The 123308-nt window shown below is 34.9% G+C and overlaps 7 protein-coding genes and 3 long non-coding RNA genes across 11 annotated transcripts; 8 read left to right on the plus strand and 2 right to left on the minus strand.

Annotated features, from left to right (window-relative positions):
- The first annotated feature begins 53 nt into the window (after window positions 1-53).
- On the plus strand, window positions 54-6667 carry LOC112007221 (sister chromatid cohesion protein SCC4). Its single transcript, XM_065762626.1, has 10 exons — window positions 54-170; window positions 340-841; window positions 1224-1262; window positions 1358-1479; window positions 3075-3221; window positions 3379-3468; window positions 3555-3679; window positions 4364-4569; window positions 5884-6008; window positions 6137-6667. The coding sequence occupies exons 1-10, from the start codon at window positions 54-56 to the stop codon at window positions 6323-6325; spliced, it is 1662 nt and encodes a 553-aa protein (XP_065618698.1). The 3' UTR covers window positions 6326-6667.
- Window positions 6668-7203: 536 nt separating this feature from the next.
- LOC112007223 (NAD(P)H-quinone oxidoreductase subunit N, chloroplastic) lies at window positions 7204-8422 on the minus strand. The gene is made up of 4 exons (XM_024039544.2): window positions 7897-8422; window positions 7695-7811; window positions 7494-7579; window positions 7204-7312 (listed from the first exon to the last, which is right to left on the minus strand). Exons 1-4 carry the CDS (start codon window positions 8320-8322, stop codon window positions 7249-7251), a joined length of 693 nt encoding a protein of 230 aa, XP_023895312.1. The 5' UTR covers window positions 8323-8422; the 3' UTR covers window positions 7204-7248.
- An 8297-nt stretch (window positions 8423-16719) lies between these two features.
- On the plus strand, window positions 16720-23763 carry LOC112007265 (serine/threonine-protein phosphatase 7 long form homolog). The gene is made up of 6 exons (XM_024039596.2): window positions 16720-17030; window positions 19511-19622; window positions 19749-20512; window positions 20651-20741; window positions 20857-21249; window positions 22883-23763. Exons 2-6 carry the CDS (start codon window positions 19512-19514, stop codon window positions 23594-23596), a joined length of 2073 nt encoding a protein of 690 aa, XP_023895364.2. The 5' UTR covers window positions 16720-17030; window position 19511; the 3' UTR covers window positions 23597-23763.
- Window positions 23764-29915: 6152 nt separating this feature from the next.
- On the plus strand, window positions 29916-32575 carry LOC136062920 (uncharacterized). The gene is made up of 2 exons (XR_010624650.1): window positions 29916-30246; window positions 32016-32575. It is a non-coding gene; the product is annotated as an uncharacterized LOC136062920 (long non-coding RNA).
- Window positions 32576-32723: 148 nt separating this feature from the next.
- LOC136062922 (uncharacterized) lies at window positions 32724-34577 on the plus strand. Its single transcript, XR_010624655.1, has 2 exons — window positions 32724-33300; window positions 33554-34577. It is a non-coding gene; the product is annotated as an uncharacterized LOC136062922 (long non-coding RNA).
- An 8763-nt stretch (window positions 34578-43340) lies between these two features.
- LOC112007246 (ABC transporter B family member 25, mitochondrial) lies at window positions 43341-65891 on the plus strand. 2 transcript variants are annotated; one of them, XM_024039567.2, is made up of 20 exons: window positions 43348-43810; window positions 43902-44135; window positions 44220-44406; window positions 44600-44661; window positions 44846-44889; window positions 45333-45435; window positions 45651-45758; window positions 45986-46069; window positions 46190-46250; window positions 46927-47072; window positions 47168-47284; window positions 48023-48108; window positions 52324-52412; window positions 61229-61284; window positions 61969-62049; window positions 62182-62247; window positions 62369-62461; window positions 63413-63477; window positions 64936-65071; window positions 65392-65891. In XM_024039567.2, exons 1-20 carry the CDS (start codon window positions 43553-43555, stop codon window positions 65533-65535), a joined length of 2220 nt encoding a protein of 739 aa, XP_023895335.2. In that variant the 5' UTR covers window positions 43348-43552; the 3' UTR covers window positions 65536-65891. The 2 variants fall into 2 exon arrangements, with proteins under 2 accessions (XP_065618727.1, XP_023895335.2); XM_065762655.1 differs by lacking the exons at window positions 64936-65071; window positions 65392-65891 and adding an exon at window positions 62712-62769 and having other exon boundaries at window positions 43341-43810.
- Window positions 65892-69152: 3261 nt separating this feature from the next.
- On the plus strand, window positions 69153-69604 carry LOC136063209 (uncharacterized). Its single transcript, XR_010624920.1, has 3 exons — window positions 69153-69231; window positions 69366-69411; window positions 69512-69604. It is a non-coding gene; the product is annotated as an uncharacterized LOC136063209 (long non-coding RNA).
- Window positions 69605-70409: 805 nt separating this feature from the next.
- On the plus strand, window positions 70410-74449 carry LOC112007239 (uncharacterized). The gene is made up of 2 exons (XM_024039558.2): window positions 70410-70700; window positions 72992-74449. Exon 2 carries the CDS (start codon window positions 73028-73030, stop codon window positions 74246-74248), a length of 1221 nt encoding a protein of 406 aa, XP_023895326.2. The 5' UTR covers window positions 70410-70700; window positions 72992-73027; the 3' UTR covers window positions 74249-74449.
- Window positions 74450-98887: 24438 nt separating this feature from the next.
- Window positions 98888-99328, plus strand: LOC136063087 (uncharacterized mitochondrial protein AtMg00810-like). The gene has a single exon (XM_065762985.1). It carries the CDS (start codon window positions 98888-98890, stop codon window positions 99326-99328), a length of 441 nt encoding a protein of 146 aa, XP_065619057.1.
- Window positions 99329-110001: 10673 nt separating this feature from the next.
- On the minus strand, window positions 110002-115895 carry LOC111996568 (uncharacterized). Its single transcript, XM_024028553.2, has 2 exons — window positions 115766-115895; window positions 110002-110399 (listed from the first exon to the last, which is right to left on the minus strand). Exons 1-2 carry the CDS (start codon window positions 115893-115895, stop codon window positions 110002-110004), a joined length of 528 nt encoding a protein of 175 aa, XP_023884321.2.
- Window positions 115896-123308: the final 7413 nt, after the last annotated feature.

Here is a 123308-nt window from a genome sequence, read left to right on the forward strand (position 1 = left end):
CATGATGTGTGATTTTACAATCTGTTGTTGTTTGTTCTATTGCGTGTGTATAGATGTTCTTTGCAACTTCCATACTGCACGTGCACCTCATGCAATGGGATGATGAGAATTTGGTTGAGCAAGCTGTTAATAGATGCGATCAGGTCTGGGATTCGATTGAGCGGAATAAAGTAAGTGTTGTCTTCTTTATTGTTGTATGCTACTTTTTCTAACTTTAAATATGCGGTAATATGATTGAGAATGATTTGGAGAAAGAAAATTTTGGAAACATTTACTTTATTGTTGTAATGCTAATTCTTGTTTGTATGACTACACTCTTGCCTCCTTGCACCTATAAAGAGAGAACAATGCCTTGGTTTACTCTTCTACAATGAGCTGTTGCATGTATTCTACCGATTTCGTGTCTGTGACTACAAGAATGTTGCACAACATGTAGACAAACTGGACGCTGCTGTGAAGGCTGATATGCAGCAAACACGGGAGATACAGGATCTGACAAATGAAATAAACACCTTAAATCAAAGTCTCTCCCGTTCTGACCTTCATTACAGGGATAGGTCAGCATTGGCTGAAAAACAAGCTCAGCTTCAAGAGCGGCTTAAAAGTAAGACTAGATTGAGTTCAAGTGGCCAGCATTATCTGGAGCCAGCATATTTTGGAAATGTGAAACGGACATTGGAAGATAAGCTTGAGCTGGCACCATCTCCTATAGATGGAGAGTGGCTACCAAAAAGTGCTGTCTATGCACTAGTTGATCTTATGGTGGTCATTTTCGGACGTCCAAAGGGTCATTCTAAGGAGTGTGCAAAGAGGATACAATCTGGAATGCATATCATCCAAGGTTGGTTTCTTGGACTAAGATGCAGTTCATTGTTCTTCCCTTTGGTCTTAGTTAGTTTATTATAATTTATGAATGCTCTGCATCTCTTTCTTGTTAGAAATTGATTCTCCATTCGTATATGGCCCTTCAGTTCAGATCAGGCTCTTATAATAACATGATTTCATTATTACCAAAATGAAAAACGTCACATCAGGGTTCGCTTAACTAGCATTCAGTCAATCATTGTAAAACAAGTTCCTAGGCTTTTACCTCTTTGAAAAATTATTTCTTATACACCCAGTTGATCGGTTGAAATGGTCTTTGTTGCTAGTCAGTTGGGATTTACGAATTTCATATTAGTTGCAACAATGCTTAGAAATCTGAATAGTTATCTTTCTTGCAGAGGAGCTGGTGAAGCTTGGAATAACTGATGGTGTGAAAGGTGAGCTTTAGCTTTTGATGATGCCTACAACAAAATGGTTTCAGTTCCTCTATGAACCTAAGGTTATGCAAGCTTTGTGAATCTTTTTTGTGCAGAGGTGGATTTGCAGCACTCTGCCATTTGGATGGCTGGTGTGTATTTAATGCTACTAATGCAGTTCTTTGAAAATAAAGTGGCTGTAGAGCTCACACGGTCTGAATTTGTTGAAGCACAAGAGGTAGGTATTATGCCTTCCTTATTGCCATGTTTAATTAGTCTCCTTTTCTTCTTTGAAAATTTTGCTTTTTTGGGGAAATGATGGGGTGTTGGAGGGGAATGGCTTGCCAACTTTTATCTATATCTCTGTCAATTTTTGGGCTTTCTGTTCAGATGCAAATATACCGTCCGGTATTCATGCTTGAGTTTAATATTAAAATTCTTTATAGCAATATATGAAATGGTATAATTGAATCATTAGGTTAAACCGCATTAATGTGTTCACAAAGTTTCTGTCCTAGTTTTTAATTTTATCTTCATTAAGCCTAGTTATTGATTGTATAGTGTTTGACATGGTTTATTCCATACGCTATGTGGATGGTATTAGGGTTCTCTGCATTTGTTTTTGGAATGGAGAGGGACTGCTTCATGATGAAGATTTAGTTTTTCAACTAAAGGTGTAAATAGTGCCATATGATTTAAAATCAGTTATCATTTCTTACTTAACAGAATTAGATTTCAAAAATCTACATTGTTTATTCCGTACGCTTGAGTGTGCCTCACGCTTTAAGCAACACTGGTCTTTGGTTGGTCACTGGATTGGGATTGTGGAGAAAAAAAACTGAAACCTTCCCTCACAGTGGCAAGGCCTCACCTACCAAGAAGATAGTGAACTCTGACACCACCTCAATACTAGGCCGAGAGAGTGAGCAAAAACAAATCCTTATGTTAATTTACCCAAATCGATATATGAAAAACAACATTACAATTGCAACAACAAAATGCAAGAAGCAAGACAAAAAACTGCAGGTGGGTGTATAAATCCGAAGAGGGAATGGCAATTGCATCAAGAATGGGGATGGCCCATTGAACCCACTGTCTTTAGGTGAGAGACTCTCCCCAACCAAAAATGAAATTAATAATAAAAAAATATTAATTTATTCCTAGATTTTAGAATAACTTAACATAAAATAAATATAATTTCAGTGAGAATGCATCTGATGCGTGGACAACAATTTAAAAAAAAAAAAAAACAAAACAAAAAACTATTGTATGAACAGATTTATGGGTGTAGTCTCTAGAGAGGTATTAGAACAGGTTGGGAAAAACTCTCTGCCTTTCTTTCTATGTAGTAGGGGATGGTTGGAGAATCTGATTTAAGCATGATGTGTGATGTGGAGATCAATTTGTATTCTGATTCCTGATTTGTTTATTTTATTTCTAAGAGGAAAGATGCTTGCGGTCTCCTCACTTCAAACGCCCAATCACCCCAAGCTTCCCCACATTTTATACCAATAACAAGTATCCAAAGACAATCACCCTCCTCTTGAAAACTCCATAACCACTTACCCATCAAAGCTTAGTTAAAGGTGGGCAACTTCCTCACACAAAATCCCACCATTCGTGAGTAGTGCATGATAGGGAATCTCCAAACACTTCATAAATCTATAGTTGCGTGCAGGCAATTGTTTGGATTGGAAACTTATAGTTTAACTAAACCTGTATGATCTGTTATACTAATAAATTTAGAACTTTGACTTGCTACCAATTTTTATAATGTGCGCTATGCACTTTCAGTTCCAAAACAAACCAGTGTAATTTGTTCTCTGTTTGCAGGCTTTGGTGCAGATGAAAAATTGGTATATGCGCTTTCCAACAATTTTACAAGCTTGTGAAAGTATTATCCAGATGCTTAGGGGGCAATATGCCCATTACGTAGGCTGTTATAGTGAAGCAGCCTTTCATTATCTTGAAGGAGCAAAGGTAAACTCTTGAATGTGCAAGTTCGATGCCTTCAATAAAGCTTAAGGCATGACTGTGTGTGTGGATGTTTATCTTGTTTAGCAAGTGCTTGAAAGCGCAGGTGAATCTAATTTAATGAGAAATCCAAATTAAATGTTCACGTGTGTTGTTTGTTCAGCTCACAGAGAGCAAAGCAATGCAAGCTATGTGCCAAATATATGCAGCTGTGTCTTACATTTGCATTGGTGATGCTGAATCATCTTCACAGGTGAAATATTTCTTGTAAAGTTTTGCATTTTCACAGTAAAATTTTTTGGCAGTGAATTATATTTTGACACAATATTTTATGAGCAGGCTCTTGATTTGATAGGACCTGTTTATAGAATGATGGAGTCTTTTGTTGGAGTCAGAGAGAAAACGGGTGTTCTTTTTGCCTACGGCCTTTTATTGATGAAACAGCATGATCTACAGGAAGCACGGTAGATGTTTCTACCATTAATTAACCTCTGTCCCATTATAGTTTATCATTTTGCCTTATATTCAAAATAGTTTTCCTTTGATATTGAGGTAAGTCAATTTATTGTGTTTTCCATGGGATTTGAAATGAGCCCAATTCATTTCCTTAAGCAGTTATAATGAGCTTATAGCATAATATCAACGGAACCTTTTATACATAAACTTGAGATGGTCCCTATATTTTAATCCAAAAAAAAAGGTCTTTCTTAGTCTGTATTTCTGCCACTCTCATACTATCATTGTCCTGACAATCAACTTATGCCTTCAAATGCCATGGAGGACCAAATGGAACAGTCTTCCCCAGAATGAGTCCTTCAATACCCTTGCTGACTATCTTATGACTGTCAGTTTGAACTTGTGGGTAAAAACACAAGCTTCTGGATAAAGAAAGGGTACAGAAAATGAAAACATTAAAAAAGGAACAACTGCAGTTCCTTTGCATGTTGACCACAATTTCTATGCCAAATCCTGGCATCCTCCTTTTTCCTTTTGTTTTCCATAAATATATTTTCAGTCTTCTTGGATCCCTGGAGATAAGCTAAACGCAAATCTATAAAATAAATCTCACTGTTATAGTTCTTTACGTCAACCAACACAGTAATCTACTCTACCTCTCTCTCTGAAATAAGATGACCACTGTAATGCAGAAATCGACTGGCCAAAGGACTGCAGTTGACACACAATCATTTGGGGAATCTTCAACTTGTTTCTCAGTATTTGACCATCCTTGGGAGTTTGGCGCTTGCCCTGCATGACACTGTACAGTCTAGAGAGATCTTGAGATCATCCCTAACATTGGCAAAGAAGCTTTATGATATCCCAACTCAGATTTGGGTGCTTTCCGTTTTGACAGGTATATCTCATTAGCTATAATCTCTCACATTGTTTATGACCACTAACCTTTCACATTGCAACAAGGATTTTCCCATCATGTAGCATGCACAGGTTAGGACTGATCATTTCTTGGTTTATGGCTGGTATCACTCTTATATGATGTTATTCTATTAGGTATGAAATGAACTACCTGATAGGATCATGACAAATCCACATGCTTGTGCATCTTTTTAAAATGGCAACCCTGATGTTGAGTTTCAGAATGGTGAGTATGGTGTTAATGTGAGGTAGGATCTTTAGGAATTCATAACTAAATTTAGGGTTCTTGATGTGATCTTGAAGGTTTCTTGAATAGGGTTTGATGTTTGAGGGTTTAGGTTGGTTAAGAAATAAAAAATTGGAACTTGAATGAGTTCGATGGTTTTTTGGTGTTAAAACAGTGTATAGAATGAGAAACAAAGAAAAGATAGGTCCTGAGCAATTACTTCTAGGAAAGAGAAGGCAGAAAGAGGAGGCAATCACACCCTCACGACTTAAAATAATCTGCTGAAATTTTATTATATTTGATCTCTCTATAAAATTTATTGCCTACAGTAAAGCCTTTATATAATCTATTATTAATAATATTCTTACATTACTTATCAAAAAAAAAATATATAGGTTATTGCTAAACCTTTTTTTTAGAAAGATTATGTCTCTTAAATAACTTATTCCTAGAGAGATTAGGGCTACTAATGACAAAAGAAAAGTACTTAAGAACTTCTAAACCTAATGGAAAAGGTACTCAAAACATAAATAATTCTCATGAGCCTCTAGTATAGCCCATATTCCAGAAATATAGAAACTACTGAAGTACCCTATTTTAGTATAACTTTAGTAAAATTGAGCCAGCAACTTTCTAACCTAAAAGAAACTTAATACTTCATAAAAGAAAAGTAGCATGGGAAAAGTGCCAAGAAGGACCCTTCATCAAAACTATACCACAATTCTTGAATCTTTTTTGGTAATTAATCTTGGTTTTTTTGTTGAATCTTTACTGTTTGCATCATATTAGACCAAAGAATTAGAATTCTGTTCAGTGTTCTAAGGGAAGGTTAGTGTACTTTTTCCTGTAGTATATTGTTTGTTTTGATTGGCATGGTACAGAATTTATAATTTTGCAGGTTAAATATCCGAGAATTATATTCAGTGTTCTAACTCATCACTCTGCATCTGAAAGTATTTTGCATATCATTAGTACCTGACGCAATTGAGTTGAACTGGAATCTTTGGTTTTGCAAATTTATTTCATTTGACTATCCATTTCTCTTGCTACTATATAATGTTCTTGCAGCCTTGTATCAAGAGTTGGGTGAGAGGGGAAATGAAATGGAAAATGTTGAATATCAAAGAAAAAAGGAAGATGAGATGCAAAGGAGACTTGCTGATGCACATTCATCCATTCATCACATTGAACTAGTAAGGGCAATCATCTTACTTTCATGCTTTTAGTATTCTTTAAGTTTAGCTGACATACATACCAATGTATCAGATGATTCAGATCGGCAGGCATTTAATGCTTATTTTTCTAATGTAAATACGAGCAGATTGACAAAGTAAAACTTGAAGTTCAGCAATTTCATGAGATTGACATCAAGCGTGCAACCGCAGGCCCCTCCATGGGGGTCAATCTTGACATCCCTGAGTCCATTGGTCTGTCTACTCCGTTACCTGCTCCATCATCATCAAAGCTTGTGGATTTAGACTCTAGAAGGCGTGGGAAGAGGAAAATTTAGATACATGACATCCCCCCACCCCTCTCTCCCACTTTTTTTCAAATAGAAGTTCTAATTTTGATTTGTATATGTATTTTTCAAGGGGAAAAGAACAACTAGTAGATTAAATTAAAGGAGATTGATACTAGTTCTTCTACCTATCTACCTATAGATTGTATAGTAGATGGATCCAGCACAAGATAACATACTACATTAATAGGAGGGATGATGTACAGTTATTGGTTAGAATGAAGTTCTCGAATTTTATGCTCTCTCAATCTTTTCCCATGGAATAAATGGTAATGTAATTAGTTATTTGTGTACGCAAATAATCAATCCTGCAATGATTTTAGATGAGTTTTACTCTGCTATTGCTACCATGTAGACTAACAGGGTTGATGATTGATTATTCAAGAAATGTAGATATATATTTTCTCTGCAACATAGCTTGTAATTTAAATTGGTGCTTTTGTGGTAACAACCCATATATTCTTTTTCATGATTTGGATATGTATCGTTTATTGTGCAATGGAGGTTGTCTACATGGTCAAAATGTCTCACAAAAGTTAAATTTATTATCTTTTAATCTTATGATTAGATTTTCATATAACCTTTCAATATATGTGTTATAACTTTTTGCTATGTAAGCAATATTACAAACCCCACAGCCACTTGCGTGTGGCTTATTACTTGCACAATATCCTTGTTAAAGGAAACAAGAATAACTAGTTGTGTTTGTGTGCAATTTGTATTTCTGACAACATTAGTTCAACAAGAATTTAGTACTTGGTAAATAATTTGTGAGGACTCCAGCTTATTTCCTGTAATCAGTTAATATTTTTCTGACTTTGTTTCACCCCTGCAGTACAGCTTTTGAGGCCTTCAGCAGACTAAAGCTTGGCATAGGATAAAGGTGTTGACTTCCATTTGGTTGACTTGTGCTATCATGCTTCCTCATTTGCTGTTAGTCCTGCAATTTCTTTGAGTGGCTTCCACACAACCTTTCTCCTGCGCAAAGATTAGGAAGTTAACATAATATTCTCTGGTTAAGTGGTAGGAAGAATGTAGCAAATACTGTTGCAGAAAGTCAAGAACATATGTGTTGTTGAGGATAGGCTTTGGTTTAATTTGGCCAAAACACCACCTTTGTACATGCAAAACAAACGACTTATAGGTATGGGTATCCTACCAGTTTCCGCACTCGGCAATAACCCTGACTTTAGGCCTTAGGGTGGGAAGCAAAGCGAGAAACTGCAATTCTGACTTCGACAGAACCTGTGAGCAAAGGTATGCAATGCGGGAAACTATAAGATTTGATTGCATTCTTTGTTGAGCTTCTTGTTAATCATGTTAGTGGTAAGGGAAGACGTATACTTTCACATATGTTTACCTTGGCTTCAATTATCCAGACCACAAGTCCTTTCGCATCAGGAGGCAGTGCAGCTAGCCTATAATCAACCTCTGGTGGGAAATACCATCTTGCAATTGGCTGCTTCCCTACATGGGCCTACAACTTAACAAAGCAAATGTAAAGCCGGTATGTCTTAAAGAACAGAACTGACATTGAGTTTTTGGGCACAAAATTTACTCACAGGACAAACAGGATGAACCTTGGTGAGGGTGGTCTCAGGATCTCCAAGGCCTCGAGCAGTGAGGTCGAGAAAATAGTAGCCCTGGTATCTGAGTCGGTTAAGGTAACGTCCCTCATAGCCTCCCTCATGTGGGGTGTAGATTGCAAGGGCTTTGTGCTCTTCCACGTCTGATAGCCATCGGCCTAGATCAGGTTTCACCAAATCCCCTCCTATGAAGTCCCCTATTCCTATACCACTACATCTCACCATTCCAGCCCTTTTGTTTGCTTTATTATATCTCCCTCTCAACCCCATCATCATCATGTTTCTCTTTCCCATAATTGTTGCATCTATCAAGCAGTTGTTTCTTGCGCTTGGTGATTGCTGTTTCTGCTGTGGATTGAGTGAGGCAGGTGCTCCATAATTCAAGCATGCTGTGGCTGCCATTGTCTTGGTTTTGTGTTCTAGTTTCTAACTAGAGACTAATTCTAATAGTGGGGCAGAAAGCTAGCCATAACATGAAAATGACAATGGGAATTAGATAAAGGTTATTGCATGTCGTATTAGTTCTGAATTGTATGGTTGAGAAAAAGATAAGAAACAGCACTTCATGTATTTTGTGACGTTCAACTTGTGTCTAGGAACAAGTGGATCCTTGTAGCTGTAGGGCCAACAAAGCTCAATTTTCACCGAGAGTTATTGTCACAGCTCAAGGCTCAAGCCAAAGCAAACCGAATTGCCGAAGGATTTTTAGAGGGGAGGGAAACAGGTGGCTGTTCAAATTATTGCTTGAATTAATAAATTGGTAGACAAATTAATTTTTATTAGGGTATTGATCCGAGAACTTTTGTAGCTTTGGATGCACATTTAGAAAGGGTCTACACAATACATGACTTAATAATATATATATATATATATTAAAGAAAATCTATAAGCAATACAATACAATTAAATAAAAAATAAATAAACAAAAATTACATAAAATTATGTACATTAAGTAAGAATAGTGTTTTTATCAAAACCAGAAGTATATTAGATTCTTTAAACAATTTAAAAGAAAAATTTTAAAGGATGGGCAACATTAAGGATCTCGAGAACAGTAAACCGGTGGTTCGTGCATGATTTGGCAGAGTATCTTGAAGCAAATAATATCTTCAATATTGTAGCACCATTTGAATTTAATCATTATTAACTAAGAAGTGTTTTCGTATGGTTGGTTTAAGAAAGGGGCATAGCAATGGATCCCCTTGTCTAATTCTATTTTTTAGTTTTGTTATGGACACAACAAAAATTCACATTAACTAATATATAAGGATGTCCCTCAAAAAAACTAACATTTAAGGAGAAAAAAAAATGCTAGAATTAATGAGGTAATAAAGTGGAAAGTATTAACATTTAATGATGTTTTTTCAACCGTTAGATTTTTTAGAAATCTATAGTTTAAAAATGATGTAACTCTTATGGATGCTACTAACCCCACAGCTCAAACCCTTTCCCCTTTAGACCCTCAAGCACTTAGTGCATGGGAGGTGCCAATTCAACTACAATACTTTTGACATATATACCATGAGCACGAATGTGATAATGATCCTCCATGGGATCCTTATGATGGTTATCCATCTGATACCCCTTCCACTGATTAATGAGTAGCTTTCTTAGGTTATCGTTACTACTATAGCACTACTATTTTGAGATTCTCGTCAGCCTGATGGTTCTTACTGATAAAGTTATTTTCCCATGTTACTCCTACAGTCAGAAACTATTTGGTCAAAATACTCTTGATCTAGCAGTTGACTGATGATTAATTCTCCTATTTGTCTAACTTGCACAATAGCAAAAAAATGCTACAATATTCAAAAAATGCTACGATGATTAACCATGCTCTACTGTAAAGTCCTATGCTTTTTTGACAAGTCCTTTGGAATATAGAGATTCCTTAGGCTCATAATTATGTTCTTGGAAAAAAGAAAAAAGAGTTTACTCTGAGACTTTTGGTCTTCTCAAACTCTCTCTTGGCAAAGACTTAGCACTTTAGATTGAAGAAAATAACAAGAATTTGCTGCTGATTTTTGGAGTCAAAAAGTGAAAAAACACTGTTTACTTTTACTGTTCACGAATTATTGTTTATGACACTGTTCACTCTTTACTATTCATGATACTGTTCACTCCAAATTTTTGCCTATTTAAGGGGGGTTGTCCCTTAAGTTTAGGACATAATTCTCTTCTGAAAAAACCTTTTTTCTTTTAGAAGCCTTCCTTTGAGTGAGAGAGTTCCCTACTATCACTATTTCCCTATAATCCTTATAACTAGAAGTAAGGAAAAATATATATAATAAATTTTGAAGTTAAATTTTTCAAAAGTCACTCCTAATTTTCTTTCGGGTGAGGCTTAGGTCTAGTGCACGCGTTAAGATGGTGACATGTATTCAAGAGTGACGCGTGTTATAATCTCAATGGGTTTAGTGCAACTGGACACTAGACCCAAATCTCACCCTTTTCTTTCAACAATTATGTTGACTTAAAAATATCCTAAAAATAGAAGAGTAATGTTAGAGACACAACAAAATGTCACAATATTTCACAACATTCCTAAATTAACATGCCAATTCACATATGGACCTACCACAATTTCCAATTAAATTTTTTTAAATAACAAAAATTCACAATAATTTCACATCAACAAAGTAGCATATTAAAAAAATTTAATTGCATTACCGTGAACCAGAACCAGCCACCAATCCGGTCATCCAAGCATTAGCAGAAAATTTCATATCAAAGAAAGCATAGGACGATCATCAAGTACACAAGCTGTAACTTGCTTGTATAATTCTTGAAACAATTTGTTACTTCAATGAAATCATTGAAAGAACTTATGGAATAGCTAAATAACTCAAGTATCATGGCTGTACAGAATAGAACATGAAAAGAATTTTCGTGTAAAAGCTCGAAACAGAAATTAGAAATTAGTTGTAATTCGTGTTCATTGTTTTGAAGCATATGCCAATCAAAATTCACTTAAGGGCTCTAGCAATTGAAGTTGCAGCCATTTAATTCATTGAAATAATAGAAAGTATACTTATTCATAGAATAAATCTTCATCACAAAACAAAGAACACACAAAGCCAGGGAATAATCAAATCATGGAACTGTCACTTGCTCAATTTCAACTCAAGATCGATTGGTAGGAAATAGGTGCTGCCTAGTACAATACTTGCCTCTTTTCTTTTCTATTCAATTCATGTTTTAACTATCAAAAATGTTGGCTGCTATAGTGTAAGATTCTGGGCGAATTGGGCAGCAATAGATTGCAAAATTAGATGGTTGCATGGGCAAGTAGGAGGTGGCAGCAATTGAGTTAGGTGTCATATGGTTGGAGCCTTCAAGCATGGGGAAGTAGGAGGTGGTGTGAGGGAAGGCTGATGGTGTCATGATGGGAAGCAAGAGATGTCATGGCAGGACACTTCAAATTTTATTTGGAAAGTAGTCCTTAATTTATCTGCCTAATTGTACCAAGTCCCAACTCATTAAAATTTTCTGCAATGGCACCCTTATTTCATGGGCGGTGTTACATTAAGGCCAGGGGGTTCAAATGAACCCCCTGACCTGGCCCAATCAAAAATTTTATATATAAAATTTTTTTATTTTTTTATTTTGCCCCTTAAAATAAAAATTTGAACACCCTAATCCTAAATTTTCTTTGAAACCCATTGAAATAAGCTTGAAACTTGAATATGATCATCTTAATTTTAATTTCACAACAATTTTACAATAATATGAGACAAGTTGTAACTGCTTTTTATTTGGACCCACAACTAATAATATTTTTTTATTTACGTTTAACAATTGGTCACTTAGATTTTGTTGTAGAATTTTTTTGAAAGTATTGTGTCAGTTCTAAAAATTTTGCTCATTCATTAAAAAAAAATATGAATATTCTTTCCAGGATTCTGGCTTACTTTGCAGTTGACAACGAAATGAAATTGTTTTTCCTTGCACTTTTCTTCCTCATTAACAAAAAAATTACATCATTGTTACAACCAACAAATCTGCACAAATTTGTATCTATATTTGTAATTTTCCTAGTTCTCTCTATCTCGCTTTCTCGCTTTTATTTTTTTCTTAGTTTTTCTTTCTATCTCCAATTATCTCAAATTCCAAAAGAGTGACTATATCTATGTGTACGGTTAAGAAGTCATCCATCTCAAAAGAAAAAACTTATATCAGTCACTATTTTTTTTCTTAGTTTCACATTTACTCCTATTCCTACTCTTAAGTGTGTTACTAGTCTTCTTCTTCTTTATCATATATTTTTATATAATTGATATTACATATAAATATAATAATTAATTATTAATTTGACAAAAATGTGTGATTAGTAATTTAATTATATTAGTTTGTGCATCCAATAGTTGTTGTCTTACCTATTTTATAACGGTTTTAGGCTATTGTATAATATAGTTGTATTGTATACTAAATTGTATCTAGAATATTATTTTAGATTATTGTATATAATATGGAAGCTGTATCTATAGATAAAAAAAAAATTAATCATTTAATTTTTTACTCACCCCTCATGGCAAATGACAAGTTCCTAGTTCTGCCATTGCTGACCCTCCTAGAAAAAAATTATGGACCTGCCACTACCTTATTTGCCTTCCACATAATTTAAGTGTCCTGTTTTATTTCTAAATTCCATTTACTTTAAAAAAAAAAAAAAAAAACTTGATTATCATTAATGAAATGATATAGACATACTTAATCATTAGGGTTAGAGGTGCGGGATATCACAAAACGCATATGGCCAAACTTATTTAGTTTTGTAGCACTTTTTTGTGAATTTGAGTTTTACTCAAGTTTGACAAACTTGAGTTCCAAAAAAGTGCTACATAACCAAATAGGTTTGAACGGATGCATTTCTCTTAAATTTTTCCTAAAATTATGCTATTTGGCAAAAAAATGATTGTGGAATAGGAGATTTGAATCTTGGATATTATGAAAATGTCGGTGTCACTAATTGAGTTATTAAGGGTCCGTTTGGGAATACCTTATTTAGCTGAAACTGAAAACTTTTTGCTAAAAATATTATAAATAAAGGTAAAAACTAGCTGAAATAGTATAGTGAGACCCATAAATAATACCAAATATACAGTAAAACCCATGAATAGTAATAAAAATAAGTTGAATAGTAAAATAAGCTGACTTTAAACTCTAATTCCAAACGCAACCTAAGGCTCTTGATATGGTGAATTAGGTGTCATATGGTGGGAGCCTTCAAGCATGGGGAAGTATGAGGTGGTGTTAGGGAAGGCTGATGATGTCATGATGGGAAGCAAGAGGTTTCATGGCTGGACACTTCAAATTTTATTTGCAAAGTGGTCCTTAATTTTTCTACCTAATTGTATCAAGTCCTAACTCATTAAAATTTTCTACAATGGCACCCTTATTTGCCTTCCACGTAATTTAAGTGTCCTCTTTTATTTCTAAACTTCCATTTACTTAAGAAAAATACTTGATTATCATTAATGAAATGATATAGACATACTTAATCATTAGGGTTAGAGGTGTGGGATATATCAAAACACATGTGACCAAACTTACTTAATCATGTAGCACTTTTTTGGGAACTTGAGTTTAACTCGAGTTTGACAAACTGGAGTTCCAAAAAAGTACTACATAACCAAATAAGATTGACCGGATGTGTTTCTCTTAAATTTTTCCTAAAATTATGCTATGTGGCAAAACAATGATATTAATTAGCTAAGGAACAATTGAGTTGGATTTTTAGTTTTGATAATTAGATAGTTATAATGTGGAAGAGGAGTTTTGAATCTTGGATGTTATGAAAATGCTGGTGTCACTAATTGAGCTAAGGCTCTTGATATTGAGTTTTATTTTTTAATTAAGGTGACAAGCTCTTATTAGACTAGATGGATCACATTATACAAACTAGTTTGTAACCCCATGCATATACATAAATACACTTAAAGATATACAATACGATGCAAAATATAATTCCTATATATATATATATATAATTTAAATACTATTGATAGTCATTTTTATATTTTATTAACTCTTTAAAAAAATTTATAAGGATATTATTAGGTATAAAATATAAATTGTCCATTTTTAAAAAAAATTATTGCGAAGCACTTTTTTTTTTTTACGATTCATTTATTCTAGACTGTTTGGTTTTTATACTTAATAACTCACTTTGATGAATATTTATGATGTTGTCTTACATTTGATTCTAAAATTAAGAAAGAAAACTCTTTAAGAATAAATAATTTAGGACACATGGCGCAAAATTAGAACTCTAATTTAAAATTTTAATTTGAGTTTCTCTCAGGTTCACCTATTATTATATGTATATATATATATATATATATTGTATCTTAGTACATTGCAATATGATACTTGCCAAATTTTAATTTGAGTTTCTCTCAGGTTCACCTATTATTATATGTATATATATATATATATATATTGTATCTTAGTACATTGCAATATGATACTTGCCAAATTACTTATTTAAATATATATATATATATATTATGATTCTTTCCAAATTTCATATGATATGCTCCCAATTGTTAAGTGTAAACCTCACACTGTTTATTTAAGAATTGAGATGTCTTGAACCCAAGTTGAAAATTTATTGTTGGGTGTTTATGGAATTTCCAGTTTACAAGTCGAACCCTACAGCCAAGCAAGAATAAAACCAACTCCAGAATTAAGTCACAGCTAAAACCAAACATCCCGTCACAATCCCAAATTCTAGTGTTTTCCACTTCACTTCAACTACTAGGCTAAAATTGGCAATTAATTCTAATTGCCAAACTATATAGTTAGTTGGCAATTAATCAAAACTATATTATTACTTAGCATCTCGAGTTTAAAAGTCTTGATTTACCTCTTAAAACTTGAGCCTCAAAGGCTCGGTTTCTATATTTTGATTTGGTTTTTTTCCACGTGGCATCCACCTGGAACTCGAGTCTTAGAGACTTGAGTTCTATCTCCACCCTTTAAGTCTCGATTTTCATGTTTTGAGAATTACGTGGTTTAGGAGTTGTCTGGTACATGTGTTTAAACACATGTTTTCAGTTTTTAAACAATATTACACGTATTTTCACACATTTTTTCACCTATATGTATTTCCAAAAAATACAAACAACGTTACTAGAACAACATTACCAAATGGGCTCTTATCCACGTGGAATCCACCTACATATCGAGTCTTAGAGACTCAATTTCATAAGAGCATTCCCATCAAGTATGTCAAATGCCAAATATTTGGCATTTGACATACCCAACTCTAAAAAACCACATTTATCAATTGTTTTAAATGCTATAATATTTGGCATTGATGAACAGTGCAATCTTAAATTTGAGACTGCACTGTTCACCAATTGCAAAACTTTTTTTTTTTTTAAATTCAGGTGGGGCCCACTTTCTTTTCTTTTTATTATTTTTGTCCTTCTCTTTCCTATCACTTCTCTCTTCCCTCTTCTCTCTTCTCTGTCCCGTGGTTCGGCGTGGTCTGATGGTCAGGGTTGTGGTTTGATGGGTTTGGGTCCGATTGGATGGTTTAATGGTCGTGGGTGGTGGCGGTGATGATTCATGGTCGGCGATTATGGTCTGATGGGCATAGGTTGTGGGTCTGACGATCCAATGGTCATGGTGGAGGTTTGGCGGGGGTTGTGGGTCACCAATCTATTGGGTTTGCTTGTGTGTGATGGGTTTTGGTTTACTGATCTGGTTTTGCTTCCTGTGGGTTTTGTTTCACCGATTTGCTGGTGGCGGCGATGGAGGTTTTTTTTTTTTTTTTTTTTTTTGGTTTGTGGTCGTGGTTTTGGTTCGGCATGGGTCGTGGGTCATTGATCTTGGGTTTTTGTGTCTGTGATGGGTTTTGGTTCATTGATCTGGTTTTGGTTCCTGTGGGTTTTGGTTAGACGTGATGGGTCTGCTAGTGGGTTTACTAGTTGTTTTTGTGGTGGTTGGTTGTGATTTTGATGGATGGTTGTGGTTATACTTTGTTTTTTTTTTTTCTTTTTATGTTCTTCCTATAGAGGGTTGTGGTTGCCACAGTGGTGCTGTGACTTGTGGTGGTGGTGGCTATGGTGGGTTGTGGTTTCTACAATGGTGGTTGCTACAATGCAATGGTGGAGAAGGTGGTTAGCTAGTTGCTATAGTTTTTTGTGTAGTTGTTTTATTATTATTTTAATGAGTAGTTTATATTATTTAAATGAAATGGTAAAAAATATAGAAGTTTTGATGTTTGATATATATTAGGGTATGTTTGGTTGAGATGAAAACAGGGAGGATGGAAAATAGGGAAAGGAAAATATGATGGAAAATGACATTTTCCACTGTTTGGTTGAGTAAAGAAAACAAGAAAGGCAAAAAATAGGGGTAAAATTTTCCCTCCAGGTCCACCTTTTTTTATCCTCTCAATTTTGGAGGAAAAGGAGGAGGGAAAAATGTTGAAAGATGTGCTTTATACAAATACCCTTAATTTAAGTTGCATTTTTTTTTCTTTCTTCTCTCTTCCGTGGGCATCAACGTTGCACATTGCCTCTTTTTTTCTTTTCTTTTTTCTTTTGATTTTTTAGGGCTTGGGCGTGATAGTTTATTTTTATTTTTACTGGATGTGATTTTTTTTAAACATGTTTTTTATTTTTATAAAAAAATTATAGATGATTGCTATTTTTTGTGTGATTATTTGTTACTTTTTTTTTTTTAATTTGACATAATTCTTTAACAAGGTACAAGAGTAAATTTATTCATATTTATTTTTTTCATCCTCCCCTTAAGGGTATACAGTAATAAATAATGTAGGTATTTAAAATGTTAAATGCCAAAATATTTTGAACTCTCGATGGAAATGCTCTCAGGGAAAATTCTAAGTCTGTCATGCAGTCACAGTCACCCTCTTTCACTCTCACTCACCGTCTCCACGCTCACTCAGTCCACTGTGAGACACTCTCATTCTTCCAGGAACTGTCAATTCCTCGTCCACAGACTCATCCTCAGTTCTTCCCCCTAAATCAAACCCTAAATCCACACACTCACCCAAACACTCCGGCCACTCTGCCTCACTGAATCCCGCTACCCATACTGAAACCCACAATCTTTAGAAGCTCGTAAAACACCAGGTAATCCATTTTGTTAAATGCTCTTTTTGTTCTGTGGGTTTTATTTTTTGTTTTTTTTCGCTTTTTTTTTTTTTTTTTTTGTGTTGGTGGGTTGAACTGTTGATATATGGTTAAATCATTGAATCATGTATATCAGGCAAATCAAATTTCTATCTTGTATTTTTTCAAAAAAAGGGAACGCATTGTCTGTTTCTATGCATTGTTCTGTTATATGCAATGTGAGTTGGATGGATCTTCTATCAAATTTCTATGCATTGTTCTGTGATATGCATTTCATTTCAGTAATAGCTTGTAAGAGTTAAATTTGATTTGGCATATAATGAGATCAATGTTATAGCAGTGGGTTCGGTTGTAATGGTAGTAAGAACCACACAACTAGGCAGATTCATTAGCTTATTAAATATTATGATGTTCAAGAATATGAGGGGAATTTTTTGGATTCAATGTTACAGATTCGTTAGCTTATTTGTTACTTTAAGATTGATGAACTTTAGTTTGGATATTGTTGACACTTTCACTTCACTGCCTAAGGCAGAAATTTATCATCATAAGGTATTAGGTAGAGCTAAGAAGCACTGACATGTTCTATACATGAGAGTCGTGTAATATTCACACAATGTGAAAGAGAAGTGATATATCCAAACAATCTTTGGATATATCATCTGCATTTATGTTTGTTGATGGCCTACATCAAGCAATGTGAACGGGTATGGTATATCAGATGAATGGTTTCTTGCGCAGTTTGATTAGTATGATCTTTCCTGGATTTCAGTAGGGTCAAGTTAGATTTAGTAAGTAATTGGTGAGCATCAAATTTTGGACCAGGTCAGTCAGACCATTAGATGCCCGATGTTTTGGTGCCTGTCTTTTTATAAATGCATCTCTTTTCCGGGTTCATATAATTTGGCTTAGTAGTTGGTTTGCCCTCAAACTTTGGACTAGATTTGGCCCCACTGTTGGGTGATCTCTATTTCATTTTCCTCCATTGGGTGTCTTGAAAGTCTCATATATTTTTATGAAACTTAATGGTCCCTGTCTTGGATATAAAATTGGATTTTCTGTTGATACCAACAACTACCCTTTATAATCAATATGCTCCCATTTTAAATATATTTCCCATCTTTTGAGCCAACAACATGACTCAGGGTCAAATTTTCAATTGTGGTCGGTCCTTGGACCACTTTAAAGAGTCATTGATTATTATTCTTACCCTGTACTGGTGAGTTGTACTCCTGCTTACAGAATAGAGCCACAAATGTCATGATTCCTGGAAATAGTGAACCAAAGTCTTACATTAATTGTGGATTTCAAGTAAATTCAACTTATCATGATCCCAACTAATACATGTAGGTAATGTAGAATTTTTTGTCCAACTAATTGTGGAATTCAAGTGACAGATGGTCCCTCATGGAATGAGACTGCATTCCCAACTCAAAAACTGGTCTTTGCTTAGGAAAGAGAGATACCAAAGTGTCCCTTGAAAAATGAAATAACATTGCGAAATTCAAACATTAATCTGGTGAAATTCTTACAGAATTTCAACTATATTTTTGGGTAGTTTCAAAATCAAATATGGGTTAATTCTAAAATAATTAGCCTCTGAGCTAAAAATCATTGAATAGCTCTGTGTCTCTAGTTTGTAATGCATAAAAAACTAGCAATTTGGACTTTGTTACAAATAGTTATGGTAATTTTACGGCAAACTTCCTAGACCGGCAAAAAGCATTTAAAAAATTAACAGATTATGAATTCTCTTATTCTAATTATGCTTACTTGATTTTTAAAGTCTCTTTCCCAGTTCCTAAGTCTTGCTCATGGGTCTTGGTCATTGTGTTTTAAATATTTGGTCAAGTATTTGATTTTTATAAATATTTTTTTTCCTTGAGAAAGTAAGTTATTATTACTTGGAGGGTTGTTTCAAATTGATCCTATTGAAGTCCTAGGTTATGTATGAATTTTTATTTTGAATTTGAATCAGCCTTTGGTCTATTAAAAGGAGACCTTTACATATTTACTGTTTAAATTTTATCCTTCGAAGAAATTTCATGGTGGTAAGCCTCTTGTTTTTGCATCTTTTTGATAGTTTACTAGGAGTGGTGAGCAGTTCTACCATTTTGTCTATATAAAGTGGAAATATAACCCAAGTTTTGTATGAATTGATAGTATATTTTAAATTTAAATTAGCATTTGGCTTTAAAAATGAGGCATGTGTTGTTTAACTCCTATATTTAAATGGATTAGGATAGATGATGAGGGTTTTTTTTTTTTTTTTTTTTTTTTTTTTTTTTTTTTTTTAAATTCTGTATTCCTTTGGTGGGTTCCTTAAAGTGGGGAGTTCTACTATTTGCTTTGTATGTCTTAGGTGAATTGTTTCAAATTGTGAATTTATATACTAGTGAGTGTTGCTCTAACTCATACCTAATTCCATAAGCATATTGTGTGTTCATTTCTCAAACTAACTTCTTATCATTCTTGTGCAGTATGGCTGCTGCAAATGCTGGACAGATTGAGGTTACGCACCCTGGACCCATTGATGATTCGGTGTTGACTCTGCAACCCGAACATCGGTCAGAAGCTATTTGGAATGGGCAGGTAAAACACAACACTAAAACCATTTGTTATGTTCTGAACTGTATCCTTCTTATGGTACCCCATTTAATTCATAGAATGTACAAACACATTATGTCATATATTAATCCATGGTTTTGTTCTGTGCAGGATCCGGGGTCCCTTACCTGCCGCAGTCGTAGTGAAGAGTTCACCAATCTAGAGCCAATGGTGGATGACCGAGTCATTGATATAATTAAGGGACTTGGTTTGGAGGGACTCTTCAAGACCCCAGGTAGAGAGATTGACCATGGGCTGATAACGGCCTTAGTGGAGCGATGGCGGCCCGAGACTCACACCTTCCACATGCCACATGGTGAGGTCACCATTACATTGCAGGATGTGGAGGTTCTTCTCGGACTTCCTGTTGATGGCGAGGCAATAACAGGGAGCACGCAGAAAGAATGGCCGATTGTGTGTCGGGACTTCCTTGGCTTTTCTGTTCAAAATGATAATACAAAGGTGCTGCTAGGCCAGAGGATTGTCATCAAACGGCTTTTGGAGCAAGTTGCCGGTCCATTGCCGCCTAATGTTGAAGAGGATCAGCTGCATAAGTACGCACGATGCTACATCCTAGCGCTACTGGGGGACACAATCTTCATGGACAAATCCGGCGATAGGGTGCATCTAATGTGGGTGCAACAGTTGGAAGACCTTCGCAACCCACGAAAGTACAGTTGGGGAAGTGCTTGCCTTGCATGGTTGTATAGAGAGTTATGCAGGGCAAGTGATAAGACAGCCAGTCAAATTGGTGGGTGCTTGTTGTTGGTCCAGTATTGGGCATGGGCCAGGTTTCCATTTTTGTGTGCGAGAGTTGAGTGTGGCCCACCAGTCGGTGCTTATGGTCCTCCAGTGCGTGGTCCACTATCCTTGAAGTAAGTCTCTACCTCATACACGTCATATACATTATGTGATCATTACCTAACCATGTAACTTGATTACATTATAGTTTCAATCATAAGATTATCTTTGTAGGAAAGTTGTAGATATTGATCTCTTGTTCTTGATTGTAGGTGGTTGTGGGTCCCAAACAAGAAAGATAGGCCCGCCCACATCTTCAGGGACAGGTATCGCGAGCAAATAGCTTCAATGTTGCCGGGCCAAGTATGAAAATGCCTTTTTTTTTAACATGTTTAGGAACAAGATATAGGTTTGGCGAACTGTGAAATGTACACATTGTTGCCTAATGTGTTGCCTACTTGTTTTTTGGCTGTTATAGGTGGTGTGGCAGCCGTATGAAGCTGAATTATGCGACCTTCCGAAGTACTGTGTTGCAGGGAGGGCAGTGTGGATGGCAACGGTGCCGCTTGTATGTTTCCACCTAGTGGAGAAACATACACCGGATCGTGTCGTTCGTCAATTTGGGATGATCCAAGAAATTCCCCAACCTGTTGATACTGATACAGTGCTTCATAAGATTGATTTGAGGGGGAAGGTTGGTGTCGATTGGACGCGGAGACATGCTGGGCATATCATCGAGTGGGGTAATCGCTTTGAACGGCGGTGTGAAGCAGTGCTTGGTGATATGCCTCCACACCATGCGTACTTCGACTGGTTCCATAGGGTAACTCGGAGGTTCATCGATCACAGGGGCGCTAAATTGATTCTAATGGTAACTTCTCCATGTCTTATTGGCTCTTGGTTTAAAGTCTCAATCTTTTAAAACTCTTGCAGATTAATTTAACATGATCTATTAACACTAATTATTAGTTCTGGTGAATCTAAAGTGGAAATTTTAGTTGATGCTTGTAACATGGAAAATTTTTATCTATGCACATTACTGTTTGTTGTTCTCTTGTACAAACTGATTTTTATCTGTAAAATGAATACTCTCTGGGCAGAATTTCTTCCCATAGGTAAACGATAGTGTATTGAATGAAACTTCTACCTAAGTGCAATGTTAAAGAAGATACACATGTCAAAATCACTTAGAAACATTCAGTTCTGCAGATGAGTTGTATCAGTTGACAATAGGGGTCATTTGAATCAAGTAGGAGTAAGGCTTGTTGCTCTTAACCTCACTCCCTCTTTCATTTGACACCCTTGTACTTTTACATGTTGTGCCTTTTCTTTTTGGATAATTCGATGGCTGGGGGAAAGGGATTTGAACCTAAACGTATACGTTGAGACATCTTTCTTTAGAAAAGAGGAGTAATGTTTATTAGGCATTTCAAACCCATAGGACTTATTGGTCATGAATGATGATTGCTAAATTTTTGTTGCTAATTTCTTAAGGAGGAAGCCGAGAACAATTTAACTGAAGGAGGATGAATCTATGATGCATTTAGATTTTGTATATCTTTAGATTCAAGCCTACATATTAAAAAAAATTCTTTGGAGTTTGGATTCAAGCTTTGAACTTAAAAGCTTCTTCTATGTGTTTTTCCATTCAGCTGGATATTTTGATGGTTTATTGGCATGTGAGATGTGTTTGGATTCAAGCCTTGAAGAATGAATTCTGGAATTAATAGAGGAAATGCATTTGCACTTGCACCTAAACTATTTATTTCTCTGCATAATTAGTTGTTATCTTCCAATTTCTTAGGAAGCTTTAGTCAACTCAATCAAGCAGCTTAGCAGCATCTCAATGGAAGTGTATGTTACATTGGATTTCGTTACTAGTTTTTCCTTCTCCTGTAAAATGGAATAACCAGGCAAGGTTGTCAGAACATGTGATAACAGGAATTGTTGCTTATTAAAAGGATAAGAATATATTGTCTAGCATCCAATAAACTGGCAATAAACCAAGCTCCAACAGTAAACAAGCTCATGGGGCCATTATCCCACTATTATGTGAAATCCTGGCAGTGCTTGATAGGTGGTGAATGTATATGAATTGCAGCAAAGGCCATTCTCTGCACAATCACAAAAAGCATCTCACTCTGTATTTTTTTTTTCATTCTACATTGTTCTGTAGGCAATATTTGCATGTCTGCACAAATCTTCATTAAAATTGTTTGGGTATTGAAACCCACCCTCCCCCTTCCCCTTCTCTAGAAAACTATTATATTGAACAAGCAGAGTTTGAAGCACTAGCTTTTGTTTCCATTTATTTCTTTAGCGGGTAATATTTTAAGATATAGTTATTGTAAAAGATTGGCACTTTTAGAAAGGGGGCACTGACTTCTTTTATGCTTCTACAGTTTTATATTATTTGATGAATTGATCAAGCAGCCAACGTTTATTTTACTGATTGGCATTGTTGATTTGTATTGCATTACTAATAGTCGTTTTTCCATGTGCAGATTGAAGGATACCTTCGTTTGTTGAGGCGTCACCCAGTGGGCACTCCAGACTACAAGGACATTACTGATGTGCTGAAGGCCGTGAATGAGATTGGCCGTGTACAACCTCATATCTGTGAGTCCTTGAATGAGGAGGCAGCTACTCCTGAGGCAGCAGCTACTGAGAGGCCAAGCACGAGCACAGCTCTTGCCGGACTTGGATCTCATCTGCCTGTTGCTACCCCTCAGGTTGTCCCTACCCTTGATCCCTCTCCATCCATCCCACATCCATCTCCTAGCCCCAACATCCCTTCACCCACCCCACATCCATCTCCTACTCCCAACATCCCTCCACCCACTCCACATCCATGTCTCGGGTCTGACATCCCTCCACCCACCCCACGGTCAGTTACTGAGCTTACACCCATTCCATCATTTGACCTGAGTATTGATCCAACCCCTCCTGACATGCACACGGAGCCACCCTCCCACAGTATGTCTACTGGCCCTTCTTTGGGCATGGACCCACCCCATGTTCAGGCTAAGCAAGCTGTTAGGTTACCTGCAGAGCTAGAAGGTCAGCTGAAACACATATCAAAGGCACCTCCTTGTGGGACAAGGGGTCATAGACATGGACACAAAGCTAGGCACGAGGCATCTGACCAAGGACATGCAAGACCTCCTCCTCCGCACAGTAAACATTATATGAGACAGCATAAGGTTCAGAAAAGGTAGCTGATAAAGAATTTGTGAACAAGCATTTTGATGTGAAGAAAGGATAGGCTAGTCTAGTATTTTGTTGTGAACAAGTGTACAAAGTAAGGCATGTATATTTTGTGATGTATTCTCCATTATGTGAACAAGCTGAAATGATATATAGAAAATGCCTTTTTGGAAATGAATATGTACAGCTTAATTATAAAACTTTCATATACAAGGAAATGCCTTATAATCTGTTTGATTGTGGATATCAGGGGGCTATGCTCTTGATATTAGTCCTTCTTGGTGTTGCAGTCTGTACTGTTACAGATGTGAGTGTCAATACAAAGGGTTTAATAGCTGCTTTAGTGGCAGTTTGGAGCACGGTGCTGCAGCAGTATGTAAGTAATTCTTTGTTGAACCCTTGATCTCATATAGATATATCATCAGCTTTGAATGGATTAGGGGGTAAAAGTCAGTTCTGGGACTAGGCTGGTGGAGTTTTAGGTTCATTGTGTTCTTATTCTTTTTTAAATCCTTCATATTTGTGCACAGGCAGACATTCACCATATAAACATCGTCATATGCATGTGTAGCTCATATGATATACTATTTGATAATTGCATTAGCCAAAATAACTTTTTATCTTGTCTCTTTATGTGGGTAGGGTTTGCACATTAATTTGGAATGATGTGTATTCAATAATGTAGATTTCAAATTTAATACTAGATTGATTTATGTCAGTTCATGCCAAAGTACAGGTTTCTAATCTTACATATAATCTACAATATATGACGTTGTTTTGATTATTATTATTGCAGTATGTACACTATCTTCAGCGGAATTATTCTCTTGGATCTTTCAACTTATTGGGGCATACTGCTCCAGCACAGGCAGTATCCCTTCTTTTAGTTGGGCCCTTTCTGGATTGTTGGTTGACTGGTAAAAGAGTTTATGCATATGATATACTCTCACATCTGTGGCAAGTTTCTTTTCTTTTCTTTATTATTATTTTATAATTATATCTCAGTTGGTATGATGAGGTATACTTCTCTGATATAAAAACATGTATTCACATACAAGATACTTACCAGCAACACTCATATCATGCTGTCAGTTCATGCTCCTGTCTATGCCTTTGCATGCATGTGAACATCACTATGTTATTGTGCTTAGTTGCTTGTGCTTGTACAATTGCACCATATTTTTGCTTATAAATGTAAACATGCCTAGTCTGTCCATCATTTAAGTATCATGGTTGGCAGTTTAGCAGTTCGCCAGCTGCAATTGCTTTAATAGGGAAATTGAATGAACAGAATAATTTATTAGATCCTTGGTCAAAGGTGGCCAATGCCTCACCAAGTGAGAGAGCAATCAAGGAGCATAATAAGACTGCTTAATTGCCTTTAACATGTATCTAAAGTGTCCCATGTCTGTCTTCAGTGTGTGTAATTCACTTCAATGCCAAGGTCATATAGTTGTTTTAGTTAAGATCCAAGATTCAGACAAAATTTCTTTAACCCCAATGCCTTTCTAGGCTGTAAATTTATTTAATACCAAAGAAGTGGTGATCTCTCCGTAGCCATTGACAGTGCCCCAGTGAATATTTCCAAATACCTACATCTTTTACTTGTAGAGCCAACTAGTGAAGTGACATGGCCAATTGCTGTTCATTGATCCTTGAGAAAAGAATAAACGTTACTGTTGCCTGCCTGTCTGTGCCCAAGGATTGAATGTTTGTGAGGTGCGTGCACACACATGTGCACCTAGCAAGTATCTATGTCCACTCTTGTCTGTGGGTTGTGCTTATACGAATGTTCTGTGTATCATGGGATGGTCAGAGCTAAGCATGCATAATTGCACATGAATATCCTTTTTAGCATGCATGCCACAGATATTCCGGGACATCAGAACTTTTACTTAGAAAGATCGACAAGAATTAAGTTTGATTTTCTATCACTTGCTGTTTGTCAAATGGACTGGTGGTGGAATGGTTCTTCTTGGTAGAATGGACTATATGCCTGATATGCCTGTGTACAGATAAATTTTTGCATGCAGCTAGTTGTGACTACTGAAATGATTTGGGTCACTTTTTTCTGCAGTCATTCATAGTTCTGTCCTGTACCATTGCGGTAGGGACCAATCTCAGTCAATTCATCTGCATAGGCAGATTTACGCCTGTGTCATTCCAAGTGCTTGGTCATCTTTGTTTTTTCTCTTCCTGGAATTATCTCATTGTTAACACTTTCGATGTGTTTTATTCTTTTGTTTGTTATGTGCTTGAATATACATGTATTTCAAATTCATCGAAAGCCCATGGGGCTAAATTGTTTTGTTGGAAGTATATATTTTCTATACAAGGCAATTCTGCTTTAACGAACGATAAGCATATGCATTAAAACCAAATTCAGAACTTGAAAGGCTATACAAAATATTTATTCTATGTAAAAGGATGGGCTTTAGCTTAGTGGAGTCCTGAATAACTGAGCTCTTCAGTCTACAGGGTCTTCTTATAGTTGCACTTATTTTGGTCCAAAGTCCTATAACACAATCTATGCTTATTTAACACGACTTCAACCACTGGGATCTTCTTTTCTCTCTTCTGGTCCCAAAGAGAAATCTGCTAATAAAACCACTGGAAGAATCAGAGCTGTAAATCTCATTTTGAGAAGTGTGGAACCATGCATTCAAGCAAACAGTAGTTATTTGGTACTCGTAGACATTTATGGTGTTTGATACATGCATCACCTGGAGCTGATTGGCTTTTTGTATTTTGACATTGATTTTTTTTTTCTTCTTCCTTGTCTTTTTCCATTATTTTTATTCAAGAAGATTCAAACATGTTTTCTCAAGAACCTTATGAAATAAAGCACTGGGGAAAGTCCTTCACCTAATAATTACCCCATTAATAATCATTTGATTAAAAAGGGGCAACACCAAGATACTACTTTGCTTGATTTGCCAAACCTCCATATGTGTTAGCCCTTAGGCCTTTGGCATTGTGTAAAGCTTTGTGTTACATACCGTAACCGTATAAAGTGGTGTGCTCTCTAGTTGCTAAACCAGAATCACTGTTGTTCAAGTTCTGGGCCTAGTTTACAACCTGCCATAACAGACCAGGTTTACATTCCTATCCTAAACAATCCACTAAACCACTTCTCCTATATACAGTCTCCCAAAATATTGCGACAAGCTTAAGCCTGTAGACTTTAATCTTTTTCTTACATAGAGAAGCAAAGATAGCTGACAATAAATTTGATAAATAATATACACTACTCCCTTCTTTCCAAATTGTTGTTCAACCATCCAACAATGTTAGTTAAATAATCTAGAATGAAGAATTTACTACAGCATAAAGTTATGAGACTTAAATTACTCTTCAAGGCTCAAGGGCCAGAACATAAAAGACAAAAGGATCCAAATTGTAAGGCATAACCTTTTTCAAACTCTGAAATGGTGGCAATCAAGGGCGTAGCCAGGAATTTTTATATGGGGGGCTCAATTCGAACTATGAAGGTTGAAATCGATGACGATGAGTATCATCGTTGTATGGATAGTCTATATTTTTAGGTTGATATGAACCTTTTTTGAGATAAGCTCGTTGGATTTCATCTTATTTGTTGATAGAGAATTCACATATTTGTTTACGTGATCCTGGATCACGATCTATCTCTTCATATTGAATTCTTGAACATTTGGAGGGGTCAGAGTGTTCATCAGACATTGAAGTATCAACATTTGTTTTTACAGCCACAGGTGCCCTAATTTCTGAATTGCTAACATCTTTTTTCTTAAAGAATGCATCAATTGTTCTTGGTTTGCTCATAATTCTTTTAGCTTTAAGAATATGACTCAAAAATTAACCTGAAAAGAAGTTTAAAAAATAAAATTTTAATTAGAAAATTTTACTTAGTTATATGGATGTTATTCATACTCAAGAAAAAACAAAATTTTCACTATAATATAAACATACAACCCATTTTTAATACGACTTTAATTAATAATAACCCCTCAAACAAAAACAAAAATTAAACATACAAGTATTGGTACACAACATAAACCAAACAATTTAACAATACCCACAGTCACATCCACATCCACATGATATCTAACTAATCAAAAATATGTAATAAATCAAAATAATTTTACCTTAGAAACTTTGTCTTCACAAAGTGCAAAGATGGGCCACCCGTGTGGCAATGGCTACTGCCTCTGCCTGACTACCTCCAACTTTAGATCTTTCCTTCAAGATTCATCACAAATAATCTCCCCATGCCTTCAATCATGTATTTCTGTAAAAATCTATGAAAATATAAAGAGCATGTGAATATTTAAGTGTAGATAGTTGAGAAAATCAAAAAAAGACACTAAAAAGAGATGAATGTCTAATGCTTAAGAAAGAGAAGAAAACTCACCAGTCAGCAAATAGTTACTAAGTTCCAAAACTAAAGCTGATGAAGAAAGAAAAATTTGGTCAGGATTTTTTTTTCCCCCTTTTCGGATTGTGAGTACAAAGGACTGGAGTTTTGGAGGTTGGTAGGTAGGCAACGGTACCAGTGCAAATGAACGTGTATCAAAGAAGACAAATCAAAAGAATAAAAAGTAAAGAAAGGGATTCCGTGGGTTAGTGGGTGGATTTTTTGAGATGAAGAGAAAGTGAAGTTTTGTTTTTAGTATTTAGACTTAAGCGGGCCATCTTGTTTTATTTGGAGTACATAAGGAGATAAGGCCTAAAACTAAAATTGGGTTTGGGAGAATAGTTGAGAATTGGGCATGGGGGGTTGACTGTCCAATATTGGGGGAGCCCAATTTTTTTTCCTACCTACTCTAATGGAATTTTTTTTTCAGGGGTTGGGCCCCCCCCTAGCCACTACGTGGCTCCGCCCCTAAACTGGCAATGAAAATACAAATTCTTCTTGCCATATATTCTCAATCCTCGTTTATCAACCACAATTAACACAATATGTACATCAACTACACATTTAATTAACAGAAATCTTAAAAATAAAAATAAAAATCAATCAAATATACCACCTAAACTTATTAACAAATAAAATTTTCTAAAACAAAACAATTTTTTAAAAAAAAAATCAAGAATAGAATAGAGTACTTACAACAAATTCAAATGGAAAGTTCCAATGTCAAGATCACAGATAGGGATTCTCATAGACAAGTACGATGAGAGAAGTTTAGCATTACAACCTACAAACCAAATAAGAGAGAGAACAAGTTTTTCAGCAATATAAAGGGATGGAAACTATCCGAAGATAAAATAAATTCTTTACTAAAACTTCTCTATTCCCATTCTTTGAAGTTTGAACTTTGATGCCAAAGGAAAAACTAATATTTGTTTAATGTATTTGTTTCAAACACCTTTAGATAACTTTTAAAATCCATATTCAAATTCCATCAATATATGCTATATTTGTTTTAAAAAAAAAGGTAGTGCAAAGCTGCACCAACTAATGCTTAATAAATAAATAAAAACCTAGTGGAGTTCATCATCTCTCTATTAATTACAAAGATAATTGATACTAGCCCAAAATCTTTATGATACTAGCCCATGAGTCAATAAATTTTTTATTTTATTTTTTATAATACAAGAATTTTATTCAAAATAAAATAGATATACAACAGGAGCCCCAAAGACTCCGCACTACATATCACAATCATAGCGCAAACACACCAGCTAGAGTAGGCAAACTCAACCCTCCTATGCATAATTATCACCCTAGGGGAAAAATGACATTACAAAATGATTAATCATGCATGAAAAAAAAGTTTCAAATGGTCAATATTTCTGTATGCCTAGCATAATTTCAGTCCTTGGACTTTTGTCCCCAAATCATCACAGGAAATTAGCAAAACATATAACCCAAAATACCCAAACCAAATTAAGCTGAAATACCCACACAAATTAACCCAAAATAGGAAAAATAAAATAAAATAAAAAAACCCAACTCTTACACAAGACCTAGCTTCTCATTTCTAAAATACCCATATCAGATCTAACCTTAAAAAAGAATTAAAAAATTAACAAAATTTTTTTTTATCCCTAAATTATTGAAAAAAAAATTCTTTTTTCATCTCTATTTTTATCTCTAAACTATTAAAAAACATTCTTTACAAAGTTTATAGATGAAAAAAAAAATAAAAAAACTTCTTAATTTTTTTTTTTAGAATCCACTTGATAAAATTTAAAAACAAAAAATAAACTTTTATTAAAATTTAGGAACCAAAATAATATTTTATCCTACCATTTTACTTATTAAAAATAAACGTTCAGGATTGAAACAATAAAATATACGGCTAAGATTTAATTAAACCCTAATGCAATGTTCTCTCAATTATTTTACTCAGTATTAAAACGATCATTCTGAAAGGCAGAACTCTCTCTCCGCTTCTTCTCGACAGACCGAAGCGCGCTCGCTCTCTCTCTCTACCCATTTTCTCAAAGAAGGCTCCATTGCTCTACCGAAGCTCTATTGTCATTGTTCTTCTTCAAGCTCTATTGCTTCGTTTTTCTATTTTCTCCTTTCTCTCTTCTCTGTTCTCATCTGAGAACCGAAGCTTTTTGCGGGTTTCTTGCTTCGGGTTAGGGTTTCGCTGATTCAACCTTTAAGGGCCATCTCTGCTTCCATCGATTTGCTAGTTGCTACAGATTCGAAGGTTTCTAGCCTATTCCGGTAAGTTATCTATGTCCTTTTTCGTTTCAGTTGAACATTGTGAAGAATAACTAACATCCCCAATTTATATTCTTTTCTCTTTTCTTTTTCTTTTTTTTAAGATTTTCTTGTTTAAAGAAAGATTAAAAAAAAAAAAAAAAAGCAGCTGCTGATTTTTTTTTTTGATTGATACTGTTATGTGTATATGGTTGCTTGCTGGGTTTTTTTTTAATGTATATTTTTAGATTCAGCAAAAAAAAAAAAGAAAAAAAAAAAAAAAAAGAGAAGAGATTATATTTTTATAGATATTTTCCAGATTATAGCGCAATTATTTGGTGTATCTCATCATGTCTGTCCAAGATTCTCCATCTGAAGCTGAAATTGTCACTCCTAAGACAACAAAATGGGTCGGGGGTGGCAACTTTAGTGTAGAGGAAGATAAGCTACTTGTATCAGCGTGGCTTAATATTAGCGTGGATTTCGAGCATGGTAATGAGCAAACAAAGGAACATTTTATACAAAATAGCGAAATACTTCCGCGACCCAAGACTGATTCTACGCGTAGTGTTGTCTCCCTAAAAAGCCGATGGGGAGTGATTAATAGGGAGACATATAAATTTTGTGAGGTCTTTGCTAAAGTTGAAGCAAAGAATCAAAGTGGTACGAGTAGATTGAGCAAATGAAGGTATAAATTATATTGCAATGGTGTCAAAATATCCATTTGCTAATATTTTGAAATACTAATTATGTTCTGTTTCTTTAATTTGTTTAGATTGACGCAAAGAACTTGTTTAAAGAAACATACAAGTACAATTTTCAATTCGAACATTGTTGGCTCCTGTTGAAGAATTTACCAAAGTGGGCACTTAATAAGCCTAAGGAAAATTCGAGAAAAGAATTACCTCAGCTTCAGATTCAATAGATCAAGCCAAGGAGAAGGATGTCTTGCTTGATGACACTATGGATTTTGAGAGACCAATAGTTAGGAAATATGAAAAGGCCAATCGAAAGAGAAAAGGTAGTGAGAAAGTTGTTGCAGAATATTTTGAAAGAAAATGAAATTTCTTGAAGAATCATGCGCACAAGAAAAAGAGGTTCTTCGTATCAAAGCGGAAAATGTTCGCTTGGAAGAGTTGAGGGAGAATGAAAGAATTAATATTGAAAAGGAAAGGCTTCGTATTGAAAAAATTAAAGAGGATGAAAGAATTATGATGATGGATACAAGTGGCATGTCGGAACCACAAAAACTTTTTTATCATGAACTCCAAAAGGAAATCCTTGCAAGCGAACTTTGAGTAAATAGTTGGGTTGAGATGATGTCTTGTTCCAACCAAGCTTATTTTAGGCATTGATTTGTATTTTGTGACCTTATTTTAGCATTGATTTGTATTTTGTGATTTTAGTAAAAGGTCTTGACTGTTATGTGATTCCTTTGTATTTTCTGTCATGCTATTTATGTAATCATAACATCTTAGCTGAATAAAATGTTATGTATTTTTTATATTTGATATCATATTACTATAGATCTGTGTTTGCTTATGTCTTCCACATAAGGAACATTTCATTTGCTGTAAGAAACATATTTGCTTTTGAGTTTGTGTCTTCCTAAGAATACATACCTTTTCGTCTTCCTATTTTATAAGACTTGTAGAAACATTAGCATATAGATTATATTATATTTCATACGCTAACTAGTTTCTTTACCCGCTTGACAAAAACTGTAGAATCTGTGTTGCTTATGTTTATTGCATTTATAATGACAATTGCTTTCTAATGTTGTCTTCTTGAAGGTTGTCTCCATGGGTCGCTCTCTTTTTCGCAAATTACTTCTTGATGACTCAGACGAGGATGAAATAATTAAACGAGTTTTTATGGGTTCAACATCACAACGTAAGCGTCGTCGGTTTATTAGACGTAATCATTTGGCAGGTAATGAAAGGCTTTATCTCGACTACTTTGCCGAATCACCATTATATCCTCCCAATTTATTTCGAAGGAGATTCCGAATGAGTTGTTCTCTTTTTCTCTATATTCTATCTAAGGTAGAAGCTCATGAACCTTACTTTATCCAAAAAAGAGATAATGCCAAAAGGCTTGGTTTATCTTCTCTTCAAAAGATGACTGCTGCACTTAGGATGCTTGTTTATGGAGTAACGACTGATTTTATGGATGAATATGTCAGGATTGGAGAAAGCACTGCAATACAATGTTTGAAAAAGTTTGTTGCAGCAATACTTGATATCTTCTCGGAAGAATACTTGAGGTCGCCAAACAACAAAGATATTGCTAGATTGTTAGCCTATGGCCAAAGTGTGGATTTCCAGGGATGTTGGGAAGTATTGATTGCATGCATTGGAAATGGAAAATTGTCCGGTTGCATGGAAAAGTATGTATTGTGATCATGTTCGTGAGCCAACTATTATTTTGGAAGCAGTGGCATCATATGATCTTTGGAAATGGCATGCATTTTTTGGATTACCTAGNGATGATGCATTGATTTGTATTTTGTGACCTTATTTTAGCATTGATTTGTATTTTGTGATTTTAGTAAAAGGTCTTGACTGTTATGTGATTCCTTTGTATTTTCTGTCATGCTATTTATGTAATCATAACATCTTAGCTGAATAAAATGTTATGTATTTTTTATATTTGATATCATATTACTATAGAATCTGTGTTTGCTTATGTCTTCCACATAAGGAACATTTCATTTGCTGTAAGAAACATATTTGCTTTTGAGTTTGTGTCTTCCTAAGAATACATACCTTTTCGTCTTCCTATTTTATAAGACTTGTAGAAACATTAGCATATAGATTATATTATATTTCATACGCTAACTAGTTTCTTTACCCGCTTGACAAAAACTGTAGAATCTGTGTTGCTTATGTTTATTGCATTTATAATGACAATTGCTTTCTAATGTTGTCTTCTTGAAGGTTGTCTCCATGGGTCGCTCTCTTTTTCGCAAATTACTTCTTGATGACTCAGACGAGGATGAAATAATTAAACGAGTTTTTATGGGTTCAACATCACAACGTAAGCGTCGTCGGTTTATTAGACGTAATCATTTGGCAGGTAATGAAAGGCTTTATCTCGACTACTTTGCCGAATCACCATTATATCCTCCCAATTTATTTCGAAGGAGATTCCGAATGAGTTGTTCTCTTTTTCTCTATATTCTATCTAAGGTAGAAGCTCATGAACCTTACTTTATCCAAAAAAGAGATAATGCCAAAAGGCTTGGTTTATCTTCTCTTCAAAAGATGACTGCTGCACTTAGGATGCTTGTTTATGGAGTAACGACTGATTTTATGGATGAATATGTCAGGATTGGAGAAAGCACTGCAATACAATGTTTGAAAAAGTTTGTTGCAGCAATACTTGATATCTTCTCGGAAGAATACTTGAGGTCGCCAAACAACAAAGATATTGCTAGATTGTTAGCCTATGGCCAAAGTGTGGATTTCCAGGGATGTTGGGAAGTATTGATTGCATGCATTGGAAATGGAAAAATTGTCCGGTTGCATGGAAAAGTATGTATTGTGATCATGTTCGTGAGCCAACTATTATTTTGGAAGCAGTGGCATCATATGATCTTTGGATATGGCATGCATTTTTTGGATTACCTAGTTCAAATAATGACATTAACAGGATAGAGCGGTCTCGTATCTTTTCCAAGCTCGCAGAAGGACATGCTCCTGCAGTTAATTACTCAATCAACGGTAATGACTACACAATGGGATACTACCTTGTTAATGATATATATCCAAAGTGGTCTACATTTGTGAAAACAATTCCAGCTCCATTAGGACAAAAGGAAAATTATTTGTAGAAGCTCAGGAGACACATAGAAAGGATGTAGAACGTGCATTTGAAGTGCTTCAAACACGATTCGCAATTGTACGTGGACCTACACGTTTTTTCATCTTGAAATGCTCCAAGACATTATGAAAGCATGCATAATTCTGCATAACATGATTATTGAGGATGAGCGAGATGAAAATGAAATGGTAGATTTCGATTATGAACAAATTGATGAAAATTGTCATACACAAGTGTCACGTGAGCAAACAAACGAATTTATGGAGTTCATTCAAGTGCATCAATGCATTGGAGACCAAGAAGTTCATTCTCAACTCCAATTAGACCTCGTCGAACATTTATGGCAATTGCAAGACGAGTTATAGGACCTTGAGCATGAATTTTGTATGTGAATTTTTTTTTTTTTGGGGGTTAATTTGATGAGTAATGAATGAGTTTTTATGGACTACATTGGTAATTTAAGTAAACTGAAAGAACTTAAATTTGTCAGGTTGATATTTATTTGCATCTATAATTATATTTTACAGTTTTGATATGAGTTTTGACAGCTTTGAAAAATGCTCAACAGGTTTCATCACGTTGATTAATGGGATATTCCCATATTGGTCGTTGCAATCCAGGATTATATTCTAAGCTGTACCAATTTGTTTAGATTAACATTTTTGAAATTTTCTAGAAGGTTTAGAATTAAAAGTTTTACTGTTTTAGTATTAGGGACAGAAGATTAGGCAAGAACTTTCAAATAATTAACATTTTTTCTCATAAAATATGTATTAATTGAATATTGTAATCATCATAAAGTATTCATATTTTGAAACTTGAATGTTAGATTTTAAAATCTCATTATATTGTTAATAAAATAAAAATTTTCTGTAATTCAAGCCGATTTGGCTTATGTTTTTTAATGAAGTTTATAGCTTTCTTCTGTAAAAAATGTATAAACTATTATTTACAAAAGTGAGGTAAAACCAAACAATTAAGCAATTTGTTATCTTCATCTTAAAATCAAGTATAAATATATCAAAGGTATAGTTAATAACACTATTTATATAACTAAATTATGGGTTTAGTTAATGGGCACTCTTAAGACATTTGTTAATTGACTGTTTAAGGTAGTTATTAATACAACTTTTTGGGAAAATATAAAAAACTATATAAAAAAAATCATTTTTTCCCATTAAAAAAATTCTAAAAATATCTTATAAACCAATACTTTTAGAGCATCCGTTAACTTTTTCCTTAAATTATAACACACTCACAACAAGGTTATATATCCCATAGTTGTAGGTTTTATTATTTTAACTCATATACTTGAAATGTAAAAAAATTGATAGCCACAAGTTGAAAAGGTTGAGATAGTTGTACAACACTTTCTTTTTTTTTTTTTTTTTTGACGAACACAACTTTATTAAGAGAAAAGACAACTACAAGGCTTGCTAGACTCCTCAAAAATAATGGAAGAGAAACAAGTAAGGCTATTACCAAGATCAAAAATGCTAAAAAAATTACAGGCTAGAGACCATTTTGCTAAAGAGTGGGTTGCTATATTACAAATCGTAGGTGCCCAATTCACAAAAACTTATCAAAAACAATCAAAAGATTCCTTAAATCAGAGCACAAGGACCTGATCCTCCAATTGGGGGGGGGGGGGGGGGGGGGGGGGTGGAGGGGGGGGGAGGGGGAGGGTTGCGCTCAGCCAAATCATTAAGAAGCTGTACACAAGATTGGGAGTCTGACTCCACTATGATGAACTCATTACCCATGGTAGGAGCTAAGGAGAGGGCCCATTTAATGGCCTCTGCTTCGACCTAGAGAGGGAGGGTAGTGTTCACTTTCATAGAACTAGCAAATACCAACTCCCTTCTCCGATCTCTTACCACCACGACAACATCAACATTAGTTTTAAATGACAAACTTGGGGGTGGGATCCAAGTCTGAGTAGAGGAAGGAACTTGTTGTCTTAGGGTAGTAGCTCTAGAGTTTTTGTGCTCAGAAAAGAGACTGGAAATTTTGGTAGAGATCGCATCAATATTTAGAGTGTTGTCTCCAAAGAGGGATTGATTTCTCTGCTTCCAAATCGTGTCACAAAGGATGGCTCTATACAACAAGTAGTCTTCTTTTTTACCCAAATATTGATTATCCATAAAAGGAGGAGACAAGAGGAAGATGGCAAAATCTGATGTGGACCTAAATGCAAAAGAATCTACTCTCACGCCCCATTGACTTCGGAACCATAAGGATTTAGCAATAGGGTAGACAGTAAAGAGATGAAGAGATGTTTCTAGTGCCGAATTACACAAAGGACAACTCCCATCCAAATTCTCATTGAACATACTGATTACCTCTTTAGTAGGCAAAACATTGATGGCAATTCTCCATATATGCATCTTGAGGCGCTCATGAATTTTAATTTTTCATATCTGACCCCTAATGGTGTCAAGGTTTGAGCTGACTTAACAGAAAAAATTTCGGAGTTTGTTGTAGTCCAAGACCAACTATCTTCCATAGGGTAATTAGGAATGAGAATTTTCTGGATTAGATTAATCACATGCTTCTCAAATAACAATCTCAACTTTGAAATATCCTAGTTGCTTTGGTTTGGAGAAAGAAGCTGAGAAACCACCAAAGCAATGTCCAGATTAGCATCAACTTTAGGGGTAGGGGTGAAGCCTAAGAGATTAGGGATCCGCGAGTCTGACCATGATCTGATGGAGTCCCCATTGCCTACCAAAAGGCAAGCTGCCTTTGTAATGAGGTGTTTTATGTCCATCATGCTTGTCCAAAGAGGGGATGCATTGCTAGGAGAAGGGTGAGATAGCCAGTTGTCCTGAATCTTGTATTTCACCCTCAAACCTTAATATAGAGACAATCCTTTTTGGATAGAATCCACTAGTCAAGTTTGGAGAGAAGAGCTTGGTTAAAATCCCAGAATTTCTTGAAACCCAAGCCACCCTCCTTTTGTGGCCAACAAAGCGAAGACCAAGACATCGGAATCCAGTATGAACCTAGGGGCTCCACCAAAATCTACAAACTGAAGCATCTAATTGATTGCATTGACATCTAGGGAATTGTATAGCCAACATAGAATAAGCTGGAATGGCATGGGCCACCAATCTTATCAAAGTTTCTCTACCAGACTAAAACAGATTTTTACTTTTCCACCAAGTTTACTGTCCAATCATTCTTTAACAAATCAGAAATCCTGAATTTTGCTCTTTGACAAGAAGAGAGGAACACCAAGATAGGTTGTACTTTGAGGAAGTGTATTGAGACCCCAACAACACTTAACTTGATTCATAAATTGAGAGCTCACACCTTTGAAAGGGAAGCAGCCGGATTTTTCCATGGTATTAATAAATCTTTTAATTTCAACCTAAAAAGCCCATAAAATATCTGTGCATGAAAGCCTTAATCAGAACCACAACAAAATAGTCATAATTTTAATATCTACAATATAAGCGGAAAAACTTTTACAAATTGAAATTCTTAAGACAGTGTGTTTGATTTTGACATTGAGAATGTGCTGATCCATGGATGCTACTCCCTTCATCCATGCCATTTATATATGAACAACATGTACACGGCATAATTAGAAGAGCATAACACAAAATATTTCAAAGAGAGCTTTCAAAACTTAAAATAAAATTGCATAATGCAACTCCAATATGGAGCTACAAATATGTACTAATAATTTAAATAAATAAATAAATAAAAAACATTGAAAATTAAACAACAATTTTTTTTCAGTTCATCTTTTGTATTGCAAACTCATTAGATATTTCAACAATTTTTTTATACCTACATCTAAATTTGGTCCAGTAGGTCCAAAAATTGCTTAATACACTTGGATATTATGCTTTCCATATCTGTAGTCTTGGATATTACCTTTTCATTCAACAAGGATTTTCGGCAACTAAAAGGTTGCATTTGGCGCAACTTCCTATTAGTATCCAACTCATCAAATAATTGATATTGAACTTAATATCATAAATCTTCAAATTTGTTATCTCTTAAAAAAAAATCCTTAATTTGTCTTCAAATTCAAATTATATCATATCAAAACACTAAATTTGTGTAATTTACTCAAAAACTAAAATACTAATATCAGCTAAAGGAAAAAAAAAAACATAAAAAAAATAATACCACAAATCATTAAATTAAACAATTAAAAATAATAACATTATTTTTTGTCATCTATATTTTTTTATAATTTCAGATTTAGAATAGGCACTCTCAAGTTTCAACCCAAACATGTCTTCTTCATTTTTTTTTTTCTTTTCTTTCTTTCTTTCTTAAGTAAGTACACTGAAATGGACCTAATTGAACTGAATGGAACGAAGTGATCGAATTGAACTGAAAGGATTGAAGTGACCAAAATGGACTGAATAAACCTAAATGGACCAAAGTAAACTAAATGGATAGCAGTAGACTGAAATGAACCATAGTAAACTAAAATGGACAAAGAGGGAGATGCAATGAATTGAAGTAAAAGTAATGAAGAAAAAGAAAAGTGCGGAAAGACGTTTTTTTTTTTTTAGAGAGTTTCAACCTATGGTGTCCGCTCCTGATGATAGCTCTTTATCATCAGATCAAGACACTAATCAGTTTTTTGTGTAAATGGGGATTGAACCCCAAATCTCTTATACAACTATAAGAGATTTTACCAGTTGAGTTAATTGGAACTCACAAAGTATTGAGAGACTTCTTTCTGAATTAAAGTAGATGAATGTGTAAAGACAAAGTATATATAAAGTTAAAATCATCCAAGATATTATTAGAAGAAAAAAAAAACGTCCAAGATTATTAAATAAATAATCTTCTTATAAAATCAAAATGTTTCATGTGGAGGGGGTAGGGGGAACAAAATTGAAATATTTGTAAAGTGTGTTAATATGTCTTGAGAAATTGCTTTGCCAAATAGTTAACAAAATTAAATTTTAATTTTAATTAAGCTATTTTCAACAATTATGTAGAAAGCGTATATTATATAGAAAGATAATAAAAAATACTTGAAAGTGAAGTGGACACATCCAAAGAAGGAGGAGGAAGAGAAGGCCAACGAAAGGTATGTGAAGAGTCATAGTCAAGGAACAAAGTCTTTTCATTATCTGTCGGTAACATGAGATGTTTTGAGAAATTTCCTTTGCCAAATTGTTAACTAAATTAAAATTTATTTCAATTCAGTTATTCACAACAATTTATTTAGAAAATGGATATTATATAGAAAAAATTATATAACGTACTCAAAAGTGAAGTGGACGAGGAGGCTAACTAAAGGTATGTGGAAGGTCATAATCTACGAATAAAGTCTTCTTATTACCTGTAAGTAACATGAATTGTCTTGAGAAAATGACTTTGTCAAATCATTAATTAAATTGAAATTATATTCTAAATCAATAGATATTATGTAGAAATTTTTTTTAACGTACTTGAAAGTGAAATGGACATATCCAATTGAGGAAGGAGCCAACAAAAGGTATGTGAAGGGTCATAGCAGGGAAATAATATCTTCTCTTTCCTTGTAAGTGGCATGAAATATATTGAAATAATGGTTTTACCAAATCGTTAGCTAAAGTAAAATTCATATGAACTCACATATCCATTAGAGTATATAAAGACTATCGAACATACTAAAAGTGTCTTCCTTAAAAAAAAAAAAAAAAGAAAAAAAAAGTGTGTAGTTAGGCTTGTCCAGAAGTCGGGTCGGACCGCGCCGGGTCGGTTTTGGACCTAGCCCAAACCCAACTCACTGGCGTCGAGTGGAGGGCGAAGGGACTTGAAACCGATTGTTGACATCTATCGGTTGAGTTGGTTTTGAGCTTGAATTGGTTTGGTTGGTGCTAAAGTCCGCCAGAAATTGCAAATTGTCGCCGAAATCTGCAAATCATTGTCGAAATTTGCAAATTTTTGTGGGAATCTGCAAATTTTTGTGAAATTTGCTGTGATTTGGTCAAATCTGGCTAAATCCCACCAGATCTAGCCGAGATCTCATCGGATTTGGTTGAGATCTCGCCAGATCTGCCTTGATCTTGTCGAATTTAGTTGGATTTCATATATAACCTTGTCAGGTTTGGATGGCTCAAGTTTGGAGTAGGAAACCCACCACTCGACTTGCTGGTATCGGTTCTTGAAAATGGAGACTTGTTGTCGATCGACTAGACCTTTGGCTAGGGCTAAAATCGGGTCGATGTTGGGTAGTTTAGCCTGGTTTTCAGGCTCTGGTCGGGTCTAGACAACCCTAAGCGTAGTGCACACATCTAGGAGAGGTAGGGGTTAATTAAAGTCATGTGGAGGGTTGTCATTGGAGTACAAAGTTTTCTCATTGATGTAATGCTTTTATCTTCTTCTTAATAAAGTTAAGATATACTTATCCAAAAAAAAAAAAAAAAATTCATTTGCTAGAATGTTGTACTAATTTAAAAATTTACTTAAACTCGACTATCATAAAAAATCTAAGTGAAAATTTGATAACATATAGAAAGATCATCAAATGTATATATATATAGCTATATAGTTCTATTTATTTTATTTTTGTTGATACTAAAATCTGCTAGCGCTTTATATATATATAATATATATATATATAGAGCGTCCAAGTTCAATGCATCTGTGGTACCCAACTTTTTTTTGGAGAAGATACCGAACTCAAAAAAATTTGGGCTGGGTATCTTCTCCAAAAAAGGGGGGGGGGGGTTGGGTTTGGGTACCACGGATGCATTGAACCTAGATGCTATATATATAAAGCGCTAGCAGATTTTAGTATCAATAAAAATAAAATAAATAGAACTATACTGCTATATATATACATTTGATGATCTTTCTATATGTTATCAAATTTTCACTTAGATTTTTTATGATAGTCGAGTTTAAGTAAATATTAAATTTTAATAGAACCCAAATTTGATTTTACGTTTCGTCCTTCTGTAAGAACAGCCCACATGCTCTAGTATTACTAGGGTTGGGTGTATTTTTGACTATTTTTTTTAAAAAAAAACCTAAATAGTCTTTTATATATTTTTTTTGATAACAATAGTACTGTTAGAGCATCCACACTAGATGTGCTAAATGTGCTAAATGCCAAATATTTGGCACATTTAGCACATCAAACACTAAAAATCCCATTTTATCAAATGTTTCAAATGCCATAATTTTTGCCACATATGAACAATGCCATTGCATATTTGCCACTGTACGGATGGGAATGGTATAACTGATTAATATTTTTTTTATTCTCTTTTCTCTCTCCTCTCTCTTCAGTTTATTATTTTCTCTTCTCTCTCACCTCTGTTCCCTCTCACCGATTCCCTCTCACCAATTCCCTCTCTCTTATAAATTGTTGATCTTGATCCGTCATCACCGATCGTCATCACCAATCCATCATCGTTGATCTCTCACCGGTTGCATTTTGCATCGTCATCGCCGATCTCTTCGAGCATCATCATTGTCATCGCCGATCGAAATCGATGTGGGCATTGACGTTGAGGTGAGATTGGAGTGTTCGTCACAATCGTGGGCATCGACGTTGAGGTGAGGTGAGGTGAGATCTTGATCGTGGGTTGTCAGTGCAAGTGGATTCGTGGCTTTGGGTTGGCGGTGCTAGTAGTTTCATGGGTTTGGGTTGCTAGTGCTAGTGGGTTTTGGTTTTGTTTTTTGGGTTTGAGTTATTATGCTAGTGGGTGTTGCTCTGTTTTTAATGGGTTTTGTGGTGCGTTGTTGATGACAACATACTATAGGTCTTTCTAGTTTCTACTCTATTTAAAAACATACTTTGCTTTCTTTAAAAAGTGCAAATGAGTTGTCATGTACAGGCCAATTAGCTGTAAGCCATGATTTAGGGCCAAATAATATATTTTATGTGATTTAAAGTATTATTTGAAGGAGAGAAAATGTAAGAGAAGGCATATAAGATATATATATATATATATATTGATCTCACCCATTTGTGGCATCTTTATTCTATACATAATGAGTGGGAAATCACATATATTTTCAAAACACAATATAAGTATTGAAATCATGTTTTTAAAACATAATTTCATGTTAAATTGTGTGGTATCTTAGGGGTAAAAATCTTGTTTTCCAAACACAATAACTTTTTTTTTTTTTTTAAGAACGAATTCCTAAATTACTTGAAAGCATTACCAACTTTAATAATAGTTATTATCCTTAAAATAATATTATCTACCAAAGTAACTAAGAAGGGCATCACGAAATTCTATTTATACGATTCTCATCAAAAAGAAAAAAAAGAAGAAATTCTGCCTATATATTTGATGATACACGAAAATTAGTAGGCTGAAATATTTCGGGTTATGATAATTGCTGTAAATCTTGAAAAGAAAAAAGAAATGTATCATCAATATCCATACGTGTAATTTGGTTGTATTTGTCTAGGTGCAATTTTTCATATTTATTTATAGGCTAAAGTACAAAATTTGCCGCTAAATTTTACTATAACTCATTTTAGTTTTCTAATTTTACTTTTGTTCATATTAGTCCTTTAATTTTTCAAGTTTATTTAATTAAAGTTTCTTTGTCAACTTTCGTTAATTTTTTTTAATCTAGAAAATATTTTTCAATCATTAATTAAATTTTTTTAAAATAAAAATTTTAAAGAAAAAAAATTAAACAATTAATTACAATATTTGAAAAAAGTTAATAAAAAAATCTTAATTGAATAAACTTGATCGTGCAATAAATGAAAGTTTTATATTGGGTAAAATATCATTTTCGTCCTTAAACTATCACAAAAGTTTGTTTTTCGTCCCTAAATTTTCAAAAGTTCTATTTTCGTCCCTAAACTATCACAAAAGTTCATTTTTCGTCCTTAAACTTTCAAAAGTTCTATTTTCGTCCCTAAATTTTCAAAAGTTCTGACGGAGTGCTGACGTGGCTTGACAGAGTGCTGATGTGGGAGGGATGAAAATCAATACGTTTGGAAAAGTTTAGGGACGAAAATAAAACTTTTGAAAGTTTAGGGACAAAAAACGAACTTTTGTGATAGTTTAGGGACGAAAATAGAACTTTTGAAAGTTTAGGGACGAAAAATAAACTTTTGTGATAATTTAGGGACGAAAATGATATTTTACCCTTTTATATTTTAGGTTAACCATTTTAATACTATTTCTTACTCTTTTTGTTCTAGTCCGAGAAGCAGAGCTGAGGGCTTTTGATTTGTGGGGATAGAAAGTGAAAAGTAAAAAGTCAAAAATACTCCTTCACCATCCACTGTACCTTCCAGCTGCTGGCTGACTCTGCCGCCTGCAAACATCGCGGGAAGTGTCCCTATAAACTAATAAACTATAAATATCTCTAACATGTCTCTCTCTCTCGCCCTCTTTCCGTGTCCATTTTTTCTTCTCCTTATTTGTAAAATTACTACTACCATTCAATTATTGAATTTCACTACAGAAATTCATCAACTACATTAATAACAAATCGTATTAGGGTTTTTCTTCTATTTCTATTGAAATTTTTTTGAAGCTAGCTTTGAAAAATAAAAAAAATGCTAGCAGCGGCTGCAGTTGCTGCTGCAGCATCGAAGAGCCTTAGGGCTCCATTGCTTGTCCAACGCAAGTTTCTGTATCCAAATACTACCACTACCTTCTTGCGTTCATACCGTTCTCCTCTTCGTAATTTCAATCTCAGAACAACAAATCCCTATCCTCTTACCTATCATGTCAAATCGTTCCTTTCCGATTCACCTTCTTCTTCTTCTTCGTCTTCCGGCCGAGCAGGCAACAGAGCTTATCCTCGACATCCAGTTAGTCTGTTGTAACTTTTTTATCGTTTCATTTGACATTTGGTGATTTGGATGATTCTTAATTAATGATTTTAATTGATCAATTTGACAGAGTTTTATGGTGAATGGGAGCATTTCGTTCTCGACTTCAACTCCGAAAACTAGTACTCCCACGGATGAGAATAATGATAATAAGAACGATGCGAAGCTCGTGAAGTCGGCTTCACAGGACAGAGTTGCTGATATGAACATCCTGCGTACTCTTGCAACTTACATTTGGGTGAAAGACAACTTCGAATTCCGCCTCCGGATCATCACTGCCTTGGCCTTTCTCGTCGGTGCCAAGGTAACTAATTTGCCACTGCCACTACTACTACTTCAACGCACTTCAATTGGTTGAGGCTCTAAAATTTCGGTTCTTTCATTGCAGGTTGTGAATATTCAGGTGCCTTTCCTCTTCAAGCTTGCTGTTGATTGGCTAACGACCTATTCCAGCAATGCTGCTGCTCTCGCTTCCTTCACAACCGCCAATTCAACTGCTCTGGCTCTTTTCGCCACCCCGGCTTCCGTTTTGATTGGATATGGGATTGCGCGGGCGTGTTCTTCTGCTTTCAACGGTACTACTACACTGAAGTAATTGCTAATTCTTGTCCACATTTCATTTTGTTTCTGTTTTAAAAGCTTCAATCTTTGATTATATGTGTTTATTACCTTATATCAGAATCATATGCTACTATTACTAACCATAATTTCTAAGGCGGTTTTCTAGGTTGTTTGTCATTGTCCATTGATTTTGTTCTCTTGTGGCAGAACTGAGGACTGCCGTGTTTTCTAAGGTGGCCTTGCGAACAATTCGAACAATATCTAGGAAGGTATGTCGATGCCAAAAAATTTGTTCCTTTATTATATTAGAATACACAGATACGCGTTACTTTTCCAATATCCCACACAATCTTCTTACTCATAATTTCACGTTTCTTATTTGAGATTCATATATATATATAGTCAGCAAATTCCTTCAACATGACTTGTGTAATTGTATCTTACTTTCTGCAGGTGTTTGCTCATTTGCATGACCTTGACCTTCGATATCATCTTAGGTATTGCTAATAACTGAGAAACACTTTTGTCACTCTTGTTCCTTTCTTTAATTCTTTTGTTGTTACTATGCGCTAGGTATGATACATGCATAATTAAATGGACATATGGTGTCTCATTGCTTATTTTTCCTCCAATGAACTGACTCATTTGTCAATTATAATAATCTTTTTTTGAGATTTCACTTATGTATAAAAAGACTAAAAAGACACATCCGCATCAATTTGCATTTGTTGAGTATGTTGTGCCAATATAATTTAGCACTTAGCACTCTAATCTTTTCAAAGTTATATCTCCATTCTCCAAGGGATATTAATGTTTAAATTCAGGATGACTTCCCGTATGCAATAGAAAAATTTGTGATAATATATATTTGCAATGGAAACAATTTTGAGCAGTAAAGTTACATATTTTCCTATTTCTCACTTGGCTTCTGTATTTCCAGTCGAGAAACGGGTGGATTAAATAGAATTATCGATCGTGGAAGCCGTGCTATAAACTTCATTCTCTCAGCTATGGTGTTCAATGTTGTACCCACCATCTTAGAGGTATTGGGATGGATATTCAATTGATTATTAAGCTACCTAACATTTATGATGCCACTGGATTTTGTATTTTGAATGCTGCTGTTTAAATTCAGTGACACATATATCATACCATACTTTGGTGTCTTTCTTGGTACATCTTATTACATGATCATCCTTGCCTTTTCTTTTCTTTTTTTCCTGAAACACTTCTACAGATTTAACATGTATTCTTCCAGATATCTATGGTATCAGGTATTCTGGCATACAAATTTGGAGCACCTTTTGCATGGATTACTTCGCTCTCGGTTGCTGCATATGTCATTTTTACATTATCAGTGACACAGGTATCATTTCCCATTCCAGGTCTTTATCAGTAACGTATGCATTTGGTTTAGAGAAATGGAAAAATAAACTTCATTTGCTTTCTTTTTCCATGTTTATGTCATAACTGTCTTTATGCACACAGCATTCCGACAGATTGTATGCTTTGCAAAATTTTCCTAACCCAAATCACAATGTTTAATTTTTTGGGCTTATCATTCTCAGCAAAGGGTTTTCTTTGTTTTTTCAGTGGAGGACAAAATTCAGAAAGGCTATGAATAAAGCTGATAATGATGCAAGTACAAGGGCAATTGATTCACTTATTAATTATGAGGTGAGGCTGTGATGTACTTTTAATGTTTGATTTTCTCCTTATGGATCGTTTGATGCCTTATTTTCTCCATTTGGATTATTTGATGCCTTATTTTCTCCAATTCTGTCCATATTTTCCTAGACTGTCAAGTACTTCAACAATGAAGCTTTTGAAGCTGATCAATATGATGAGTACTTAAAGAGTAAGTTATCTTAGTGGTATGGTAGTTATTACATTGATGTGTAATTATCAATTCAGGTGTATTGGTTTTAAAGGGTTATAGCCCACCTGGTTCGAGGATAGTTAGGAATCAAGAGGCTTAGTTGCTCTGCTGCCTCATGGAGAAAACCCTTATTCCTTCTTCATTGACTGTATAATGCAGTAAATAATTTGGGCAACCTTCAATCTGATGGGCAATTACCCAACTTGTAGGTTGTCTTTTGTGTGCAAAATGCCAGCTAACTGGGTGGGCTGGGTTTGGGTTTCTAAATTGGGGAACCTGTGTTTTTGATGGTTTAGAACAAAGTTTGCTCCTGTGGGTTCAGGTTTAAGAAGGGGCTTCCCATCTCAATCCTGCTCTGTTGCCACTCCTACCCTAATTGGGACTTGGTGATCGCTCCACCTTCATGCTTCTAATAGTTTGAAATGATGATTTTATGTGGCCAACCACCAAATCAATTTTAATATGGTTCAGGTGGTGTTGGATTTTCTTTATTATTTATGTTCTTTTTAATCTCTTGCCTTCTCAGTCCCCCCTCCCCCCTCCCCACTTTCTTCCTGATAGTATGGCAAAAGTGCAAGTTATATCCTTTCATTACAAATTTACTCTAATTGAATCTTAATGCTGTTCTGTTGCTGTTGGTGATTCAATTGCTCAGGGTATGAAGATGCTGCTTTAAAAACACAACGTAGCCTTGCATATTTGAACTTCGGCCAAAATGTAATATTTAGCACAGCTCTTTCAATAGCAATGGTGTTATGTTCAAATGGAATTATGAATGGCGAGATGACAGTTGGTGATTTGGTAAAATATGTTCTTATATGCTTGTAATGAAATATGTATTTTCAGAAAGGATTGGCTGATGGTTACACAAATTATGGATTAATGTCATGGTGCAGGTCATGGTGAATGGACTTCTCTTCCAATTATCTCTTCCACTAAATTTTCTTGGCAGTGTTTATCGCGAGACCATACAGAGTATTGTTGATATGAAGTCCATGTTTCAGTTGCTGGAGGTATTTCTCAAGGAACTTCCTACAATTCTCTTGCGGTTTAATTATCCTGGGTTTTATAGTTTGTTTATTGTTGCATAATATGTCTGTTAGTTTGGATTTTCTTTCATCTCAGTATGTGTTTTTTCCTTGAGAAAATGACTCGTAATTTCTTCATAGTAGATCAAGATTCATTTCTAAATTATTTTTGGATGGTGATGAATGCAGGAAAAAGATCACAGCTTATGTTGGCGACACATGCTTTTCTTTATTTAGTTCACTTTCACAAAGGCTTTGCTATTCTATTATAACAGGAAACCTACTTCATATTTAATGAGCTCTTCTAATGAAGGCTTGAAAAGGAAAAGCATGCTCTATAATGCTTCGGGTGTTGTTACTTTCATTTCTCTGCCTGATATGCTTGATTTTTATACTTTCATTGCTGTTTAGTTTCTTTTTCTTTGTTGCTTCTTAGCACATTGCCTGTGTGCCTTGTTTATCTATTTTTTATTATATCAATTTCAATGAAGTCTATTACTTATCAACAAAAAAAAAAATATATATATATAATCAATTTCAATGAAGTCTATTACTTATCAACAAAAAAAATAAAAAAAAATATATATATATATATATTAAAGATAAAAGAGAATTTTTCTTGGTTATTTGAGTTATTTTGTTGTTCGTCTTCCTTGTAATCTAAATTTTCTTTCTCAGTGCCTATTTCCTGAGCATTATTAATTTTTTCTATGATCAATGCAGGAGAGGGCTGAAATTAGTGACAAAGATGATGCAAAGCCTCTTAAGTTGGATGGAGGGAGCATTCAGTTCAATAATGTACACTTTGGGTAAGCTCTCTTTTCTTTTTCTTTTTTTCAAATCCTTCTATAAAGGAATGGTCTTACCTAGCTATTTCTCTAATATACTGGTTTCTTAGCATATGATTTAGTGGCAAAATTTGATGGTGTAGCAAGCAACAGAAAGCGGTCATCAGTTGGGATTATCTTATTTGAAAAATTAGCACACCACATTATCCAAGCCTTGAAAATATTTTTAAATTGGGATGCTTTAAATCCATCTCTTCATATCATCAACCCCAAAAGTCTGAGCTAGTTAGGAAGAAGGCCAATGATGCATAACAAGACAAGCATACACACCTAATAATAGTCAAGAAATATGGACCTCAGATATGATAATTAGAAGATATAATGAGAAGTCGCGGTTACCTACTCTTGAACCAAAGATCTCATAGTCCACCAAAGTATGATATTATGTTTGTCAACCATCAGCCCAAAAGTTTTAGAAGTTGGAAAGTGTGTTAAGAACGGACATCAAGCACACATTAACACCATCATATTTTTGGTTTGGATCTTATATTTGCAAGCACACGAATGAGATACAAGGAAGCTTGATGATTTTCTAATGTCATGTTGTATATTGAGTCTTTAGCACTCACCTCTTTATTTGTTAGAAATCAGATATCATAAAGCTACCCTAATAAGCTCTACATTTACCTATTTGACATCTTCAATTTCTTTAGATTGGATGGCATAGATTAGTATTCTCTTTAAAGAGTGTACTTATGGAAAAAATGGTGTATACTTTGTTGACTTTATGATGTAGCTATGGAAGATCAAAATTTTCTACCTCACAATCTCGTTTATTCAAGATTTATTTCATGTTGTCAATGTTTGAAGTTCAATTGAGGCAAGAGTCTGTGGCTTTAAAGCTTTAATAAGTATTTTAGGTAGTCCTATGGTTTAAAGATATAATAAGTATTTTAGGTTTAACAAAATTTTTACTTTGTGTTTTTATTTTGCAAGCTATGATTTTGAAATCAGGGACAAAATTGTAATTTTGCAATCCTACAAATTAAGTGTATTTTGATAATTGAGTTGAGTCTAGAATTTTTTTGGGAGATGCTAAAGGTTTGTTGTTTTGGGCTGTGTTTTTCAAAATTGGTTTTCTAGTGTTTCCACACCAAAAAAGAAAAAGAAAAAGGAAAGATGAATCATGTTTTCCATTCATCTATTCCCCCCCTCCCCGCCATCCCTTTCTCCTAAAATATTAAAACTGGCCAAAATTAACCATAAAAAATTAATAAAAATCAACCCAGCAGTCTAACACTACCCCAGCAGTGCACCACCACCACCGATGCAACAGCAAATTCATTGCCTGAAGAAAATAATCCACAAAGCCCCCCTGCATTGAACTCCACCCTTGCCAGAAAGATTCCTCCTCCACAAGTAAATCCACAAAAAAATCCACCACCAATTGCCACCACCCCCGCAAAATCCCAACCCCCAAAAACGATTTTACACCACCACCAGTCCTCTGTTGCCTCAACCTCAACCCATTTTGCACCGACCCAACCCCAAAAATGCAGAGAGAGAGAGAGAGAGAGAGAGAGAGAGAGAGAGAGACATATTTTTTTGATAACAAATTATTATTTTTATTTATGTGAACAGTAATTTGAGAATTGTAAATGAGAAGAGAAAAATGTTGTGATTTGCACAGTGATTTGAGAACGAGTTTTTTATGTGTTTTTAAAAACAAGGAAGCCAAACAAGATGTCAAAATGTGGGACCAACCATTTTTAAATCATGAAAGCTGTTTAAAGTAGGCAACCAAACAGTTTCTAAGTTTCTTGGGTTTATTTTCTTTGACCAAGTTAGCCTCTTATTGTCTTATTAGCCTTTTAGGTTACTAGTCTAAGTAGGAGTCTTAATTTAACTGGAATTCTATTTGCACACCCATCCAACTTGGAGGCTTGGGGTTAGGAAGTTATTGGTTTTTAACCAAGCTCAATTTGGCCAATGGCTATGGTGCTTTGTGGTGTAGATGGTTTCCATTTGGAGGAGAGTGACGGAAATTAAATATGGAAATTCTTGGGGTGGATGGCACTGATTTTGTTATGATGGGATGGTTGTGGAATATATGGAACCCTACAATGCTAATACATTTGAATTTTGTGACTCTTTTAAGAAGATTTGAGACTATTTTTTTTATAGCTAAAGATTTGAGACTTTATTGTAGAATATTTTTTCATCAGAATATTTTTTTCTCAGAATTATGAGAGAATTTTCATTACTAAGTAGTTTGAAAAACTTTATTTGAATACTATAGTACTCTTTAACAGTATGCGAGCTCAATTATTGCAATATAGGCCTTTTACTACTGATTTGGAGCAACAAAAGTATCATGAGGAGGAATTTATTATTGCTTCTTTGCAAACTGGTTTAGATTCTGACTTACCCTGGTTCAAAGATCAAATCCTTACTAGTGAGACCTTAGCTTTAGCTGCTGATGCTTATTCTTGACTATTGCACCTGTCAATAGGATAAGACTCTGTTGTGACTGACTCCACTGTCTCTTCCTTTGAGTCTTTTGCCTCGGTTTCAAGCAGGGGCTATGGTAGTTTTGGTGGTGGTTTTTGTGGCGGTTGTGGTTTTAGTGGTAGTTCTTGTGGTCATATTGGTGATGTTGATAGGAAGTATGATCATTGTGGTGGTACTAATCATATTGAAGCTTATTGTTGAGTTAAATATGGCAAGTCATATTGCGTGCATCAAGTCATTGAGATGCTGCACAATCACAACCTACTTCTACATCATCTAAGCATGCGACTCCTGATTGTGGTTCTTGTGATGCGGTCATTACTTGTCTTAGTGAGCTAGTTCAACAATTGTGTACCAATTACTCTAGGTTAAAACAATTGATAATTTTGGTTTTTATTTTATAAGTTATGGTTAATTTTGTAACCTGGGTAGAATTATAATTTTTGCTCTACAAATATACACCAACCCATACATAAGGGAAGCAAGAGTTGTATGGTTTTAAAGGTCTGATTATAATTTCTCTAGGTTTAAAAGAATATATAATTTTGCTATCTATCTATCTATCTATCTATCTATATATATATATATATAAAATTTTGGTTTTTATTCTATTAGGTATGATTAGTTTTGTAATCAGTGTAGAATTGTAATTTCTGCAACTTTTGCAAATTCAGGGTATTTTGATAATTGTCAAGTCTAGAACTTTCTAGGAAATTCTAAGGGTATTGGGTTTATTTTCTTTTAAAGTCAAAGTTGGCCTTTTCTCACCTTACTGGCTTGTTAGTATTAGGATTCATTATTTTACAAGTACAAGAAAGAGTCCTTACATATTTATGCTCACTGTACTTAAAGATTTTAATGAGTGTTTTGATATTGAGGCACGTTGGCCTTAGTGTGTTGTTTTCTCTTCTTCTTTTATTTATTTATTTATTTTTATACTATGTACTGTCACTGTTTTTGATACTGTTCATTCATGTGTTAGTACACACTGTTCATACTATTGTTCGCACCATGTGGACAGATTTGATATCAGTTTTTCATTCACCTCTTTGCAACCCTAAATCAAGTCTTTCTCTCTCTACAAAAAGCTTTAACCCTTCTTTCTAGAGTTCTTAACATAGAGCTTTAAATTCTCTAACCCTTAAGCTCAGTACAAGTAAATGTAGATGGATTCCCCAATATGTCCTATGTTACTTTACTAGTATATTTTCATTGCATGCTTACTTTTTTTAATGTAAATTATGTTTGCCATGCATTGTCACTGTTCTGTATAAGTTATTGCATTTTGATATGTTGTTTTCATCATTTGAAATTTGTAAGCACTTAGGTTTCTAAGTTCCCTTCAACTTTTGGATTCATAATTGAAGTAAAAAATTTATAGATACTTATTTGCATCAGCCTTCTAAATTCTATATATTCCTTGGAAGTATAAGAAATTTGTTGTTACAACTGTCCTACATCAAAAGAATGAGATTTTACACAGGGTAGCTGAGAGTGTTTAGATCTCTCTGAGATTGTCAACTTCGTTGTCTTGTGCTCAGGTTTAAGGTCGATATGGACAACAACTGCGAGTCTTGATTACCATGGAATTGGATGGGAGATTTTAATTATTGCGTTAATCTTATTCATAAGCATACTACACTGTTGTTTTTTTTAAGTATATATATATATTTTTAAAAAGATTAAATTTCTGATGCATGTTACTTTTTTTTACTTAAAATTCAGCTACCTGACAGAAAGAAAGATTCTTGATGGGGTTTCTTTTGTTGTACCAGCTGGGAAAAGTGTGGCTATTGTTGGAACCAGTGGCAGTGGTAAGTATCAATTTGCAGGAAGTAGGTTTTGAGTTATTTAATTTACTTTAACACACACAAAAAAAAAAAAAAAAAAAAAAACTGATTTATTTATATATCTATAAGATTAAAAAAAAAAAAAAAAAAAAAAAAAAAAAAAAAAAAAAAAACTGATTTATTTATATATCTATAAGATTCAATTTTTTATTTATATGTGGGTACTTCTAATGATATTACAATTTTACCCCTCACTATACTAGTACATATTCATAACCCTCCTCACTAATGATATCAAAGAAAATTCTTGGTTGACTATTTTTTCTCTCACCAGTTACAATTTTATTTAGTTTTATATAATTTTAGAATTTAATTGTATTTTTTTTTCTATTAGTCTATTGTATTTTATTAGCTAGTGTACTCCATGGAGACAATTTACTTTAGTAATAATATTTATTGTTGGAGTTTGTTCCTTAAATAGCTTGGTGTTGATTTCACGGAACCCAGTGTTTGATTTCTAGGTTTTGTTTTCTTTTGCTTGGTGTTGATTCTAAGCAAGCCTAGGTGTTGCTTTTGCTTAGTGTTGATTCTAAGTAGGTATAGGTGTTGATTATATTTATTTCTTTTCTTTCTTCTATTGATTCTCAATCCTTTGAGAATTGGTTCTGCGTCAATTTTGGTATCAAAGCAAAATGCGATCAACCCCTACTGCCAGTCTAAGAAACCATCATCAAACACCAAACAACCCTTGACTGAGACTCCTGCGACTTCCAACAACCCCACATGTTCGATTTCAAGAACAGCCAAAAGAGTGCATATAGACAATGGAAACCACAAAGGAGCAAGGTTAAGTATAACATTGATCATATAAAAGTCAAGACCTAGGAAGATGTTGATATTACTGCTATGGATCCATTCAAGAAGGATTTTTAGCTGAAAAGTACTGTCGTCATTGATTTTATCATTTCAAACAAATTAAATGATGTTGTAGGAAATTTTTTTTTTGTTATCCTTAATGCTCCAAAGGTGATTGAAGAATTGGTTTAAGTTTTTTTGATAAGCAAGAATTGGTTTAAGTTAGTTCAAAGGTTCTTATACTTCAACGCTATAAAACTCAAGACTGAGTTTTTTCCAGCAAGGGGAGAATGATGCAGCAATGGAAGATTAATTCATTCCTTCACAAATTCCTCTATTGAAGTCCCATTGAAGTAAAAGTCAAGTTAGTGTTAAAGGTCTAGTTATGCATGTCCTTGGGTAAAAACAAATTCTCATTTGAGTTTTTATCTAATAATTTATTGTCAATTTTGAATTTGAGGCAAAATTGTAATTATTGCAATCCCTACTAATTAAGGGTATTTTGGTAGTTTAGTTGAGTTTAGAATTTTCTAGGAGACCCCAAGTATCTTAGGTTTTATTTTCTCTAAGTCTTTAGGTTTTTAGTTTACTTGTCAAACTAAGAGTCCTAATATTGCTAGTATAAGAAAGAGTTTATATATATGTGATAAATTTACTTGATATATAGAGAAGTTGATCGATAAAAATATTAAGGTTATGTTTGGTAACAATTTTTGTTTTCTATTTTCAAAAACTTGTTTTTGGGAATATAAAGAAAAAATAATTTTCTTGTATTTTTGAATTCAAAAACATGTTTGGTTAGTTAAAATTAAAAAGATAGTTTTTGGAAGAAAAAAATAGAAAATACTTTTTTTTTGATAAGTAAGAATAAAATAGTATTAAAAAAAGAAAAGCAAGAGAAACACAAAGAGTTCATGGTAGTGAACAATGGAAAAAAGAAACAACAAGACAAAAACAGCCCCTAATCTATTCTAATAGAAGAAATAAAATCCATAAGGGAAGAACAATCTGAGAAACCTCAACAACGAGACCAATCAAAGAGGGTCCTCTGGCAAAACTCTAATAACCGAACCACAGTTTTCCTCTCGTCCTCAAAAGCCCGCCGATTCCGTTCAGACCAAATAGTCCACATTAAACAGCCTGAGACCAAATCCCAAATATCAGAACTATGCTTCCCAAGCCAATGAAACTAACAGAATAATAAGTCCTCGATTGAACCTGGCATGACCTAAACGATCCCAAACAACCGAAGCATATACATCCACAAAGAATGAGCTATCGAACAAAAAAGTAATAAGTGGTCCACAAATTCCACATTACAACAGCACAAATAACATCGATTCGCCAATGGACGACCACAATGCATAAGATTATCCAAGGTTAGAATCTGACCATGAGCTGCTGTCTACATAAAGAAAGCCACCCTTTTAGGAACCTTGACTTTCCAAATACCTTTCCAAGGGAAGGTGGAGGGAACTGCATTATAAATCTTATGATAGAAAGATTGAGTATCAAACTTCCCACTGCCATTAAAATCCCAACAAAGCCTGTCACACCCTCCACCCCTAGGGATTCGGGTTTAGATGAAATGAAGAAGGGAGTAGGAGGCCGCCAACTGCTAATCATTGAACTCCCTCTGAAATCTTAAGCTCCACACTCTATCATTATCGCCCACTGAAGGGCTTAATACATCAGAAATACAAGCCTCCTTATTAGTTGAACACAAAAATAACTAAGGATAAAGACTTTTAAGAGGGACATCCCCAGTCCACTTATCATGCCAAAAAAGAATACGAGATCCATCCCCTACCACAACAGAGAAATGCTTAGCGAAAGATTCCTACCCTTCACTAATACTCCGCCATAACCCATACCCATGGGCCCTACTACAAGCTCTAGTGCACTAACCCCATTTTCTCTCCCCATATTTCATGGCTATGACCCTTCGCCTCAGATGAGAGGTTTCATGGCCATACCTCTAAAACCATTTCCCTAAAAGGGCCTAATTAAAAGGCACCAACTTTCGAATTCCTAAACCACCCAATTCACGCGGTAAGCAAACCTTTTTCCAAGCCACCAAAGGAAATTTGAAACGCTCAACTGATGAACCCTACAAGAAGTTCCTTTGAGTGCATTCCAATCTAATCGCCACAGCTTTGGGAATAGTAAAAAGGGAAAGGTAATAAGTCAGAAGGCTTGAAAGGGTACTCTTCAGTAAGGTGAGTCTACCACCCTTTGATAAATATAGCCGCTTCCAACCTGAAAGCTTCTTTTCCATCCTCTCTAGGATCAGATTCCAAATGGAGGGTGTTTTATACAAAGTTCCCAACAGCATACCCAAGTAAGTCATAGGCAAACTGCCTACGCTGCATTAAAGGATATTAGCCAAAGACTGAATGTTATGCACCTCCCTAATAGGGACAATTTCACTTTTCCTCACATTTACCTTCGTACCAGTAAAAGCTTGAAAACAAGTCAAAGCTAGCCTAATAGACAAAATCTGCTCTCTAGAGGCATCTCAGAAAAGAGTAGTATCATCAACAAATAAAAGATGAAAAACACGTATACCAGTAGAATTAATAGGACCCACATGAAAACCCTGAATAAAACCACCTTCCTCAGTTTTCTTCATGATACAACTTAAGACCTCCATGATCAAAAGAAAAAGGAGGGGAGACAACGGATCGCCTTATTTGAGCCCTCTAGGGCTACCAAAGAAGCCAGTAGGCGATCCATTAACCAGAATTGAGAAGCGAACAGTAAAGACACAAGTTTTTAACCATCTCCTCCATCTCTCCCCAAAACCCATCCTCTCTAACAGATAAAACAAGATATCCCAATTCACATGGTCATAAGCTTTCTCAATATCTAACTTACACACCACCCCCGGAGTGCGACACTTCAGTCTACTATCTAAACATTCGTTGGCAATAAGCACTGAATCCAAAATCTATCTGCTACCAGCAAAAGAATTTTGAGACTCTAAAATAAGATTATCCATCACCCGCCTCAATCTGTTAGCTAAAACCTTTGACAAAAGCTTATACACACTACTTACTAAGCTGATAGGCCTAAAATCTTTAATATTCAAAGCATTATTTTTTTGGGGAATCAGAGATAGAAAAGAAGCATTTAGAGACCGTTTAAACTCTAAACTCCTATGAAAATGATCAAAGAAAGCCATGACATCTATTTCCATAACACTCCAGCATTTTTGGAAAAAAGCCATAGTGAAACCATTAGGATCTGTGGCTTTATCACCGTCCATATAGAAAATACTAAAATATGTTGTTATTAAGATTTGAACTCTAATGCTAACTCATTAAATGAGACAGATTCATTAAATTAGAAACTGAAAACAGCCTTTTCCATGTTTTCAGTTTCCTTTACAAATTGAGTTTTGAGAACAGTTTTTATTTTCTGTTCATTTTGGGTTGTCAAACAAGTTTTTGAGTCTCAAAAATAGAAAATTGTTTTTAGAAACAGAAAATAAGGGGAAAAAACAGTTACCAAACATACCCTAAGTGTTTTCAGCATTGGGATGTGTTGGGTGTGTTCTTTTCTCCCTTTCCCTTTCCCTTCTCCCTTTTCTTATTTTCTCTCTTGTTGTGCTATTCTCAAGTACTTTTCATAAAACTCCTAAACACCACCATCAAATTCTCTCTTTTCCTTCTCCCTTAAAAATTAAAACTCCAAATCAAGCCATTTCTTTTAACTATCAAAACCCAAAACCCCATTCTTTCTTCTACCAAATGGCCATCAAATAACACATCAAACCACCTTTAAATCTTAACACAGCCCCACAATCAGTTTCTTCAATAATTCTTAACCATCACAAACATGCATAGAAAAATTAACCAATTTGTCTCACATCACTAAAAACCACCAAAATCAACCTAAGCCGCTGCTGTGAAACACATACCTAGGACATTTATCTCATCTCCATCACTACAGACCCCTGACAAGTTGTCACCATTGCATTCAATTTCCACAGGCCATGACCCATCTCACACCGAAGCAGCCCCTCACCGTTTGCTAGCCCAAATGCCGCCAATTCAGATGAATATGGTTCAAGGTTGATTGCTCCACTTGTTGAAGGACAAGTTGTCAGGTTATTGGCTCTTGGAGCGATGTCTCATAGGATCTTTTTCTCCGCCTTGTTATTGCACTACCAAATTTGCTCCTTGTCCCTCTTGTTGTATCCTCACCAACCTTGGTATCTAAGTCCCTTGACTGCTTTGTTCTCAGGAAAAAAAAAAAAAAGAAAAAAAAAAAAGGTCCCTCGACTGCTTCTTGGGTTTAGACCCTAGCATATATCTGTTCAGACAATGCTGATCCATCCTATTGATTTGTAACCCTGCTTTATTTGTCAGTTAAAAACAAATTTGAAGCAATATAGTTGGAATTCTTTACAATTAGTTTGGCCCAATCAACACGTGGTATGGCTCAAGAATTTAACACGTTGGACTATCCTTAGTGTTCAAATAGTGTATGGCATGTGTGCTTCCTCTCTTTACTATTTGAAGCCATGGCAGTAGCTTCTTTAGTGAGCTTTATTTACTAACTCCAGGTGGGCTAAATTCCCAACTAGTGCTTCATGGTGATATTGGAAGACCTACATTTGATGGTCATTGAGATGCATGGATCTTTACCAATTGGTTACATAAGATGAACCAACTCTTTGAACAAATACATTTACTAGATGATAAAAACTATTAAAAAGGTTAGATTTTCATGGATGAAACTCATAAGTAGAGCCAAAAGAATACTTGTACATTACTGAGAAGCTAATAAGCCCGCAAAAAATGATTGGGAAAAAATTGAAAGAAACTTTAAAGAGAAATATCTACACCAGTCATATCAACGGAAATATCTGTCCCAATCCTATCAGGGTGTTTGTGTAGTTTCTAGTTCTAAGTTCCAATTTGCCATGAAACAAACCCTAGAAAACCTAATGAAAGCCTTCATAGACCAATCCACAAGGTTTGGATAGGAGGGTGCTAAAACTAATGCCCATTTTGATTCATTGGAGATATGTTTTCACAAGATGACTGGTAACAATGAGATCACAGCTTTACACATAGGAGACAATAACCTTGGTAATGAGATCATGGTAAGGAAGGACCATAAAGAACTAGTAAAGCCTATTTTTGAAAGAGCAGTACAAGTGTCGAAAGATGTTTCTATTGTGCTAGACCAGCAAGAAAAAAATATTGCAGAGCATAAATAGCGAGTTGGAATATAACCTGTTGGAGAGTTAGGCATACACTCACTGGGAAGTAAGATTTTCGACTACTTGATGAAAAGAAGGTTCAAGAAGATAGCCAAGAATTTGAGGGTGCATTTGTTGTAAAAAATGAGTTTGATGCATCTGCTATTGATTAACCTTCCATGGTGCATGAAGTGGAAAGGTTTGATATGACAGTGCTTTATGTGGATCAAGATAAGGTTATATTTCATCCACCTATCAATGTAATCATTTGAGATGAATGATATGGAAGAACGAAAAGTGTCTTCGTTCCTAGTGCAGCCAAAGGCTCTTCAAGAGTTGGTGCAAGTACGACATGCAATAATTCCCTTCCTTAAACACTTCAACACCCGAGCTTGAGTTTTCTCTTACTAGGGGAATGCAAAGACAATTTTATTTAGTTTTATGTAACTTTAGAAGTCATTTGTAATTTTTTCTGTTGGTTCATTGGATTTTATCAGCAAATTAGTATTTTATCTTTTAATTTCTTGGAGTCAAGGTTAGTTTCTTAATTCAATAATTAGGCTTTGACCTAAGCCAATCAGGATTGGGGTTCTTAATTAAATAATTAGGCATTGACCAAAGTCAATTAGGATTAGGGTTGAGACCTAATAGTCTATAAAAGCATGCTTTTGTACTCCAATGGAGACAATTTGCTTGAGTAATAAAATTTATTGTTGGAGTTTTCAATAGTTTGGTATTAATTCCCAGCAACCCAGGTATCAATTCATAGTTCCTGTTTTCTCATGCTTGGTATTGATTCCCAGCAAATCAAGGTGCTGATTTCTAGGTTATTATTATAATTATTTTATTTCATTTTTGTTGCTCTTGTTGATTCTCAATTCCTTTAAGAATGCATCATCTTATTAAAAAAAAAAAAAACGATATAGCTTTCTGAATAGATGTAGGGACAACCATAGAAGACAACAAGGAGGTAAAGGTATGAAGAGATGGATATAAATGGGCATAAGATACAAACTTGGAAATGGAATGAAAAGTATAGGTTCGCTTACCTTGTGTAGAGAAATGGGAAGAGAATCAAAATAAAGAAGTGGATTTCCAGATTAGGGAAGAGTCTCAGTGGGAGGCGTTTGTCTGTGATGATACACCATTAATGGTTTCTTAGACAGAGTGGTTGGACTTGGAGGAGAGAACGGAGCCAATTGAGGAAGACAAGTGGAGAACTGTCACCTATAGTTGTTTGATCTTGTGGATTGGCCATTCATTTCTATCAAAAGTTCTATTATTTCACCCATTCTAAATTGTCTGCAAGACACACAAAGGCACTGCATTTCAAGCTTCAGAATATGGCTCTGAAAGCATCCTTAACAAGAGCTTTGCATTTGAGCCACAGCCCATGGTGCGACCCATTAAACTCCAAATAATGCCCACACATAAAGGCCTAATATCTCTAGTCATCATACGATACAGTTAAAGGTGTTCAACTGATTCCTTGGTGTTCTTGTATTTAAAAACACCAATCAACATATTTCGCTTCTAACGATTAACCATTGTTAAAATTCTGACCAATGTCCATGCAAAGAAAGCAACCTTTCTAGGCACCATAGCATCCTAAATACTTCTCCAAGTAAAGCCAGCCCCTACAGTGTCCCTTGAAGCTTCATAATAATAGCGAACTTCAAACTTCATAATAAGAGCTAACTTCAAACTTTCCAGCCTTTACAGGGTTCCACACCTATGCAATCTTCCTCTAATCTAGCAGGAAGATTATAGCATAAAATATCTAAGAAATTATCGACAACACCAAATATCTCCATTTATTATTTTTTTGATAGGTAAGAAAAAATTTTATTGCGAAAAGACTACTTAATTAAAAGCATGAAGTAGCAAAAAAACCAACCACTGTGATGGTCTATTGGCACCTCCAGTGTTGAATTTCTCCATATTTATCTTTTTGGCTTGTGATTTGACACAAATTTCTACTTCGTTTTCCTCCTTGTTTCTTTGAAATGCTATGGTATGTGCTTAGAGAAAAAAAGTATAAAGTTTCATATAAGATGTCACATGCCACATAATTGATTTCCCTTTTTTATATAAATGGGACCATCTCAATGTTCAAAAGGTGTACTGTGATAAGAATGCTGATTTTATTTTTAATTTTGAAACAATAAGCGCCAGTCTGTTTTCTGTCCATTGCATTCGAGGTGCCACTATAATTTACCTTATCTTAAGGAAATAACCTTTTGACTTGGGACAATTTCTGTCTTCTATATTTTTGTACTTGCCTTCCAAGTTGTCTGTTTATCTCAGTTTTGCAATGCTTTTATAACTATGGGTTTGTCATGCTTGCTTGAAAATTCGATGATTGCATCAGGATCCAAACTTGAAGTTTGCATGTATTAACTGTTTCATTTACTTTATAGTTGCTCTCTTCAGTTCACACCTATAGGTTCTTACTAATGTCTTCACTATCATCTTTCTTTTCATTACTTTGTACTTGTTGCTCTCTTCATTCCACATGTATAGGGTAGTACTAATCTCTTTACAATCATCTTAGTGTATGATCATTTGCTCTGATTTTCATGAAATACTTGAACAAGTGAGTGATTTATATACAAATGCAGTTTCATAATCATTCCAATTTATTTTCAGTCAGTGGCTGGTGGATACTTCCATTTGTGTTAAACCTTAGACCTTGTTATTGCATCATCGAATGCCTTTTCAACTCATCTCCCTGCAGCATCATTAATTTATTGAAACTGGTATCTGCTTGCAGGCAAGTCGACCATTCTTAGATTGCTCTTCAGGTTCTTCGACATCAATTCTGGAAGTGTAAGAATTGATGCTGTGATTCTCTTTTTTTGTTTTCTATTGGTACAATATTGATATCTTACATCCTAATGTACTCAATTCTTTAATGATGTGTACTTGCATTTACTACATGCATCAGTGGTGGATATATTCTACTTGTTGCAAATTTTCACATGCTAGACAAACAGAAACTAAACATTTAGACTACCCCTTTCCATAGAAAACTTATAAGGTAAAAAGAAGATAATAATTATGATTAAATGTTTTTTTGTTTTTTATTTTAAAATGTATTGTTGGTAGCACAGGGCATGAAATGAGAACAGAGCTTCACATTTTAGGTATGAAAAGATGATCACCTTCATAAAATTGTATGTATTATTAAAGCTCTAAATGACACCTTTTGCCGGTTGCTAATTATGAAGCTATTGGTCACCAACTCTTTTTCACCCTAGAACTTCTTAAGCACATATATTGCAGGGTACTTTCTATCTAGCTATATCTGTAGCATTGTTATTTGTTTTTACTTCTATTTTATCATTCGTGGAATATTCTTGATGGACAAAGACATGAAAAGACATCTTCAATATGATATGATGAAGAATGGAAATGGAAGTTTTCTTCTTCTTCTTCTTCTTCTTCTTTGTATGATGGCATTTCGACCATTGACTTGCTTCCCTTCATGAACACGGAATTTGTCCTTCGCAGATAAGGATAGATGATCAAGATATTCGTGAGGTAACTCTAGAGAGTCTACGAAAATCTATTGGTGTTGTGCCACAAGATACGGTTAGTTCAATTAAGTGATTTCATATTTGTTTTTCTTGTTCTAGTCTTCTATATATGAATATATAGGTATTCCTTGTTCGATCTTGCAAGTTGTAAGACTTATAAGGCAAGCAACTTGTGCTTGATGGACAGGTACTTTTCAATGACACAATATTTCATAACATTCATTACGGCCATCTTTCAGCAACAGAAGAAGAGGTATGTGATGCACCTGTGTTACTTCTTCCTTTGTTTATTTGGGTTCTGCAAATAATGCACAGTTGAAAATTCCAAGTTATTTTTCTAGCCTAATTTTCTTTTTGTGTGTGTATGGATTAAGGTGTATGATGCCGCTCGACGTGCAGCAATTCATGACACTATCATGAACTTCCCGGAGAAATATTCTACTGTTGTGGGGGAACGCGGGCTGAAGGTAAGAGGACCACTGCAGTAATACATTTTCCTAGTTGTGGTGGTAAATGGAAAGACACCCCTCTTTCCAGGCTGAGCTGCTGGATGGAGTGTGGGGCTGGATACAATTGCCAGTTCTCAATAAGATATGCATGTCTGTGTACATTGATAATAGGATTCTACATATTTTATTTTAAAGAATACTTCAGGCTATATAGCAGTGTGTTTGTAATTGGTGGAAATATCCCTGGTTGTTGTATGTTGGTGAATAGGTGTTGTATGTGCCATCGGAATGAGGAAACTGTGGATCATCTTCTCCTCCATTGTTCGGTAGCTCACTCTCTATGGGTTTATATGCTAAAGATCTTTGGGATACATTGGGTCATGCCAGGCTCTGTGGAAAGCTTGGTGTATTGTTGGAGTTTTTGGCTGGGAAAATTTAATTCAGACATATGGAATATGGTTCCTGGCTGTTTGATGTGGATTGTTTGGGTGGAAAGAAATCAGCACTCTTTTTAGGACACCGAGAAATCCTTGGTTCAATTACAAGCTCTTTGCCAGAAGACTTTATTTGATTGGTCTAGGTGGTGGGGCTTCTCGGAATGCTCCACTATCTTAGAGTTTATTTCTTCTCTTAGTATTGCTCTTAAAGTTTTTTCCTGGTTGTTGTTTGCTGGTTGTTTTGTTTATTGCTTTTCCTTGTGTTCACCATTATGAACACCTTGTATTGGCTTTCGTCTGTTTTTTAGTTTGTTTTAATAATATTCTTATTACCTATAAAAAAAAAAAGTAAATATTTGTTGAGCTTTTGGAGTTTTAGTTATGCTTCTGGCAAAGACAATGCTCAGCCAGACCTTTAAGGTTTATGGAAACTGATTAGCAAATAAACTGCAATTATTTATTTATTTATTTTTTTGGAGAGCTTTTCAGTCAACTCTTGAATTTTCATTAAATGGGTGGCTTTTCTATACAGCTAAGTGGTGGTGAGAAGCAGCGTGTCGCTCTAGCTCGTGCATTTTTGAAAGCACCTGCAATTCTGTGAGAATTTTTACTTTATCCTTTTCTTCTTGATTGAACCTTTATTTTTATTCACATTTGTGTGCATTTATATACTTAGGTAGGTGAATATACATTCAGTACCATAAATGCATAAGGATAAACTGGCATGTGGGCAGTAGGCATGAGAGTTTGAGAACCATTCGTTCTTTCTGCTCCCTGGAGAACTCATCTTTGATGATCTCTTTCTCTGTTGAAAATTTTGGAATTTATTGTTTTCCTTTCTCATTATTTAGAGAATGTTCAAATCAAATTGCAATGGTATAATTGAGATGTGTTGTTCTTGTCTGTTTTAGGTATATGATTCAATAAAGTCACAAACTGCCTCTGCCAATAAAAGTTGCTAATTGAGAAATAAATTAGTTATAATTGATAGATCATCTTTGACAAAAATATTTTCTTCATCCTTGAAATATAAGTAGTTGTTCTATTTCGTCTCTAAAATTTAAACAGTTCTATTCTCATCCCTAAAAATTTAAAATGTCACGAATTTCATCCGTTTGTCAACTTTCATTAATTTGTTGCTAGTGTATACCGCATAAAACTATATTTTAGAGACGAAGATAGAACCTAAACTATATTTTAGGGACAAAAAAGAAATAGTTTTATTTTTGTCCCTGAAACATAACATGATTGGCCAAAAGGACGAAGTGTAGTACATTTTAAATTCTTAGGGATGAAAATAGAACTTTTTTAAATTTTAAGAATGAAAATAGGACTTTTAATGTCTTATTACCTATCAAAAAAAAAAAAATAGAACCTGGGCTATATTTTAAAGACGAAAAGAATATTTTAACCATCATTAACTTTTTTTCCCCTTCTGTCCATTTTTCCTTCTTGTTAATGAGTTGTAGCTAAATAGCACCTCCGCATAAGAATGGAATGGAGGGTGTGTTATTGCCATATTGGGTTCAGGACCCATTGGGTGCATGTGTAACCTACCATAAATTTTAAAAAATGATTATATATTGTTCCTAATACATTGAACTTAGAGTAACAATACGTTACACACATGCTCACACACACACACACACATTCTTGAGGAACAAAGGATGATTATGTTGTTTAAATTTGTATGGTTTAAAAATTCTCTCTATGTTGGTAGTTTTTGGTATGTTTTCTAGAGCTCGAAATAATTCTCTAGGCCACATTATTTGCTTTCAGATTTAATCTTATGAGCAAACTCCTCACACATTTCCCTCACAAACAATTGATTTTTGGTACATTGTAGCCATCAGCAATTAACTTTGGTCAATTTAAGCTACATTTGCAGTTTTAAGCCTAATGAGGGTCACTGATTTCATTTATAGGCATATGTGATATGACACAATTTTGGTCAGAATGTTTATTAATGGACTTCTACATTTATAGAGGAAAAAGATGAGTTGATTTTTTTTTTTTTTTGGGGGTAATTCCGTGAATCTGATCTGTTATCTCCAGATTGTGTGATGAAGCTACAAGTGCACTGGACAGCACAACAGAAGCGGAGATTTTAAGTGCATTGAAGTCCTTAGCAAATAATCGAACTTCAATATTCATTGCTCATAGGCTTACCACTGCAATGCAATGTGATGAGGTAGGCATTCTTGGTATTAATTATGCGCAAATCTTATGGGGATGGGATCCCATCCCATTTAAATTCTCTAGTTCCCCCAAATATTTAGCCGGATATTCCATTTAAATTCACCAATTCCCTCCAATATGCCTTGCTTTTTTTATTTATACCACTGATTTTAGTGCACACCTGCACTACAGGTCAGCCATACCTTAAAAGAATGGCTCTTAATTATAGATTACCAAGTTTTCTATGCATTACCTGTGTGCCATATTGTTTACCCTACGCATATTAAATGTTCCTATATGTTACTCATCCATCTTTTAAAATGTAATAATCAGATTGTAGTTTTGGAGAATGGGAAGGTCGTTGAAAATGGACCCCATGAAATTCTCTTATCGAAGGCAGGAAGATATGCACAGTTGTGGGGACAGCAAAACAACACTTTGGATGCATTTGATACAGCCATCACCTTGAAGTCTTGACCTTGAAACAGAAAAATGAAAGAAAAATTGTAAAAGAAAATGGAACTTATATAGTTTCTTTTTTTTGTCTATTTTACCCTTTGACTATACTTTGCATAAACAATTTTCAAGTTGACATATATTCAAAAAAATGCCTATGAAGTGCATTTAGGTGCTTTGGGCAATTGATGGGTGATTGCATCTTTGTCTCACCAGTGCAATTTGAGGTGGCATTTTTTTACTCAAATTTTGTAAGTCGGGCAGGGATTGGACTGGTTGGACTAGTAATTAAATCCATTCATACATTTTCTGTATCAAAGCGGAAAGGAACTAAGATTTTATGTCAATTGTTATCGGAACTGACAACTTCTTGGTCATTTTCATCTGATTATGATAAAATTGCGAAACTTGTTTCTGATGTGCATATGCCGGCAGCAGGACTATCTGTGTAGGCTTTACTGAAATATTTCCTGACGTATAATTTTGCCACTGCATGTGTGTTATGTTCTTCAACTTATAGTAAACTAGTGCACACAGATATCATGCCTGACCTACTGAGTTGTGATTCAACATTGGGGTTGTGGAATGCATTTTGAGCTGCAGCTTACCATAATAGTTTTGTCATATCGATAACGACGCCACCAAATGCATGGCTTTTTACCTAATGTGGCGTAATAATTTCGCGTCAAACCAAATTGGAAGTTAGGCATTTTTAAAGAGGGAATCCAATCACTTTACATTTGTCGAATGGATCATTTCGTGTAACGCCTAACCTTATCACTGAAAATACTACAGAGCGTTACAATTTAAAACCGCGCTTAAGGAACCGGAGTTAATTTAGGTATCCTTTGTGTGTGACCATGTTTGGCTTAATGGGGCTCTTTTAAATCAAGAACCACTGAAAGATTTGCTTAGTTTCAGAGAGATTCTGACTTGGGAAAAGAGGGGGAAGGTTTCACTTCTTGTTGATTAGAGAGAGTTGATTTGGTAATTTTGTCTTTCCCCCTTTGCCTTTGTTTGTGGCATTAAGTGGTGCTTCATTTGTTTAACAAGCTGATCTCTTCCTATTAGGTTTGTTCCTACTGTTCTTTGCTCAAATCGATCTTTCTGTGTTTATTGTAGATCCGGTGTTCTACCACATTTACCTATTTTATTGTATTTTCCTTTTTTTCGTTTTTGGGGTGGTAAAGATTAGGCCTTCCAGGCATGGTTTTCTATTTCAGTCAAGATCTGTATAGATCTCAAAGTACATGCCATTTCATTTGATAGAGAACACCCAAAGGTTTCAAATTGTGGAGTTTTTATTTCAAAATCCCCTGTTTTGAGCCTAGTATTCAAATCAAAATTGGGATTTTTATCTATTTTATACTTATTTTTGTGCCATCAATTTTGAAATTTCTTTTTTGTATTCACAATCTTTCAGTCATTCTGTTGTTTTTTTGGTTGGTAGATTCTCTTGTCAGGAAAAAAAAATTAAAAAAAATATACACACACACAACAACAATAACAATCATAAAATCTTAAAAATTTGGGGGGAGGGGATGTAGTCCCTCCCCAACTCGATCGATTTGATGATATCAATATATTGTCATATTTCTTTAGATAACATCGTGAATTATGAAATTGAAATGGGGGGAGGGGGTTGACATCAACCTCTGTAGTCCCTCCCCAACTCGATTTGATGATATCAATATATTGTATTTCTTTAGATAACAGTGCGAATTATGAAATGGAAGTGTATGATTAATTTTATACGTGTATGTGTGTGTCTATATATATTTTGATTGACAAAGGTATATGGGAGATAGAAGGACCAACGATGAAATTATATTTACCAATCCTGGTGTAGACTATAATAAGAGTCATATTATGTCGACTATGGTTTAATGGTTTTAACAACTGAATTTTATTTGTCTTAATTTTATTTATTTATTATTTTTCCTTTTCTTCTTTATTATTTTCATCGTTATCCTCTCTCTAAGAAAAAGATAATGAAGTATGACCAAAGTTTAAAAAATCGGAACAGTAAAAAAATCGAAAACTGGTTTAATTTTCGGTTTTTACCAATTGAACCACTAGTTTGGCCATTTTTACTAGATCAGTTTAGTTTTCGAATCTTGTTGAACCAATAGGTCCGATTTAGTTTTTAAAATTATGAGTACTGCTACTAACACATGTCGTTTAGTCCTCTTATTTTACTCATGGTTTAAACATCTACATATTTTTAGTCTGAATAGAGGTATTTATCGATAATTATTTATATTACAATTTTTAGTTTAAATGATTTAAATAAAGTGTAAAATGACTATTTTTTCTAATGATAAAATTTAAGGAAAAAATTGAGCCTTTTTTAATATGTGGAATTGATATAATTAAGTGTAAGATATTATTTCAAATCTATAATATCATAAGTAATTTTGTTTGAATAAATTTTCCAAAACTCAAATTATCATGTACTATAAAATATAATCAAACAATTTACATTAACAATTAATTTTCAAAGTTCTTGATATTATTTGTTTCTCAAAAAAAAAAAAGTTCTTAATATTAAATCTTTAAATCCAAAAGGCAACCTCAGAATTTTTTTAAGGACAATTTAATAATGAGTTTACATCGTCAATATAGAGAGAGCAAAATCAAAAGCAAGAATCAAATGTGATGAGCCACATATTAATTTATTAGATTTATGTTTTCTTTGACGTTTCTCTTTTGTTAATTAGCCTAAAAACTAGAAGACATTTTTCGGTTAAAACTCTGAGATAGTAGCGAAGTACATATGAATTGTGTAAATGTTTATTTGTTTTACGTAGTAAAATGGCTGAGGAGGGAGGAGACGTATCAGAAATGGGGAGGAGGAGGAGTGCCCGAATAATGGCATTGGAAGAGGAAAAGAAGAGAAAGATGAAGATGAAGATGAAGATGAAGAAGACGGAGGCCGAGGAAGTGGTGGAACACAAAGCTGGGGTCCTGCTGCATTCTCAGCAACAAGTGCATTATCAGAAGCACCAACATGGTCTAGTTTCACGTACAACTGCACCTTTTACAACTATCAGGCAGTACGGCCGCAGGAGGGTCTGCAAGCGCAAAAGACTCCAAGATGTAGCTGCCACTTCTCTTGTTTACCCATCTCATCAGGTCTCTCTCTTCTGCTTCTTCTGGACAAAGTTTTCTTCCAAACTGTGCTGCAAGAATTTTCTCTAACTCATTATACTGCAGATCATAATAAAACCACTCGTGTTTTTAATTACATAAGTTATTAAACTACTATTTAAACAAGTCACATAACTATTAAATATGTTACGTAAAAAAAGGTATACATAAATTATCTTACGAACCATCATGCATTGGGTTTGGATTGGAGGAAAATTCTGTGTTTTGTGGACTTAGATGTTCACTGCCATACTAAATGAGTTGACACGAGGGTTGCACTCCTCATGGCCTGCAAATATATTTATGTTGTTAATGTGCTTTCTCGTTTTTATTGCATGCAGATTGGAGAAAACCGAAAGTATGGAGGTATTGTAATCAGAAATGGTGAGCCTAGTATTAGTATATAAACGTATATAGCTTATGTTCTCCTGTTCTAAGATCTTAATCACTAGGGTGTTTAATTAGTGGTTTTCTTATGTTTGTATTAGATCCACGAGCAACTTCTTCATTTCTTCAACAAATGCCAGAAAGACGAACTCTCGAGCTTGTCCTTGATATACTGCAAAGGTAAAACTCTTTACTGTGATAATTTTTCTGGCATGGTTTTGCAAAGGAGTCAATTCCACTACCTGAATAACTTAATATCATGTGAATTCCTTGCTTACAAGGTTTTCTAATCTTAATTATTCTTCCCTATTCAGGAGAGACACATATGCAATATTTGCTCAGCCAGTTAATCCTCAAGAGGTTAGGGGTTGGTTTTTTTGGTGTCTCTACATGTTTTGTTCAAAATGTTTAGCATATTAAATTCAAATCTAAATACTAATGGATTTCTTTCTTTTGGAAGGTGGAGGGCTATCACAAAATCATAAAACAGCCAATGGATTTTGGCACAATGAGGGCTAAACTTCAGCATGGAATGTATACAAGCTTAGCACAATTTGAGGTATGCTTCTATGCCTTTTGCTCTAATTTTCAGTGTCTAGTTTGAATGACGACCAAGTTGATATCACTAAGTATTTATGTCCAAGTATGTAAGCAGGTTGGCCCATATGTGCAGACCTCTGTATCTTCAGGGAGAGAAATTTAATTAAAGCTGATCTACCTTTGAGAATTATTATATGCACTAGTTCTCATTGAGCTATTAACTGATTATCAATTCTTTGAATTTTCTACAGCGTGATGTGTTTCTAGTTTGCAGCAATGCAATGCATTTTAATGCACCCACTACCATATTTTATAGAGAGGTACACTTGAAATGGTTCTTGTGGTATATCAAACTTTAGAAAGTATGCGTATGTTACCAGGAGAACTCAATTTTCTTCAATATTAATCCATATTTTCTGATATCCAGGCACTTGGTATACATGAACTGGCACAGAAGGTTTTTCGTACTCTGAAAACTAATCCACAGAATTTTGGGTTGGAGGTCTCTCCAGCAAGAAGACGCCCAGGTAGGAAACCCCAAGGTGAATCCTGAGGTCCTTGCACTAAAGCTTGATAGATGTGGCAATGTGAATTTTGGTGTTTCACCAAAAAGTAGACCATGTTGCTTTTATGGTCCATCTCTAAGAAGAAACACCAAAATAGACCGACCATTTAGTTCAAAATTCAAACCCTGATGGAAACCGTATCTTTGATATATGTTCCTTAAGCATTGAACACATACAGGAGTTGATAAAATTAAACCATTTTTTATCAATAGCATTTTTTTTTTTTTTTTTTCATTTTGCAGTAGTTTCTTATGTGCGATTAAATTATAGGAAAATCTTTAACTATATGTGTTAATTGAACCTCTCTTTCTCATTTTTGTTTACAAAATATTTTATGCCATTGCGGAAGTTATCTTATTCTCTGCATTTATCCTCTAATGGAGTAAGAAGGAAGATTTCTAAATTCTTCCTTTGTTTTGAACAGGGCCTAGAGATGGCTTTGAAACAGAAAAGCGTCAAACATGTCGGCCTTGTACCCCTTTTGCCAGTGGAAATGAGGCACTGGTTTCATCAGTCTACAGTGCCCCAAAACCAATTGTTCATGTAAGTATATCATACATAAACACACGTATTGGTGTTGGGGAGGGAAGGAAAAGAAAGAAAGTCTTGTGATACACATGCACTCACAGCACTCCCCCAAAATAGTAAGACCTTAATGTCTAATTTAGTCCAAATAATACACGGTAGAGAATTCTCTATTTATCTGAATTCAATGGGAAAGTGATCTAAAGCTATGGCTGGAAGGTATTTGAGCTTTTCACCTAAGAGCATTGCTCTCCAATCAATATTTGTAATTGCTCTGTCCAGCCATTCTTTGATCTTTGATGTTGTGTATGCCTACTAATTTGTTTGACCAAGTCAAGATGTTACCACAGAAACCTAGATTAATTAATTTCTCAGCTTTTATACTCTTACTCTTGTTTACTTTACCTCCACTTTCATGTGTTAAAATGTGGACATTTTTACGTCAATTATAGATATTTATGTGAAACAGATGGTATAAACTAGTGTGAAATAATATTTTCCATATTCAAAAAGCCTATGAACCCACTTGTTGAGGACTCCCTAGTCCCTACCATCTTCCCCCAATCTTCTTCAACTATTAGAGGTTATTGAAGTTCCCTAAGTAAAGTTGAGTTATTCCTAAAATCATAACCAATTCCATATTCATTTTCACAACTATCCTATATGACAGACTGTGATTAGCTGTCTGTCACTTTCATATAGATTCACTTTTTTTTTCCCACCACTCATAGCCAGTTACATTAGATAGTTATGAAAATAAGTGCAAAATTAATTATAATCCTAAAATTTTTCACGTAAAGCTAGGGGCTGTGAATGATTTCCCAACCTTGGAGAGCATATCCTATAACTTCACTCTCCTTGCTTTGTACGGCGGCCCATAAACAACAGTAAGCACCCATCGTTTGTTTGGAGGATCAGAGAAGACCAATAAATTGATCAATGATTTGTTTTGGGTCATTATTTCCAAATCCTCTCCATTCTTCCAACCGAGCACAATCCATCTGCTGATCCTTTTAAGGAAACCAAAATCGAGTTGTTAAGCTCCATCTTGAACGGTGCATTCGGTCTACCAACTTCTACTTTTCTCGAAGAAAAATACAATCTAGACTATTTATTGATAATATAATATCAATAAATAGTATTTTTCGGGAGCAAAAATTATATACAACAATATAAGGTTATAAGGTTGGTGAATCTAACTTTTATAAGTTTATCAACTAAAATATTTTCATCTATGTAACTTAAATAATATAATTTCAATCATAATTTAATTACATATCATCAGCATAAATTTCTGAATGGGTTAAAATTGTTAGTCGTGATGTTTACTAATATATGGAAAAATAATAAATTAATTAAGTATCTCATGAACAAGCTCAAGCATTGTTTTGACAAAAATAATGATTTATGTTTGGACATATAATCTAATTAAGTGATCAACTTGAGTCTGATTTGCGGTTGAAATAAAATTAAATGAAAAATCTTGAACTTTGAATATTTGGCTTGGTTTAAATCCTTCACAATCCTAGTTGCATCTTTTAGTAGTACAACAAGAGTTGTTTGTGTTAATTTAGCGTCCAAACCAATTGCAGGCCCATGTATTTGTAAAATAAGTAAATTAACTTTAGGTTAGTCTATGGTTAATCTAGGGTTAGTTTAGTATTCTCTAGTATATAAATCCTACATTGGGTTCATTTGTAACACAAGAGCTTAATAGACAATATGTAGCCATCAAGGGCTTTTACCGTGGATGTAGGCCTTCAGGCTAAACCACACAAATCTTTGTGTTTGCTCTTTTTTTCATGTTTTTCACTCAATAACTTTAACAATTTGAAACTTAATGAAAAATCAAGAGAGATTTTCCACCGAAGGTGCTTCAAATATATAGAAAAATGCTCTTTGAATGTCTTAAGCTTGCCGGCTTTCAGGTGTTAAGTACATGTCCTAACCATGGTAAATAGGCCCTTTCAGCCCTAGATTTATGTCATTGGCTCACACTCTTAGCATTATGCATGCGTACATATATAAGCGTGCTCTTTTTTTTTTTATGGAACTTGATATTTTAATTTTATGAAGGTGTTATTTTTAATAAATCTGAAAGATTCTCTTTGGAAGTAAATCATACTTTTTTCTTGGGGGTTAAAAATGCAAGTACAAGTCTAAATATATTAATTTGCTTTTGCTAAACTTTTGTGTGCTATCTTCATGTTGATTATCTAGCCAAAAAATCTTCATATTGATTATTTAATACTTTTTTTTGTTCGATACATCTCCTTGTCTATGCTCTGATTGATATGTCTACACTGTAGGTTACAAATGCGGACCTTGATTACAAAAAAAGTCTAATGCGGTTTGCTAAAGAGTTGGGACCAATGGCTCAAATGGTTGCCAATAGGAAATTGGAGCAATATCTGCAGATTGAAGCTTCACATAATCAATCCCAGAGTACTCCAATACTCCCTCCGGCAATGACTCCAAATTATCAAGTTCCTGGACCATCTCTCATGCAGCCTCCTGCTTCTCTGGGTGGTATTAACAAAGGCAAAATGCCTGAGACTCGGAGTGTCCTCCATGACTTTCCTTGGGATTTGAATGTCAATGCCTGCGCCAACATGCCATTGAACATTCATAGCGATCCCTCCAAAGAACAAAGCACCCACACCAGCAGTCACAGGATTAATATCAAAGATGGTGCCAACAAAGGAAAGATGGTTTGCAGAGACATGAGCAGAATGGGCCTAAAAAGAACTTATCTAAGAGGCATGCTGCCCCCATCTGACAGAATGAGAATTGGAAGCAATCCACCAATTGAAAACGCTCACTTCAATAGCACAAAAGGTGTTAAGATTGGTTCCCCAGGAGAAATAGCTGATAACAGACGTAAAGATGGGGACTTTTTGGTTCCAAATTCTAAAGGCAAAGGGAAAATGGTCAGTACTAATGATAACAAAATGGACCATCTTCCTGGGAAAACTGCTCATCAAAATCAAAGCCAACAGCTTGGGTTAGGCTCACGTTTCCCTTTTGCTGGAAAGGAAAATATGAGTAGCAATACTGGGAATTATGGGGTCACAAAAATGTGCAGCAACTACACGAATGTGGAGATGATGCTGATGCCAGAATCTACACAAGTAGGTAAACAGGTGCAGCCAAGTCAATTGGGGGAATTACAGTCAAAGCTGGTGGACTTGATTTCAAAAAGCCCTTATTCAGACACATCTTTCTTGCATCCACAAGCTGCAAAGTTGTTGTCTCAACCCATCACTTTCTTGCCTTGTTTAGGCACACAGAATGAGGGTGGAGTTTACTCTGCGGTACAGCCTAGTCACTTGGTGGGGTGGAGCCAACACTCAAACCAGAGTGAATTTCCAAATATGCAAATACAGGTTAACAAGGACAGAGACTCTGATAGTGGTGCAATACTACACCAACCATCAAAGCTCGTAGCAGCTCAGAAAATGGCTTTGTTACATGCAATGAGTTTCTATGAAAAAGAAACTCCTGAAGGCTGGCAAGCCGCGGAGGCCAGTGATGCCAAAAAGCTTGATTTAGCTCTTCAGCTGTGAATCAAGCATGGACTCCTATTTTAAAAACTTTGCAAGAGACATATGTTGGTGTCTCAGTCTTTTTCCTAGAACAAAAGAACATTTCTGCTTCCTTTGTTTATGTTTCTATGTCCCATGCTTGTTTGCTGAGTGCGAGGACACTCCAATATTTATAATAAGTCTTAGTGTCTCAAAAACTAATTTTGGAAATATGTTATAGAAGTTGCGACTACAAATTAAGACTAAAATAAAATTTCTTGAAATTAATATATACACACACACTCTCTCGTATGTGTTTGCTATTTTATTTGAAATGGTGACGAAATTTTTTACATTTTGTGAGTGATAATTAAACTAAAATTATAGAAAATTCTTAAATTAATTCATTTATTTTAGATTTTTAACATCATATATTTTCTTTAAATACTATTTTTCTTATAAAATTGAATAAGTCATGTAATTAAAAAATTGAAGATCAATAAGTTTTATATAAAAAAATTAATTTAAATTAAGTATTTATATGATAAGTATAATATTTTTTAGCTTACTCATGTGTTATTAGATAATTTTGAATTTATTGAAACTATTAAACTCTTAAACATTTGCATGCATATTTAAAAAAAAAAAAAAAACCTTCATTTTCAACTTCCAATACTAACAAACTGGTGGAATACATTATTTACCTAACATATATAAAAATTATTTGACCCACAAATAACAAAACAATAATGATGCACCAATCAAGAATCATTTGAGGAACATTTCAATCAATCTCTTAAAAATAAATAAATAAATAAAAATAAAAATAAAAATAAAATCCATTTTTTTGCCATTGACATCTCACGTGACTTTCCTTCTTTCGTGTGTTAAAAATAAACAAATTAAATACCATCAAGTAAGAAGGGGGAAAAAAATGAGAGAGAGAGAGAGAGAGAGAGAGAGAGAGAGAGAGCAATGAATTGAAGGGATTTTTTTTTTTTTTTGATGTGAATCGAGGGGAAATTTTGAGTATTGAAGAAAATTTTGAAAACATATTAAACACATAATCCCTAAGTGAACTGTTGAAAATGGGGTGACAATACCAAAAAGTACTCCTTAGATTTTATATATTGCTGAATTCCTTAGATTATATTTAATTATTCATATCAAATATGTATTTTATTTTGGATTTGATAATGAATTTTCTTTAGCCACCTGCCTTAACTATTAATGTACTAGAACCACCCTTTCTTTTCTTTTTTTTTGATAAAGACATATTAGAACCACTTAAAAATATTGTCATGCATTTTTTCCATAAAAATAATGAATTTGAGTGATGTGTTTATATAATTCGACTGGGGCCAATTATTTTTTTTTTAAGGCCAAAAGTTTAATTTTAACAAGAAAACACATTAAAAAAATATAAAACATTTGGGTTATAGGGAGGCCATGGCCCCTCTTAGTCTAAAGATAGCTCTGTCCTTGTTTGGATAAACTTAGGTGCGCTAAAACTTGGCCTTTGACTAATTTATATTCAAAAAAATTCTTTTGCCAATTTTATCTTCTGAGGTTTTGATCAATGAGTATCATGATGGAACATTAGAGAGGCAAACTAGAGAATTCACGTTAGGCCCTTCAAATTTTGGGTTAAATTTTAGTTAACCGGCAACTTTTTCGATTTAATTTTTTTTTTTCATAAATCCTAATATATTATTCTCTATTTTTTTTTTCCTATACCTATCTATAATTCATCTATAATCTGTATATAACCAAAAAAGTTTTACTTTCAATTGATTTCATAATATTGTGCTACATAATTTTTTAATCTATATAATTTATGAGAAATGATATGTTTACAACACTTTTATAACAAATTCTAAGTGGCAGGTTGTTATTGTTGGGGCAAAAAAATAATCTTAGTGTTAGTTTTAAATTTAAACCAATAACAACTAACCACCTGTGATTTGTTGTAAAATTGTTGTAGATGTAGCATTTCTCTAATTTTATCAGTCATTATTATAAATTTTTAATTTAAATTCCATTTTATATCTAATTAAACCACCCATTAGAATATCATATATACTTTAAATGGTAAAATATATAGTTTCTATACATAAATTCTTATCAATAACTACTATAATTATCAAATTTCATATTTTAAAAAATAAAAGAGGCAAAAAATCTTATTATATTAAAATTTCTACTACATTACACAAGTTACAAACTATAGAATAGATACAATAGAATATATATTCTATTATATCTTTTTTTTTCCTTTAAAAAAAATAGATATAATAGAATATATATATATATAATATAAAAAAAATCTATTAATAATTACCATAATTATATATTTCATAATTCCATATAAAGACACAATCATAATAAATACCTATTAATAAATATCATAATTCTCAAACTTCATATTTAATATTTAATATTTCATATACAAATACAATCAAATTTAGTGTCTATTAATAAATATATAAAATTAAAGATGTTTGATTTTTGGTAGAAATCATACAATTGTGCCACATTATTATTTTAGTCTTCATAATATACATATCAAAATAAGGGGTATTTTTTAATTGAAATTCCATTATTTATTTTAAACAGCTATTAAAATCTTAACACATTATATTTGATTTAAATGGTAGGATATATAGTTCCATAGACAACGCAATCAAAATAAATAACTAATAGTAAAATATATAGTTCCACATATAAACAAAATCATAATAAATGAATATTAATTAATAATATAATTATCAAATTTCATGCCTAAGTAAAATAAATAAATAACCATATTATGCCAAATATGATAACAAAATCATTTTATATATTTATTAACAATTATCATAATTACATATATTTAATAGTTCTATATTTAATAGTTCTATGTAAAACCACAACCATAATTAATACCTATTAATAAATAAAATAGTAATTAAATTCATGTTTAATATTTCATTTTTGAAAAACACAATAATTATCTATTAATAATTATCATAATTATTTAATAATTTCATATAATTAAAAACATAATCATAAAAAAAATACCTATAAATAATTACCATAATTATCAAATTTCATAATATTTTTTAGATGAGTATTAAATTTCATATATAATATATCTTATACAAATGCAATCATAATAAATACAGTATCCATTAACAAATACCATAATTATATATTATGTAATTCCTATATAAAAACATAATAATAACTAATACTTATTAAGAAAGAGAAATATTATGTCCACAACATTTTCATTACAAATTCTATGTGACATGTTTTTACGGGTTGTTATTGATGGGGTAGAAAAGTAATTTCAGTAGTAGGTTCAAATTAAACTCAATAACAACTAACTACCTATGATTTGTTGTGAAAATGTTGTGGACGTAGCACCTTTTATTAATAATAAATACCATAATAATTAAATTCATACATAATGTTTCATATACAAGCATAATCATAATAAACATCTCCTACTTAATCATCATTTATTATATATTTAATAATTCCATATAAATAACACAACCGTAATTATTACCCATTAGATAATACCATAACTATCAAATTCTTATTATATATTTAATAGTTCCATTTAAATACACGACCATAATTAATACCCATTAAATAATGCCATAATTATCAAACTCATATTCAATAGTTCACATACAACTACTATTATAATAAATATCTATTAATAGTTATCAATTATTATATATTTAATATTTCCATATTAAAAAAACAATCATAAATTATTCCTATTAATAAATACTATATAATGATCACAATTTTAATATTAAATTTCATATTTAATATTTTCTATGCAAAATCAATCATAATAAAAATATATTAGTAATTACCATAATTATATATTTAATAGTTCTATATAAAAACACAAACATGGTAAATAGTTAAATACCATAATTATTAAATTCCATCTGTAATATCTCATTATAAAATACCAATTAATAAAATACCATAATTATTTAAATAATATATAATTATCACAATTTTTGTATTAAATTTCATATTTAATATTTTCTATAAAAAATAAATCATAATAAATATATATTAGTAATTACTGTAATTATATATTAAATAGTTGTATATAAAAACACAAACATAATAATAGTTAAATACCAATTAATAAAATACTATAATTATTAAATTCCATCTGTAATATCTCATTATAAAATACCAATTAATAAAATACCATAATTATTTAAATAATATATAATGATCACAATTTTAGTATTAAATTTCATATTTAATATTTTTTATACAAAATCAATCATAATAAATATATATAAGTAATTATCATAATTTTATATTAAATAGTTCTACACAAAAACACAAACATTATAATAGTTAAATGCCAATTAATAAAATGCCATAATTATTAAATTCCATTTGTAATATCTCATTATAAAATACCAATTAATAAAATACCAAAACTATTTAAATAATATATAATGATCAAAATTTTAGTATTAAATTCCATATTTAATATTTTCTATACAAAATCAATCATATATATATATATATATATATAGTAATTACCATAATAATATATTAAATAGTTCTATATAAAAACACAAACATAATAATAGTTAAATACCAATTAATACCAGTAAAAAAATACCAATTAATAAAATACCGTAATTATTTAAATAATATATAATGATCACAATTTTAGTATTAAATTTCATATTTAATAGTTTCTATACAAAATCAATCACAATAAATATATATTAGTAATTTTGCCAAAATATATATATATATATTAGTAATTACCATAATTATATATTAAATAGTTCTATATAAAAACATAAACGAGTAAACCTAGAGATACAAACATTTTTACAAAAAATAATACAAACTACTGATGAGTGGTTATTGGTAAATGAAAAATAATATTAATAGTAAGCCTAAATGAAAACCAAAAAGAAGTTTGTCACATTAATAATTTGTAAAAATGTTGTAGAATAATTTGTAACTGTAGCATTACTCAACACAAACATAATAATATTTAAATACCAATTAATAAAATACCATAATTATTCGATATCCAAACATAATCAAATATAAATGTCTATTAATATCTATTATAATTATCAAATTTCATATAGGGTTAGATCAAGTTACACTAGTGTAACTTTAAGTAATGTACTTCACCTAATAAATTTTTATTGAATTAATATTTTGAAAATATGACCACTATATTACACACTCTTTATGTTCTTAACATGCATCACAAATTTTGTGCTAATCAGATATTATTTACTATTTGATCTATAAATTCATATTTTATCCATAGTTTTGAAATATAAAAATTTGAAATTTAAACATTTTAAAGATGAAATAGTTATTTATCTCAATCATCTTGAAATTTTGTAACCATGGATAGAATAAAAAATATATAAAAAAAATTTGTAAAATTTTTTTTCAAATAAAAAATATTTTGCAATATAATATTACTTAAAGTTACACTTAGAGCATTAGCATCTAGTATCTAAAAAATATCTTATTTTACCATCTCAAAAATGACTTTATCTATCATATCATATCATTTTACAATACAACCAACATTCCAACTTTTATTTTGCCATACAACACATTAAAATAATATATTTACACAATAAAATAATATAGCCCAATACCCAAATAAAAAATCCAAAACCCAATAAAATATTATTTTTTTTTAAATACCATCTTGCTACAATACCATCATAAAAGTAGGACGTTACTGTAGCTCAATGATAAAAAATTTTTAGAATTGGAAGTGCAAATAATGCAAGATTTATGAGGTTTGAAGTTAAATTTTAGTATATTTGGAGTTTTAGCGTGCTAGATGCGGATGCTCTAACTTGAACCAAACCTATAAATATATACAAAAAATAAAATAGAGATAATCATTTTTTGTAGATAAAATCATATTTTATTGAACTATCACATACATTGCACGAATTGTTGACTAGTTAATATATATATATATATACATATTTCCATTTTTTGCCGCTCTATTTTTTTTCAATGTCAAACTCTCTTCTTTTTGTCTCTCCCTGCTACTTTGATCTATCCCCAAATTCACATATATGCCTATAATAATGGAAGATGAAGATGTTTTTTTCCCCCCCAAAAATGACAATGAATACCAACAAAGAAACCTTGGATTCAAGTTTCCCATCCACAAAAATCTTGAGTCCTCATAAACCTCCATCCAACTCGCTCTATTTTATTTTATACATTTTAAAATACATGTCCATTACCCAAAGAAAATAGGAATTTATTTATTTATTCCAATTTTTTAATGTTGATTTTATTTTTAAACCGAAATTAAATTCTTAATAAATCATGTCGCCTAATAATATAAAGTGAATTACACTTTAATAAGATTGCTATTTTTTGTCGTTTTAATAATAATCATATTATCTATTTTGAAATTTATCTACCTTTTAAATTGAGAGAATGTGTGAGGCTTTTTTAAAAAATAATTACAATAAAATCAATAGATACAGAGGATAAAGGGATTTGAATTCTAAACTTTTGTATTTGAAACACTAAGAAATGACAATTTAGCTACCAAACTCATTGCATAAATATTACTTACAATGATTACCTATCTTTCTCATTTTTGTACTTTGAGGTGATAAATTTGGAAATAAGCTATTATTGAGGGTGGCTAGTTGTGGTAGTTTTAGATTTTTATGGGGGTTGAACTATTGGTGTCTTGGTCATAATTATGTGTAATAGTTTTGAGTTGTGATGAGTTGATTTATGTGAGTGCACAACTTTCATTTATTGGTTTGTTTGGATTGAGGGAGAAGGAGAGGAAGTAGAGTAGAGTAGATTTAGGCTAAAATTGGCTTATTTTTAGCCTACTCTACTCTTCTCCACTCTCCCTCCTTCCCCTCTCCATCCAAACGGGCCATAAATGTTTCTATTTGAGACATGAACGTTACTCAACAGGGTAAGGTAAGGTTGGCACAAAAATGACTTTTTGGACTAAACATCCTTAGGGCTAAAGGCACACAAAAAACCGCTCCAACCGCACAACACATTTTAACCAACCAAAACCGACTACCAAATGCGGTCAACACGCCAACTATGGTGGAGATGCAAAAACTACACCTGCACCATGCAATTTGTGGTTATGTTTTCAAAAAACCACAAAAAAAGAAAAAAAAAAAAAGAAAAAAAAAAGAAGGCACTACACTGCACCTATTGATATATAAGTTTTATTTTATATCTGATATATATAACATGAAACACTACATTTCACTAATTAAAAAAAAAAAAAAAAATTGTTGTCTACCACTGCAGACATGTATTTCTATATATAAGTAAAGTGTCTACACATGAAAAGGAACGCTTTTCCAAATTTCATTGTTTGTTTCTCCGAATGCTGAAATGTTTCCCAAAACCAACCCATCAAGTAGTTGATTCAATAATAATAATAATAATAATAATAATAAAATGAACCCTTCACCAAGGACAAAGTTTTGGTTACAAACGTGATTGTAGGATTGTAAATGACTATAACTTTGAAAAAATAAATTAACATAACTACATATTTTAAAATTTTAATCATTGGATTACATGTTTTTTATGTTCTTAACACGTATATCAAACTTTATGCTAATCGGATGTTATATACTATTTAATTCATAAACTTATTTTCTATACATTATTTTGGACTACAAAAACTTAAAATTTAACTATTTGATTGATAACATCACTATTATTTTTTGATTTTCTAAAAATTTTAAATATGTTGAAAAAGAAGAAGTAAAAGGCCTACTTCATATTTTAAAATACATTTTAATTAAAATTTAAAACAACATTTTTAAATTCTGAAATGGAGGATGATTTTGGAAACTGATAGGCCAAAAACAAATCGACCCCTTGTGATAAATTAACTAATTAATTTAGCCAAGTGAATTAATTAAGTTAATTAACATGCAAACGCGTGGTAGTACAAACAAATCACCAATAAACTAATAATGCAGCGGAAAATAAATAACACGGTGATTTGTTTACGAATGGGGAAAACCTGATGGCAAAAACCCCACCGGGTGATTTTCAGGTCACCACTCCCGAAACTCTACTATTATCACAACAAGCAGTTATAAGTAAAGGAATCCCAAGTACCTTACCAACCTACAATTGAACCCTTACCCCAATACCCAATTGGACTTGTTCTATAATGACAGTTCCCCTTTTTGATGTACGGCTCCCAAGTACATGACTAACCAATGTGCGGATCCCAGTACGCGACTTCAATCACAAACTAGAGGAAGTTTGTTGGCTACAAAGTTCTTCAGTTCATCTACAATAACGATCAAGAAAATGCTTGGTCACAAAATCCAAAGATGCACATACACAACAACTTCTTCAGAAGAGATGAACTAGGGCAAAACTTTGTCTCTGGTCACAATTTACTTGAACAGAGTTTGCTCAATGCTTGTGTAACTTGTGAACACTTTGACGACCCTTAAAATAATCCTTTTATATATCTAGGGTTAGGAGAAAAGAAAGCCCAAAGACACATTCACGAATCCTAAGAAATCATATCAGAGATTCTGATTTTATAAATCTCGACAGATAGCAAGGTGTCGAGAAGCTGTTGAGCAGGTGTCGAAATTTAATGACTGTGCACTTCTTCAGCTTGTTTCTTGAATAGACTTGATGACTTCAACACTTGATCTTGAAACCTTATTTCTTGAAGTATTAAAAATACCTAGAACTATCCAATTACAAGTTGAATGCGTTCTGTCAAAGAATTAGCCAATTACATAAAAGAATGACATATGTTCTTAACAAGTGAAACACATATGTCCTAACAGAAACTTTTCCCTTAAGCAAAGGGCTTATTAGTACACAATATTTTAAATATTAATTTAACAAAATTTGGTCACACTGATGAGAAGGGGGAAAAATGTTTTTTCTCTTCAAATTTGGGGCGGATTGAGAAAACTCGCTCTACTTTAGCGTTGGCTTCAACCACCTCAAGTTCAAGAAATTTTATCTTTGAGTAGGCTTCAGTCAGCTCTCCATTCAGCGTCTCCATTTCACATTTGGTCTCCTTGACCCCAATTCAGAGTGATCACCCAGCTCTTTCACTAGCGCACCCAAATCATCCGAAGAATCTACTAGAGCAATGGTCATGAATGCAGAGAAGTTTCCCTCTCCATCACAGCTTTCATCCAAATCTGAATCAAAGGAGTCGGAATCACTAAGAGTGGTGGCATACACCTTGCCCTTCTCTTTCAAATAATTGGGACACTCTTTCTTGAAATGTCCATGTCTGTTGCATTCGAAGCACATGATTCCTTGAAAGGATTGAGAATCCTTCCCATCTTTCCTCGTAAAATCCTTTTTCTCCTTTCCGAAACTTGAGAATTTTCCTTTCTCAGCAAATTTTCCATTCATCTTGAACTTCAAGAACTTTTGACAATTCTTCACAAGATATGCCACATCTTTATGATGGCAATGACAGCTCATAAGTTTGACCTTTACCCGAAAGCTCTCCGAAAATGATCGAAAGATTTTCCCCACTATCTTTGAGTCCTCCGTTTTCTCACCCAAGTTGAACTTACCAACAACCACCTCATTTAGCTTGCTATAGAATGAGTCGAATGACTCGTCTTCACTTATTTTCAGCTCTTCAAATCGAGTGGTTAGCATCTGCAACTTAGTATCCTTCACCTTCTTCGTGCCTTCATAGGTGGTCTCCAATATCTCCCACACTCATTGGAAACTGTTATGTGAAAAATCTTGTGAAAATCATCTACAGAAACATTATAGAAAATAACATTCACAGTTTTATTGTTAGCATTTGCTACTGCAAGGGCTACCTTATCCTAAGTGGATTTAGCGACCTCTGGCCTAGTCTATCCTACATCTACTGCATCCCATACAGTATCATCAATTGAACACAAGAATGCTCTCATTCGGACTTTCCAAAAGGCACAGTTGCTACCATCAAAATATGGTGGAACATTTAAAGATTGAGACCGGTCCATCTCAAACGGGGTCAAGGATCACACTAAGGTAATTAAACCACAGCAAGTGCACCCGCTCTGATCCCAATTGAATGTTCAAATATGTGTGTAAAACACCTTGAACATTTAGACCACCAAATTACAAATTACCAATTCAAGCTTATTATCAAACAATGTATGTGCGGAATATGAAAATAAGCTAAAACAGAATTGATAGAACAATCTAAACCAAATAAAATCACAAACACAACAAAAATTAAATAGCAAAGATTAAGGGAAGAGAAATGCAAACACAAAGACAACACAGCGATGTGTTATCGAAGAGGAAACCGAAGTCTTCGGCGTAAAACTTCTCTACCACCCTCCAAGTGGTCAATAATCAACTAGAGAATCAAGTTGGGATACATGAATAGCAGAAGACCCTCCAAGCCTAATCTACCCAGTGTACCTAAGCTTTCCAAGCTTCTTGCTTCAACGAGGTTGCATCGAACCTTTGTCTTCTCTAGCTTACCGGATTCTGCTATAGACAATAACATTAACCAATATCAATTGGTCCCTTCCTAACTGCTTCCCAAATACTAAATAACCTTCTCACAAATATGGGTATGATGAGAAGGTTAGGAAGGATGAAGATCGTAGATGAGTCAATCTTGTTTTTCTCTAGGGTTTCTCTCTCAAAATTCTCTCTGGAAGCTCTTTACAATACATGGGTATAAGGGGTATTTATACTGGTGTGTGTTTGGAATGTGAAAGGTCAGTTTTCCCTAAACAAAGTGAACTAGTGACTTGGCCTTGCGACTTGACTGAGTCACGAGATAACGGCCTAGCCAGTTGGAAGTTTTTGTCCTGTAGTGCAACAACCAGCGTGACTCTTTAGCTCCTCTGCATGCTTCACACGTGTGCCTCTTTTTGGCGAATTGCAAGCCGCGAGCCAGTCACGAGGCCCTACTAAATTGCACACTCTTGAATTTTTCTTCACACTCTCTCACACACTACTCTTACATAATTCCCACCTAAATACAGGATTTCTAAATGCTAAATTACAAGAAAATTGGCATGAAATAAAGCCAACAAAATGGTTGATTAAATTCAACCTTACATGCTCAATGCAGGCTTAGAGGTTTTATTTGCCAATCTTAATTATTACATATTGTATCCCCTTAGTTAAAGACTAAGTGTCAGAATTGAATTGCTTAATTTAGTATTATATCCTCTCTCTTTTTTTTTTCTTGTTAAATGACTTTCAATTTGTTAATGTGGTTATTTTTAGTGTATAAAAAATTAGACACCAAATATTCCTATTCCAATTATATATGTTAGGACATATGTGATTCATTATTAGGAACATATGTCACTATTTTATATAATTGGCTAATCCTTTTACTAAACACACTTTACTTGTAATTGGGTAGATCTAGGATGTGTTTAATGCTTCAAGGAACCTTGTTTCAAGTTCAAGTGTTAAAATCATGCAAGTCTGTCCAAGAATCAAGTCAGAAAGTGCAAGATTTTAAAGTTTGACAGCTAGCATCTATCGTGGTTTAAAAGCTACTGAAACTCGTGGCTCGACAGCTATCTCGATAGATAAGGTATCTGTCGAGGTTTATGAAACTCAGTTTTTCAGGACTGTTTTTCATCCAATCTGTGAGTGTATGTTTAAGCTTTCTTTTCTCACAACCCTAAGCATATATAAGGATCATTTTAAGGGCTGTCAAAGGTTGCGTGAGTGTGAAGAAAAGTTTTGTTCATGCAAATTTTGACTGGAGATAGAGTTTGTCTTAGTTCTTGAAGAAGCTATTGTGTTATTACACCGTAGAGTTTTGTGACCAAGCAATTTCATGATCTTCATCGTCTAGATGAACTGAAAAACTTTGCAGCCAACATCCTTATCAAGTTGGTGACCAAGTCACATACTAGGATTCGCGCAATTGGTTAGTCACGTACTGGGAGTCGTGCATTGAAAATGAGAGATTGTTACTACAGAACAAGTCCAATTGGAGTAAGGGTTCAACTGTAGGTTGTTATATGGTACTGAGATCAAGGAAGTGAATTTCGTACCGTTCCGGCCGGTACAGCCGGTATATACCGTATCGGCCAGTAAACCGGTACAGATACACCCCTTATTTCGTACCGAAAAAAATACCGGACGTACCGGTCGCGTACCGGTCGTACCGGCGAAATCCGGCTGTTCCGGCCGGTAAATGCATACCGGACCGAAACAAGAAAAGGAGGAAGAAAAAAAAATTTGAATTTTCACTCAATAATCAAAACGAACAACAGAACTATTCTTGATCTTTTCTCTCAAAGATCTCCAAACTCAGTCTCAATCAAAATACAAACTCAAATCACAATTTTAAAACTAATCAAATTAGAACAAAAAAAGTGAAGAAAAGAAAAAATGAAAAGTGCTCCCAGAGCTCCAGCCGAAGAAGAAAAGAAAAGGAGAAAGAAAAGAAAAGAAAAAAGTAAAAGAAAAGAGGGCTCCAGAACGTGCTAGAAAAGATAAAGATAAAGGGAAAGTGTGGTGGAGAAAAAAAGAGAAAAAAATAAAATAAAATAAACGTGTGGAACATTTAAAGCACCTATTTTTAAGCCTTCTTTCAGTTCACGTGTGAAAGCAAAAAGGCTTAGTATTTTAAATTTAACTTGATTTTTAATTCTTTTTATAGATATAGATGTATAGACTTGGGCTTGGGCTTGGGCTTGTGTGGGATTTAAGAATACAAATTAGTCCAATTTATGAATTTATATATATATATATATAGCGGTAAACCCGAAACGGTACACCGGTATTGACCGGTATCCGAAATATATCGTACCGCTGGTCAAACCGGTACAGTCTCCGGTACGGTATTGACTCCCTTGACTGAGATTCCTTTATTTGTAACCACTTGTTTTGATAATAGTGGATTCTCGGGAGTGGTGGTCTTAAAATCACCCGATGGGGTTTTTACCATATAGGTTTTCCTCATTCATAAACAAATCACTGTGTCAATTTATTTTTCACTGCATAATTTAGTTAATTGGTGATTTGTTTGTACTGCCACGTACAATTGCATGTGAACTTGATTAATTAATAAACTTGGCTAATTAATCAATTTATTCATCACAAGGGATCAATACATTTTTGGCCTATCAAGTAGTATCAAAGCAAGCACACTTTGATTAGGTTTTAATCTTTACTATGTGATCCATTGACCCTTGTTTGTCATGGATAAAGGACTATAAGGTTGAATTTAATCAACCATTCTGTTAGCTTTATTCCATGCCAAATTTGTTTGTATTTCAACATTTAGAAACTCTGTATTTAGGTGGGAATCATGTAAAAGTAATGTGTGAGAGAGTGTGAAGAAATGCTCAAGACAGTGTAGTGAAGCAGGGACTCACGATGAGATCTTGCAGGTGGCTTACGACTGGCAAGCTGCCAAAAGATGCACACGAGTGAAGTATGTAAAGAAGCTGAACCGTCATCCCAACTATTGCACTACAAGACAAAATGTCTAGACTAGCCATTTAGTTAGCTCGTGGCTTGAACTTGCGATTCAGTCAAGTCGTGAAGCCAAGTCGCCAGCCATCTCTGTTTTGGAAAAATGACTCTTCGCATTCCAAACACGCACCAATATATATAGACCCTTATACCCACGAAATGTATAAAGCTTCCAGAGAGAATTTTGAGAGAGAAACCATAGAGAAAAACAAGATTGACTCATTCACAATCTTTACATAGAGACTCTTCAAATTCCTCTACTCTCATACCCTCCATTATTACATTCTTGAGAGGTTCATTACCCAAATCATTTTCTCGCCATACTCATATTTGTGGGAAAGCTATTTGGTGCTTAGGAAGCAGTTAGGAAGGGACCAATGGTTATTGGTTGATGCTATGGGCTATAGTAGAATCCAGTAAGCAAGAAAAGACAAAGGTTTAGCGTAACCTTGTTAGAGCAAGAAGCTTAGAGGGCTTAGGTACATTGGGTAGATTAGGCTTTAAGGGTCTTCTACTGTTCATATATCCCAACTTTATTTTCTAGTGGATTATTGACCGCTTAGAGGGCGGCAGAGAGGTTTTATGCTGAGAACTTTGGTTTCCTCTTCAATAACACATCGTTGTATTGTCCTTGTGTTTGCATCTCTTTTCCCTTAATCTTTGCTATTTAATTTTTGTTATGGATGTGATTTTAATTGGTTTAGATTGTTTATCAATTCTGTTATTTCCTTATGTTCATTTTCCACACATATATTGTTTGACATTAAGCTTGAATTGATAATTTTGTAATTGGGGGTCTAAACGTTCATAGTGTTTTATAAGCTATTTGAACTTTCAATTGGTATCAAAGCGATTGCACTCGCTATAGTTTTATTACCTGAGTATGATCCTAGACCCCTTAGCTTGCTATGGAAAGTGTTATGGCCAAGGCCAATGTGAAGTGGAGTAAAGGTGTTTGTGATAATGACTCTATAAGCATATTTGAAGACTGTCGTAGTAATGAACTTTTAGATTTATTCAAGTCAAAGAAACAAGCTAGAGTTTTTGTACACATGCTAAAATCATTAGTTCATAGAAATCATGATGTCATAATAGCTTGTGTGAGTCGATTTCCTTGGTTGAAAAATATAAGAAAAGGAATAGACATTTGTGTGGTAAACTTGATGGTTTGAAAAGGAAGCTACATTCTTCTATGAACGAAGAAAATACAGATGAGTCTTGCTTTGATGGTCAAGAATGCCTATCACATGCTTGTCTTTTTGTTCATACCGCATTGAAAGTGTTTAATTCATGTTTGTGGTATCTTGACAGTGGTTGTTCAAGGCATATGACTGGAGCTAAGTCTTTGTTCAAAACTCTCAAAGACAAGGAAGATGGTTATGTGACATTTGGAGATGGAAGTCACTCACAAGTTCTAGGAAATGGAACCATTGAGATTCTAGGACTACCCTTGTTGATTGATGTACTGTACATCAAAGGATTGAAAGTGAACTTGCTGAGCATCACTCAAATATGTGATAAAGACTTCTTAGTCCAATTTTCGAAGAAAGGGTGTCTAATCCTAAATGATAAGGGTGTTCAAATGTTGAAGGGACTTAGGACCACCGACAATTGCTATGGTATCATTCCCAAGCCGAGCATAGTGTGTCAAATTGCTCGAGTGAATCTTTTAGAACTATGGCATCAGCAACTTGGGCATGCTAATTACAAGCAAGTGGCTAAAGTCTCAAAGCTAGAAGTAGTGGTTGGTTTACCAAAGTTTGGGAAAATTAAAAAAAGTATTTGTGGTCCATGTCAAATGGGAAGACAAACAAAATCAACTCATCCTAAGACAAATGTAGTTGCTACTTCACGACTATTAAGACATATGTGTTTTTACTTGTTAAGAACATATGTCATTTGTTTATGTAAATTGGCTAATCCCTTGACAAAATGCACTCTGCTTGTAATTAGGTAGTTCTAAGTGTTTTTAATACTTCAAGAAACAAGGTTTCAAGATCAAGTGTTGAAGTCATCAAGTCTGTCCAAGAAAAACAACCTGAAGTGCAAATTTATTAAAACTTGACACCTGCTCGATAGCTCCTCGACACCTTGCTATTTGTCGAGATTTATAAAATCAAATTTTCTGATCTGATTTCTTGGGATTCGTGAATGTGTCTTTGGGATTTCTTTTCTCCTAACCCTAGACATATAAAAGGATTATTTTAAGAGCCGTCAAATTGTACACAAGTTGCACAAACATTGAGCAAACTCTGTTCAAGCAATTTGTGATCAAAGAGGAAGTTCTTGACCTAGTTCATCTCTTCTGAAGAAGTTGTTGTGTATTTTGCACCAAAGAGTTTTGTGACCAAGCATCTTCCTAATCTTCATCGTGTAGGATGAACTGAAGAACTTTGCAGCCAACCTCTCCTTCTAAGTTAGTGTTGAAGTCATGTACTGGGATCCGCGTATTGGTTAGTCACGTGCTTAGGAGCCATGCATCAAAAGGGGGAACTTTCACTACAAATAAAGTCCAATTGGGTATTGAGGTAAGGGTTCAATTGTAGGTTGGTAAGGTACTTGGGATTCCTTTACTTGTAACCGCTTGATTTGATAATAGTAGAGTTGCAGGAGTGGTAACCTGAAAATCACCTAGTGGGATTTTTGCTGCAATGGTTTTCCCCATTCCTAAACAAATCACCGTGTTATTTAATTTCCGCTGCTTAATTATTTTATTGGTGATTTTTTTGTGCTTCCACGCGTTTGCATGATAAATTGATTAATTAATAACTTGGCTAATTAATTAATTGGTTTAATCACTAGGGGTCATTCAGTTTGTGGCCTATCAAGTGGTATCAGAGCAGACACACTCTGATTAGGTTTTAATCTTTGATGTGTTTGATCCATTGACCCCTGTTTGTCATGGATAGAGAACAGTCATTAATTATATCTCCTTTATTTGATGGGACTAACTATGCATACTAGAAAGTACGCATGAGAGCTTTTTTACAGTCCTTAGATGAAAAGGTGTGGCAAGTTGTAGAGATTGGCTGGGCTAAGCCAAAGGAAGCACAAGCCGATTAGGATGAAGCCAAGATCAAGGCGGCAAACTTCAATAGCAGGGCATTGAATGCGTTGTTCAGTGCGGTCACCAATGAGAAGTTCAAGAAGATATCCTCAACTAAAACTGCTAAGGAGGCATGGACCATCCTCCAAATAACCTATAAGGACACAAAGGCTGTCAAGGATTCAAAGTTTTAGAGGCTCACAACAAACTTTGAAGAAATAAAGATGGAGGAGGATGAGTCATTTGATGAGTTCTATGCCAAGCTCAAGGACATAGTGAACTCAGCCTTCAATCTTGGGGAAACCATCCCTGAACCCAAGATTGTGAGGAAGGTGCTCAGATCTCTACCCGAGATTCCATGCCAAGATTACGGCGATAGAAGAATCAAAGGATATTGACAAAATTCCTTTGACTGAACTGGTCAGAAATTTGCAGACCCATGAGCTAGGACTATCTAGGATTGACAAGATGAGTAAAGGCAAGAGCATGGCCTTAAAGGCGAATAGTAGTGATACAGATGAGTCTTCAGTTGATGAAGATTCCAAGATGAAGTCCTACATCACCAGGCAGTTCAAGAAATTCATGAAGAATGCCAATGGAAAGGGCTTTGACAAGGATCGCAGGTAGTCTAGTTCTTCTCAGTTTAAGAGCCAACACAAAGGGAAGAAGGATGCTAAGGATGGCGGTTAGTACACTATTCCCGTAGGACCTAAGTGCTTTGGGTGTCATGGGTTCGGACACATGAAACATGAGTGTCCTACATATCTTAAGAGCATTGGGAAGAGTAAGGCACTTGCTGCAACCTTGAGTGACACTGAGTCTGAAGATGATTCTGATAATGAGGATGACGGAATCTTAAATGCCTTCACTGCCACAGTCAGTCCTACTGAAGGGATTGTTGATGAAGTGGAAAAAGAAGAAGAATTGGTGGATTCTAAATGTGAGAAGATGGATGATCAAGATGATATCCATTCAACCTATGAGAAACTGTACAAGCTCTCTGAGAAGCATGAGAAACTGTATAGGCTGGCCACCAAGAAGCTCAGTGATGTGGAACTTGATCGTGAAGAGCTCTCTACAAAGTTTGATGAAGCTAATCAAACAATTGGTGCACTAAGGTTTGAGAATAATTTCTTGGTTGAGAAGACCAAAAAGCTAGAAGTGGAGCTGTTTCAAGTCAGAGCTCAATTGGAGAGGACTTCAAGTGCAAAGCTTGATGAGATGCTCCACAATCAGAAATCTGCTTCGGATCGAACAAGCTTAGGGTATGGTCTTTCTTCCTCTAATACTGCTTCTACTAGTACTACTGTTTTTGTTTCTCTTGCTAATAACACTGAAATTGAGAACACTGATGTTAAAACTGAATTAGCTAGTGAAAACTCAAACAAGGGTAAATCTATCTTAGGAGCACCCCCTAAGCAAGATAAGAAAGATGCTAAAAACCCTAGACCTAAAAAGGCTAACTCTCAAAAGCCAAAATAGAAGAAGCAGCATCTCTATCATCATTGTGGAGCTGCCGGTCATACTCAGCCAAATTGCTACAAGTGGCTAGCCACTTAACAGAACAACGGCATGAGAGCATCTGGAAGCCAAAATCAGCTTCAATCCTCTCTTACTCCTCTTGGAGATTTTCTAAAAGCCCTCATGCTCCTTTTGAACTTTAACGGTTTCAATTCTCCCCCCTTAAAGCCAGTTCAAGGGTTCAATCAAAGGAAAGGTTCTTCCAAGATGTGAAAGAAAAAGGTCTCTAAATGATTTTATCACTTTCTTCTATCTTCTTGTTTTTATTTGTTGCATTACTTGTGTGTTTTGCATTTTTTTTTAGTCAGTCTAGTTTTATGTTTTGTTTTGATAGCATGTTTTTGTGTGTTTATTTTTAGTTTTGTTATTTTGTTTTTGATATACAAATAAAAAAAATTTTTGAAAAAAAAAAATAATACAAAAAGAGTGTGTGTTTTATATACATTGGTACTTATGTACCTTGGATGGCCATTAAAACAAAATTTTCTAAACTTTGTATCTTTTGTAACTTAGATGAGCATCTCCATGCACAACTAAGCAAGTAAGCTTTGTGACTCTTGTTTGTGATGAGTAAGATTAAGTTATCTCTTAAAACTTAATACTCATATCACTCTTTTTGACGGATAGGACTAGAAAATCCTAAGAGAAATGTATAAATAACCATCTCACCACTATTGCCCGCCAATCATTATACTTCGGCATAGCAAAAGTGCAGTGTCAAAGACAACCGTATGCTTCGGCATAGCAAAAGTGCAGTGTCAAATGCTTAACATCTTGGGTATTTCTTTCCTCTCTTTTTATGCCCATGCATGATATGCTTAAAAGAAAATATGTAAGGAAAAATAAAAAGCAAAAAGATCAAAAATGCTTTAAAATGGTTGCAAGTGTGTATTCTAGGAGATGTGGGAGTTATAAGATGTACCTTGAAGGTGATAGTCCCCATCAAACAATTATGATTATGTGTGAGTTAAAGTTATTTTCTCATATCGTCATAACATATATACACGTATGCAATCTTGCGATGTTTTTTACACACAACACGCAATATTCTTTGCTGCTATTGATACATGTGCAAGTACAATGTGATTTGGTCATCACAAGTGTTTACATGTGCTAATGTATGCTCACTAAACTGTCTTGACTTGTTTTTGAAAAATAAAATTGATTAGACTTGTTTTGTGTGTGTGTGTGTGTGTATATGTGTTTTTGAGGATCCATGTGCTTAAAATGTTTGATGAAAGATGATTTTGAGAGCTTAATATATTGATTGGATCATTGGTTGAGGTGCATATTGGATTGCATTTATGTTTGTGTTTTTCACTTCTCGAAAAACTGTTTTTAAAAGCTGGCTCGACACCTCCTCGACACCTCCTCGTTACCTTGTTATCTGTCGAGCTTCTCAAGCCTTTTTCTTATCACAATCTCGACACCTCCTCGACACCTGGTGGATTGATCGTGAAAGTTCCTGCCTCCTCGATACCTTGTGGATCAATCGAGATTCTGTTCCTTGAAGGTGTTTCTTGTTCCTCGATACCTCTTGACACTTGCAGCTGTCGAAGGCCATTTTCTCGGCACTTACCTCAACAAATTCCTCGATACCTCTCAACACCTCATCTGTCGAGAATTACTGATGCTCCTATATAAGCTGCTGTCGCAATTTAGTTCTCATTTTCTTGATCTCTCTCGATTTATCCACGGCTGTTCATCTCCCAAACTTCTTTTTTCTCACTCAAAATCTTCAACCCACGTGATTTTCGGCCTTCCTTGCTTCAAATCACTTGGTATGATCTCTTTCTCCTTCATTATTCATGCATTTTATGTTTTGAATCTTAGGTTTTGGGGTTTTTGAAAATTTTTGGGGTTTTTCAAAATTGATGAGTTTTTTCTTGAAATTTTGGGTTGGGTTTTCACTTAAATGTGTTCAAAATGTCATACATTGCATTACATGTGCATTAGAATGGTATTTTCATGCATTTAGATGTGTATTCTATGCTTGTGTGCTAGTAGGATTGGATTGGGCTGAGCCCATGATGCTTTTTACTTTTGCATGTCACATGTTCATGCATTCCTCATGCATATGTACTCTTTATTCAATATATTTGATATATTTGAATTGTTTTAGGACTTTTCTAATTGTCTCTTTCTCTCCCTCTTTCTTATTCTGTTTACGTTAGTAGTGTCTATGGCACCTAAGCATAAATCCACTCTGGCTCGGAACCCTCTGCGTTCTGGAGCTTCTTCCTCTTTTGATTCTGCTCCTCTTAATCTTCGGTTCTATGATGAGGATGCCCACAAGGAATTTTCGGAGAACTTTTCTAGACGAGGTCTTCATTCGGAACGCCAAGTTATTTTGGCAGACTTCGTTGACACTGACCTTCCCTCTGTCATTCACAGTAGGGGATGGTAATCACTGTGTGAGTCCCGGTCACTTGTCCTCTCGTACTTATTTAGGAGTTTTACTCCAACATGCATGGGATTGATCGTTCAGTACCTGTCTTTTTCACTCGCGTTTGAGGTACACGTATCCCTATTACACTGCAGCTAGTTATGGATGTGCTTCGGATTCCTAGAATAGAGTTTCCTAACTATCCTTCTTGTGAGCGTCTGAGGACTATGTCCAAAGATGAGCTCATTTTTGCTTTTTATGAGTGCCCTGTTGATTGGGGTGAACATCAGTATACATCATTTAGACCTTTTGCTAAAGGTCCTAAATTCTTAAACATGGTGATTACTTTTGTACTCCATCCACTCTCTTACTACAACTCCATCACAGAGCCTCGTGCTTGATTTTTGTTATCTCTTCTTGAGCATCTTACTATAGATTTTCCTTCTTATTTCATTCTTTCTATCATTGATGTTCAGATTCGGCGTCCCGTGATAAGCTCATATTTCCTTCCGCTATCATGAGGATCTTACGCCATTTTTCTGTCCCTTTTTCTATGTCCAACCACTTTACACACATTTATACCATAGATGCCGCTACTGTAAAACGTAGTGAGGCTCAATTTAGGTCGAGACAGCCGAATTCCACTCCTCCCTCCTGTTCAGCTCCATCCAGATCTGCTCCATCTACATCTGCTCCTTCTTTCTCTATGGGCGATGTATCTTTTGGAGACATCATGGCGCAACTGCAGCGGATAGATGCTCACCTTGATACACTCTCCACTGAGTTGTATCAGGTGAATGTTCGTGTTAGTCATATTGCATGATGGCAGGCGACCATGGGTGGTTTTGCTCTTGAGGCTACTCCTTCACCACCTCCTCCAGCAGCTTCTGATTCTGAAGATGATGATGACAAGGATGATGATGCTTCAGATGATGATGATGGAGATGTTATCTCTACTGATGAGATGTCTACTTGACATACTTACCCTTTGTCACTCGTGACAAAAATGGGGAGTAGTTTTGGATATGAGAGTAGTCATCTTAGGGGGAGAGTTAGTATATGACATTTTTGATAGGGGGAGTGTTGATTCTTGAGGGATGTAGTGACGTTATGATGTATCTTTTTTTTTCTATTATTTTTAGATACATTGTTCTTGTATATGAGGTCTTGTGACTAGTTTTTACATACATTATATTTATTTTCTCTATATATGTGGATGTATGTTTCTTTCACCTATCTCTTCATGTGTTGTTTCTTTTCTATCATTATACACATGTTCCTTATACTTTTATGCAATCCATTATTTCTGTTTCACACAAGATGCCTTAATAAGTTTTGTTTAAAGCGTTTCAGAAATATAGGTTGTTAAAGTCTACTTGCCATACTCTTTTCTTGCAAAGTTTTTCAAGAGTTTGTGATAGGATAGATTTTATTGTATTCAACAAGTGAATATGAGTTGAATGATTTATGACTTCTTTCATATGTTCATTTGTCTGTTGTGGTTTTGTCACGGATTGCCAAAGGGGGAGATTATTAGAACATATGTGTTTTCACTTGTTAAGACCATATGTCATTTGTTTATGTAAATTGGCTAATCCTTTGACAAAACGCACTCTACTTGTAATTGGGTAGTTCTAGGTGTTTTTAATACTTCAAGAAACAATGTTTCAAAATCAAATGTTGAAGTCATCAAGTCTGTTAAAAAAAAACAAGCTGAAGTGCAAATTCATTAAAGCTCAACACCTGCTCGATAGCTCCTTGACACTTTGTTATCCATCGAGATTTATAAAATCAGATTTTTTGATCTGATTTCTTGGGATCCGTGAATGTGTCTTTGAGATTTCTTTTCTCCTAACCTTAGACATATAAAAAGATTATTTTAAGAGCCATCAAATTGTACACAAGTTGCACAAGCATTGAACAAACTCTGTTCAAGTAATTTGTGATTAAAGACGAAGTTCTTAACCTAGTTCATCTCTTCTAAAGAAGTTGCTGTGTATTTTGCACCAAAGGGTTTTATGACCAAGTATCTTCCTGATCTTCATCATGTAGGATGAATTGAAGAATTTTACAGCCAACCTCTCCTTCTAGGTGTTGAAGTCGCGTACTAGGATCAACGCATTAATTAGTCACGTACTAGGATCAACGCATTAATTAGTCACGTACTTGGGAGTTGTGCATCAAAAAGGGGAACTGTCACTATAGATCAAGTCTAATTGGGTATTGGGGTAAGGGTTCAACTGTAGGTTGGTAAGGTACTTGGGATTCCTTTACTTGTAACTGCTTGATTTGATAAAAGTGGAGTTTCGGGAGTGGTGACCTGAAAATCACCCAGTGGGGTTTTTACCGCAAGTGTTTTCCCCATTCGTAAACAAATAACCGTATTATTTAATTTCCGCTGCTTAATTAGTTTATTGGTGATTTGTTTGTGCTTCCACGCGTTTGCATGATAAATTGATTAATTAATAACTTGGCTAATTAATTAATTGGTTTAATCACTAGGGGTCATTCAGTTTGTGGCCTATCGACGACCTTTTGGAGTTACTTCATGTGGATCTAATGGGCCCAACAAGAATCGAAAGCATGGGCAGAAAGCACTATATTATAGTGGTAGTTGATAATTTCTCAAGGTACTCTTGGGTGGAATTCCTTAGAGAGAAGTCGGAAACATGTGATAAAATGGAAAGGTTATGCAAGAGGCTACAGAATAAAAAGGGGTTCCCATAGTCAAAATCAAAAGTGATCATGGGAAGGAATTTGAAAATACTAAATTTGAAGCCTTTTGCAATGAGCATAGCATCAAGAAGGAATTTTCAGCTCCAAAGACTCCACAATAGAATGGGGTGGTTGAAAGAAAGAACCGGGTGATCCAAGAGATGGCAAGAGTTATGTTACTTAACAAAAACATTCCACAAAAATTTTGGGCAAAAGTTGTGAATACATCATGTCACATTGGGAATAGAATTTATTTCTGAGCAGGGACAAAGAAGACGTCATATGAAATTTGGAGAGAAAAGAAACCAAAGGTGAAATATTTCAGAATATTTGGAAGTAAATGTTACATTCTAAATGACAAAGAAAATCCTGGAAAATTTGATGCTAAAAGTAATGAAGCGATATTCCTAAGATACTCATAAATAGCCGAGCATATAGAGTATACAACAAGCGCACTAAGACAGTGATTGAGTCAATAAATGTGGTCATAGATGACACCATCTCAGAAAAGGACAGTAATGATGATGGCAAGGGGCTAAATCTTAAGAAGAATAAGGATGATGATGATATGTCTCTAGGTGATGATGCTAAGAAAGAATCACCAGAAAAGAAGTCTACACCTCCTATATCAAGAAGAGAGACTAGATCAACACAAGGAGTTTCAAGCCTACTCACACTTCTAGAAGTCCAACCTTCAATCTCTCGTGATGAGGAACCTTCAACTTCCAAGAGACCATCGTCAAGAGTAACTCTCAATCACCCACCAAGCAATATCATTGGTGATGTAAATGAGAGACTTCGTTTGAGAAGAGGACCAAGCTATAGTGTGAATCATGTGACGTACAATTGTTATCTTGCTCAATTTGAACCCAAAAAGGTAGAGGAAGCTCTTAAAGACAAGAATTGGATAGAGTCTATGCACTAAGAGCTACATCAATTTGTTAGAAATGATGTATAGGAGTTGGTTCTAAGGCCCAAGGATACATATGTGATCGGCACCAAGTGGATTTTTAAGAACAAGATTGATGAAGATGGTGAAGTTGTTTGAAACAAGTCTAGATTGGTGGCTCAAGGATATATTCAAGTTAAAGGCATAGATTTCGATGAATCATTTGCACCGGTAGTAAGACTAGAGTCAATCCGAATTCTTTTCTCCATAGCATGTATTATGGACTTCAAGTTGTACCAAATGGATGTGAAGAGTGCCTTCTTGAATGGTTTTCTAAATGAAGAAGTGTTTGTTGAGTAGCCAAAGGGTTTTCAAGGCCCTCAGTTTTCGGATCATGTGTTAAGGTTAAAGAAAGCATTATATGGGTTGAAGCAAGCACCAAGAGCATGATATGATCGCCTCACCACATACTTATTGGATCATAGTTTCAAGAGAGGCCAAGCCGATCGAACATTGTTTGTTAAAAGAGATGAAAAATCTCTCCTTGTCGCTCAAGTGTATGTGGATGATATTGTTTTTGGATCAACAATTGATCAACTAGCTCATGATTTTTTGGAAGAAATGAAAAGGGAATTTGAAATGAACATAGTGGGAGAGTTGAACTACTTCCTAGGGCTTCAAGTGAAACAACGGAAAGATAGAATATTCATCTCTCAAGAGAAATATGCCAAAAATCTTGTCAAAAGATTTGGTCTAGACTCTAGGAAACACACTTCCACTCCCATGAGTTCGTCAGCAAAACGGAGCATAGATGCAGCTGGTGTCGACATAGACCCAACACTATACCGAAGCATGATTGGTAGTTTTCTCTATCTCACTATAAGTAGGCCAGAAATTGCTTTTAGTGTCAGGGTATGTGTACGATTCCAAGCAGCTCCTAAAGAGTCCCACTTGACGGTAGTCAAGCGAATTATTCCCTATATCAATGGTACATCTGACTATGGGATCTGGTATTCGAAAGATTCGAATGAGTGCTTGGCTAGATATTTAGATGCTGACTAGGCCGGGTGCATTGATGATAGGAAAAGCACTTCCGATGGTTGCTTCTATCTTGGAAATAACTTGGTTTCATGGACGAGAAAAAAGCAGAATTCAGTCTTTCTTTCAACGGCTAAAGTTGAATATATAGCAGCAGGAAGTTGTTGTGCACAACTACTATGGATGAGAAAGCTGCTACATGACTATGGAATTTCTCAAGACACTATGTGTGTGTTTTGTGATAACACTAGTGCCATAAATCTGTCAAAGAATCCAGTTCAACACTCAAAATCCAAGCATATCGAGATCCAGTATCACTTCATTCGGGACTTGGTGGAGGATAAGATTGTGTGTCTAGAGTTCATCAACACTAACAATCAAAAGGAAAACATATTCACTAAACCTCTTGATGGTCCGAGGTTTGAATCCTTGCGTAAGACCATTTATGTCGGTATCATTCCTTGAACTCTATCTTCCATGTGATCTTTTTGTGTTCACTTATGAATTTTTTTGTCATACATGTTATGTGTATTTGCATTCCTTTACTTAAAATGTTTTTACGTTGCTTTTGATCAATCTTTTCTAGATTTTTTTTTTTTTTCTTGTGTGTCAAAAATCTAAAAATGCATAAAAAGTAGAAAATCCAAAAAGTTTAATCGACATTGTTGAGTTTTGTCTCAAAGCATGTTTTGCCTTGTACCTTTGTACTGATGGCTTTATGTATCTACGAGCTTAACTTGTTCCCTATGCACTCATATCATTGTGGAAGAAATCTTGAAATCTATGTGACTGTTGTAAATAGATCTTCAACCTTGTCATGAATGATTAGTGAATGATTTTCTTGATCTTGAGACATGCATAGACTTATGCCTATATATCTTCCCACTCTTTATTTTATTGTTTTTGCTTAAAGAGCTCATGAAATGTAAATCTCCAAATGAAAAGAGATATTGAGCTACAAAAGCCTGTCGCACATACTAGTATTTGACTAAAAAAAAGGGAAAGCGATCAAAATAAAATGTATGGTGCCAAAAAGCCAAAGGCTAACTCATCAAATTGAAATATCAAAAATTTCAGGCATCAAATCTCAAAATGAGATGTATTGATTCAAAAAGATCAATTGATATGATGTATATGAAGTCAAATGAAAAGTTTCAAAATTATGTAATCAGGTTTATGTGGGAGGTTATATATGCATATTTCTGTAATTGAGATGGATCACTCTATCTAGTGCTAGTTGTGTATGTCTTGATTGAATTGATCATTGAAGCTTCACATTAGACTAAGGACTATCTCATTTTTGATATCCACACACATCACACATGTCTATGTTCAATGAATGACATACTCATTTGTGTGATTGTACTTAATTAAATGTGTTTTCACATGCTCAATCTTTGTTGATCAAATACAAAAAGATTTTTTAGTGTTTTAGTTGTTTTTGGAAAGTATTTTATTTTTACAAAAATTGTCAAAATTTCAAAAATAGTGTTACCTTGTTTTGGTGACTTAGTTGCTGGTTGGTCCAGTCGCATGACCCCTGTCGCGAGCATTACTTAGAAGGTCTTCGCGACTCATTGGTAGGTCAAAGTCCCAGTTGCAAAAAATACTTAGATTATTTTTCAAAATTTGGGTTTTTATGTTTCTTGCGGCTCAGTATGGCGACTTGTTCGTGAGTGGAAGGTCCAATCACGAGGGGTACACAAAGATTTTTGTGGATTGAAGCGACTTTCTTGTGGGTAGACCTTCCAGTTGCGAAAAACACTTAGAAAATTTTTCAAAATTTTAAGCATTTTGGCAGCTGGCCTTGGCGACTTGAACGCGATTTGACTCAGTCACGAAAATCGCGTGTTTTGCTCAATAAGAGTTTTTTTCAAGACTGGTTTCAAAAACTTTTCATTTTTTCCTCACACCCCGTGGTTGTTCATCTTCTGGTCTAACTTTCACTCTTTCAAAACCACCGTGTTCATACACAAAATCTTCAACTTCTCGTTCACCACTTTCTCAAACTTCAAGGAAAGGTATGGGTTTTGTTTCTTACTCATTATATTTTACATTTACTGCATATATCTCTTGGATTGTGTGTTTTTGCTGATATTTGTATATCTCTTGATTGAATATGGGTATCTAATCTTCTGGTGAAATTGATGTGTGATTTTTGGTGCTTATGTACTAATCTACTTTATCTTGAGTAAACATTGTGTTATTAGTGGCATACACACACTCATTGTCATGTTTGGGACCTAAATTTCAAGTTTTTAGGGTTTTCTTCATTATCCATGTTTTGGAACTAACCCAATGCTAATAATGTTTGGTGTCTTTTGTGGTTTCTCTTGTTATGGGTAAAACATGATGCATGGTGAAAATGTCTCCATTCAATAGAGTAGTTATGAAAGGGGGCAGCAGCAAAGGGAAGGAGCCTATCATTGATGTTGATGACCTCTCACCTAGAACAAAAAGGACTCGTTCACCATTAGGAATGTTCGATCCCAACAAGTTTAGATCCTATGTTGCCTTTTAGACTCATGAGAATTATTTCAGAGATGCTAAACCGTTGGTTGAAAGGGCTGTTGATCAACCTTCTCTTCTTGACACCGACATCCTTAAATAGTTTGCTCTCTAGGATTGGAACCACTTTCTCTTTGACCTTGATGAAGCATATGAGAATTTGGAAAAAGAGTTTTATGCCAATGCAATTGTTGAAGGCGAAGAACTCAAGTGCTGGGTTAGAAGAAAAAGTTTCTCAGTCTCTCCCACATATCTGGCAGAGATCCTTCACATCAATCGACTGAAGCTTAAAAACTCACCGATATATGATGATCTTTGTCCAGATGAGGACCTACTTTGGGATGCTCTTAGAAAAGAATTGGAATTCTCACCAAATGCAACTCAATTAGTGTTTCCTCTCTTCCTCAGAAATTGAGGGTGCTTACAATCATCATGTTTCACAATATGTACCCCCTATCCAGCACAGGGTATATGAACCTCGGACGTGCCTTGTTTCTTTATGATCTGATCTCTGATGTAGAGATTGACATTTGTGCACATATCTTTCACATTCTACGTAAAACGGTTCTACGAACTGAGCCAAGGACATGCATTCCTTTTTGCTGCCTCATTTCTAGGATTTTGAAGCTCAAAGGGATTCATCCATCAGAAGATGAGTCTCCCTGCACAAAACCAAGTCCAATCAACATGCGTACGTTCAACGCTAGCATTGGTCATAGTAAGAAAGGAATCAAAACGAAAACTTCAGCGTCTCACAGTGGTTTGCCCTCTAGCTCATCCTCCTTTGATGAGAAGCTAGACAACATTGTGGCATCTGTCCAAGAGTTAAGCACCAAGATGTTCGGACTCGCATCCATCTTGCACCATCACAACATTTGGTGTGATATGAAGGTCGCTTCTCTCCAAACTCAATTGGACCAAATTTAAAGAAAGCTAGAAAAAGATGAGGACTAGCTATTCCATGACAAAAAGGGGAAGATGATGTTGATAGGAGGAGTACAATGATAGGGGAAGAAAAAACTTGATCAAAGGGGGAGATTTCAGCAAGCAGGCCTATGTTTAATATTTTGCTTCATATTAGCATGTTTCAATGTTTATGTTATGTTATATTCAGTTTAAAGTTTTGTTCTGTACCTTTGCTTATGTAGCTTTTGTTTTGTACACATGCTTTGTAGCCTAGTACTTGTTGTTAAATGTTATGCATTTTCTTTAAGTACATCACTTTTGTACCCTTGTTGGATTTTTATCCTTAATGTAATTACCTAGTGTTGTTGCATTGGTTAAGTGTTGAACATGCAAATAATACTTTGCAATTAAGCTTATTAGCTTGCATGTCCGGATGTTCATTCAATGTATAAATAAGCATTCAGATCACTGTTTATAGTGATTGTTCGTTTTTGGTCAAGCCATGGTCTATTGTTTTATTCCATTTTGCATGATTGCATTGTGCTTGCTCCATATGCATTACAAGTTTTCTACACACAATGATCATATTGTGTTGTTGTGTTTTAAGAGATACTTGTTCTTATGATTCAAGAACTTCACAGATTCTAGAGTTAGGTATGAGTGAGTTTCTGTTCAACCGTTCCCAACTCACGCGTTAAGTCTAAAGTTTGTTGTAGGGTTTTGTCACGGAATAGCCAAAGGGGGAGATTGTAAAGTTGAATTTAATCAACCATTATGTTGATTTTATTCCATGCCAAATTTGCTTGTATTTCAGCATTTAAAAACCTTGTATTTAGGTGGGAATCATGTAAGGGAAGTGTGAGAGAGAGTGTGAAGAAATGTTCAAGAATGTGCAGTGAAGTAGGAACTCGCAACTAAATCTCGCGAGTGGCTCGCGACTAGCAAGCCGCTAGAAAATCACATAAGTGAAGCATGTAAAGAAGTTGAACCGTAATGCCAGCTGTTGCAATACAAGACAAAAAGTCCAGAATGACCATTCAGTTAGCTAGCGGCTTGAACTCTCGACTCAATCAAGTCGCGAGGCCAAGTTGCCAGCCAACTCTGTTTTGGAAAAATGACTCTTCGCATTCCAAACACACACCAGTATATATAGACCCTTATACCCACAAAATGTAGAGAGTTTCTAGAGAGAATTTTGAGAGAGAAACCCTAGAGAAAAACAAGATTGACCACAATCTTTACATAGAGACTCTTCAAATTCCTCTATTCTCACCCTTTCCATTGTTACATCCTTGAGAGGTTCATTATCCAAATCCTTTTCTCACCATACTCATATCTGTGGGAAAGTTATTTGGTGCTTGGGAAGCAGTTAGGAAGGGACCAATGGTTATTGGTTGATGTTGTGGGCTATAGCGGAATCTGGTAAGCTAGAAAAGATAAAGGTTCAGCATAACCTCGTTGGAGCAAAAAACTTGGAAGGCTTAGGTACACTGGGTAGATTAGGCTTAGAGGGTCTTCTATTATTCATGTATCCCAACTTCATTTTCTAGTGGATTATTGACTGCTTGGAGGGCGGCGGAGACGTTTTACACTGAGGATTTCGGTTTCCTCTTCGATAACACATCATTGTATTGTCCTTGTGTTTGCATCTCTCTTCCCTTAATCTTTGCCTTTTAATTTCTATTGTGGATGTGACTTAAATTGGTTTAGATTATTTATCAATTCTATTATTTGCTTATGTTCATTTTTCGCACATATATTGTTTGACATTAAGCTTGAATTGATAATTTTATAATTGGGGGTCTAAACATTCATAGTGTTTTATACGCTATTTGAACTTTCAAGGACATTATCTTATTATACCTCCTTTATTTGATGACACTAACTATGCATACTGGAAAATACGCATAAGAACTTTCTTGCAGTCTTTAGATGAGAAAGGGTGGCAAGCTGTGAAGATAGGATGGAGCAAGCCTACAGAAGCGTCGGCCGACTAGGATGATGCTAAGATCAAGGCAGCAAACTTCAACAATAGGGCATTGAATACTCTATTCAGTGCAGTAACGAATAGGGAGTTCAAGAAGATATTCGCCACTAAAACTTCAAAGAAAGCATGGACCATCCTCCAAACAACCTATAAAGAAACCATGGCTGTCAAGGACTTAAAGTTTTAGAGGTTCACTACCGGCTTTGAAGAGATCAANAAAAAAGAAAAGAAATGGAGGAAAATAAGTACTTTCAGGAAATGAGTAATCTTTTTCTTTGCTTCTTACCATTTGTGATTTTGCAAGTAACTATCTTGAAAAAGATCAAGTCTATCATTTATGTGTTCAACTAGTTCAGAAATTTGTGAAGTTCACAGAATATTTCAAGTAAGAATGAATGCAAATCACTCTGTATGACCAGTTTCCATCCTCAAATAGCTTCAACAACCTGATGATGACTAGTAATCCTTGGGATCTTGGTTAGTTTGTAGGCCTTAATCTCTAGCACCATTGGTAACGTTAAGGACTGATAATTACTAACATATTTTTTTGTGATCCAATTGGCATTATTTTTATTTGGATTCATTACTTTAAACTATTTGTATTATGCACTAATCACAATAGGCTATTAACCTAGGCAATCAATTCTCATACACTTTATTGTAGGACATGCTTCTAGTAGGAATAAGTCTAGGGCCACAACTTGTGTCACAACTCGCCCATGTGGCGAGTTGTGGTTGATGGAGGAGTGATGGTGGGTCCATGTGGGGACACCCCTTCACCAACCACAACTCGCCACATAGGCGAGTTGTGACACAAATTGTGCCATAAGTTATGGCACTAGACTTATTTTTCTAGCAAGGATCGGAACAACATTAAGCACAGTGGAATGTGTAATGGCAATGTTATTACACAACCCAAAAAAAGAGCAAAAGCCCAAGATGAACTTAAAGAAGTCCTAGGCAAGGATGGACTTGTGTAAGAGCCATCTCAAAGTTCCATTATCTTCAAGTTATAGTGAAAGAAACTTTTTGATTGCACAATCTAATGCCTTTTCTAGTTCCCCGTGAGGCTGAAACAAATGTAGAATTATGTGGCTTTATTGTGCCCAAAAATGCACAAATGCTAATAAATGTGTGGGCAATGGAACTCAAGCATATGGCAAAACCCAAATTTATTTATGCCCAAAATGTTTTTAGTGCAAGATATTGACTTTGAAGACCAAGATTTTGAGCTAATTCCCTTTAGGGCTAGAAGAAGGATATTCCTTGGATTGCCATTAACTAACAGAATGGTGCATTTGATGTTAGCTTCTCTTGTTCACTACTTTGCTTGGAAGCTCCCAAATGAGATAAGGCCAGAAGACATGGACATGGGTGAGATGTTTGGGCTTACCTTACATAGGGCAATGCCCCTCCAAGTTATTCCCATCAAATCCTTGTAACATTGATTGTTTGTTCCTAGTTCAATATGGATGTGAATTTGTCTATGTGTAATCCGATGTCTTCAATATTAGGATTTTCCACAAGGATAACAGAGCAAAACAATTATATATCATACATCATTATTTTGAAGTTTTAAAATAAGTTCTACTTAGATCAATTAGTAAAGTCTTGTTGTCACATAAGATTCGAATTCCACCTACACGTGACCAATAATCTTGCTTTCAAAATGGAGATAATCATTTGGCATTTATCTTGGCCTTTGTATTTGGCTTTCTTGTCTATCCGGACTTTTAGACGAGAGAGTACCTCATATGGTCAATTTTTTTTGGACATGATGAAATTAAAGATCGAGAGAAAACTAAAACAAAAAGTAAGAGAGAAAGAAAGAACATAAAGAAATTATGTGATTTTACTTGACAACATGCATCTACATGAAAAAGTCCTAGGTGACTACATCTTTTCTATTCTCAATTGTATTTACAATAAACTCTTAGAGCATTCATATCAGTTCTTCTAAATTTTCTATCTATTTTACATGAAAAAACCTACTTTTTCTATTTTACACGTCTACTTTTACAAAACACCCACATCAGTTTATCTATTCTACATATTTATTCAATAAAATATTCATTATTTTACAATTTTCTATTATTCACTCCCTCACTGCCCCTCTCTCTCACAAACCCACAGCCACCATAACCGCCATCATCACCACCATCATTAGAAACCAAAACCCATTAAATTAGAAACCAATCTCCAAACACACCGATCAAAACTCCATCAGAACCCACCTGATCTCCACCCAAAATCAAAGAAAAATCAACATCAGATCAACCAACATCGATCAACCCACACAAAGAAAAATCAACGCCGATCAAAACGCCATCATCTCCATGCCTCCACGCCTCCACACATGCCCAAATCAACCCACAACCCAAATCAACCCAGACCAAGCAAACCCACACAAACCAAGACCAACCCACACTGTAAACTCAGATTAAACCACCATCGAGACCTCCCCACGTCGCCGCCATCAATCATCGACCCAAACCCACACCGCCACCATCGAGACCACGCCACATGCCACGCGCCGATCTCGCCACACTGTGAACTCTTGTGGCATGCTTTGAACGAGAGAGAGAGATGTGAGAGAGGGAGAGAGAAATGAGGATGAAAGAATGGAGTGGGTTTTTTGAGAGAGAAAGAGAGAGCACACAATGCCTAAGAGAGAGGGAGGTGAGAGTCAGGTAGAGAGGAGAGAGAAAAAACTATTAAAAAACTAAATACATGTATTAACCCAATATCTTACATATTTGCACAACTATTATATATATATTGACATAAAAACAATATTATTAACCACGAAAAAATAATAAGCAAACATTACATAAAAATTGAAAACAAATCAAAATTGGTATTATTCAGTGTAACCATGTGCAATTTCAAAGAACATAATAAATATTAAAAAAAAAAAAAAAACCCTGAAAACAAGAGAAGCTCTAAATCCCAATTGAAAAAAGCACAGGGTAAGACACTGTAATCATGAAACGACTCAACCGAGTAAAAATCAAAATATCCCAATGCCCCTAATAGTGGCTGAGTAAATGCAGGAGTGAATAGAGATCAAAATGTTTTGGTTATTCTAATAGCCACCCACTATTCATAGAAACACACATATACAGTTCCCACTCCTTGCTACCAAAGCCACCAAATACTCTTAACTACAGCGTACAAAATGAATATCAATATGAGTATAGCATAAAAAGCATGGGCAACGTGATTTTTATAAATATTAAAGAAATTTTTTAATGGAATATTAAAGAATGACAAAGCCAGCAATTTTCATGATTTTTATAAATATATATATATATATATTTTAAATTAAAATAAATAAAATAAAAAGAACCAGAGAAGTACCGTCGCGAATGGATCGTCACGCCGTACCGTCGCGAATGGGTGTGTATCGGCGATGGTTGCCGGAACCGTTGCGAATGGGTTGGGGTTGTGGTTATCAGCGACGGTTGGAGCTTCCTTCAAATCGGCGTTCTTCAAATCGTTGTCCTTCAAATCGGCGTTCTTCAAATCAGCTTCCTTCAAATCGGCGACAGTATTGGCGACGGTTGGAGCTTAAATGGCGACGTTATCGGCGACAGTTGGAGCTTAAACGGCGACGGTTGGAGCTTAAACGGTGACGGTATCGGCGACGGTTAGAGCTTAAACGACGACAGTATTGGCGACGGTTGGGGCTTTATCGGCGACGGTTGGGGCTTTATCGGCGACGGCTTTGTCTTAATGGAGCTTAATCGGCGATGATGAACTTTTCCGGCGACGGGTTTGGTTTGGGAAAACTCTAGAAGAGCTGGGTATATTTTTTTTGGACCGAAATGAGCTTGGGTTCTGTAGTGAAGTCTGATGGACTATATAGGAGTATTTATATTGAAGGCTTTAGCGACGAATTGTTTCGTCGCTAATGCTTTAAGCTTTTAAGTTTTTTGCGACGAAAATCAATTTCGTCACTAAAGAACTCAGATTTTGTAAATATTTTTAGAGACGAAATTCATATTTCGTCGCTATAGCATACTTTTAGTGACGAATTCTGATTTTGTCACTAAAATAATGAGGTGCAAAACTATTAAGGGTAAAACTATTATTGTTTTTAGTGACGAAATGTGATTTCGTCACTAAAAACATATAAGTACAAAACCTTTATTTTTTTTAGTGACGACTATTTTTCGTCACTAATTCTTACTTATAGCGACGAAAGTATTTTCGTCACTAAAACTATCCATAGCAATACCTACAGTGACGAAATATTTCGTCACTAAAAATTTCAACTTTTAGCGACGAAATATTTCGTCACTATAGATTAATTAAGTTGGCGCCAAAGTTTCCCTCCATTGGCGCTTATTTTTCAGATCACAATAGCGACGAAATTTATTTTTCGTCGCTAAATGTAATAATTTTTTTCATTATTAGTGACGAAATTCATATTTCGTCACTAAAGCTGTATTTTTAGTGACGAAAAATATTTCCTCACTAATTTTCGTCACTAAAAATACATTTTGTTGTAGTGTTTGATAAAATGATTTTGCGGAAAATCATATTACAAAAATGAGAGAGAGAACACATTAAGCATCATCAAAACAACCATTTTCTTGTATCTCCATCTACTCATTAGAAGGTTCTTCGATGGTACCTACGAGAGGTAGGGTGCCCAATTTGTTCAAAATCATTATTTCAAGTTCTTAGTCTTACTTTTTTTAAAAAAAAAAATATTTATAAAGATGTGATAAAAATTAAAACATTTGAAAATATATCACACCCTCAAAAAACACCCAATATATATATATATATATATCAAAGGAATAAAGTCTGGTGGCATAGATTTTCAAGTATTTTTGCATTCTACACTTGGATACCGATAGGTCCAAGCACAAAAACTACCATAATCACTTCTTCCATTGATGCAAGTGAGTTCATTCTTTTCAGTTGTTTAATGACATTTATCTTTCATTTTTTGTTCTTTCTATTTGTATTTGTTGTATTAAATCACTAACACCCTTTTAAGTTTTAACTCATACATAACCAAACCTCAGACTAGTAACATTCATCTCATAGAAAAATTAGTAAACAAAATTATGATATCTGTTCCAGAAAACTGAAAGAGAAGAATAGTGGCTATCAACTAGAACAACATTGAGGTGGACTAACTAAAATTTCAATAATAGTGGACCAAAAAACAAACCTATTCCATCCACTTTTCCCAATGGGAGGGCCGAATAAATAAAGACCATTTCCTTGAAACATGGGACTTTTCATCAACGTCACTAGTAACCAAAATTAACTGCCAAGACTAAACCTTGGTGTTTTTTAGAATTAAGTCCTGTCTATATCCCATAGCCTGAGTCTGAAGATTTTGGTTGTCTTCTAATAGACGGTCGTATTCAAGAAGTAGGTCTGCGGCTTGTTTTTGAAGGGCAGCAACATGGCTTTCAGCAGATTCAACTCTCTTATCTTTCTCTTCAGATTCTAGCTTCACCTTCTTCAAATTCTCTGATAGAGAAGCTATTTCTTCTTGCAGCCGCTTTATCTCCTTGGAAGCTTTCTCCTCTTTTTCTTTGAGTTCCGTCTTTTCGTTCTGAAGCCTTTCAACTTCCTCTTTTGAAGCTCCCACGCTACTCCTCAATCCAATAAGCTTTTGGAGATCGTGATGCATACGGTCAATTATGAATCCAAGAAATAGGGTAAAACCTGCAAATCAAATTCAGGCTTTCAGAAAACACTGGTCGGATCAATCTGAAAGGAAATTAAAGCATACATCACCGCAAGAGAAGCATTTCTTGCTAACGAAGGAAAATTTACAATCAGCTTATTGCTCACTGTATTTTGGTCAATAAGAACAGTGTGCTCCAAAACATGTGCTATGCTCTGATTGGTGATTGTACAAAACCAGAGAAGCTCAAAACTAAGAACAGTTGCCTCTAAGCACAACTTATGTTTTATGGATGTTAAGAAATTACATTAACAGATTTAATGAAACTGAATTATTCAATCACTTAGCCAATGGCGAAAGAAAACATCCAACATTATTCAAACAAGATTTTTAGTTATGTAAACCTCATAATTTTGAGGATTGCAATCATCCAAAAGTAAGCAGTAGACAGTAACTTCAATGAAACTAGTCATTTCCTAAAGCCAAATAATAGTTTGCATAAATTAGAAGCCACCAACAATCAATTTGTAATCTAGATGAGCATATGGTCATATAGGTAGCCACCTAATTTAAATCCTCACAAGTAGAAGGGCCTAGTCCCTCCCTGTATAGCTTTTATAATATTAGAATGTCAAACAAGACATCCCACCTAGCTCCTACTTTACTATATATATTTTTGAGATCATTAAGATTGCACATGTAGGGTGGCATCTTCACTATCAATTTATTTTTGCACCAAATGACTATTGACTCCTTAGTCATATACATATATGCACACATATGCCTTATATACAAACATGCGAATGCACGAATAGCATTAAACTAACATTTAGCATTTTACATTCCTGTAAATGTTTATTGGCCTTTCATATTGTGACCACAGAACCCTCACATCAAACTGATGGAAGTAAGATAAATAACTTTTCCTTTATAAGTTAATTATCGACCAAAAAAAAAAGGTATGAAATTTCTGGTGGAATCCTTTGAAGGAACATTTAATGAGTGTGGTCATACATGACCGTTTAATGTGCTGATAACAAATTTATGGTTGACACCTCCCAAACAAAATGTGTGGCCATCTTGCTAAGTTGTTAGAGTAACAATGTATTAACATTACCACCGCACAACCTTGGTGCCATGGTCACTCCACAAGTATAAGTACTTGTGGAGTGTGAGGGGCAAAGGTCGGGGTTCAAGTCTCCAAGAGATAGTTTCACCCATATATACACTTAGATTAGGCCAGAGTAGAATTCTATCTTTTATTAAAAAAAAAAAAAAAAACAATGTATTAACATTTATTTTAGAGTTTAACAAAAAGGGCTTCTCATAACCACTTATATAAATCTACCTAGCACATGCCCAATAGGGGACTCACCACATAGCCACACAACACACATTGATACAAATTCAATCCAAACAATTCAAACAATCTAGGATATCATGATCTCCCCCCACTTAAAATCCATGGCATTTTAGTCAGGGCTAACATCACGTTGTGGTGCATCCAAGCCACATAGCATTACTAGGTTCAATCTACTACCATCTTTCACTATTCTAGGGAATTATTAACATGTGTGTTATATCCTAAAAGAAGTAGTTAAATTACAATTGAGACCCCTCAGAATCACTTACATAGCCTAGATCCACTTAATACACACCTGATGTGAAACTCAATATACACACACTCGAACAATTAAATACTACAAAAGCAATCCAGGGTATCACATTAGCCATATATTATCGGTGTTATGTGGCCTTTCAACCAATTAGTTATAAACTCTGGCTATCATGACCATGACTAAAACGCATTTTCAAAATAGTACATACACCCTACGGTTCCACCATAAAGTTAACAATTATTTTTTTAATTATGACTTTTAGACTGATCTAGCATCACTGCAAGTTGTAACCATTACAGTTAGAGTTCCTTTGACATGGTTAGACATGAATGAAAGAACATCGATGCTTTGGAGATGAAATCATTAAGTGGAAAATGTAAGTCAAGGTGCAGCTACCTATGTTGCACGGACATGGAGATACGGCAATTTTTGAAAAATAAGGACACGGCGGAGACACGACGGTTAAATAATTAATTAAATTTTATATTTAGGCATATTTTTTAATATTTTTAGACATAAAATACATTTGTGTCTAGAATTTAAATTATTTAAGAACTACAAATAAGTAAACTAACACTCAAAGTATTACAATAATACACATAAACTGTTTAGAGTACAAACCAAAAGTTTAAATAGGCTACATTCAAATACTAATACTAATACTAAAAATAATAGTCAAAATAATAATATAAATTATTTTCTTTTGGACCAATGGCATATTAATGACATCATGGCACTGACATATGGTACTTAATAGTTAAAATTTGAAATTGAAAGTTTGTGGGGTTGGCAGAAGACACACAAAACAAAGAGGAAATATAAAAAAGTATTAGAAAAGTTAAAATGAACTAGACTAGAAGACAGAAGGCATCTAGGTGAGAGAGCAAAGAAAAAGAAAACGAAAAAGAAGCACAAGAAGAAGAAGAAGGAGAGAAGAGGAGCTTGCCGATCGGAAGGGACAGGGCACGACGTCGACGTCTATGGAGTTCGCTAATTGGCTCGATCTAGCTTTGGCGAGGGATAGAGGGTAGCGGCAGCAGCAGCGGGCAGAGGTCAGAGAAAGGGTGGGTTAGGAACTTGAGATGTGGGTTTTAACTTAGACTTCTCAGACTCTAAGAATATTTGTTTTAGGGTATATCACAAAATCAATGGTATTGGTAAGTCTATCTGTCAAAATCTGTGATTTTTTTTTTCTTTTTTTCATTGCTGGCGTGTCAGACGTGACGCGACGCAGTGTTAGAGAAGAAGAAGAAGAAGAAAAAAAAAAAAGAAAAAAAAAGACACTTGCTGGACACTAGAGTCCTGCGAGTCGTACCCATTTCGGTGTCTGACACTGACACGATGCCAAAAATGGCATGTTCGTGCAACCTAGGCAGCTACTTTGGCTGAAACAAGAATTTAATGGTACTTATGCTATAATTTTGACTAATGTTTTTATGTTCAAATCTCTACCGTCATAGCCATTAAATAGAAAGCAAAACCATGAATTCACCTTTCATCCCCTTCAAAAGTAAGTGTATTCCTCTCCCTCCATATAACCCACATAAGAAAATGAGGGATCATACTCCAAAGTAACTTAGTTTTAAGTCTACAACTCCTGCCTGACCAACTTGCTATAAGATCCACAACCCCACACGGCATGACCCAATAATACCATGATAAATTACCAATTGTCTTCAATAATTAAGCTAGTACAAATTGGGGAATTTGGTCATTTAATCTAAAACAATTTCATTAATACATAATAGCGTACTGCGCATGTGACATGACATAACATAACGTATAAGTACAAGGGAGCATTACATGGTCAAATTCACGACTTACTTTTGAAAGTTCAAAATGTGTATAAAGCACCCTTGAATGTTTAGACCCCAAATTATAAAATTACCAATTCAAGCTTTATATCAAATAGTTAATGTGCGGAACATGATAACAAGCTTATAATAGAATTGATAGACAATCTAAGCCAAATATAAACACATCCACAACAATAAATATAAGGTAAAGATAAAGAGAAGGAAGATGCAAACACACGGACAACACACGATGTGTTATCGAAGAGGAATCCAAAGTCTTCGGCGTAAAACCTCGCCACCGCCCTCTAAGTGGTAAATAATCCATTAAAGAATGTAGTTGGGTTACATGAACAGCAAAAGACCCTCCAAGCCTAATCTACCCAAGTACTTAAGCCCTCCAAGCTTTTTGCTCCAATGAGGTTACTCCGAACCTATTTCTTCTTTAGCTTCCCAAATTTCACTACTATACCATAGCATCAACCAATATATATTGGTTCATTCCAAATTACTTCCGTTAGCACCAAATGAGCCTTCACACAGACGTGGGTGTGGTGAGATAAGGATTTGGTCAATGACCTCTCAAGGATGTGACAATGGAGAGGAAAAGAGTAGAGGAATTTATAGAGTCTCTAGGGTAAAGATTGGTGATGAGACAATCTTGTTTTTCTTTAGGGTTTCTTTCACAATATTCTCTTTAGAAGCTCTCACAATTTAGTGGGTATAAGGGTTTATATATAGTGGTGTGCGTTTGGAATACGAAGAGTCAGTTTTTGCCAAACAGGGATGATTGGTGACTTAACCTCGCGGCTTGTCCAAGTCGTGAGTTCAAGTTGCGACGTAACGACCTGGCCAGCCTGGGACTTTTGTCCTGTAGTGCGACAGCTGGCGCGACCTTTCAGCTCCCCTGTGTGCTTCTCACATGCCTGCATTTGGCGGCTTATCAGTCGCGAGTCAGCCGCGAGTCCTAGCCGCAAAACTTTGCTTCTTGCACATACTTGAGCTTTTCTTCACACTCTCTTCATACACTACCCTTACATGAATCCCACCTAAATACAAGGTTACTAAGTGCTAAATTACAAGTAAATTGGCATGGAATAAAGCCAACAAGATGGTTGATAAATTTCAACCTTACAATCTCCCTTTTTGGCTATTCCATGACAAAACCCTAAAACAAACTCTAGACTTAACGCGTGAGTTGGGAACAGTTGGAAAACTCACTCACACCTAACTCTAGAATTTGTGAAGTTTTAGAACCATAAGAACAAGTAACTCCTGAAACACAACAACACAATAAGTTCATTGTATGTAGAAAACTTGTAATGCAAATGGAGTAAGCATAATGTGATCAAGCACAATGGAGTAAAGCAATAAACCATGGCAAGACCAAAACATGCAATCACTATAACCAAGTGATCACAATGCTTATTCACACTTGGAATGAACATCTGGACATTCAAGTTGACAAACACAAGGCAAATCACTTGAATGACCAATACTCAACTAATGCACAGTACTTGAAGTATGTGCATTTAGGAAAAATCCTACAAGGGCACAAGAGTAGCAGTACTTAAAAATGAATGCATAGCATTAGGTTAGAAGTATTGATTTAACAAAGCACAAAGGCTACATAAAGCATGGCACAAACCACAAAGGCCTACAAGTGTGCATACAACCAAACCCTTAAAGCTTACATAAGCAACATGGGTACAAACCTTAAACAAATGCTGAATTAACTGAATAACATCATCAATATATAATTAAACCAAGTATTAAACACATTCAAGAGTTATGAGTTTAAACCAAAACAAGACTAGGACCTATAATAGCAATAGTTAATTAACCTAAAGTAACAAAACTATAACAAAAAACAGTAAGGATTATGAAACTCCCCCTCAAATAAGCACTCCCCCTTAAGTGCTGGCCCCAAAAATTCTCCCCCTTTTTGACTAGAATGGCCAAAGGGTCACTGTTGTAACTTGGTGAAAATGCCATCAACTTGAGCTGTTAAAACATCGATCTGGTCCTGCATGACTGCCAATCTCTTTGACTGCTTTCTCTGGCCATCACTGAGAGTCTTTTCCAATTCCTCAAGACACTTGTGGAGGTTCTCAAAGAGCATCTCCAACCTATCAGGTTGATGGGTAGACTGTGCTTATGTAGTGCTAGGTTGCTGTGATACATGGGGGGCATGTACATGTGAATCTGACTCAGGAGTAGAAGGAGTAGCAGGAGAGAAATGTGCACTTTTTGGAGTTTTGGATGAATTACTTCAACTAGCTTGTAGAGTGAACATAGAGATTGGTCGAGGATAAGCAATTATGTTCCCAATTGAGGGAGGAGTAACACCTTCACTTAGAACGAATTTCATAATGAGACTGCAAAATGGAAGACACCCTTGTGCTACTGTTCGGGTCGTTGTCTTCCTTATGATATGAAAAATATGGGCAAAGATGTCAATGGTGGTGCCTGTGATGAGATCACATAGAAATTGAGCCCTTCCAAGGTTGATATACACCGTGTTGGTCAACGGATAGAGGTTGGTAAGCATGATCAGCTTCAATGTTGTCAACTCAGGTGAAAACTTGGTAGTACTTATGGATGTGCCGGCACTGGAGATGTTATGGCCAGGGCCAAGAACTTGGAGAATGTCCTGAATCACTAGAGTGCGATCATCATAAGGAGTTAGGTCGGCATTCGTAGGTCGAGTGATTTTGAGAAGTTCAGCTATGGTGTCCGGACTAATGATGAACTCCGTTCCTCTTACCAGACAGTGTAGTTCACTTTCAAGATCAATAGTGTTGGCGAAACACTTCTTCACTAGTTCCAACATTGGATCAACAAAATTTCCAAATAATTCTGCCTAATCTTTTGCCTCGAAGATCCGAGGGACAAAAGTGGTTTCCAAAGTGTCATATCTGACCTCCCGTTCCACTATAGGAGTTCTTCGGTCAAAAATGCTTGAGTAAGCATCTAGGTGCTGAGGAGTTCTGAACAACTCAATATTGAGTTCAGTAGATGGCTATGATGAAGAACGTGTTCTTTTTGCAACAGGTAATGTTTCCTTTTTACTTATAATCTCTTTTCCTTTAGAGGATCATCGAGACATCTGTAGAAGAGAAAACACACAGCAAAGTACCAAATCCACAACCCACTCATTTTGTTAGATCTAGTCAAAAGATGAAAGTGCAAAGACCAAACAGATCTAGAAGACATAGAATCATAGAACGAGAAATAAGTCAATAAAGTGACAAAGTACGCATTTCTGAAAACCAGAAACATACGAAACATGAAACATATGCCAAACACACAGAGAGTAACAGGCATTATAGCACACACTGTCAAAAATGAGTAGCAATGTGTCACTGACAACAAGCATTTCAACACAATATCATGAAAGTTATATGTGCAGATATCAAGGTAAGAACACTCAGATAAGTCAAAACATCATATGAAGCCACACTGAACAAGTCATTGGCAACAAAAACTCATTCAACAAACCCAGCATATTTAAACAAAACCGTGTTCGAACCCAACATTTCACAGAGCACAATAGCAACAACACATTCTCACATTTAAGAAAATAACATTCAAAACAAGAAATTTGAAATGAGGGAAAGAAAACCCATACCTTTTTCTTGAAGATAGAAGTGAAACTGATGCAGAAATGAAGGATTTTCACAGATGAGCATGGCAAGTTTCAGAGATAGAAATGGAAAGGACAATGAATAGTCACAAAGTACGAAGGAAAAACTGAAAAAAAAAAATTAAAAACTATCTTTAAAATACAAATCACGCATTTTTCACAACTGGATCAAGTCGCTAGTAAGTTGCCAGGGTAAGCCGTGAAACACTATGAAATAAGATTCTTGAAAAATCTTCTAAGTGTTTTGCACAACTGGAAGATATATCCGCGAGGGAGTCGCGAGCTGAGCCACGAAAATCTCTGTGTACCCCTCGCGACTGGTTCCACCCGCGAACAAGTCGCCACACTGAGCCGCGAAATGTGCAAAAACACAAATTTTGAAAAAATTTCTAAGTCTTTTTCGCGACTGGGATGCTGACCCGCCAGTGACCCGCGAAAACTCTCAGAGTGAGCTTCGCGACTAGAGCATGTGATTGGACTTACCCGTGACTAAGTTGCCAAAACAGGGCAACACTGTTTTTGAAAATTTTGACATTTTTTAAAAACAAAACACTTTCCAAAAACAAACTAAAAACACTCAAAAATCTCTTTGTGTTTGATCAACAAAGATTGAGTATGTGAAAACACATTTAATCAAGTACAATCACACGATAGGTCACAATATGAATGACCCCTTGTGATTAACCCTAATTAATTAATTTAGCCAAGTAATTAATTAATCAATTAATCATGCAACTTTATGGAAGCACAAACAAATCACCAATCAACTAAGTATGCAGCGGAAAATAAATAACACGGTGATTTGTTTACGAATGGGGAAAACCCTAATGGCAAAAACCCCACCTGGTGATTTTCAGGTCACCACTCCCGAAACTCCACTATTATCAAATCAAGCGGTTACAAGTAAAGGAATCCCAAGTACCTTACCAACCTACAGTTGAACCCTTACCCTAATACCCAATTGGACTTGATCTGTAGTGACAGTCTCCACCTTTGATGCACGACTCCCAAGTAGGTGACTAACCAATGCGCGGATCCAAGTACGCGACTTCAGAACACCAACTGATGAAGAATGGTTGGCTGCAAAGTTCTTCAGATCATCCTTTCTGATGAATAGCAGGAAGATGCTTGGTTACAAATACGTCAATACCACTGCTGAGTTTGGTGTGTGGTATAGCAAGGACACTAATGGTGTCTTAGCTGGGTACTCTGATGCTGATTGGGCTGGTAATGCTGATGATAGAAAGAGTACTTCGGGGGTTGTTTTATGTGGGTAACAATCTTGTCTCTTGGATGAGCAAAAAGCAGAACTCCATCTCATTATCCACTGCGGAAGCTGAATACATTGCTGCGTAGTTGCTGCACACAACTCCTCTGGATGCAAAAACTCCTTCATGATTATGGTATTAGTCAAGAGCATCTCACTATCTATTGTGACAATACCAGTGCCATTAATCTCTCTAAGAACCCGGTTCAACATTCTCGAACCAAACACATAGAGATTCGACATCACTTCATTAGGGAGCTTGTTGAAAATGGTACTCTCACTCTTGAATTTATTCACACTGATGATCAGAAGGCTGACCTGTTTACCAAACCTCTTGATAGCAAACGTTTTGAATTTCTTCGTCAAAACATTGGTGTCATCTCCATGGATTGATATCCTTCTCTTGCCCCTCTTCTTCATGCATATGCATCTAGTTTTTGCATTATTTTGTTTAACATGTTTTGTGTTTACTTTCAGTTTTTTTTTTTTATTTTTGTTTTAAAAAAAAAAAAAAAATTGAAAAATCAGAAAAATACAAAACAGTGTTGTTTTGTGTACTTTGGTACTTGTGTACCTTGGATGGCCAATGAAACAAAGTTTTCTAAACTTTGTATCTCTTGTAGCTTAGATGAGCATCTCTATGCACAACTAAGCAAGTGAGCTTTGTGGCTCTTGTTTGTGATGAGTAAGATTAGGTTATCTCTTAAAACTTAACACTCATATCACTCTTTTTGACGGGTAGGACTAGAAAATCCTAAGAGAAAGGCATAAATAACCATCTCACCACTGTTGCCCGCCAATCATAATATGACACCTGTATGCTTCGGCATAGCAAAAGTGCAGTGTCAAAGACATTCGTATGCTTCGGCATAGCAAAAGTGCGATGTCAATGCTTAACATCTTGGGTATTTCTTTCTCTCTTTTATATACCCATGTATGATATGCTAAAATAAAAGAAACATGCAAAAAAATAAAAAGCAAAAAGATTAAAAATGCTTTAATATGGTTGCAAGCGTGTATTCTAGGAGATGTGGGAGTTATAGGATGTACCTCGAAGGTGATAGTCCCATCAAACAGTTATGATTGTGTGTGAGTTAAAAGTTATTTTCTCATATCTCAGATCGTCATAACATTTATACACATATGCAATCTTGCGATTTTTTTCACACACAACACGCAATATTCTTTGCTACTTTTGATACATGAGCAGGTACAATGTGATTTGGCCATCACAAAGGTTTTACATGTGCTAATGTATGCTCACTAAACTGTCATAACTTGTTTTTGAAATATAAAATTGGTTAGACTTGTTTAGTGTGTGTGTGTGTTTTGCATGATCCTTGTGCTTGTTTTCTTGTTGAGAGATGTTTTTGAGAGGTTTATAAGTTGAGTGGATCTTTGGCTGAGATGTGTGTTGGATTGCATTCATGTCTGTGTTTTCCTTCTCGAAAAACTGGTTTTACTGTTGGCTCGACACCTTCCTCGACACCTCCTCGATACCTGTCATCTGTCGAGCTTCTCAAGCTGTTTTTCTATCGCAATCTCGATATCTCTTTGACACCTGATGGATCGATCGAAAAAATCTCTGTCCCTCGATAGATTACTCGACACCTGATGGATCGATCGAGATTCACTTGTGCTGTTGAGTCTTCTTTCTCGACACCTGTCTCGATACCTTGTGGATCGATCGAGATTTCTTCTGTCCTCTCGACAGCTTCTCGATACCTTGTCAATCGATCGAGCTTCTTGATTCTGCATTTGGCCTTGATCCTCGATACCTCTCGATACCTTCATCTGTCGAGACAATTCCTCGATACCTTCCTCGACAGCTTCCTAGATACTCTCAACACCTCAGCTGTCAGAATTACTGAGGTGCCTATTTAAGTCCAGATCGCGATTCTGAACTCATTTCACTCGATCTCTCCGCACCTGTTCATCTCCCTTTCACTCTCCTTTCACTCAATCTTCAACCCACTTGGATCTTGATCATTTCTTGCTCAAATCACTTGGTAAGATCTCTATTCTCCTTTTTCATGCATTTCATGATTTGAAAACCTAGTTTTTGGGATTTTTCATAAATTTGGGGTTTTTCAAAATTGTTGAGTTTTTATTGAATTTTGGGTTGGGTTTGTACTTAGATGATTTCAAAATGTCATACATTGCATTTCATTTGCATTATAATGATATTTACATGCATTTAGATGTGTGTTTATGTTTGTGTGCTGCTAGGATTGGATTGGGCTGAGCCCATGAAGTTTTTTTTCTTTGCATGTCACATGCTCATGCATTCCCATGCATACATACTTCTTGTTCAACATATTTGATATATTTGAACTGTGTTGGTACTTTTCTGATTGTCTCCCTCTCTATCTCTTTCTCATTTTTTACGTTAGTAATGTCTATGGCACCCAAACGTAAATCTACTCCTGCTCGGAACCCTCTGCGTTCTGGAGCTTCTACTTTTCAGATACTACTCCCTTTAACATTCGGTTCCGTGATGGAGATGCTCATAAGGCATTTTCCGAGAACTTTTCTAAACGAGGTGTTCATTCGGAACGCCACGTTATTCTGGCGGACTTCGCCGATACTGACCTTCCCACTGTCATTAATAGTAGGGGATGGGGGTCACTGTGTGACATCCGTCACTTGCCCTCTCGTGCTGATACAGGAGTTCTACTCCAACATGCACAGGATTGATCTTTCAGTACCTCATTTTGTTACTCGCGTTCGAGGTATGCGCATTCCTATCACACCGTAGCTTGTTGCGGATGTGCTTAGAGTACCTAGGATAGAGTTTCCAGATTACCCCTCTTGTGAGCGTCTGAGGATTGTGTCTAAAGATGAGCTCATATCTGTTTTTGTGAGCGCCCTGCTGATTGGGGTGAGCATCAGTTCACATCATGTAGGCCTTTTACTAAAGGTCCTAGATTCATTAACATGGTGATGACTTTTGTTCTCCATCCTCTTTCTCATTATAACTCTATCACAGAGCCTCGTGCTGATTTTTACTTTCTTTGCTTGAGCATCTTACTATAGACTTCCCTCTCACTTCATCCGATCTATCATAGGGTCTATCTTGATTCGGCGTCCCGTGATAAGCTCATCTTTCCTTCTGCTATCACGCGGATTCTACGCCACTTTTCTGTTCCCTTTCCTGTGTCCGACCACTTCACACACATATCTGCCATAGACACCGCTACCGTAAAACGTAGTGAGGCGCAGTTCAGGTCGAGACAGCCAGGTGCCACTCCTCCCTCCCGTTCGCGCCGCCCAGATCCACTCCATCTACATCTGCTCCTTCTTCTCTTCGAGCGATGTATCCCTTGGTGATATTATGGCGCAGCTGCAGCGCATGGATACTCGCCTTGATACACTCTCTGCTGAGTTGTATCAGGTGAATGTTCGTGTGGGTCGTATTGCACGACGGCAAGCGATCATGGGTAGATTTGCTCCAGAGGCTACTCCTTCACCATCTACTCCAGCAGCGTCAGAGTCTGAGGATGATGAGGATGATGATGATGATAATGATGGGGATGCTAGCTCTACTGATGAGATGTCTACATGACACTCTACCCTTTGTCACTCGTGACAAAAAGGGGAAGTAGTTTTGGGCTATGAGAGTAGTCATCTTAGGGGGAGAGTTAGTATATAGGGACATTTTTTATAGGGGGAGTGTTATTATATTTTTGAGGGATGTAGTGAGGCTATATGTATTTTTTCTTATCTCTTAGATATACATTGGTCTTGTATATGAGGTCCTTTGACCATTTTTACATACATTGTACTTATCTTATCTCTTATATATGTTGATGTATGTTTCTTTCACCTCTCTCTCCATGTGTTGTTTCTTTTCTATCTTCATACACATGTTCTTTATACTTGTATGCAATCTATTTATTTCTGTTTCACACAAGATGCCTTGATGAGTTTTGTTTAAAGTGTTTCAGAAATACAGGTTGTCAAAGTCTACTTATCATTAGCTCTCTTCTTGCAAAGTTTTTCAATAGTTTGTGTTAGGATAGATTTTATTGTATTCAACAAGTGAATATGAGTTGAGTGATTTATGACTTCTCTCATATGCTCATTTGTTTGTTGTGGTTTTGTCACGGATTGCCAAAGGGGGAGATTGTTAGGACATATATGTTTTAACTTGTTTAAGAACATATGTCACTTAGTTATGTAAATTGGCTAATCCTTTGACAAAACGCACTTTGCTTGTAATTGGGTAGTTCTAGGTGTTTTTAATACTTCAAGAAACAATGTTTCAAGGTCAAGTGTTGAAGTCATCAAGTCTGTCTAAGAGAAAGCAAGTTGAAGTGCAGGATTTTTAAAGCTCGACACCTTCTATCTGTCGAGATTTAAAAAGTCAGATTTCCAATATGATTTTCTTGGGATTCGTGAATATGTTTTTGGGCCTTCTTTTCTTCTAACCCTAAACATATAAAATGATTATTTTAAGAGCCGTTTTGGGTGACACAAGTTGCATTATCATTGAGCAATCTCTGTTTAAGCAAATTGTGATCAATAGACAAAGTTCTTGACCTAGTTCATCTTCCATCAAGAAGTTGCTGTGTATTTGCACCATAGGGTTTTGTAACCAAGCATCTTCCTGCTATTCATCA

The sequence above is a fragment of the Quercus suber genome, unplaced genomic scaffold, assembly GCF_002906115.3.
Source record: "Quercus suber isolate HL8 unplaced genomic scaffold, Cork oak 2.0 scaffold_20, whole genome shotgun sequence".
NCBI lineage: Eukaryota > Viridiplantae > Streptophyta > Magnoliopsida > Fagales > Fagaceae > Quercus > Quercus suber.

Bases quoted from the DNA above. Each gene is read 5' to 3' on its own strand.
- LOC111996568 (XM_024028553.2), bottom strand. From the start codon at position 115,895: ATGCTCTTTGAGAACCTCCACAAGTGTCTTGAGGAATTGGAAAAGACT. The intron at 110,400-115,765 runs GCATTTTCACCA...TTTGATTTGCAG, and splicing joins TTTAACAGCTCAAGTTGATG to GTTTTACCCTATTTCTTGGA.
- LOC112007265 (XM_024039596.2), top strand. From the start codon at position 19,512: ATGGCTGCTGCAAATGCTGGACAGATTGAGGTTACGCACCCTGGACCC. The intron at 19,623-19,748 runs GTAAAACACAAC...TGTTCTGTGCAG, and splicing joins AAGCTATTTGGAATGGGCAG to GATCCGGGGTCCCTTACCTG. The intron at 20,742-20,856 runs GTATGAAAATGC...TGGCTGTTATAG, and splicing joins CTTCAATGTTGCCGGGCCAA to GTGGTGTGGCAGCCGTATGA.
- LOC136063087 (XM_065762985.1), top strand. From the start codon at position 98,888: ATGAAAAGGGAATTTGAAATGAACATAGTGGGAGAGTTGAACTACTTC.
- LOC112007246 (XM_024039567.2), top strand. From the start codon at position 43,553: ATGCTAGCAGCGGCTGCAGTTGCTGCTGCAGCATCGAAGAGCCTTAGG. The intron at 43,811-43,901 runs GTTAGTCTGTTG...TCAATTTGACAG, and splicing joins GAGCTTATCCTCGACATCCA to AGTTTTATGGTGAATGGGAG. The intron at 52,413-61,228 runs GTAAGTATCAAT...ATCTGCTTGCAG, and splicing joins TGTTGGAACCAGTGGCAGTG to GCAAGTCGACCATTCTTAGA.
- LOC112007221 (XM_065762626.1), top strand. From the start codon at position 54: ATGTTCTTTGCAACTTCCATACTGCACGTGCACCTCATGCAATGGGAT. The intron at 1,480-3,074 runs GTAGGTATTATG...CTCTGTTTGCAG, and splicing joins AATTTGTTGAAGCACAAGAG to GCTTTGGTGCAGATGAAAAA. The intron at 4,570-5,883 runs GTATATCTCATT...ATGTTCTTGCAG, and splicing joins GGTGCTTTCCGTTTTGACAG to CCTTGTATCAAGAGTTGGGT.
- LOC112007223 (XM_024039544.2), bottom strand. From the start codon at position 8,322: ATGGCAGCCACAGCATGCTTGAATTATGGAGCACCTGCCTCACTCAAT. The intron at 7,580-7,694 runs GTAAACATATGT...CTTTGCTCACAG, and splicing joins TCTGGATAATTGAAGCCAAG to GTTCTGTCGAAGTCAGAATT. The intron at 7,313-7,493 runs GTAGGATACCCA...ATCTTTGCGCAG, and splicing joins ATTGCCGAGTGCGGAAACTG to GAGAAAGGTTGTGTGGAAGC.
- LOC112007239 (XM_024039558.2), top strand. From the start codon at position 73,028: ATGCGGTTTGCTAAAGAGTTGGGACCAATGGCTCAAATGGTTGCCAAT.